The sequence below is a fragment of the Anarhichas minor genome, unplaced genomic scaffold (genome assembly GCF_050575085.1).
Source record: "Anarhichas minor isolate MPS153535 unplaced genomic scaffold, ASM5057508v1 ptg000043l, whole genome shotgun sequence".
Lineage (NCBI taxonomy): Eukaryota > Metazoa > Chordata > Actinopteri > Perciformes > Anarhichadidae > Anarhichas > Anarhichas minor.
The window spans coordinates 1,558,357-1,692,550 of record NW_027466489.1 but is presented as its reverse complement, the minus strand read 5'-3'; the positions used below and the strand labels follow the sequence as shown (position 1 = coordinate 1,692,550).

Sequence of the window (134,194 nt, the reverse complement as noted above, 5' to 3'; positions counted from 1 at the left end):
TGAAATTAAGTGGCGTAGAAGTATAAAGTACCACAAAATGGAAATACAAGTATACCTACAATATGTACAGAAGTGTACTGACACTTACATGTGCCCATGTCTACAAAAAACATATTTCTCTTTATTAAAAGTCCCATTCAGTTTGTACTCTTAACTCATTAAAGTAACTGTTACATGAATTAAAAACTAGGATGGACTGCGTATGGATGGAGAGTGGAAACAGCATGAGGGTCAGGATATAATGTTGAGTATTATCAGGCTATTTATGCTCCACTGCAATGCGGTGCTATGACCTCCCAATCAGATCAGAGCTCAGAGGGCGATAAAAGCCAATCAGAGAGGTATAAAGGGATAAGGAAGCAGACCTGGCCCTGCAGGAGATGAGCTCCGGCCTCAGAGCCACGCAATCCACATGCAAATACACACACACACACACTTTTGTGCACATTTTTGCTATGCATATATAGCTGAAGTTTGTATTTAATATCTTAACAATCTATTCAGGCCCCAGGCTGTCCTCCTTAAATCAAAGTTGGTTAAATAATATATATAAAAGTTGGTCCTATGAAAACTGGTCATATTTAATTCAAATACAGTAAATTATGTGTGTCTTTTTTCAAAATTACACAGGCCAAGACACATTTTTGAAAGGATTTTTTTAGTAAAATATGCTGTTTGAATTATTTCTAATACAAAAAGCAAACCCCTCTCGCCACACAACTACTCACATTGTTACAATAATGTATTTACTGTGTCATCCCAAATTTTCATATTTTGCTTAAGTTTGATTTGAGGTTACTTAATACAAAAACAGATATTTGGTGGGAGAGAATGTTGAATATAAAATGTTGACAAATTTAAAAAAAACACTGATTATCTCTTTGAATTGAGATTTAACAAACGTTTGTTAAGACAGAGTGACTTTGCTACATATCTCATACATTTTGCATGACACTGACTTAGCCCCCCCCCCCCCCCCCCCCAATCCCCTCCATTCAAAACATTGACAGAGCAGCAGTCAAATAATGTCCAGAGATGTTAAGCTGAATACATCAGAATCTAAATGTTATCAACACGTATTCACTGTGTGGCTGGTTATTTCGTATTAGTGATGTTTACAATAAATCACACATTTCAACACAGACCTGGCGACGTATTTAGTGTTCCTTCGTCATAGAACCTGATTTTCTTTTCAAGTGAAAGGGTTGAAGGGTGACAACAGGGTGGAGGAGAACATTTGAAAGACCTTCAAAAAAGTGAAAGCTGGCCCAAAAAGAGATCACAGGCTGCAATTACAAACAGCGTGCCGCAGTGATGGAGATGATAACGAATGCTCTGGCGAATAGAAAGCCGGCACTATGAACCTCAACTCACCCTCTTCCTCCACCTCGAGCCCAAAGCGGCCGAGCAGAAGTCCTTGACTTCGTTCAAAGGGGTCTACCACGGGTCAGGCAAAGGTTGCGTACAGGAAGGAGCTGGGAAGTGCACGACACAATCACAACTTCTCATCTAATGGTAAGCCTGCTTCATTTTTTTTTTTAGTTTGGTTGATTTTTCTGTATTTTTTTGTGGCTGGCCGAAGTTTATGGATAAAAGAGAATTTTCATGAATTTTCAGTGTTACCCATTGTACTCTTTGTGTGCATTATGCAAAACAGGGATGCACTCATAAGAATTTTGGCCTGTAGTACTACCAGTGGTCAAAAACTCTACAGAATTCCTTTAAGTATTGCTTCTGACCCAGTACATCACATACTGTATATACTGTATGCCTGCATGTGCACGCACACACACACACACACACACACACACACACACACACACACACACACACACGTGCACACACAAACACTCACATCCAAGTGCGTGCATTCACAATTCACCTCCCTCTCACCCCTCTTCCCTGGGTGGGAGTCCATTTCCGTCTCCTGATACATAAATAAATAAAGGGGTATATAGTGCCCCAGGACTGGGATAGAAGAGACAGAGTGTTAACGCAAGAGAGAGAGAAAGAAAAGAATAGTGGCGGGCAGACGGAGGAGAAATGAAGAGGAGGAGGTGAGGAGGGGGGTTTGTAATTGTTTCCCAGCTCAGTGAAGTTCAGTCCCAATGCGACCGGGCCGTCTCTCCCCGCGGAGCCCACCTCCCCTCTCTTCCAGACACGAGAGGGAGGCCTCAATCAAACATATGAGCCACAAAACATGACCTGGCAAGTTCAGCAGGAAAAGAGGGGAGGAGGAGAGAGTTAGTGTGAATTGATTGAATTACACTTGGCCAAAAACACCATGTGTGGGGCTGAAAGTGGAGGGAGTGACAGGCTGCGGTAATAATGACTCTATGCACTCATTAAGGCTGTTGTTACGAGTGCTTTTTTACATTAATGCTAGACTATTACAATTATGGTACCAGTATTAGGGCCAGAAACACACACTGTGTGTGTGTGTGTGTGTGTGTGTGTGTGTGTGTGTGTGTGTGTGTGTGTGTGTGTGTGTGTGTGCTGGTGTCTTCTAGAAACTGAGACTTAAGGGGGAGAAAATAGGTTAATTGAGTTTGTTTTGTTTGGAGCCAATCTAATGATGGGTGAAATAAATGAAGTTATGCCTCTCGGGGACTGAAGGAGAGACAGAAGAAATGGGGGAAAAAATTCAGATTTTGAGCAAATACATTTGTCTTCTAGGGATCATATATCCGTTCCCTTTCTCTCGTCTCATCCCCCACTTTCCCATAGAGGAGAATAATAGCTCAAAGCACCAAAAATAATTAAGCTTCTGAATTTATTCATCTAATTTAAAATGGCCGTCCGCACGGAAGCAGTGAGCATGGAAGAAAAGGGGTTTCCTCGCGCTAATTCTCGCTGTAAGTGTTGTTTGTTGTCCTATCTCTCACAGTCGTATCAGTGTGGGCAACAGAAGCAAACTTCACCTGCCAATCATAAACAACCCGCCAGCTACATTAATTACACAGGACGCAGGCTACATCAGTGAACACACAGTAACTGCATCCATGCCAACACAAAGACTGCACCAAAGTATAGCTACAGTACTCATACAGTACGTACTGTCTGCAGAGTCAAATTACCCGAAAACTTTAGATCTGAACCAACTCTCAGTTGTTTTAAATCATGACATAAACTTTTATTTTTAACTATTGGGTTAAATTATATATTCAGAGCACATCTATGATTGAGGGATTAGCTCCACATGACGCCGTGGGTCAGGACGGCGGTATCAGCTGTAACAGCCGTATGAGCGCAGTGCAGAGTGGCGGCTATTAGCTAGCTAGTGGGGCAAGCTAGCACTCGCATGCACTAACATGCACACGCGGCCAGACCAGTATACGTAAACAAAGCACAGACAAACTTGGATTACAACACACACAGAGGTGGCCATTACTCTTATACACACATAGCAAAATTAAATTTGTTGCACTACATTAATAAAGGCACTTTATATTCTACTGTTTATTAATGTATCTTATTCTATTTTAGCTTATGTCTTTCTTCTATTAGGTTTACTCTTTTTTTAAATTTGATCAATGTGTCTTTTTATACACATTTTTATATTTTCAACTACCTTTGTAGTTGAAAGTTGCTGTACAAACAAACATGCCTTGCCTTGTAGACTACAAGAGAAGAAAGATAACACACTGACTTGGACACATAGTGTATTTGCTTGGGCCTTATTTTCGGACTGGGACATTCCAATCACATGAAGCTTCCTTTGTTCATATTTGCTGCATTAAACGCCTCGGGATCTGCTGGAAACACATTTTGCTGAAAAACAGAAACTGCCCTCGGGTGTAAAAGTAAAAACCAAGATCATGGAGTCTCATTGACCAATGAGAAGACTAATTTGCATGTTAAATCTCCAGTACAGAGCAACATTAGTGGCATAGTAGTCGTGTCAAAAACTGGGCCATAAACATGTTTTGTCCTGTAAGATTCGAGAAAATCCAGCTCAGCAATCATCTCCAAATCTCCAGCATCAGTGGGATATTGGGGTTTGAATGCAATTATTCTATGACCACTTAGTTCAGGCTGTCACTGCTAAGGTCACATGAATAAGCCTCCATATTTGTCTCTAATCGAGCCACTAATCTAAGAGCCTGAATCAATCCTCCATTCTGCCTTTATTGATCTCATCTCCTCTGTCTACCAGTCTCACTCCCGCTTTTTCGTCTCTGTCTCCTCCCCAGCATGCTCTTTGCAGTAATAGATACTGAAGATGTCAGGCAGATTTAACATTTATTGCTTATTTAAAACGGCCTCTGACCCACACACAATACCCTCCACCGCGCCTGCAGACATGCCTAAAAAAGAGAAAGCAGCACGTCTCAGTGGGTGCAGTTAACGTTAAGGGGCTGTCACTCTTATTGTTGCAGTGGCCATGAAATGATGAAGCTTGGTTAATGGCTGCCTTATCTCTGCACCAGGCTTAATAATGGCTGTTCAAAGCCTGCTTCTCCAGGTGGGAGTTATGTAATTAAGCCTCTATATTACACTCAGACTAACCACAATAACCATATGGTTTGAACTCAGAGCAGGATACTGAAAGGTTTTCAAAGCCTGGGGGCCTGGACCAATGGATGAAAGTAGGGTAACCTGATTGTAAATGTCTACATGTGTCCATTTCTCCTGTGGTAGCAATTATGTGCTTGCCTATTTGTGTGTGTACAGTCGGTTATGCTCACATCGTACCTTGCCTGCAGTGTTTTCACAGGCAGCTGAAGGGAGGAAAAGTATTATTCAACATGTTCTAATTAATTAAATTGCACACGGCCGAACTGCAGTGCTTCATTCATATTTATACGAAGGGAACAGAAATGTTAAAACCCAGGGGAAAAATCATCCATGCTACAGAGTAAGAAAATACGGCAGGACAGTGAACCGAAGCTCGAGCCACAGGATCGCTAACACAGTCCAAGACTTACGACAGAGTGAGGGACGCAAGAATTCATAGATAATGAGGGAGAGCTCTCTCTCCTCTTTCATCACTCCATCTAAACTAGAGTAGGAGGGCAGGAGAGAGAGAGAGTGTGTGTGTGTGTGTGTGTGTGTGTGTGTGTGTGTGTGTGTGTGTGTGTGTGTGTGTGTGTGTGTGTGTGTGTGTGTGTGTGTGTGTGTGTGTGTGTGTTTACTTACATTACATAATCTAAAGTCTCAGCAGTAAAACACTATCAGGACAATGACATTAGAATACATGAACAAGGCAGACTAACTCTCAGTAGTGCTAAATATTAAGCATGCAAGCACATATTGTGCGCACACACACACACATTCACTGACAGAATTGTCAAAAAAAGTACAAACATTGCAGTGTAACAGAACAGCTGATGCAATTGAGGAGAAAAAGATACTTAAAATTGCTCCTATGTTTGATAATGCAACACATACGCAGTAGTATGAATTTATAGTTTTAATAAGTTCAGTTCCCCCACCAAACAGACTGCTCAGTGTAAAGTAGTGCAAGAGCGTGAAGTCCAAGGATTGCTGGTGTAAATAATGTATATAACCCCACTGTATGCACAGAGATGGTTAATGTGTTTATTGTAATTCTCATCATAATCGAGTGACTGTAATGTGTTTTTAAAACAGCACGTTACCACATTAGTGTGAAGAGAAATGTATAGATATAGTGCCTTTAGAATGAATGGACTGAAGTTAGGGTTAGAAAGCTACATTTTACTTTAGGGTTGTCGGGATAAATACAGATGCAACAAAAAAAAACAAGTGTTAGTTTGTTGAAGGTTCTGGAACATCAAAATAAAGTGTTACCAAAAAACATGAGGACAAAGACAAAGATGTTTGTGTTTGGAAACAGTTTTGCTTCATTAAGCTGAAGAAGAAAGAAAAAGATCATCAAAAGGCAGAAAATGAACGAACAAACCATGATGCGTCTTCCATAAGTCAAAACAACATCCAGATGAGTGAGGCATCCTGCTAACTCGTCCCATATGAAATGATCCTGAAGTCTTTTCTGCCCTCAGAGATCACTGAGGTTTCAAATCAACCGCACATTTTATTAGACAGACACCGGGATCATGGAGATTGATACACAGAGGGATCAGTATAGATGCAGAGCGGTCAGACCATGACAATGACATGGCTGTGGTGAGTGTGGTATTTACATGAACTCTGGACAATACAAATCATTGCTGCAAAAAAACACTGCAAAACAAAAACATACTATGCTAAATATAAATGTGTCAACTACTTGTCTCTGAAATGGTGGATGAAAGACAAACGTCAGTGTTTCATTGCTGGTGTTTACAGAAAACACAGCCAGTAACAGAACCTGTGTACAACGGGTGTTTTACAGTTTATAGTCAAGTTGGCAACCGGAGATGAAGGTTTGTCAGACCCTCAAAGTGACAGTTCAGGCAGTTTGAAAACATTCTTGTTTGGTTTTGCTCTCTCTCTTGTTCCTACACTGTCACTTTCTAGTGCATGCCGTCTGTAATAAAAGCTGGAAAATGATTTACCCAATAACCAATCAGTGTATAAAATATCAACTAACAGTGAAACATCCCAATGACAAATCCGAGGTGACCTCTTGTTTTGCCTTGTTTGTCTCTTCTAGTTTTGTGCATCCAACTGTCTACAGCCCAAATGAATAAAATAAGACAGCTGGTAAAACAAAATATTTTAACGAAATAGAAAAATCTGTAGAACCAGACCAGAAAACGTTGTCTTTTTGATGTTCTGTAGCTGTGATTTGCCGTAGATTTGCTTGTTTTGCTGTTTCTGTGCCGCTCATCTGTGTCTAAACCTATTGCCCCTCATCGCTGATGTGTGATAGCTCAACTCCTCGCAGTCTGGATCACAAGTCACATCAAAGGTCTGCTCGGCGCACCAATCCTGGCCTCGTGCTGGCTGATAAAGCAACACCTCATCCGTGACTTCAACCACATCCCTCAATTCTGTACAATCTTCCTATCTGCTTGAAACCGGTCTATACGTGTACGTCTGCAGGGCTTATTTTCAAGAACGCAAAGCAAAACTGCATGAATGTGCCAAAAGGTGGAGAACTACAGCAGAAAAGAGAAGGCCAGTAAGAGAGTCAATGGTGTGCACACGTAACTTCACTGTAATGTATGTGTGTGACGAGAAGAGATCGAGTTACATGCTTAAACTACTGTCTGGGCAAATCGGAAGCATTCAAGACGCCCAACCCCCCTCCCAGATATTGCTGATTAAATAATAAAAGCATGATAATCGAAGCTGCATTTCCATTTATGAAATCTAACTCACAGGCTGTTCTACCGTGGGGGCTGTCGTCCCGTCCCCCCAAATCATTCCCAAACAGTCTGCCTGACTTCTGCACCCCATGCCAAATGCAGAGAAGGAAAAGGGAAGGAGAAAAATAAATAAATCCTCAATTTTAATGGCTCATTTCCGTGGGACACTACCCTCGAGCCTTGGGCCTGACATCAGTAAAGAGACAGCCGCTCAACCCCAATCCTCCATTAAATGTTCCCATCCGCACAAACTCTGAGTAACGCATAAGAGTAGGGAGTATGTCTAATCTGATTTCTCAGTTTGGTCCTCCGAGCCAGAGAGCAGACAGACAGTCGGACCCGCTGGTGGCAGGGCAGGTGAAGCTCCCGGCACAGACAGGCTGAATTCACGATTAGTTATTTATATGCTCGCTCCTGTTTGTTTGTGTCTGGGAAAACTTACTGAGACAATACAAACTGAATTTCTTGAAACATACATAAGAGATAAAAAAAAAAAGTAACAGTGACGGTTCATTAGTAGTAGAAGTTGTATTTTCTGAACTTTAAATCTCAGTGGAACTCCAAACCCAATCTGTAAGTTTTGGGCATATTAATAAAACCGCTGGTATTTTTGGATGTATAATGAATCGTTTGAAAAACATTTAGCTTTTGATTGCAAAACGAATCATGATTGAAATTATAAATACAAAATAATAAACCAGCAAAGAAAGAAACGAGGAGAAAAAACAACAGACTTCAAATGAAAAAGAACCGTGTCCTGTTCACAGAGAAGTGATGGAGAAAAAAAATACATGATACTTTTATTCCCCGAAACTTAATGACAACTAAAATAATTTTTGCTGTATCATAAAATAACCAATCTTGATCATTTGTGTGATTCATTCTTGGATTAGGATATCACAAGATATCTTCATGCAGGTTTTTTGGAGGAATTGCTGCTGCGTGGCTTGAAGTCCACTGAGACTTTGTGTGATACTGGACGGTGCAAACAAACCTGATTTAAAACTTTACTGTAACCCCACGATTTAGCATTTGTAAGCAGTGTGCAGTGTATTTGTTCATGTATTTGTTGACAACAATCTGTGAAGCATCCTGGTTTATAATGTTAATGAATAACTGACAGAATAATATAACAAGTTGTGAAAATAAAACACTGTAATGTAAAATGTGTATTTACTAATTTTTGTATTATATCTATTACTTTTCTTATCAATGAAATGCTTGTTGTTAATACTTATTTCAAACTAGTTTTTCTTGAGCAAACTGAGCAAACACCATCCACTGATGAAGTCCACAGGATGTAGCTGAAAGCTCTTGAAGAAATCTCATAAGTGGACCTCGAGTTAAGACTTTGTTTTTAGAAACTAAACCTGCCTGGGAGTGATTGTACAGGAAGAAGACAAAGAAAATGTTTTACAACACGCTGTTAGAATCTGTTCATGTGTGTAACCGCACATCTTAAATATGATTACAGCTATGTTACACTGTGTTGTCAATCATTCATTAAATGTGTTTATACGCCAGTTCAAAACGTAAGGATAACCATGCAGTTTATTCTGGCATCGTGTTGGTGACATTCTGATGTAAACAAACACACATGTATACATAACGGGCAATATAGAGGTCAGCAAAAATGGTCGAGGCCACGTCCACATGTCATGCGATAATTCCATAAAGTAAAAATGTACGAGGTCACGTCCATATATTGTAGGATAATCGATAATGTACTTGCAGTTCTAATTAGTGTGTTTTGAATATATATTACGTGTTAATATAGTGCATATAAATGCTTGCAAGTGTTACCCAACAATCCATCATCAGAAACGAGGGCAAAATGATCACGCAATTGAAGATATGTTTCATACATATCTCGGAATACATGATATAATTTTGCTCGGTGTGTCATATAACTTCTCTCTGATGCTTCAGGGAGCAGATGTGGAATCATATGAACAAAGAAGAGAAGGAGATATTTTGTTCTGCGCTATCAGTCGCTATCTGCCGCTCAGTCTCACCCTCGAATGGCCTCTGCTCCTCTGTTGTCTCCTCGCAATGATGTTATGTACACACACCTGATTATTAACATGCAGCCACGAAGCAGTGAAAAGAGGAGCGAGGGGTAGAGGCAAAACAGAGGGAAGAAAGGCCTGATGGGAATCTTTTCGGGACAGTAAACACTGCATGAATTAACCTATCAGAGAGCTGACAAAGTGAGGCGTGACCAGGAAACAAATGAGGAGAGGGTGAGAGGAGTAAGAATATATAATAGTATATACTGATAATATAATGTATATAATATCCTTGTGTTTTTACTGTGTTTTTATGTTTTTTGCTATATTTGATATACCGCACTTAGCTCAACTGTTGTTTTTAAATGTGCTTCATAAATACATTTTTGATTTGGTTTGGATTTAAAATAGAACAACAGAGCTTTTGAGAATATATATTTATATATATGTATATTGTTGAATTCTCTTAAAATATACTTATACTTCTATCACACAAGTCAGAGATATATTGTATTGTTTTACAGAACGCTTATGTATGCATGTGTGTATAAGTGTAAGTGTGTATAAATGTGTATATAAGTGTGTATAAGTGTGTATAAGTGTGTATAAGTGTGTATAGTGTGTATAGTGCGTACACAATGTCAATCAACCCGGATTCTAATTAAGAGTTGCTGTGCAAGGTTAGCGATTGTTGCTAGGGAAGGAAATCACTATCAGCATCCCATTTTCATATGAATGAGCTCTTTTAATTAAACTGAACAGCTAATGAGGAGCCTATATCAAAATAATAAAATGTTTTACCAGCTATGGCAGAAATGAACAAAAAAAAAGCGTGATGATGACATATAGGACGAAAAGGAGCTGAAGAGAGAGAGAGAGACAAACGGAAGTGAAAGGCAGGCAGATTAACTGGTTCAGAGCAGAAAACACATATCTGTTGTCTTTGAACCTGTAATGTTATTTCTGCGCTGACAGAAGTTCAAAGAATGCGGAGGCACAGATTGAGTTAGACTTTGGTGCACAAAAGGAACGAGGAGGAGAAAGAGAGAGAGAATAAATGTCGACTCGCATGTTGTAAGTCTGGTGCGTACCAGTCTGAGGGAGAGAGAGAAGCAGAAAGGGAGATCTCAGATGAAAAGCAGAAAAAAAACCCTCTTCTTCCATTGTTGGAGTCTGTGTGGTTGTGTGTGTGGTTTGTCAGGCGTGAACGCATACTTGTGTGCCAGCTATAATTTCTCCATTTGAAGGTTAATTAACGCTTGAAGTAAAAGCTACAAGACTGCAAATCAAAGACAGTAAACAGTCTTCCAGCCTCAGGGGATTATTAGAAAAATAAATGAAAGCTGCATAAAACAATTAAAATATTTGAAATGTAAACTTTTAGAGGCAGTTTTCCCTCCGCTTTCCTTTGATAACACTAAAGTGATCAAGGACAAGTGAAATAAACTTAGAGGAAAACTATGTGGAAGAGGCTGTCATTGCAATATTAAGAGAAAAACAGTAATGCTATAATATTTACAGTAATACAGTCAAATTCATTTCAAGTATAGAAAATGGCGATATGATAATCATAAAATGTGAGGTTCTCCACTCTGCATCTGCCACTTCAAACAGAAAACAACAGATTATTGCAGCAGCCAGTGGGCAAGCAGCAAAAAACAAAACAAGGGGAGGAACAAAAATGCAATTTAGGCTCCTTGAAAGTAGAAGAAGTAAGAAAGTGTGTGATGTTAGCGGTTGGAAGGGCAGCATATATATTTGATTTGGGGCTGTGCCTTGTGCATGTCAACACCCTAAATCTGGCAAACCAGAGGGGTATGAGCTAATTAAGGAGAAAGACAACCGAAGGGGCAAAACAGAGGGAAAAAATCAAATTAAAGGCAGGAGGGGATTAGTGAGAGAGGAAAAGTACTTTCTACTTTCTCTAGAGTTCAGCTCAAACATTTGGAAAGAGTGAGGACAAGACAAAGTGGGCCGGTAACGGGGAATAAAGAGTTAGAGAGACGGATGAAGAGAGATTTTGGTAAAACTGGTTTGGAAGTTATTTCAGACCACATTTGCATCAAATGAACCCCCCTGCCCTGTTTTTATGTTTTGTTTGTCTTACTGTCCCTTTTTCTCTCTGTCTTTGTCTGTCTGTCTCCTGTTAGTTTTCTCAGAGGAGCTGTCCCTGTCCCAGCCCCAGAGCTCGTATCTGATGGGCAGTGGGCCACTGTTTTCATAAACACAGTTTTTGGAGAGCTAGCATACATACATAAACAGCAGCACCACAGGCTGCAGTGTCAGATCTCCTCTAAACCTCCGTCACTCACTCTGCTCTTCTAAAAGCCCCCATCAGGCTGTGTTTGGGCCAGCCTGACAGTGCCGGGCTTTCAGACAGGTCCCAGACAGAACCAGAGCCATGCTTGGGTCCCCCTGCAGACACGGAGCCCCCCGGGCCTCGTCAGAACCCCACTGTCCCACTGTCAGTCCAGGATTAACTCCGTATACACACTGGCCCATTACAGTACACACAGTGTAGCCCTCAGGGCACAATACATATCCTTTCATCTGATAACCTTGTGTTTGCTTGAAAAAGAAAGTATAGAGGTTTGTGTGGGTTTAAAATGATATGTTACCATATTACTCTATGAAGAGCTTCTAAATCTGTAAACTGTCTTTTTCAGATAGTTAAAGAACCATTTGTGGTTTCCTACAGCTGAGATTCTGAGGTTCTTAAGTGTGCTGCATGGCAGTGCAGCAGCTGTCCCATCTATAAAAACATCTATTAAAGATCTATCCACCTTCCAATAAATAGCCCAGCAACTCAGTCCCTGAAAATATAACTGTTCCCATACTACACTTGCATCACTGAGGGGTTTTCTCCAAATACTCAAGTGTTTAAAAATCATTTAAAGCGGCTATTAATCAATATTTCTATATTCACAATGGATCAAATGACTGCATGTATCTAAAGAGGTTGTTCACAATAATGAACCCACAGATAATTATCACTCGACTATGCAGTTCCACTCGGGTCTATGGAGCATTTTAGCGTCTATCAGCTCATAGTTTTGGTTTCTGTCTCGCAACTTTACTGTTTTGGTTCACTCTAACTGCTCTCATCAGCGTTGTTTTCGTTTTTACCAAAGAGCTCTTAAAACCCCATCGTACACTACCTGTTTAGCACCAAACAGCAGACAGCAAAGTTAGCGACTATCTGTTGAACATAATGGAGCATTTAGCAGCTAAAGAGACAGATATTTAAACCAGAACAGAGCTAAAAGAAGACTGCTAATTGGACCTAAAGAAGAGTGAAGAATTGTCTTAAATTTAAGCGGCAGGACATGAGCTTGTTTACCAAAGATTTCTAGCCACTAAGATTAACTTGCAACTACTACAGTGGTAGAAAGCAACTAAATACATTTACTCAAGTACTGTACTTAAGAGCAAATATGTGGTACGTACATAACTTGAGTAAACCCCATGATAGCATAGTTCTACTCCACTAGATTTCACTATAATAGTGCACTTCATACTGCACTACAGTTTGAAGCTACTTTACAAATTGAGATTAAACATAACAAAGCCTAAGCATACAAAATATAATGCCTTTGTATAAATCCAATTACCCAACAGTATGTAAAGTGAATTAATTAGCTACACCTCCACCAGCTTCATCAGTAAAACATAATACATATAATTATATATCAATGCATTAGTAATAATAATATGATTTTAAAGAATCTTTGGTATCCTCCATTGAAGAATTCTAGTTTTGAGTTGAACATTTTTTTTTGATGATATTGCTACTTTTTAATAACGTAAGTGATCCACTACTGAACAACCACATGTCATTGGGCCATTCTAGTCACGGGATCTAACTTGATTCTAAAGCCATAATAATACATAATAAATGCAATAATTATCTTAACATATTTTAGGCTCTGGATTCAGACACAGACTGCGTGACACATACGGAGTGAGTTAGGACTGGTTTCTTTGTTTAGGACGATCATGTTTGTTGACTAATCTAAACATAACATCTACCTCTGGGTTGCAGCAGAGCAAATGGACATTTCATTAGATTGTGAAGCAAGCATGAAAATCCAAGAATAACTGACATCTCTTTGACATCTTTTAGAGTGGAAGTGACTTTTCACATGACCCCACACATCACACGACCCCACCGGCAGCAATTTTGGCTGAACTGGACCTCCAGTTTTAAACGCTCCTCTCAGCCTGAAGTCCCCTCAGCAGTAACACAACGCTCGAAAGGGAACAGCTTCAGGCCTTTCCTTCAAATTCATTACTCTGTTGGTTCAACATAATTATTGAGAACAGAGCCGCAAACCAAAATCCAAAAGTTTATTTATATATATATAGCAAATTAAGAATATATATATATATTTTCTTTGGGAAACAATATTTTTATTCCAGTTCTATTGAGTCAGCAGGTGATAAATAGCAGTGTGCCTTGTAATGTGTTGCCAGGTGTGTGATCTTTAGCTTAAGTATTTTTAAGTACTTACAAACATGTCAGCCTCACTAAATCAACACACTGAATAGAGCCTGACTGACTACATTGTATATAAAATATACGGAAACTGATATTTAAGATTTTAAGAATCTTACAATTTTAAAACAGCTAACAATGACATATCTACAGATGTTTGTTTGTTTTTTTACATAAAAATATAACATAAACAAAGGGACCTTTAAATTAGTTTTTTCAAAGAATATTGACCAAGATAGCTACTGAGCGGTACATTTTATATTTGACAAATTCATTTGTCAGTGCTTGTCAATGTTTCTACCACAACCATGTCTTTGGCATTTTGTACTGCAGTTTCTTGTAACTTAGCTAATATACTCAAACTAATATATCTGTAGTAAGCTGATATCAGCCAGTACATTGGCCTGGCTGAATTATGAATTTATCTTGAACACGAAACAATAAGAAAAATACACCCTCCCCCCTCTCCTCTGTGTGAGAAGGTGAGCGACGTCGGCAGGTACACAGAGTACTGGCTGGCATTTTTCAAGGTGAGGCTGCAGGTGACCTCTCACCTGGACGACTGGACTTTGCTGCACTCAGCTGTAATGATCGACTGTTATTCTTCACACATCAGCCTCGTCCTTTCACAAACTGTCCCTGAGGTGACGAGAAGGGAGATGAGAGGATGAAGGTTGCAGTAGAAAACAGACGTGCGTGTGTGTGTGTGTGTGTGTGTGTGTGTGTGTGTGTGTGTGTGTGTGTGTGTCAGGGTATGGAAGAAGCATATCAATACATTGCTTTAATGAGGTGCCAGCACAAATCTGCATTTTCTTTCTTTCTGCATGCGTAAATAAGACGGGAATAGATATGGCAACAATTCAGTGGTGATGGGAGAACAACGGTGGTCTTAAAGGCGTTTCTTTCATTAGAGTGAACGGCTTAGCCCTGGCAACAATTTTGTGGACATAGCAGCTAATGAGCCTCTTTGATATGCAAAGGAAATTTAGTTTCAGTAGCTGATTGCAGAATGTCCGGTCTTTTCTAAAATGAAAGACTCCAAGAGTCTGCACTGAAATTCTAAATGTGTTCATTGTGAAATGTTTACTCCGGCCATGCAGAGGAGAAATTCATTTAGAATTTAAATCGTCAATTTAAAGCTAATTTTGATAACACACTTAACACAGCAGCTCACCTCTAAGTGAGACAAGGTGCCGACGATCCTGAATGGAGCAGAATTATAAAGAATCTCTCTTGTTATCATCATCTTAGAATACCCATGTACAAAAATAATCCCCCACTGTCAGACTGAAAGAGCGAGCGGGTTAAACGCGAGTGCATAATCAGTTACTATGGACAATGAGCAACAATTGATTTAAAGCAAAAAGGCTGACACAATAACACTCTTTGTTGTCGGCATAAAAGATTAGGGTGTTCGCAGGTAATTATTTTCCTCCTCTTTAGTCTTATATATGCAGTAACAGCATATGATAGTTTAACTATTTGTTTAGGGTTATATGCGTGCTGACATTTTACCTACACGTAATATATAATATAAATATATAATATAAACTCCTTCACTATGTAATCTTTTCTTACATTGACCTGCTCCACTAAATATATGCTTTGACTGAGTTATTTCACAGCCACTACCACACAAAGCAACAAGTAATACAAGCCATACAATTTAGAGTCTCTAATACTATTTCCCTGCACTACAGAGGGAAGTTTTAAGCTTTTTTCACACTGGGATAACAAACCGGCTGAATTCATTGAAAGAATTAATTTTATCCAACAGGATATAAAGGAGTTAGAGTAGTACAACGTGCAAGCTATTGCATTAAAACACTGCTTACACAATGAAGCATCAATAAATAAGAGTAAGTACATTTTGTATAATACCTCAGGATTACTTTGAATGCAGGACAATTACTGTGTGATCTGAAAACTAAATAATACAAGACTTCACACTATTTTAGGAGCAGAGAAAACAAGTCTGACGTTACACCTTAATATAGGTATAATTGGCAAGCCCGTATTTGCAATCATGATTTATAAAGGCATTAGTAAAAACTTCCACAGCTGATGGGGTGTGTGTGTGTGTGGGGGGGGGGGGGGGGGGGGGGGAGATAAGCAGTGCCGGAAATGGAGGAGTCGACTGAAAGAGGCTGCGGCAGTATTAATTAAACAATGCCCATTTTAATCATAGCTAATTATATTTGCAGGCGAGGGTTGAGAGGAGTGAGGGGGTTGAGGGTGATTCTATCTGTGTCTGTGCTCATTAGTACGGTGAAGCTGTCTGATACAGCTTCTGTCATCAAATAATCAGCAATAAAAATGATCTCTGTCGGAGTTCGGTGATACTGTTAATACTGGTACAGTGAACACCAACACCAACACGGAAACAAAGCTGGTGAGGGATCAACCACGGACATAGAGCTGCTTTCAAGATTAAAACAGATGCCGTGAAACAACAAAGAAGGGAATATAATAGTCTGAAGTAAGATGGGAATTTATTTGAGGAAAAGAGCAGCCTAACCAACTCCCCACTGGTTAAATTGTTAATTAATGTTGCACCCATTTATCAGTCAAACGGCTGCTAATTAGTCTTTTCAATCTCCTCTGCCATGAACCACAATTTAAACTCTTTTTTTGCCCCCCCCCCCCTTCGCCTTGTCAATAAACCAGCCACCGTTCCCTTCCCTCTGTTTCTTTCTCTTACTCGGCTGCCTGTTATCTCTGCTCATCAGTGACCGTTTCCCAGCTATAAACATTCAGGAGCTCAGTTGTTGACCCTCGACTCCTGGCTGACCTGGAGGTCACCAGCAAAAAAAGTACAGGGGTATTGAAGGGAATACATCATGGCTGTGTCTTATCTCTATGAGGGGCAATTTAAAAGGACAAAACTACAGAGAGTCATGCAGTTAAGAATATGAGCACTGGGCCCCAAATACAGGTCAAAATGAACATTAAAGAGCAGTGGGTATCTACCTCGTCCTAGCTTGGTGACAGTGTGTGTGTGTGTGTGTGTGTGTGAAGCCGAGGTGAGAACACACTCCTAGCTGCAGTCCCACAGCCTCCCTGTATGTTACCTCCTGCCACAATCAGCTACGGCTATAAAAAGCGGATTATGCAATCCGTCCAAACCTCCTCACCTAAGCTCGGAAAAGACCAGGGTGTCTCTCTCTCTCACTCACTCACACACACACACACACACACACACACACAAACACACACACACAACAGGATTAGCATGCATGTTAAAAAAAGAAGGGGAAACGTGGTATACACAGCATCTTCTAACAAGACGCATTGGCAAATTGATTCAGTGTTTACAATCATATTAAGGCAAAATGCATTTTATTTGTTCAATTAGGTTGAAATGCAAGTAAAGAACAGCTTTCAGCTATAATGTATTTATTAGTGGGTATGGTTTAAAGAAGGATAACATGCAGATAAAGATACAGATTAGATATTAGATATGGATCTGATTAATATGAACACTAGTTTTTAGATCTAAAAAATACACTCCGATTTCAAAACAATATTGCAACATCAACACACATATGTGCATCATCGTGGTCTGCATGTGAAATTATGACATTAAGGAAAATATTTAGGAGCCAAAAAGATTATTTCCATTTCTGTCTCATGATGAAACAAATGGGACCAGTAATGGACAGAGAAAAGGTTTTCAATAAAAACGGGAATGGATGGAGAATGAAAGAGGGGGGTGGAGCGAGAAAGAGAAATTGGAGAGACACAGGAGTAAAAAGCGAGAGAGATTTTTTTTTTTTGTCCCCCGTCTGGTTTCCTATAAGAGGAACGAGAGGAGATAAGACTAAAAGGACTGTCACTCAGAGGAACAATCCTTCCAGTGTCCCCTCTTGCTCGTGCTGCGTCTCCCTCCTCCCTCCAATTTCCACAGATTCCTGCTGAGATAGAGTCGCTGTTCACAGGGACAGTTTGCTGACATCATCCGCTACATACTTAGTGTCCTCCACTCTCACTGCGCCCCCCCCCCGCACTTCTGTGACAGGCTGGACACACATATTTACAAAACCCTCACAGACACATGGTCATTTCCACCCTGTACAGTTCTCAATGACGAGCTGATTAATAGCACTATCAATCACATACGCTACAGAAAGTCATTGATCATTTTTTTGTTACTACTTCCTTCTTGCTTTTGTATTGTTTACTCATTGAAACATGGTAAAACTTACACTGAAAGAGAAAGAAGTTCAAACATATGCATCATAAAAGACACGTGGTTACACATAGATACTGTCCATCTCTAAATAGTCCAATATATGATTTAACTTGTTTATTTTTCAATTCAAATAACAACTTTAAAATCTGTATCATAATAACTATAATGTACACAAACATACAAAACAACCAGAGCTCCCTTTTCCGAGTGATGTATTGATCGTTTGCAGGCCACTGTAATAAGATTCAGTGGTCCGTTTCAAACTGCATGCTACAGTTAGTTACACTTCTTTTGGATATTAGTTACAGCAGAGATTGTATATGTATAGAATTGATTGTGAACAGTGTGACATCTGGAAAACTCCTTTAAAATGTGCCCATTATGCTGCACCATATGGATGACAGCATAACAAACTAACCGGGGAGAAAAGCCGGTTAGACACACGTTCAAGTTTATAGTTCAGTATGTATTTAGCCCGTAGGAATTGCAAATAAAATATGTGGATACAGTAGACCGTTGTACACATGCACATACAAAGTGCAGCTAGCATGGAGAGTGCTTTATATTGTTCATAATTACTGATGAATTCAGCTTGTTCTGTAAAGTTTGGGACACAACCATTATATCTGTTGCTATTATATCCCTATTGTATACATCAAGGGCAGTACCAATGATCACAGAGAAAATAACAGTCAGAAATAAAGTTTCAGCATTGGTTTGCTTTATTCATCATTCTGAAAAGATCAGTATTCAATTCAATTCAAGCAACCTCTGGAATAACTGCTGTTCTGTGTAAACTGCAGCTCTACAAAACACCACGAAAGTAAAATGAAATGAAAAAGAACAAATATAGAAATATGGACAAATCATTTTGAAATCATACAGATAAGCCTGAAACATAACATGACCGTTATCCCAGCGAGAGAGCCAGACGCAGACAGCGAACGCAGAGATCTGTTGAAATCTGTGAGTTCAGAGTTCCTGTAACACTAGCCGATGTGTTTGTGCCAATCAGGGCTCAGCTGAATTAGAAACATGCAGAAAAAAGTTGCAAGTCAAAAGAATTGATTCTGACTCACAACAAAGAATAAAGATACTGATTTGTTTTAAGACAACTCAAATGTATCAGGATGGAAGAGTGGCCTCAAAGCTTGTGATGGAGCAAACTGGATTATCTCCATAAAGGAAGATTTTAAAAGAAAAAGGGTTGTTCCACACGCGTTCGGCATTCCACAATCATTGCATTGTAGCAGACTGTCTCCATCAGAGGCTGATAGTAGAACAAGATCATACCTCTGATACAGAGGCCAGTATTCCCCTCACCTCCACGTGATCTCTGAAACGGCCCTCTGCCTGTCTGAAGCACTGTGACTCCTCGATGTCAGGCTGAAGTGAGCGCAGCAAAGGTCAAGACTGAACCATCTTTTTATGGGGATCAAAGACGAACCGCTTGAAATGCAAGTGGATGCAAACAGGCTGAGAATCTGTTTTGGGCTCCTCTTCATTGGTTGGTCCACCTTTGCTTCCACCCTTCCCTTTCTTCTTAGAGGTGGAGGACAACAACTGCTTGGTTTCAGGGCAAAGACCCTCTGAAGAAAAGATAAACAAGCAGGTCAAGTAAAAAGGTTGATTATCTAAAAAAAAAAAAAAATTATATAAATACATCCCTTCCATGTAATAAATCTAGATTATAGCTGTCTTACACCATCTACAGCACTGAGGTCAACTTAGTCATGTAAGTGTAGGTATATGTAATGCTTGATAGAGATCTTTTCCTCCTGGTTATGTGTGCAGTAGGTCCTGTATCAGTGCTGGAGCCTGTTCACTGTGCTGACCTCGAGATCAACTGATCCTCCTGATGTAACTGATGAAAATCCCGACGCTCATCCCGACACTCTCCACTGAGCCGTTTTCTGTGAATGCTGAGCTCAAGCGTGCCCTAAAAACATTCCTATCGAACCCCTCGCCTCTCTGTGTGTGGCTGCTTGTTTGCCGTGTTGCACAAGGAAGGTACGAAGTGTTCTGGGTTGACTGCTTTACATAGTGGCTGTCTGACCTCACGTACAACGGCGCCAGCAGTCTTCTTGTTATCGTTATGCCAATGTGAGGGTTGTTGTGGTTACAGCGCAGACAGAAATCTCCTCTTGTTATCTATGATCAGCTGAAAATTGCCGTTTACCACCACAGAACAGACTCAGTCGCCCCAAACTTCACCGATTTGTGTTCACATACAAGTGACACATTGCAATTGCACTTTTACAAATTTGTTCTCAAAAAAATTTCTAGTCATTTGTGTGAGGAAATTATATTTTAAAAAACATACTGTAAACACTCATCAGACAGTAAATATAAGACATGGTCCAAAATAAACACCTAATAAGCACCAAATATGGGTATAAATTAGCTTTGGTGGAAAAATAAAATAGGGTGAGTAGCCATGTTAGCAGCAAGTTTATTTTGGAGGAGCAGTATACCATCATCTTCAAACCACTGTGTTTCCTCTGCTTATACCAGATAAGAGTATGAAGGAGTGATTATCTCACTGTACCCCTCAATTAATCAACACAAAATTACAAAACACACAGATTTACTGCTTTGAATATTACAGTAAAATTAATATTTTGTTGTCAAACCAAACAAGAAATGTGATGGTATCGCCTTAGGCTTTAGGAAACCACATTTTAATTGAACAATACAGAAAATAGTCAGCAGATTAATAGGTTATGAAAAAAATCGTTAGTTGCAGCCCAAAGAATAATGAAAGTATGAGTCGTAGGTATGAACGACAGAAAAGCGAGTGAAGTCTGCCTGAAAGCAGACATTCGTACACATTTTCATTCCTTCTCTTCATCTTATGTACGTCTCCTTGAGAAACTAAATTAAAGACAAAGTCTGTGGAGCAACAGGCAGTGAGCGGAAACTCACGAAACTGATATTCAACCGCATTCAGACATATGACCGTATCAATAATTTGACCTACCCCTTATCAGCAGAATAGTGCCATTTTTGCTCTAATGTCAGGGGGGTTGGTTGATGAAAACAACTGGATGTTTATATTATGTCCATGCGTGAAGACGTGAGCGTTAGTATGTCTGAGACTTTTGAGTATGTTAGGCAATAAAGAGGATGTAGGTGAGGTTCTCTTTCTAAATTATTTTGTTTTCTCTTCCCTTCCCGGTGTGGAGCAGCGGGTTCGGAGTAACAGAAGGTAAAATAAACACAGAACAGACTTCCCCCGGAACACAGGCAATCCCCAGAGAAATCCTGGGAATGCGGCTCAGGATGTCGGGCCTACCACTCTTACCGCATCCTGAAAACGGTTCGCAGAGCCCCAATTTCACGGGAAATAGAGAGAAAGTGCTCTGGGTGGGTGTATTGGTGAAGGGGGAGGCGTGTCTGTGCGACCTTATAATAAAAAGCCAAAGAGAGTTTGATACGCGTGACACGGCCTCCATTAAACAGCATCAGTAGTTTTAGTACTGGAGCGACAGAGGAGAAGAAACGACAACGTCTCACCTCGGGTGAACCTTACCTTGTACTCGGATCTTGAACTTGCCGCTCTGTCCAAACCCACCCTCCACAATGCCAGTCTCGCCTGTCGACAGTGTGACCTTCAACCCCAGAAAGAGCTGCAGGTTGGTCTCCTTCTTGAACAGGTTGCGGCCAATCACAGTGTAATCGTCAGTCACCTGAGCACAAGAGAGCGGGAAAGAAAAGAGCCTTATGAGCTGCAGCACTTGTGAAAGATGACATGAAAGCACAAAAAGTGACACGCATAATGAAGTACTTTTTAAACATGCGATCTATTTATGAATGTGAGAATGTCAGGATGTATTTTAGGAGCTGAATCTCATTTTTACTTCCTCTGATGTGTCGATCTTGAGGAATGTCATGATTTCACTCATTACAGCAGAGTGAGGAAGAACAGCTGATCCTCTGCACTGTGCCCTCACTAACTGTACCACATGCCGTAGGCCACATTCTCCGAGGCCTGCCGCCATGCTGTCTCACTCCTTCTTTTTCATCCTGCACATTTTATGCTATATTTGTTTGTATTTCTTATCCTCCATCACTAAGTCGATCTAACCCGGCACTAATCTGATAACATGAGGGCACCGCTCTGTCTCAAACTCCCCCCCCCCCCCCCCCCCCCCACTACCAGTTCTTCCTCTCTCTTCTGCCTCGCTCTCATTCATTCTTGAACATTTGACCCAGACGTCCCTCAAGCGTGACTGATGCGCTGATTTAAAAAAAACAGTCGCTTCACACGTCTGACAGACGCGTGAATTGTGACTGGGTGAGGCCGTCATATCTCGACAATGCCAGTAATGTGTTCTTTTACAAAAAGCAATTTTTAAGTCTTGAAACATAACTGCCTCTTTCTGTGAGACAGATGAAAGACAAAAGTAATGTCACATGACCACAGTCTAACCTCTCGCACACGCTGTTCTGCTCCTGAGTCACTGACTGGAGCTGTCGACACCCTGAGGTGCTAACAGCAGGAAACTAGTTCACACACTTGACCCCTGACTTGAGGCTGAACCTGACAAGGGTGCACACAGAAAAACTTAACTGTACAGCGCAGAATGAGAGTCACAACATCTTCAGTGCGCCCACAGATGAAAACACTAAATGTAAAAAGTTGGAGGGTGTTGACTTTTTGAAAAATTCCCAAATCAGACGTTGAGATCAATAACAAAAAAAAAAAATAGCATCAGATAAGATGAGATAGGGATCGGTATGAACTGGAGCTCAGGATTTAGGACAGAACATAACAGCTGAACCAGAGACAAGTGGAGGTTAACTCACACAGTCATGTGGGTATTCCTGTGCAGCTCAGGTGTGTCCAAACAGTGGCAGCCTCTGACAGCTAGACAGAGCTAGTGGCGTCAGTCGGCCACCCACGCACACCTCTGTGTCACAGCACATGCTAAGGCATGCATACCCATCCATGCCTCAAACACCGATCACCAGGGCTGAATGTGCATGCTTGTTTGTGTGTGCGCGTGTTTATGACTGCACAATAGGGGCTCTGTCTGAGAGGCACGGTCCACTGCCACCAGCAATGAGAAACATCCAAAGAAGAACCACAGCCAGAAGGAGCACAAGGTGACAGAGAGGGCAGAGGAGCAAGGGTAACACTCAAGGGTAAGCAGAGAAGACGACAGTCAGAAAAAGAGCATTTAAAATACACTGCTGAGTGTCCCACTCACCCTTTCCACCTGACCCTCCTTGTGTTTGGTCTTGTAGATGCGCAGACGAGGCAGGCCAGTCTCAGCGTAGCCTTTATCTTCAAACCCCTGGAGCAGACGGCCCTGGAAAGCCAACCGGCATGCATTGGCGTGGATGTCTGTGTCCAGCTTGGAACCAATCACCAGGCAGAGTGAGGGGCATGTGACTGGCCGCTCAAACTCCAACAAGGCCCATTGTTCTGGCTCAGGTCCTAGACTCGCCTCTCCCTGACCGGTGACATATTCATCCTGGTAGACGTACTCTCTCTCGAAGGTGAAGGGTGAATCCAGTGAGCGGGGCTGAGGTGGAGGTGGTTGAGTGTCTGAGGGCGGCTCTGAGGGATCCACAGGTGGCAGGCCAAAGAACATAACCCTCGCCATGACGGTCTCATGGCCCACTGTGATGTGGAACTTGGCACGGGTGGCAAGAGAGCCCTTGAAGTAGCCTATCTTCCTCACAGAGATGACTGCTGCATAGAGGGTGCGCAGGGACCCTGGGGTGCACACCACACCCCGCTCTAACAGTTTAGGGTCAAACTGTGTCACGCACACACCCACACGATCCCCCTGCATGGCCCCCGACACTGGCTTCCGAAACATCTGCACCGACTTTATCTTCTTGGTCACCTGATGTCGAGAGAGCACAGAGATACAATAAAAAACGAATTTCTAACATCAATTCAATACTTAACTAAAACATCATTGTAACATATTTGGAACACGACAAGAAATAAATCCAGTGTGTTACATTATTGCTGATAAAAGTTCATAGCTCACAGTGCTACAGTCATGCATGTGTTTGTTTGTTTGTTTGTTGTTTTTTTACCATTCCTACCAATACTTCTTCTGGTTCCACTTTAGTTTTATATTTTAAACCTAGAAACTATACAAACAGTACAGCCTAAGATTAATAGAAACAAAACATCAGTTATTATTATCTTCACAGTACAGAGATGTTTTACAATAACTTTAAGGCAAAGGTCTCATAGAGGACTTAAGTGGGTTTTTTTGTCAATAAAATGTGCACATAAGTAAGTACGCACAGCTCATTAAATATGCACTATTGTTGCACAACTTGCAGCTGTGCATCATATTTGAGATATTAATTTTTCAAATATTTATATTGATTTATGTATTTATTTCAATAATATCAGGTTTTGATAAAAATAGAATTGTGCCTTCTTTTGTTTGAACTATACATCTCCAAACTAATCACAAACACGGAAACGTGTGACTACCTGTCCATCTCACATCTTTGCTTGTGGGATCTGGCGTACCACAATGTTTATGTGCTTGTTTGTGTTGTCTATTATACAATTACCAAATCAACAGTAGTGGCACAGATCAAGGCTCCATAACAAATTACTGTTAATTTAGCCATTTGCTGCCACCAAGAGGTGGACATTAAAACTGCGTAGAAAACTGCTGAGCCTGGCTGAAAGTGTGCATCTGGTCTAAATTACCCACCGCTGCACTGCCAGTCCACCCAGAGTCCCCTCACATCAAACTGACACACGGACATCCTTCCCTCTGTCTGCCCACTTCCAGTCAACTTCTGAACTTCTGAATCTCTCTGGTTTCTACAAAAGAATTCCCAGCACTCTGGTATGTTACCTGCCTGTAAATATCAGAGATTCTGAATTCATGCATTTTTTTTGGAGCATACCTTTAGTGCCGGGATTTCCACAGTGTCATTGATGGCCAGCGACCCCTGCAGGATGGTTCCAGTCATGACTGTTCCCTGACCACGGATGGAGAAGCAATGGTCCACAGCCATCAGGAGGTCGCCTCCAGGCTCTCTCTGAGGGAGGTATGTCTCCTTCTTCAAAAGCTGACACAGGCAACCAAAATGGCAAGAAGAAAGACACGTTTATTTATACACACAAAAGAGAACTGCAAGGTCCCACATACACAAAAATGAAACCAGATAAAGGAGAGAGAGGGAGACACGTATTAGATCCATATCTAGCTGTGATTCACAAAAACTGCATAACACACACTGTCTCTGGTGGTAGAAGTGCTGCTCTGATCCTGATGTGTGAGTCATACTGCTGTTTTTTGAATTAAGAATATAACCTTTTTCAAATGCAGTACAGATAATACAAAGATTGCGTTTACGGTTATTTAAGACACAGTTTATCCACTACATAGTTTTTCCATCAGAAAGTACTGACAAGTTTATTTCTCAATGAAAAATGTCCAGCTCAGTACAGTACATATCTTGATGAATTCAAACAAATTTGAGATATACTTATCAAAAATATTGGTTTATGTTATGTGCTTGAAACAAAAAGTATTATCCGTTGTTGTCATCTTTCTTTAATATCTAATTAAGTATGCTTCAAAATCTAGTATTGCGTTTGCCCCAGTAGCTCACTGAGTAGAGCGCGTACTACTTGGCTTCCTACTTGCCACAGCGGTGGGGTTTGAGTCCAGATGATCAAGATATATACTGCACTGCATGTCATGTTGGTATTTCTTAAACTAATGCTTCTCCTTGATCATTTGAATCATTACCAATAAGATAAGTAATATACAGCAATTAACAGTTTGCCAGTAACCACCGCCATTTTGTACACAGTGCTGTACTCTACCAACTATATACTCTGTTGACTGGACGAAGACAGTCTGCTGTTGTTAGTGTTAGTCGTGTGGTAAATAAACACAGCTCAGGACTTGCTTTACTCATTTACCACCACTTGAACAATGACAGCTGACTAACATCACTTGTTCATAAGTGAGAACGTATGTGCTCTTTTGAGCTACATTAGTAACAATGGAGGGGAACCAGAGTGTTTCCGGACTTTACCTCTATTAACTCTGGCACTCCATGTGGCTCCTCTGTGTCAGGAGCCTCCGGGCCCCCGGGCTTCGCTGCCACAGCAATCACTGGACATTCCTTAAATCTGGCCAACAGAAAAACATAATATTGAAATTACTTCATGCTTTGATGTTGAAGTAATGATTAAAGTTACTTTGAATGAAAAACAAGTGGGTCTGACGGACAGACCGCTGGAATGCAGAGAGGGAGACAGAATGTGTAATGAATGGGGGAATTTTGGCAAGAGATTCAATCCTGGGCCCCTGGGAGTACATGGGATGCCCAAACCCACTTAGCTGTCTGGGCCTTCATTTCCACAATATCCAAATTTATTCTGATACTTGTAATGAATTCAGACCTGGTGGTCTCCAGAGTTTTGTGCAGTCTCTTGGTCATTTTCTCAATGGCACTCTGTCTTTTGTTGGGTGGCAGCAGGTCAACTTTGTTCAGGATGACCACCATGCGAGGGCAGGTCAGCTCTCCTATCAGCAAACACTCTGCAGTCTGAGTCTGCACCCCTTTCACCACATCCACCACCAGCATCATCAGGTCAATAATTTGGGCACCTAGAGAGAGGGATAAAAAAGAAAACAATAATCAAGATGAATCAGAACTGTGAGCAGAGACTAACCCAACAGCACACAACCAGGAACGGACACAGATTCCCAAAAATAACAGTGAAACAAGAAGAGAACTTATGGGAGGGGTGCATAAAGGCAAAAGAGAGAGTAAACGGCTAGAGGGTTGAAACCAGAGCTGCAGCTCACTTGGTTGTCTTTCCTTTCCCTGACTTTGGCAGTCTCTCCTTCCTGTGTTCCCCTCTTTTCTCTCCTTCTATTTGGCTCCTTCTCTTTCCTGTGCTTTCCCCACTTGGGACAGGAGGGGAGGTTTAATACATACCCCAAACCCCACACTTTCCTTCCTCCCTAATCTACAGCATGTGACACCCCACTGGCTCATAGGTTTCATTCAGTACTTTGGTAACACAACACAGCAGCATTCAGTGTTTGAGTGCCTCGACTCTGCTATCATACCAAGGCCAATACTTCTACCAGAATCTGCGGATTTCATTTAAGTTTAAAACAGTCTGATCAATCGAGTCAATTAGGGCTGCAACTAATGATTATATTCATTGTCCATTAATCCATTATTTTTCAATTAAATGATTAATTGACATTAACATTGATCAGTGTCCTCAAATGCCTTATTTTGTCCACAACTCAAAAATATTCAGTTTACTGTCATAGAGAAGTAAATAAACTAGGAAATATTCACATTTAACAACCTGGAAGCACATCAGTTAAAACCAATTAACTGATTATCAAAATAATTAATGTAATAGTTGACAACTAATCGATTAATCTTTGCAGCTCTTAGTTAATATGACGCGATCAACCTTTCTGCTTGTAGAGGAAAAGCGCCCTCTGCTGGATCTTTTTGAGGGTTTCTAAGTAAACTATTCTGTTAACTTAGTTTGCACAGAATGAAAACACTCAAGCTATATAAGGGTAGTTTTTCTTAAAATGTAATAGCATTACAGCAGGGACTTTATCCCCGGACCTTCAGATTAAAAGTCAGATGCTAAAGTGACTGTTCTGCTGCTTTGGCAGTTTGTATGTGTTTCACATTTAGATAATGTGTGTGTCTGTAAATAAGGTTAAGAAACTACATGCACTTTGGTTTCAGTGTACTGGTATTGTGCATGCTGTTAAAGTTATTAGTAACACCTGTGTTTTCTTTTTTGTGTGTGACAAGTCAGAATGTCTACTGTGAAAAAGGCCAATTTAAGAGGCATGCTTATTATATTAAGTTGTAGATATTCAGTACATTCAGCTTAACTAATGCAGTCAAACGTAACAGCCCTGAAATAAACCATAGCTTCATGGAGGTTACAAATACATTGTTTCATTCGCAGCCTGCCATCAGTGACATTAAGCGCCAACACTTGCAGAGAGTTAGGAGAGCTCACCCCCAATGATAGTGCGGATAAGAGAGGCGTGACCCGGACAGTCCACCAGGGTGAACTGCAGGCTGCCGTACTGCTGCTGGCCTCCGCTGTCCCGCAGGTGATCAGGAAGGTCCACCGTGAAGGAGGAGAAGCCGAGGTCCAGCGTGATGCCTCGCTCGCGGGACTGCGGGTTCTTGTCGAAGGCAGCCGTGGAGGCGGTGCTGCTCAGCGCCCTGGAGAGCGACGTCTTCCCGCTGTCGACATGTCCGAGCACCCCGATGTTGAAATTTAACGTATTGGTGCAACTGTCAGCAGACTCTGACATTTTGACACCAGTTTGCTGTATTGGTAAACAACAACGTGCGTGTTTTCTATACTCAAGAGTTGGACGTTGAACTCGGCTCCAACGGAAACGTTAAAACGGCAGTATTCGCTGTCCTTGTGACTAATACCGAAACACCTTAAAAAAACAAGTTGTTTTAATTCGTTTGCGGCTTTCAAAACACAGATAGCTAAAAGTAGGACTTCAAAGTTACTTCAGCAGTTGAGAGAAACGTCTTCCTCGCTGTCAGTGCACTCCTCAGGACAACATGCTAAAGCGGAACGTTTGTTCAGTGACAAACAAAAGTAAAAAGAGGAGAACTGACATGACATAATGGCGGTTTGATTAAAACCTAACGTTAACTATACCATGTCGATGGGGAGATGATAACCTGTATCGGTTTAGTTCTACATTTATTTTTAGTCTATTATTTACACTTTCACCAGTTTGTTTGCTGTTTCCACTACGACAAAAACCACGGAAACACAAACGGAAATGAAAACTGTCCTGGGCGGGGCTTTTGTGGGGGGGGAATGATTGACATAGACTTCACCCAATGAATGTGCTGCATCAGGCGACAGGGTCCAATAGGAGTAGTTATAGGAACGGTCCTTCGAGGTATCACTTCCGCTGATTTTCCCTAGTAACCCACATGGAGACCGATTTCCCTGTGTTTTGAGTTTCGGCGCCGATTCTGGCGGGTGACAAATTAACGGAGGCACAGGAGGTATTTTCTCCATCGTAAACCTGTCTTACAATATTTTACATCACATATTTATAAAGTAACAGTAACTATGAAGATCGAAGAGGTGAAAAGCACCACGAAGACTCAGCGGATCGCCACTCACAGTCACGTTAAAGGACTCGGGCTAGACGAGGCCGGGAATGCTAAACAGTCAGCATGTGGTTTGGTCGGCCAGGAGGCTGCTAGAGAGGTACTGTCCCTGTTTCACTGCACCCGACGTTGTTCGTGTATTGTTTGGAGGAGTGAAAGAGAGCTGACGATTTATTTTGCAGGGAGGATTTCGCTCACTGCAGGCAGGCGGTCAGGTGCACACACAAGCTAGTTCCGTTAGCACTGTAGTGTCGCTGTTGTCTCTCTCTCTCTCTCTCTCTCTCTCTCTCTCTCTCTCTCTCTCTCTCTCTCTCTCTCTCTCTCTCTCTCTCTCTCAGGTTAGAGGTGAGCTAAAGGGGAGGTCCACCATAAGTAGAACTCACGTTCATTCATATTACATGTATTAAAATATATTATGCTAAACGTTTGATTTGTAAAGTTTTACAAAGAAAAGGTGTAGACAAACACTAATAGTGTGTTCACACTTTAACATTCCAACTGTGGATTTTTAGTCAAGTAGATGACCTGTATTCATATCGATTAAATCAAGATGTAACGATGGAATTTCAAATTAAAATTACATGTGTACACACTGTCACCAATTCAGTGACAAAAGACCAGCTTCAATAATTGTCAACAGGTATAGACATCTATCGCCACGATGCTCTGACTGCTTGTAGGTATACATTACTGTCTACAATGTAGTAACACCGATTAACAGTCAGGGGTTAACTTACACAATGGGGACAGTGCAGATACTAAGGGATATATTAACTAAAATCCATCACACCTGCTTTGATGTAAATTCTGACAACATCCCACAGCCCGCTGCTTGTATTGTTACTATTGTTTGTCAATATACACAATACTGTTGCTTTATATTATCTTCTCTTTCCAGGCTTGTGGCATCATTGTCGACCTGATCCGTTCAAAGAAGATGGCAGGAAGGGCAGTGTTACTGGCAGGACCACCTGGAACAGGAAAGGTAAGTGTGCAGTGTTCATTCACTAGCAACACAGCAGTAAAGCTTCATTGAATGTGGCCTCTGTTGTTGTTGTTGCTGCAGATTGTGACTCTTTTCTACTTGTTCCTCCAGACTGCTCTTGCCTTGGCTGTTGCACAGGAGTTGGGAAACAAGGTGCCTTTCTGCCCCATGGTTGGCAGTGAGGTCTACTCATCTGAGATTAAAAAAACAGAAGTGCTGATGGAGAATTTCAGGAGGGCCATTGGTGAGTGTCACGTAAATATGATTTGGCTCTTTGGCCATAGTTCTTACCTGCAAAACCAGTCACTGTAACCGACGTTGTTGTTTTTGACAGGATCTGATCTTTGGTCTGAGTTGGGAGTTGTAAAACTATCATGATTGGTTTCAAACAGGTGTCATTTTTAAATACAGGCAAACGGTTTAACAGAAGAAAGCAAATAATGAATAGAGGAAAATGCAGATTAAAAAACAGACAAAGTCATATAATCATCAGACTTTCTACTGAGACTGAGAATTATCCTAACTAAACATATTGTTTCTGGAAAAACATGAAACCAACCAAATTCACTTCCATTGCATTAGGTCAGGGCAGTATACGTGCTGTTTCAAAGCTTCAGCTCATTAAACTGAAATTGTCTGGATGACTTGACACCTCGCTGGCTAAAAGAAGAAAAGTATATTTGTATATTTGTTCCTCTACTTTCTTTCATCTCTTGGTGTTAAAGGACATTATATGATCAACTCACTCCCTCAGTGAGGAGTCCTTGGGCAGGAAGAGCAAGGTGTCCCGCAAACACCGTTCTCATGAGCTGAAAGGCGACACTTGACAGCGGATTTATCAGAATGGTGTTGAGAAGGAAAGAAAGCTTGAGAGGGGGAAGGGGTTTGTCAGACTGCTGAAGGTACCTGTCACAGGACAGGAAATGGAGCTGAGGTAGAGGGAGAGGTGGTCATCAGCACCTTTGCTCCTCCCCTAGAACAGGATCTTCAGGGGGAAGGGGGTTTCATTTTGAAATTGTCATCACTCTGGCGATAAGAGTGGCCTGACAGACGGTCCCTGCCGTAAGCATTGCTGTCTGACCCTCAGCACGGCGGATCAGCCACCTGTGTGCTGCTCATACTCGGTGCCACCGGCTGCATGAAAGAGGAACAAGAGTGTGATCACGTTACACAAGATTATGCCCAGACCTTTCATGGGCATGCACACGCGTGTTCCCTCTCTTTAATAAAATGCGTTGTTCAGTAGACTGAAGGATGCGGCGGCTTAGTTGATACAGGAATATAAAGGCCCAATTGAGTTCTCACTCTGCACTGTGCGTATGACTGTAATGTTGCCCACATTCAGGACTGCGTATCAAAGAAACAAAGGAGGTGTATGAAGGGGAGGTGACAGAGCTGACCCCCTGTGAGACTGAGAATCCCATGGGTGGCTACGGAAAAACCATCAGCCACGTCATCATCGGCCTGAAGACGGGCAAAGGCACAAAGCAACTCAAGGTCAGACTCGGAGCTGTAATCTTTGTTTTTTTGTTTCTTATATTAAAAACTGAATTCATGTGAACTTTGTCAAGTTAAAAAGATACTTCATATTTGCAAAAATATTGATATGGTTCTCTTTACACCTAGCAAGGATGTGTATCTTGATTGTGTCTGGATTAGATTTCCCTTGCATCTCTTTCCCTTCCAAAACTCTTACCTGAACATGGATAATAAAACGCCTTCCTTCTTCCTCAATATCAGTATTTTGACAAACTATTTCTGTCACAAACAATCCACCTTACTTTCACCGACCAATTGGTAAGAACCAATGTCTTACTTGAAAATCTCTTGTCTTGTTTCCTCAGCTGGACCCCAGTATTTATGAGAGTCTTCAGAAAGAGCGTGTGGAAGTGGGAGATGTCATCTACATTGAAGCCAACAGTGGAGCCGTCAAGGTATTTGTGTTACTCCCTCACAACTGCCACGCATTTTGATCAGCCAATCTGAGTAGAAAAAGATGTACATACTAGGCTTTAATTCACCAAATTGTTTAGTTCACAAATGGCACATTTCAAATAAGTAAAAACCAAAAGGAATATTTGGTGAAACCAAAGTTCAGTGTTTTCTGTCTTGCATGTCCTCGTCAGTCCTTCATGGTGGCGTTCTTTCAGCTCTGCATCAAAGCGTTGCTGTATTTCTGCTGTACTCTGGAATTAGCCTCTCTCATTCCTGCAGCTCTTCGTGCTCTCTCTATCGCTCCATCTCCCACAATGCCTCTTTTCTAGCAGCAGGGCTTGTGTTGACAAACCCCAATGACGGTTCCTTTAATCGGTGCAGGTGGGCCGGGGGCGCGGGTCGGCTCAAGTCAGAGGCCAACGGAGGGGGGCTGGACAACACATTTGTTACTGTTGACAGCTGTGTCATGACCTGCCTTCTGAAACTCTTTCATCCCTCAGCTGCATGCCCTCCTCTCTAGGATGGCCTGGCACTGGGTTCAATTATACACCTGCTCTCCCTCCGCTGTCTTTTGTTTCACTGTTGTCCAGAGCAATGTGTGAAATTCCTTTTTGTTTAACAGTGGGTCAGTTTTTTTAATTCTTGTTAACACTTTTTGGTATACGGTGTCTTTGCAGAGACAAGGTCGCTGTGACACTTTTGCTACGGAGTTCGACCTGGAGGCAGAGGAGTATGTGCCACTGCCCAAAGGTGATGTCCACAAAAAGAAGGAGATAGTCCAAGATGTCACACTGCATGACCTGGATATTGCAAATGCCAGACCCCAGGTATCTAACTGCGAATGTAATATAATATCAGTGCAGCTGTTTTCTTCTTAGAAACTAGATAACCAGTTTGCAGAGTTGTCCCCGGTATGTTTAAAATAATTACTCACTGTTTGATCTCAGGGAGGCCAGGACATTCTCTCCATGATGGGACAACTGATGAAGCCCAAAAAGACTGAAATCACAGGTGAAAAGAAATCGGACAACGTCTCAGCTCACATTACCAGCTGGCTTCAACTCTTTTTGACCGTTTTAATATTTATCCATCCCTGTTTTCTTTCGTGTTTTAGATAAACTGCGTAATGAGATTAACAAGGTGGTGAACCGCTACATTGACCAAGGTGTAGCGGAGCTCGTACCTGGAGTGCTGTTTGTGGACGAGGTGCACATGCTGGACATCGAATGCTTCACATACCTCCATCGAGCACTCGAGAGCACCATCGCCCCCATCGTTGTGTTCGCCTCTAACAGGGGAAACTGTTTGATTAGGTAGGAGGTATACAAGAATTGGGGGAAATTCAACAAAAAAAAATAGCGTTTTTAGATTTGTAGTATTAACAATTATTTGTTGCTCACCAGGGGGACAGAAGACATCAGCTCTCCACACGGGATTCCTCTGGACTTGCTGGACAGAGTCATGATAATCCGCACCATGTTGTACACGGCCCAGGAGACGAAGCAGGTGAGTCTCGGCATCAAAGTATCTGCATGTGTGCTGTGTGCCATCTGAGCGTGTGTCACTTATGATGTTGTGGTTTGTAGATCATCAAGATCCGTGCTCAGACTGAAGGGATCAATATTAGCGAGGAAGCTCTTTCACACCTGGCAGAGATCGGCACCAAGACCACCCTCAGGTAAGAATATACATCGTGCATCACTGAACGGAGTGAAGAAATGAGCAGCCTTACATTGTGTCCACAGTGGTCCAGTTTTTGGAGCAACTATTATCAGTAAAAAATAAGTGCTTCTTTGACAAAAAATAATTATTTATCTAAAGTGTAAATAAACACATTTAGGACCTGCTGCAACTCCTCCTCACGTTCCTCTTTATAGTAAACTGGCTTATACTGTATATGTATATGCGTGAGTATACTGAGTGGCTCTTTGTTCCTGTTTCCTCTCAGGTACGCTAATCAGCTACTGACACCAGCCAGCCTGCTGGGTCGTGTTCAGGGAAAAGAGAACGTGGAGAGGGAGCAGATAGAGGAAATCAATGAGCTTTTCTACGACGCAAAGTCCTCCGCCAAAATCCTCCAAGATCAACATCACAAGTTTATGAAATAAAACTGGATTTACACCTTTTCTTTCACAACTCGCAGGGGCTGTTACATGGTTCACTTTGATTCTCCATCCTTTATGTGGCTTTTTCCTTTGTTTTTCCATATTTACCCTCTACACCATGGCTCATTCTAGTGTCCCAGCCTCATCTACTGTAGTAGTTTTGTTCTATATAGTTTTATCTGTTCCCTTTGTTGATGAAAGTAATTTTTTGAATAAAAAGCAAAACACAAATGACTCAGTTTTCTTAAACATTCACTTTTTTATTGGCACTTCTTACAATGAAACAGGATGGACGAGACAAAAGATTTCAACTTAATTCTTTTACAATTGTTTTGATTGCAGTATTGCTCGTTCCTTAAAATTACCCTTAACCTGAAACTAGATAAATGCTGCTGTTACAGAGGTGTTACAATGGTTACACATTTCTCTAAATTTTCTTTTTAAAATGAAAAACTGGCTTGCCAGTGTATACAAGTTCTTCTGTTTAATGAAGAACACCTAATTGAAATAAAAAAGCTACATTTTCATGGACTGAAGTGCAGCTGGAAAATAACTGATCCCGAACCCATAAGGTGAAGCAAGTGTTGTCCAATCATGGTCAGGAAGTCCACTGCTACTTCCTGATAGGTCGAGCTGACTTCAAAACAGTCTCCGCTCCCGACCTCACTCCGCTGAACACGGAGGGAGCAGCTTTACCAATTTTCTCTGTGAAGAAAGAGAAACAACAATCTGAATATTTCACTGTTAATGAGGCAGTAAGAATGGTTATGTCAAATTGTGGATATGCTCTGTAAATAAATACACTTTATCCCATTGGGTGAGAGGGAAGACTGTTGATGGGAATCTCCCATCAGTACAACCCTCCTTTCCTCACTCTATATGGAGTGGAAACTTGAGAATCTTGAGGAAACGCCCCCTCACACAAAACTCACTGCCATAACATGATCTTATCCAGATGCAGAAAACCAAAGACTGCTTCCTTTCAGTGTCATCTGTAAGATAAATGTCAAATTCTATTTCCATGTCTTTTTATGTGTGTGTGTGTGTGTGTGTGTGTCCTCACCACACTCCTCCAGTACTTCAAATGTCTTGCTCTTCGCTGGCCCACTTGTACCCAGTTTGGTCTTTGCTTCGGTCAGGTCCTCATCTTTCACCTCGGGGCGCTGCGTTTGTTCATCTTCTTCCTGACCTGGCTGAGGGGCGGTGAACAGAAGCAAGTACGACAGCACACATGTGATTTCTGACTCTCCAAGTCTGCAGAAAGTCTTTTTTTAAAACAATGTGAAAAGATTTCATCTCATTTTAAAACAATAGTCTTACTTGAGACATGTTTGAGCAGTTGAAGCTGGCCGTAAGAAAATCTCTCTGTCAGATGTGCCTCTTGTTCTCTTGTGAGTCCAGCCTAACACACATTGTTCTCCAGTCGATAATAAATCTGTTCTTGAGAGTAATAAATGACGCAGCGAGCGTATACGCTCCTCCTCTTTTCTGTCTCTCTGCCTCTGGTTTTTTTTCATGGTCTGCTGTCAGACTTGCTGCTTCATTAGGATGTCACTGCTACAACTTGTGGCTTTACATTTTACCAAATAAATCCCAGAGATCCAAGAAGGTAACAAATGTATGTCTGTGTATCCTCCACCGGGTAATAAGGAAGCCACGCAAATTGGACTCAAAGTTCAAAAGGTATGAGTCAAAAGATAAGTAGCTGGCTGTCTTAAGACATCAACACACTTTATACCATGCCTGGCTTGTGTACAAATACAAAATACATGTAACAAAAAAAGCAGCAGAGAGGAGAAGGGAGCATTGCCATCCTTTAAAAGAATGCGGTTCCCTTCCTGCTCATTTTCCATGACATCATTATTCCACCCCAGGGATCCTAAATTCTTTAGCGATAAGTACAGAGGAAGGACAAACAAATAAGAAGAGTTTCCAAACATGTTAAATGGTTGCTCAACTCAAGCCAACTTAGCTCCGCTAAAGTTAAATATGATACAAAGCTGGTGCAAACATGTTTGTAAACGCACGCTCTAGATTATACTATATATTTATAGCAATGAAAATGTCACGAAACATGTTTAAACATAAAAAATATATTTAATGAACTTCGAGTTGAGATGCTTTGTTCGTGGTGTATGAAACAGAATTCCTCCCTGCTTCTTAACCGCTCAACAAAGACTATGTGAACAGAATAATGGACTTTACATTTTACGAGATGACTGAATTGTTAGTTAAAGTAAACTTAGAACAGCTGGAATCTTCCTAGTAAAGCAAACCTGAAAATGGGAGTTTTGGTGATTTTTGGACAAACACGACAGAACCTTTGGGCTGCTTCAAGTTTATAAATTTATATTTTTATCTCTTCCGGTAACAAATTCAACTGCTTACTTAAAATACATTCAATTTTTTAATCGGCCACAATCAGATTCCAAAACAGTCAGGACACGTTTGTTTATACTTGTATGAGCCAACACAGGAATGATCAGAGGAAAACATATCAGCATCATACACCCACACATACACACACACACACACACACATGTGAGGTCAATTTAAAAAAAGTTGTTCCCTCGTTGCTTTCACACTGTCAGTAACTGTCACTGAGCAGCTCTTGTTAGAACTGTTTGTAGTGAAACAAAAGCTTTCTTCCAGGCCAGAAAACCCATTTCCAGTCCAGTTTAAGTGCGTTTCTTTCTGTATTGAGGCAACAGCTGAGTCCTCACAAACTGAACAAGCCGAGTCTCTGTGACAAGAACAGCCACAAACACACCGAGCAGACACAATGCTCCTACGCCGATATGGACCAGCCTTAGAAACCAGCCGCTGTCACAGCAGAATACACCCTGCAACCAGAGAAAAAAGAGGCTCAAGTTAGGGCCACTGATTTGCACAAGATTATATAGAATAAAAATATTATGTAATGGTTGATATTTAGACATAAAACCTGAGTGGAGAATGAATAATACTTTATTTTCTTGTACCTCGGACAGCGCTGTGACGACGGCACTGACAGCAAGTGCCAGTATTAGGAGCGGGGAGGGCAACAAGCCTCGCAGAGGTTTCCATTGAGTGGTACGGAAGTAGTGGTGTATGTAAAGCAGGCTGTGCACGATGCGGAGGCCCATGTTAAGGCAGTTTGCCAATATGAAGCCCACACTGCCAGCCCACCATGTCAGCATGTAGGACAGGAACAGGAAAGACACAGACAGAGCCAGCATCACAAAGTTATACCTGAGGACGAAGCACAAACAGTGTTGACTGACAGGTTGCATGATGCGTTACTGGCTGTGTATGTGTGCATTTCTACATTACTTACTTGTCAACTTCTTTTTGGCTCATGGCAGCAAACACAAAGCACTCTGTTACACCGTTTACAGCGAGCAGGAGAACATAGCAGCTGTAGCATCGCAGCAAAGTGGGCCCTTCAACCAAAAAACACAAACACAGAGCAATGACTAAGAACAGCAAGCAAAGCTAGATTTGTCACATATATCCAATACAACCAGTGTGTTGTGGCTCTGTTACCTGCACCACTGCTAAGCAGAGAGCCGCCGTAAATATCCAGAGCCAAGAGAGCGTAGGCGTAGCCAAACACGGAGATAATCAGACCGACCACCAGCACCAGCTTCAGCAGACACTCCAGGACCTCCGCTGCAATGGCAACGTCCTCCTGGACACAAAACCCGCAACATGACGTGAACCCAACAATTCAATTCATTTCACAAAGTTTATATCCGAGACTCACACCTGTTTCTGACTTTTGACATCACGTCCTCGCTGCAGCACTTTGGCAAAGAAGATGTAGAAGCTTTCCTCGATCGGCAGGAAGATGAAGCGAGCCACCATGGAGCCCAGATTGTTGACAATATCGTAAACTCCCTGGTCTCCAAAGCTGAGGACGTTCAAGAAGGTCATGACGTACCGCTCGCCCTCTGTCAGGATCTGCTTCAGGAAGGACTGCTTGAAGAAGCTCCATGTGAGCTGGGCCAGACTCCAATCAACCAGCGGCTACAAGCAGAGCAATATATAACGATCATTAATCCTGTAACGGCTTATCTTGTAACTTGTCAGTTTGATTTTGCGAAGATAGATCATGAATAATAAATGTAATATATTGTCCTGCCCTATTACCTCTCCATCAGCTCTACAGGGCAAGAGCTCTCCAACACGGTGCAGAGGAAAACCCTTCTCGGCTGCCTCTTTAGAGCCCAAGAAACGAACGAAGTAAACAGCGTAGCACAGCACCAGGAACCCTGTGTACACCAACTGAGAGAAGCCCACAGCTTAGAATCACTACACACACACAGCAAGTAATCACAGAAACAACGCAAAGAGGACATCAGCTGATTTCTTACATGAGCAGCAGAGAAGATGTAAAGGCCCCATTCACGGGCAAACACCATCAACAAAACGGTGATACTGCACTTAGCGATCATTGCTAAGCTCTCAGCGACCACCTTCAGTCGGACAAACATGTGAGCTTGAGCCAGGACCCAGAGGGGCTCAGCCAGGAGCTCCTGCACTCCTGACACAGCAAACATCACCACAGCGGGGCCGTAGTAAGGGACGGTCTGGGGGTCTGGGGCCTCCAGGAGCCACAGCCACACACAGATCAGCAGGGCTGCCCATAACACACCCAGAGGCAACCTGAGAGGTAAGACAAGACACACAGCTGAAAGTCCAAGCTGAATACACAGGATAAAACACACTCTACAAATCTAGTAAAATCACTCAACTCACGTCAGCCATAGCAGGTTGATAACTTGTCTCCAGCTGTGGTTTGTCCCCGATACCCCACTCAGACAGGCTCTCCGGAAAGCTTCTCTGGATAAAAATACTAATGTGGAGTACAGCAGTGTAAGCCTGCATAACACACACACACACACACACACACACACACACACACACACACACACGTTAAATCAGCTGGTGCAGAAACGTGGTGGCATTGTGTCCTCTCTCCTATCATCCTTACCTGACATTGACAACACCAATCAGCTCTTTGGAGACAAACCGCAGCGTGAATGCATTCAGCAGGAAGGTGAGGATACGGAACATCACCTGAGATCAATAAAAACAGAAAATCATATCATTGACCGAATTATTATTTGCCCGATATTTTAAAATACTGGGCTGCTACGGTGGTGTATATCTCAAATGAATGTGTCCATGTACCTGTAGCAACATATTATACGATGCTAGAGTGGACGCACTCCTCAGAACATCCTGAGAACTCATTTTGAACTTCCTCTGAAGTCGCTGGAAATCTTTGTCAAGCGTGGATTTGACAGCCCTCCCGCTGCTTTCTGCGAAGGAACATCATTGTAGAGTCATGCCGTGAAACCCGCTAGTGTGGCAATAACAATAGCGTCTAATTTCTAATGAACCGGTGCAAGATCAACGTTATATTCGTTGCACGACGGCAGTAGTAGTTACACTTCCGTACACATTGTAGGGAAACACGTTACGCGGTGACGTCAGGGGGCGTTACGTCGCACGAGGCGTCGCTAGAGGGCGTAAACATCCTTCTGATGATCTGCCGTGAATCTCCATCTGTGTCTGTTACTTGCATGCTGATACTATTAAAGACATTTTACATTCACGACATTTATTCTGCCGAGAAAAGCCCATTTATGTATTTTATTTTCTCACATAGATGTCAAAATAAAATAAAAATGATTAACAATAACGTTGTTCAGGTACAAGCTGAAGTAATATACAAAGGCTTTTCAGTTATTTTCTTTTTTTCATTATGTATTTTATTTTTACATACACCATGCCTTTATTTTTTATCACCTGAACATGTCATACCAATTCTAAGCACGTTTGCATCACTTTAGGAACAATTTGCTAATAAAACTACTGAGCTTTATGTTTTATGTCATTGAGCAGTTGACAAAGTGGATACAACCCAACCAGCAAGTGCCAAGCTGCCTTCTATAAGTTGTATTGATCTTAATGGAACAAACTTGCCTTTTGTTTATCAATGGAAAGTGAGTCAATTTAAATCTTTACAACAGAAAAATACATTGATACAAATGATACCAAAATGAACATTCATATGGAAGTACTAAAATACAACATAAACAAACTTTCATTAGTTGCCTGTCACCAGAGATAAACCCTGATCTGACTAAACCCTCTACAGTTTCCTCTTGTTTTTGAGAACTTAATCTTTCATAGTACGAAGACAATGTAAACTGCAGATGCTTTTAAAAATAGCACAACACACTTGGGAGTTGATGTTTTTTTAATCAGATGTAAAAGATGGAGACAGTAAAAAAAGTACATCCTTTGCTAACCAATATACATGTTACAACAATATACATACACATTGTCTATATACAGCATTTCAGTGACTTCCCGCTGTTTGAAGTCATGTACCCATACGTGACCTTTTGCATCCACTACATGCCTTGTACACAGACAGGGCCTTTCAGTTTCTCTGTTAAAAAATGTTCTTTACATGGCACTGGAGAGTCAATCACCACAAGGTCTTCTTTGTCAGCAAAACATGATTCATCCAAATTAAATAATTATGATGTTTCAAAGACAGATAACATTCATTATTTATCTATATTTAAAGATAGTTAGGTTTATGTTGGTCTGAGATTTCTATACGTGCATTCAACTCATTCACACAAACTCCAAGTACACATAATTTATTCCTATAGGTTTCTTTTCCTCTTCATACTTTTTCATCCCCAGTTGGGTTGAATTGAATGTTACAAAAAGAGACACAAAATGGCTGCAGATGGTAGCGGTGACGTCAAGTGGAATGTAAGGATTTTCAGCCTCCCGCCCTATTATTATTATTATTACTCATAAATGCCTAAACAACCTAAACAAATAATAAGCATGCACACAAACACAATGACGACAATATGTACAGTACATGGGCTCTTTCTACTCTGATCATTTCTACACGTACCCAAAGAGAATAGTTTCTGCTTGAAATAAAGACACACAAATACTGATAGGGGAACAACTCACTCGTTTGTAAGTTTAACAATGTGACAGAATCAGGAAACTGTCCGTAAGCAGTAGACATGTAACCCAGAGGTCTGGATGTCATCACAACAGTCACTTTTCTAAAAGGTGCTCCATCTCAGGGTTGATGAATGAAAAGCCAGCGAATGCCGTCTGATCCATAGAGTCTATGAAGTTCTTATCGCTGTAGGAGAGACGAGGCTTCTCACTGAGGAACTCCCGATCAAAGTTGCTACAATCATTCGGTGCTTTCTGTAATTGACAACAAACAAATCTCAGCAAAAACATAAAACAGAGTCGCTCATCACAGATCATAGATACAAGCAAACACAGCCCATGAGCTGTATTTTTTCCTAATTTAATCCTCAATGACTTGTATCAGAGGCTTACCACTTTGGGTTTGAAGGGGGGTTCAACCTCTCTCCTCTCCAAGGCCTGCCAGTTGATGTTGTTGAAGAACGTGTGTGAACGAATATTACCCACGATTCCTAGCCTGCGAGTTGGGTCTCTCTCAAACATCTGCGGTGAGACAAACTCAGTAAGGGTAAGTAAGGAATGTACACAATTACATCTCAAAAAGAGCTGATTTTCAGCTACACAAATGTACATTTCTTGATTGAATTTGAAGACATCCTTAAATGTAACCATAACATTATCAAATGTGGAAATACCTATTTCCCTGAAGCAGAAATGGAGCCCTATGACAAATGTATTTTGTATAAAAGGGTTGGTGCTCACCCGCTCAAGCAGGTCCTTGGCCTCCTTGTTGATCCAGCGGGGATAGTGGGGAGTGTCCATGCGGATGGACTCAAATAGCTCATCCTCATCATCTCCGTGGAAAGGCGACTGACCAACCAGCATTTCGTACACCAACACCCCAAATGACCACCAGTCAACGGAGAATGAGTATTTCTGACCCAGCAGGATCTGAGTTGAAACACAATATCGTAAATAAGAATTATTCTAGACAGCCACAGTAACTTGTTTGCATGCAGAATGATAAAAACAAATCAGTATATTTGAATATTTCAGAACAAAAACAAGTATATACTGTGAGTATGAAACACTCTACCTCTGGAGCGATGTAGTCAGGAGTACCGCAGAAAGTTGTGGCTCGATTCTCTCCAAACACATTCTCCTTGCACATGCCAAAGTCGGCTATCTTTATGTGCCCGTCCTGATCCAGCATCACATTGTCTAACTTAAGATCTCTGGAAACAAAACAACCACAGCAGGATTGGAAATAAGCACGAGTGATTTAGAAGATAACAGATTGTGAGTTTGCAACAATAAGGTTTGATCTGAAAATGTTGCGTTTATCAGAATAAAGTTAAAATGCTACTAAATGCCTCAATGTTTAAAATTAACTTTTAGATTAAATATGTGATAAAAATAAATGCCGAGAAAGTTTTGCCAGCTGGACTGTGAAATCTTGAATGCCCGCTGCTTTAAAACCCTTTAAATCACAGCTTAATATGCTTTGAAGAACCAAAACATTTCGCATTTACTTAATGCTTTCATATTGACAACCATTTTTTTTCAAAGCATACTTTAAAATCTAGGTTTAATTCCTATTTTCAGGCAGCCATTGTGTTGAGTTTGTTTAAATATGATTTGTTTGAAATATCAAAATCTTGTAGAGATCTGAAACTTGCCTGAGATAAGTAATCATCGATCCACTGTTAATGTGTTAGTTTATTACAAACTTTGTAGATGCTGTTATATTATAACATGGTTATGCAATTGCAAGCAGCTACACTATTACTCATTTTAAAATCAACTTTTTACTGCAAGAAATGAATAAATTCAGTTTCCTAAACATCCCCTGTTCACAATTGCATCGCAAAACACAAAGACACTTTCAGAAACAATGTGTCAAAATACGTGGGATTATCTAACCAAGCAAGTTCCAAGTGTTGCCAAGTTCACTTTCACTCTGGCAATGTGTTTGTGTATTCATCTTGTGGAAGATAGGAACATAATGCAATATGGTCAGCTGTGATGTAAAGAATATAGTAAAACATGAAAAATGACCAGTATGGTCATTCAGTGTATTTACTGTACATCCAGGTATAACACATATTTTTGCTCTGACCTGTAGATGACCCCTTTGGTATGTAAGAACTGAAGACCACAAACGATCTCAGCAGAGTAGAACCTGGGAAGACAAACGAGGCAGACGGATATGAACTTCTCATCTCTGGTGCTACACTACAGGTCTGCTCTGTAGCTATCTCACTAGTGAGTTGGCAGCTGAACACTGGCGTCACTGCAGGCTCATTTCAGTGTAGGGCTGAATTATTGAGGAGTACATTTGTGTGGAGTAGCAGACAGGTGAATAACGCCCTCATAATGGGAAACCTGAGAGCCGAGGTGAGCCGAAATATTAGCTTATCTTTGCCCTGCTTCTCTTGTCGTCTGTGTCAGGTGAAACAATTGAGTCCTGAGAAGAGATAGAGTGGCCTTCGCTCTAAACCAATAACTGGTCTTTCAATGTAAGTCAACGAGGTCTGAGTAGGCTGTCAGGTTTTATTTATTGATCATCTCTCACTTAAAATACAGAACAAGATAGCAACCAACCTAAACCTACTCTACAGACGACACTACAAACATAATGTAAACTGAAGTCTAGATACAGCATATTAAATAAGTTGGGCTCTGCTACTGTATGTGAGGAACATTGAGACGTTGGACGGGACTCTCTACACCACTGGGTCAAGAGGTTAGCTGTAGACACTGGGAGAACACGTGTTATGCTAAAAATGAATGCATTGATAATGAAACAACCCGCTCTCTTTTTGTCTCACTCACTGAGGGTGAATTATCCATCCAGGCTGAATACAGTCACTGAGTGAGGAGGACTTAAGTGGATGCCAACACAAGATCGGGTGTCTGTGTTTGCTAAGCAGGGAATTACTCCTGTCATCTCATAGGCTCAGGACACAGCCTCCAGTTTAACTACAGGAGAGGTAACGGCAGACCACATTTTAATGTCCGTGTTCAGCCTGCTTTTTAAACACACCAGTTTGTTCTAAAAGTTTTAATTGTAATCTAAGTGGGACCATAATTTACCAAATGAACATCATGCTGTATTGAAGAATACTTTAAACTAGTGATTGAGACCACAAACTCATGTTTACAATGTTTACTGGGGTAATAAATCCAGTGAGAAGTAGAGTCATTTTCTCACAGTCAAACTTCGTATTGCCCCCTGATGGTGATCAGAAAGAATGCTAGTTTAAGGCACTTCTGCATTGGCTTCACTTTTCACACCCGGAGGTTGCCACCTGATAAAAACAAGGTGAAATCAATAGAGGTGACACTAGTTACTGGAAAAACCTTTTAAAAAAGACCTTTTAAAACTTTAGTTGGCGGTGGCGCAGGTGCCAGCGAGCTTTAGAATTCACAACATTCTCTTTTACTAGTGTGCCATTGTTGTTGTTTTTTGGAGGGATTCCCACAGAGTGAAGAGAAGAGAGGTGGGTGGTAGTAACCGATACCTCCCCATACAAACAGTACACAGGCACTAAGAGCGGCTTAGTCCTTACAAGGCAAGTCTGCTAGAGAGCTGCAGCTGATGGACACCAGCCCCAGTCCATCAGGGTTCAGTATATCATGTAAACCAAAAGAACGCATAATGGGAGAGAGACAAAGAGAGTGACATGGGTCGAATAAACATGTGCTCATTTTTTCCATTAACTCATTGATTGTGTATGCGTGAGTTCCTGCCCGGCTATAGGAACTAGAGAGCACTGAGTAATGATGGCAGTTTGTGCTTTTTACATTTTCTTTACACCAACTCTGCATGTTGTAATGTCTGTGTTACAGGTGTGACTCACGTGGTTCTGTAAAGTTCAAAGCGTCCTTTCTCCTGAATATGAAACATCAGGTCTCCTCCGTTCAGATACTCCATCACAAAGAACAGATGCTCCTGTTGACAAGTTTCACTTTGAGTTTTGAGGGCACAATTCCAACTAGTGGTGTAGAGTAGGGAAAAAAAACACTGAAACACCAATGAGATGAAGCAGACTACCTTGGTATGGAAGGTGGAGTAAAGGTGTGTGAGGAAGGGGTTTTCCCAGGCTAAAGCCAAGACCCTCTTCTCCACCATAGTGCACTCCACATCGTCATCCATCAGCACCACATCTTTCTTCAAAGCCTTCACTGCAAAGTACTCACCACGACCCTTTAGCTCTGCCAGGAGAACCTGAGAGGCAACGAAGAAGAGAGTGCGTGAAGTTTGAAATGTCCGGTTAAGTTAAACAACTGTAAACATCTTGTCTACAGTTCATCGTTTGATTCAACACCCACATTTTATGTCATTGTTTCTATATGAGGCCTGTGTGTGCCAGTGTGTATGACAGTTGACAAGCGTTGACTGGAGTGTTGTTGATTGGTTATCCTCTCACTCTTGGGTTTTTCTTTTTTTAAAACAGCCGTCTCACAGTAGACTTCACACTGACATGGGTGCTCTGTACCTTGCCAAAGCTGCCTTTTCCCAAGACCTTGTGGAAGACGAAGTTGTCCACGTTGATGCGGGTCATATGGGTGATACGAGACTGAGGCCGCGATTTGGCCCCCTCCCACAGTCTGCCATAGGGAGATCCATCTAACGAACAAACAATTACCAATTACCACACGTAAAAAATTACACTTTTGCATATTATTCCGCCAGTATCATTATTAACACAGAGCCTATACCGCTCACATGAAAGCATGTAGGTACATGCACATACAGAAAAACACTCACTAACCATTGATCTCCAGTTCAGCGAGCTTGCTAACTTCATCGTAGATTCCAATATCAGGCAGATCAGACAGGTTGGGATCCAGGTTTGGATCTGAGCGGCGGGTGGACGATTTCTTTTGGAATAGAGAAAGAAAAAAATAAATGAAAGGCAAGGAACAGTCAGGCTAATCTCACATTCTGCTGCAGCATACAGCATAATATTTTGGGTGTATATATGGCTGCATGCACAAGGACTTCTGGTTGCTCTGGTGACTCGCACTTTCTCAAAACAACTTTTATTGTCTGTTTAATACTGCCATAGACCGCCTGCTGACTCCTCACTCACTACTCTTAACCATCCCCCTGTGGCTATGGGCCTCTGGTGATAACACAACTGAGTGAATAGCCGCTGCTTCACAGCCAGAGACACAGTTATTCCGTTCCTTTTTATTATGCATTAACCTCATGGTTACACACGTATTGTAGACTAGAAGCCCAAATAAACTCTTCAAGTCACAGTTACACCCGTGAGACGGAGCTGAGACGTGCGCCTGTACAGAGCCAGTAGAGACATCTTTATTGATTAAAGTGAGTTTGTATCTGTTGAGTGGAAAACATGTCTGATACACTTGCAGTCTAGACGGGGGGGATGGCTAATTGTGGGTTGTGTTCATTCAATCAAACATTACAGCAGTGGTTGGTGCATATACACCTGGCAGAGACAATAACTCTACTGAGGGCACCTTTCTAGTTTGTTCTATTTTTTGCCTTAAGATTCAGTAACATCCTTGGACAATATCCAAATTAAGTGTTACCAAGCTCACTTCAGACTCGCCTCCAGATACCAGAATAGAAAACGATGCCATCTTTGTAAATATGAATGTTTGTGAAAAAAAATGTTCAAATGTAAATATCTTATTATCTGAGGAGGGCATTCAAATGTATCATGTGCTTGTATTTTGTTGTGTTTATCATCTCATTATCAAGTTCCATTATTTTCTTTAAACACATCTCTGTATACTAACGGCTGAGTAAGAGATAATGTAATGAGATATCCACAATGTCTGAAAGTTGATAGGACCGAGCATTGAATGACTTGTGACAGTCTCCATGAACTCACCTGGCTGACTTGTGTGAGTGCTTCAGCTAGTAGTTTCTGATTGATACCACAAAGGTTGGCTACTTTAGCCTGACACTTGTGATGGACATTCATGGCACAGTCTACAAACGGAACAAAGAAATGCTGTTTAAGATAAAAGCACATTTACACTCGAGCAATTAGTCAATTATATTGGCACTGTACCTTCGCACTTCAGGCCTTGTTTGACAAGACCCCACAGCAGACTTCCACAGTGGTCGCAGAAGGTTGGACTCATGTAGTTGTGGTTCTTGAAACGGTGCGGCATGTCAATCTTAAAGCGCTCCTTCTGGAACTGCAGTGACAAACGAGATTCGTCATCTCCATGAATGACCCGAGGCAAAAGAATTCTAATCAGTAAGTTGTTTTTCCTTTTTTGTCGTCCATTTCTCTCTCTGAGCTCATACTGTCAGAAGTGACCACAACACTGGATAAAAAGTTCCTTGTTTGTTCCCAGGTCTACTACTTCACTGATTTAGAGTTCCCCTCTGAGACCACACCCCATGTTTGTGCTTGATTATATCCATGCCACCATTATCTAGGTCAGTTGGTCTTTGATCATCTTTATCTGTAAAACATTGATGATCACTGAATAGCTGGTCCTATTGGATGTGGACCCTGACTGGTGTCTTTGTAATAAACTCTGACTCTCATTGTTCAAACTGATGGGGAGAGATATTTATAACAGCAAAAAGAACAGAGTGAGAAAAGCCCACACTAAACTGAAATTGTGAGACACTTACAGTACATGGTGTACTGCACAAAAAAGTGATACGTACCACAGTATCGCGACTGTTGGCAGCAGTGCCAGTACATCTGCCGATGATTTTGTCTTTGCATTTCTTGTGGATGGCTGCATTGCATTCTGATAACAAACAAGATAAACAAGATTTGTACACTTCGATCCAGTATTTGAGCGTATCATGTAAACTGGCCACAGAAATAAAAGAGTGAAGTATGTATTTTTAATATATACCATCTATGCACTGGGTTGCTATTTCAAGTATTGCATAAAGCCCAGGAGTTTTTAAATTATTGTACACTTACGTCTGCATTTATAGCCTTGCTTGTTGAGTCCCCTGTGGGAGGCAAAGTGACACAAATGAGTCAGACTGTATCCTTCTTTGATCATGTGAGTGTTAATGGTTTGCTGATTAATCACTTAGTTAGTGATAACGGACAGCTGCAGTACACCCAAGCTGATTTGTGTATCAGGGTTTCCTTTCGACTAGCTTCCTCTCCAGAGACCAAAATGAGCTTCAAAGCACTGTACAAGCATCTGTAGCCAAAAAATGACAAATGTTGTCTTTGACACAGACAGACGTTACAACTTGAAGGGTAAGTTGACTTTATTCATTTCATCAATAACTTGACAAGCAACCAGTTTGTTTAACTCACTTTGAGGGATATTAGCCAACTCAGAGAGTATTAAATAACAATACATATAAATAACAACGGCAAATAACAGGAAGTTCCGAAATACTGGTTTTAATCTAACTGTCTTTTTGACTTTATCTGATCTGTGGTTTATGAGTTGCCCTTAAGTAGTCTGATGTAGGGCTGATGAGTAGGCAGGTCTTACCAGACAAATTCTCTGCACACGGAGCAGAAAGTGGGCTGCCTGAAAAACGTGGCAATGAACTCGTGGTTCTTTATGAAGTGGATCTTGGCCTGCTTGATGGCCCCTCGTCTACGGTTCAGGTTAGGAGTCTCCTCCTCCTCCTTGGCAGCCTGCTTATTCTCTTCAAGATACACAGAGAAACACTGATCAGTCATCCCAAAACACAGCAATGGAAAAACAATGGTCATTTTGTATAAGACCCAAATTGATAAATTGACAAATTAATGATGATTTTTTTTTGAGATTTGCTTTTTAGCAAAGGTAGTCAATTAAATCTAAAATAGCCCAGCATCTGAAATTTCCTCCCAGCAAAGGTCCGAACCTCATAATGTCTAAATTGCGTCCTATAGCCTAACTCCAACGTCTATCAAATAAAATCAACAATATGCATTTCCATATTAATTTTTCAATTTTCAAAGTAGGATACTTCGAACATAAAGGGACATTGAGCTCTTGTGGCACTTGTATGGAAAATAAATAGCTATCATTAAATAAAATAAGTCCTAGCACCGCCCTGCTAGTAGTTTGAATGTAGCGCTAGGGCCATTCTCATGCAGATGTGTGACAGTCAAGTGTAGGTGCTCATTGGTGAGCCTGGAATGGTTCTTGGTTTTAATATGTTCATAGTAGAGAAAGCTGCAAGCTGTTGATCCATGGTCACGGTGTGTAGTGCTACTTTGGCTAGACCAAGGAAACACCTGCCTGAAAGTAGCAGGGAGTTGTTTCATGCTGCATGCTGTCATCTCTCTCATATCTCAAGATTTGATTGGCTCCCTTGAGTGCAGCTATTGCCCTTTTAACCAGATTAGTTGAGCCCACCGTTTATAGGTGTGAAGACTATTAGTCATTCTCATTAATTTATCACAAATTGCTCACAGGTCCCAATAGAACCCGAGTGACTGCCATTTGGTGATGCCCGATATAGAGGTTAGGATTTGGAACCAAGTTTACAGGGGATTTGGTGACAACATACAAAATGTTCAACTAGAGAAAAACAAATCAACCAGACAGCTACAGAAAATGATATAAATTACAGAGTACAGAGGAAAGTAGAGAATGTTTCCATTGTATTTCCTTTACCTGTATCCACTCCCTCCAGAAAGTACTGCACAGCCATCATCACTTTGCCAGACGGATGGAGATCCACCTGAACACACAAACACATACAAGCAGTTACACTTAAACGGCCTGTGAGATTGCTCTATCTATGGGGACAAAGGATAACGTGTCAAGTCCTACCCAGAACTCAGCGCGCCCGTTGGCTTTCTTGCAGCGCTCAGCAAGGACAGACACTCCGACAGTGACCTCAGCCAGTGGCTCCTCCGCTGTCTTCATCAACAGTATCTCGAGCACACGGCCCTCATAGATGTGCGCATCAAAACTGGCCTTCCAGGCCGGGTACATGGTTGGTTTGCGCTGAACCAGGGTCTTACCTCGTTCTAGGAAGAGGGAAATGGACAGAAAGAAAAGAAAGAAATATATTTTAATGTTTTAAAGTGCAGGAAATAAGAAGAAAGTGACTTCTTTTTTTTTTTTACAGAAACAACTTCTGTAAAAGGATGGGAGGTGTAAGCTATCAGTTTCTCACCGGTTGTCAAGGCTTCCTTCATCTTGATTGCACAGAAAGGCTCGTCAACCAGAGGAGGCATGATGCCCAAGTCGTACGAGTTGAAGGCGATCCTCAAGAAAGGAGCCATGGTGCCGAGTACCAAGGTCACCTGCTTTCAGAGATGGACAAACACAGTGTTACCCTGGTGAGATGTATCTATAATGACATGTTAGTTACACACACAGGTAGTTGGATATTATATCCACTTATTGCATAAACACACACACTGGTGCATATTCTGCAGCAACACTCTGTGTTCACAGTTAAGCATCAAGATAAGTGTTCCAGTATTTACATTGTGAGACAAAACAATATCAGAGAATATTCCTGACATCCTGTCAGACACCCGCACACTAAACAGTAGATCACTGTGTCAGCGAGGCAAAACAAAAATGTAAACAGAGAAAAGAACTGGAAGAAAACTCAGGAAGCGCAACAGAAGGAATCCCTCTTCCAGGACAGGTAGACTACCTGTACAATAGATGTTGTGTATACAGAATAGACCACGGTCACATTTGTTCTTTGTTATCTCATTTTGAGACATTTCTACTCAGTCACAACCCCAGGGAGGAGGGACACAAAGCACTTTTACACCTCCGTCAACAGCACCTGTTTTTGTGTGGAGGACTGACTAGTGAATGTGTTTTGTATCTGATTCCAAAGCTGATTGTTCGAGGTAAAAAGAAAAAATGTTTTGGGATTAGGCATGTGCTGGCAAATTGAATACTTTAAGATTTTCACACTGCTAGTTAAAAGAATTTAACAGTTTGAGACATAAATATTGAAAACTCGTTACATTAAAGACGATGGACACTAGTTGCATTCTTGTGCATTTAAGGTGAAATATATGCTGATATATTGGCGAGAGATCAATATCCCCCTACATGCTGGGCACTAGCTGTTGCATGCGTGATTTACTGGTCGCATAAGCTTACTTGTGCTACAGATGGAATCACAACTTTTACTGTAACAGCACCGCTAGTTTCCGTATGTGCAATGCAAAAAAATGGACGCCCATCAATCTCACACGTTGGCCAGGCACTTCAGTTGTTGTCTTGCATGTTTTGCCCACCCCTCAATAACAACCACAATGTAAAATGTGCCTGCATCATTTGAGCCTCTGTCGCTGTGTTTTCTTGTGTGTAGTATCTGAGAGGGCTGCAGCTGCAACAGTGGTGGTGTTTTCCTGTATCACGAAGGCAGAGCAGGCCTCAACATGCCGCTAACCCAAATACAAGCATGCAGCACACCGCAGTAGGCCTAGCTGGTATTCACAATCCTGAACCCTGAACCGCCCACTCTGAGACCAGAAAAGTAAGACACAAAAAAAAACACAAGGAAGAAAAAAGTACATACTAAGAAGGAATGGTGATGAACGACCATATTCACTCACCCACTGCTGCTGTTAGCTGTGATGTCAGGGTTTTGGTTGGAGTTAATCAATAGCAAGCACACTGTGTTATTGAGGTCGGTAGTGATTGATTACTTAGCAAATTGTCCATGTGCAGTTTCGATTTGGTCCATCTGTTAAAGTCAGTAGTTATGTCCCATGCACCGTTATAATGTAACTTTCAAACTTCCACCTAACTTCCTACTATTCATTTGTATGCTACCTACTTCCTGATACCAGCCTTATGACTGACACAAAGGTGTGTTTGTAAGCCTAACAAGTACTACTACAAAGTTTAAATTATACTATGACACCTAGAATTTGGGCTATGTAATAACACTTAAGACAATTCTTTATTTGGGCATGTTTGCTTGCATTTGAACTTCATATCTTAAAAAAAAAAAAAAAGATATGCAGCTATAATACAGGCTTTGGATGTATATTATACAGTTGTAGCTGTTTTATTTAAATTAAGGAGAAATAGGAAGGGGTATAGCATGAGCTGTGACCGGAAGAAAGAGAGAAGTAAAAGTTTTCAGTTTCTAAAATACAGAAAAAGAGAGTGGAGCTTGTACAGTGATCTGCTACAAACAGCCTGTACAAAACACCACAGTAGTCATAAAGTACAGTGAAGCTGTTATCGTGATTTGTACACTAACGTTACATCTATGACCACGAGCCATTTGAAGAGAATCAAACATCAACCGAGAATCAGTAAGTGCACCTGATTTTCTTACTCTAACGGATGTGGTTGATAAACGAAGACGTCACCTCACTTCGGTACCAGACAACAGTTCGCAACCGGATTTGCTTCATTACATATAAATGTAAAAGAATGCGGACCTGCCCGCATTCCTCCTCACAACCGGCGTTATAACGTATTCTGTGACCTGTGATATTCTGTGACCTGAACTGGAATTCCACATTGCCACCATGGCCCCACACTCTCTGCATACTATAGCGAGTTAAACGTGACCGCACTGAGATGGGTACACAGTACAAGCGGTAGCCAGTATCGAGCAGTTAACATAGTCCTAACACTTCACCTGCACAACCAATGCAGGCTTGTTTCCTCAGTGGACCCCGCGGCGCCCATGAAACAGGTCACAGATTCCATCGCATGTCAGATGAATTAAACGAAGCGACGCTTTGCGAACAAAGTTGGTTTGCGATTATAATTTCAATCAGAACGACCAGTCAACGCTAGGTAGTGACAATGTTGCAATGGAACTATAAACGGCGTCGACATTGTGTTTACGTTACTACTGTACGTTAACGGTTACGGTTGAACGGAGTTGCCGTTACAGTTCGTTTCATTGAGACAATGAGCAACTTTTTACAAACTCCACACGTTAGAAGACCTTAACTCTTGTGAGAACCTTGACTAAAAACATGAATAACAGTCTCACCTCGTCCTGCAAGTTTGTCTTCTGTCTCTTTGTCACCCCAGCACGATGAAAGGCTCTCTTTATCTTCCTCTAGTCTTTAGCTCTGTGGTTCCGCCAATTGAGGAAGTGTGGCGCTCGCTCGCAGTTTACTCGGCAAACTGTGACGTTTTACCTGCTACACGCTCACACACTCACACAAGCACTCACACACACACACACACACACATACATACATACACACACACATACACTCAAACACTGCGGTCTATGCCTCGGAAGTTCCAATGCACCCAGTTGCTCCATTTAAAATAAATACGGTCCTGTCGGTTATTATTTTTAACTGTGCACTTGTCCTTCTCACGCAAATTTGTTTCAGCTACATATGTGTCATTATTTTCTATTTCCTCCCCGCAGATTAACATGATGATGTATGTTCATCATCATCACTGCAGACCTGTTGATCACCTGAGCTGAAAGAAAACCTGTCAACTATAACTGTAGATAAAGATCTGCATTGCTGAGTGCGCCCTAGATTACTGTAGCGCCTTGTATGTGGGGGTATGTGGTTTTCTTTCCACTTTAGTTGTTTGTGTGGCAGGAGGTGGGGTCACGTGGCTGGTACTGTAGGCTGCGGGGGTAGTTTTGAGGTTCGAGCTAGGTTTTGGCTGGTGAGGAGGTGGCTGATTTGGCTCCTGAAGCAATAGGATCTTTTCTTGTTCTGGACAAACAAAACCCTTCAAATTATCCATGTCCTTTATTTATTTCATGCCTGCACTCACCCCCTCACAAACACACCCCCTGCACACATCCAAATATATCGTGTTTGCGTAAAGGAACAAGGGCGGCTGTTCTTATCTCATCACGTGACGCAAATGAAATCTTGGCTGATGTGAACAAACACATAAATGAGGCATAAGGCAGATAAATTCCTCCGGAGTGAGTCATAAATAAATGTGTAAGTGCGGTTTACAAATGGGATGAGAGCGTATATGTGTTGCTATAGGGAAAAGTCAATGTAAAGTGAAACCTGCCATTAACAGGCTGACCGTGCACAGGTGTGCCAGTGTCCTCTGAGGACTTGCATAACAGGCAAATTGTGAGTCATGGCAGACACAGGATGTCTAGAGTGGAGACTTGGTGTGTGCACTCAAAACTTAATTCTTCGGCTCCTCTTCTCTGACAGATGCACATTCAAAGCTGGAGGAACCCTCTCCTTCTGTTCTTCCTCTAGCAAACACACACACACACACATACACATACATACATACATACATACATACATACATACATACATACATACATACATACATACATACATATACACACACACACACACACACACACACACACACACACACACACACACACACACACACACACACACACACACACACACACACACACACACACATACACATACACACACACATTACCGTCATGATCCACCCTTGGGATAGGCTGTTGAACAGGCTGATGTTAAATTTAGCATACAGAGCCAGATGAAGATCCACATAGAAGCTTCCTATGTATGGAGTTGATCCATATGGATGTATCGTCTGCTGGGGGTACAGACGGGATACATATTTATATATATATATATGGACTTTTATCTTCCATGATGAGGACCATCTCTTCAGAACAACCTACTTCCATCACTTCAATTAACATCTACATTATTGTTATTTGAAAACACAACTGAAAAGGTCTTTAATTAGCAAAGTTTTATAACACATCATTACATTTTTTGTAATGAATCACAACTTGTAAACTTAAACTTATATGTAATTTGTAAATTTTTATAATTTTTTGCATGAGTGGTTAGTCTTGCAAATTCAATGGATTCGGCAATTTTTGTTTCTTTATCTTTTTCTGTTCTATCCTCTTATGATTGTTGATATCTAATAGGGGAGGTATATTCATAAGTCATATTGGCTTCTAACCTCTCCTGCACAAGGTTCAAACTTGTTTACTTACTTACTTGTTTTCTATTTGTACATGTTCATATGTGCAAATAAACGAATAAAACATAAAAGTATCCGCCTTTAAAAAAAGGCAGATGAAGAAATACAGTTGGACACATGAGATTGTGTACAAAGAGGATAGGTAATTTTGGGCAAAGCATGCCAAGGCTTTATGATTAGTAATTTTGATAATAAAATAATAAGGAAAGCTACACTGTTTTTGGAGTCACTAGCAGAGCCAAGACTCTTTAATTCAAGTAGGCAGCAGCACTGTTGGTATCTCTCTGGCGGTGATGCTTCTACAGCATATACCCGCTCTTAATCCACAGCCTCTTTATTTGATACTGTGTTGTTTTTAATGATAAGCACAATGTTCAGCCATAAGAAAACATGGTCACTGAACACAATAATTCAGCATTTTAGGTAGTACACTAGAGTCAGATGAGAAGATTGATGACACACTCATATCTGTCCATTGAATATGAAGCTACATTGTAGCTTAGCATAATAGTAGAAATAGAAATAGTCCCGTACAACACAACTTGTCAGATTAAACAAGACAACATGAAACATGTTAATAAATGAGCCTTAGAAGTCCACGTAGGCAGCTTATGTTACCTTTGGACAGAGCCAGGCTAGATGTTTTTCCCTATTTCCGGTATACATGCTAAGCTAAGCTAAGCAGCTGCTGCCGCTAGCTTCATATTGGATGGACAGACCAGAGTTATCAATCTTTTCATCTAATGCTCGGCAAGAAAGCTATTAAGTGTATTTCCCAAGATATCGGACAACACGCTGGCTAACTTTGTCTTGGCTCAAACACTTAAGACAAATTTTCATCCCTCAGTGACAACTGATGGCCCTGCTGACACGTGTTTACACTTCTCTCTCTCTCTCTGCAGGAAGTTGCAGATGACAGAATGGTTACAGGAGAATATAGAGCACGATGCAGACTCCATGTTTAGGCAACAGGGATAATAAATGTTCAGTCGGAGGTGCAGAGTGTACTGAAGGCTGTGTGTTTCTCTGTTTGTCCTGTTGAAGGAGAGTGGGCTATTTAAAGCTTTAGGGGAGGTGGAATAGGTGCAACATTGACTTGACAGTGTAGGCTGCAAAGAGTTTGCAAAGTGGGACATAGTGTGTCCCTCTATTCTTCCAGCCCCTCCACATCTTTTTTTCTCTCCCTCTCCCCATCTGTTAAAGGCGCAGAGAGACACAAGACAAGGTGCAAACCCAGAAATGTCAAGTGGACGCAGCTATTTTCCCATACGTCCTACTTCTCAGTGTTTTTTTTTTTTTAAATCTCAAGCTCTTATGTAATTAAGTCCTTACTTTTCCCCTGAGGATCTGCCGCCCACACAACTATGAAAGATGAGACTGCATGCTGTTGTAACTCACGACGTCAACACAAACACTGCATTACCTCCTCTAAACTAAAAATGGCCAGAAAGTTTGTTGCACACAACTCTTGCTGTCAGAGCATAGAAGGTATAAGAAAAAACACCACAGAGGAAGTTCAACCCAGAAAACTATTTCAGCTTCTTTGGCATCAGCTTTTAATGACTCCTGAGGCTGAGCACAAATAACAGAGCTGAATGCATCCGACCTTATTGAGTAGGCTGTGTGTGTACGATTGATTATTTGTTGCTCTCTGTATTGCTACTGCCTGCAGCGATATGAAAGTAAGCTTGGATTATGACACTGTTGCTGCCCCACTGTAAAAAAAAAAAAAAAAAAAGTTTTATGTGCAACTGGACTTGTAGTTTTAGTCTCGTTAATGATGTAAACAATTTCCTGTTTCTTGCTGCTTTGTTATGACCAGAGAAATCAAAAGTAGCAGTATGGTAAAAATATAAAAAAAACATTAATATTTAAATCAAGTAGCTACATTTTACACACAGCACTGAACCACAGCCGATGTTATTCCACCAGAAGGACTCGGAGAGAAGGAACAGCTGCAGGAAGTGTGGGATGATAAATACTTTAAAAAACTGTAACTTGGAATGAATTTGTGTATTGTGTCAACACCAACAGCAACTGAAGGAGAGAAAGCACCACTAGCTAAAAAGGTGAAGCGACTGAGGAGGGAGAAACAGAATTGGGGCTAGAGTAGAGTGATGAATGGTCCGTCCTCTATGTAGGACGAGGTGTCTGCAACTTTTCAGGAGCCCCAGAAAGCAAACTTTCTGCCTAATATCATTCTGGGTCAGGAAGCCTCGCGGGGAGACGAGAAGCAGGGCAGTCCTGGCCTTTCTTTGGCCGTGCAGCACACTGGTCCGCACATCACTCAGTCCCCGGTGTCTTCCCGATCTGCTCAAAATGCGATCTGAAACACTTCATCAGATCAGGCCACATATGGATGACATGTCAGTGCAGACTCATATAAGAAGTGGTCCATTTTGAATGTACATTCTGAGCGCCATCAGCAAGGACACAGTGACAGGAAGTCAATGACAGCCTGTTGTGTTTTAATGTTTAGTCACCTGCCCTCTAAAGGACATGAGGAGGATAAAGAGAAAACACAGACAGACTGTTTCCATCGTTAAAGCCTTTTACTTGATTTGAAAATAACAGTGTTAGAAATTCAAAGTTAATAAATGCAGATCAGAGAACCCAGTGAGTCATGGTTCAGTGCAGGGCAACAAAATCTGCACACAACTGGATGTGGAGTCTTTATACAAATACAATATACATTGCACTTGTTTTAGGTACTTCAAACCATAAACAACATTGTTTTAAAAGTACAGTAGCTGAGGATCTTGGCCTCTATGATGGAGGTACACTCATATTTCTTTTTCAGGTTCATTCCTTTTTATATCAGTGCAAAAAAAAAAAGCATAGAAACTTATTCACTGTCAGAGCCATCTCCAACAATACAGTGCATGTCGACGCTACAGACACTTCTATACATATAAAATGACTAATTCTTTATACAGCCTGTGCTTCAAAGTATTAGTCACATTAAGATGCATTTAATCCAGTGTAAAAACACATTTTTTTCAAGGCATTAACTATAATTTCTTTTTAGCCTCCCTTGGTGTGACAGTAAAATAACTGTGGTTAAAGTATTTGTCCAGTTATTTCTTTGTCATTTTTTAATTATTTAAAATGTTGAAAGAAATAGTTGAAATCATAGATTTTCTTTCTTTTCCAAAAATCCATAATGTTCTCCGTGATTTGGAGGAATGTCGCTGATCAGCTGCTGGGGGAAATACAGGTCACATCAATGCAATGTTCCACACTGGCAGGTATCTGGGCCAATGCCTCTCGTGACTCTCAGCATCACACCTGCTGTAACAACAGGCAGGGGACACTGGAGGTTAACAAAGTAGGTAATCGTGTCCCTTCTCAAAGAACAAGATGTCTTCTCTTATTCAGTCCAGCCAGACAACTTGCAGACATAATCAAATATATTGTTTTCTTATTCCCCATTTTTCCCTTTTGGTTTCACAGTCTGTAGCAGAAGAAAGGCAGCAGATTTCCATTTTCGGCGATCCACCCAGAGTAACTTATCCTATAAAACTGTGGCTTCCTCCATGGCATTTACCCACCTGTATGAACAGAGGATTTTACATTAGGAGAAAGACAGCATAAAATGGAGGAATTTCAGTCTGCTTCACCTAAACTGCGTCTTTCAGCAGGACATATAGCTGCATTATTAGGTGAGCTAATATTATAGAGTGCTCCTGAATTTGTAAAATGATTTTAGTAGTATTTTGTCCGAGAGGAGTTAGTACTACTAACTTTATTTTTGTAAACTCCACACTTCTGCTGCTGTTCAGAGAAAACACTGAAACTCAACACATTTGGTGTTGATCATGTTTCCAGTTAAGTCAAGAATGACAGTCATCTGTGGGTCAAGGAAAACTATCCAAAGTGAAAATAAATTTAAAAACGTGACTGTTTTTCTTATTTTTTCCCCGCAGACAGCAACTTATCAGTAAAACCCTGTTGGTCATCAGACTAAAATCTTTAAATTGTCAATCTCTATAAAGATATTGAAACAAGGCTTCATGCTTCTCACCTCTGGGCTGTGTAGTTGTCCTCAGCTCTAAAGGAGTAATACAAAGTGTTTTTGTGGTAAAGCTGGAAGATGTTGGCCTCCTCCTCTCTCCCCTGCATGTCAGGTAGCTTCACTGTGAAACCCAGTAGAGGTAAACTCTCAGATGCTACTTTCTCCTGCAGAATTTTTCAGGGGAACAGAAATGGATTATAAGATGAGGAAAATGTGGGTTTTTCAGCACTTTAAGTCATGATGGCTATAGACCTCACTGTGTAAAGTCTGTTTAAGTGTAAATATGTGTTGTTCAGGTTTAAGGGGAGTGCATGTTTCCCCTCACCTCTTGGACTCGGTAGGTGTAAAGCACCTTGTCTCTTAGGAGGAACCACAGTCTCTTCCAGTTCCTCTTGCTCGTCTTGCTGCGCTGCAGAGTGCCACTAATGGAGCCTTCCTCTGACACCGTCACCTGCACAAAGTAGGAGCAGGAAGGGACAGATAACTATCTATGTTACTTACAAAACATGTCACAGCTGTTGCTCCTATGATGATCAACTATTCAGTGATCTGCACTGTGCAGTGAACATGGCCCTCTCATGTTGCAGGCGTACCTGGGTGAAGGAAGCGGTGCCTTTCCGATGTCTCCAGATGTTGGGAGGATGAATGTTTTGGAACACAGCAGAGAGAGGACGACTGGAGCGGTTTGGACGAGGGCTACTCTTACCCGACAAAGCAGACACGTCTCCCCCTGCAGAAATATACAATTGCTTTTTTATCTCAGCTGAGGACGATACTATAACACTGACAAACTAAGTAACATGGCAGGTTACTTGTGCACCTTGGTGGCCGAACTGCACTGCAGCAGAGGCTTTGTATTCAAGTAACAATGTTTTTTTACACAAACGTGCTATAAAGGGGAAATTACTTCACAAATGAAACTCAGCTTCAGTTTTGCACTTTTCATACACGCATACGACACAAACTGGAGTCTAACTTCTCACAACCCACATGTGCAACCCATTTAAATCAGTTAAGTATATTTTTGTTTGGGCTTGTTTCATACACTTTACATGATGCTTATCCTGTACTCGGTGTTCCTTCAGCCAAACAGTACCCATGTCTTACTTCTACTTTTCCTTTTTGTACTACTTCCTCTATTTTAGTAATCTATTTCCCGTAAAATAAATCTATTTGTCCAAAATCTGCAAGCTCTGTCTGATTATTTCAGTCCATTTTACGTGGGGCATAAGAATAGCAATACTAAATGTGTGGGCTGATAAGCAGACTGACAATCAAAGTGATCCGTTAATCATAAAAAACATATTCAAGCAGAGCTTCCCCACCTCTCTTCTTCAGATCATTGTAACAGTGATCACACACTTTGGCCATCCGGTCTTTCATGTATTTCAGTGGATATCGGTTCCTGGAGCAGCTCCGACAAACAATCTGTGTGAAACAACATAAATTCACCACAGGGACACTAAAAAGAACATACTCTTTCAGCACACTCACAGCTCCCAGCCAAAGACACATTTTGTTGCATCTCCTAACAGATATTAATGTCTTATAGAGCACTGTGTTGTAGTTGTGTGTGACTCACTCTTCCGCAGCCATGGCAATGGTGTCTACGGAGAGTGAGGCTGAAATCTGAGGTGCAGTTCATGCACATCATCACTTGTGAGACTGGAACAAGCGTGGGGGCTTTCTCTCCGAGAGTCAGACGCAGACGATCTCTGGCCTGGAGCAAACGCACAGAAACACACTAGAACACACTGCAGAAATTGATGTCGATGACTTATGACATCCATCTCAATCCGGTTGGATGAGGATGAGCACGACTGAGGAAAAATGATTAATACAAAGAGGCAGAGTTTGCTCACCTCTCCTGAGCAGCTGTTGAATGCTACAGATCCCCTGACATGTTCAGTCACAGTGCGGCTCAGAGTGTAAAACCAGTCCTCTCTTTCAATGAAGGAACTGCAAAAGGCACACTACACTACTGAGTAAAAGAATACTCAAGGCTCTACTTTCACTAGTTAGTTTTAAGCTTTTTTTTAAATCACTGCCATTATTAGCTATTAGTCATTATTCAAACAGGACACAGTACAGTGTCACCCACCTTGCAGACAAAGTGATGGAGATGTCTGTTCCTTCAATCCTCAGTGCATTTTGGACATTATCCACGATGGGTTTACTGACCTGAGAAATCAGTAAGATCATAAATCAAAGAACAGGTCGTAAAACCTTTCAGTCTAAAGAACAGCAAATTGTTTTATTCTCACATTCTCTGTTAACTGCAAACAAGTAAATCATTTAATTAAGAAAACATATGGCTGTAGATGTACACATGTACTGCCAGCTTTAATTGCATATAAACTCCGTGGGAATTTGATGTGAAACATGGTTAGAAATCAAATCAATCAATTAGGCAACTTAATGAAAGACTCTGACCTTCAAGCCAGTGAGTGGCAGAGTATTCTTTAGTCTGTATTTCCCGTCCTGCTGAGGGTAGGTGTACAGCAGCACATCATTCATCTGACAACAGACAGAGATAACGCTCATAATTCACAGAGAACAGCCAAGTAAACGCCGATCAGAGAACATGTTGAAAGGACAAAATAAAATGGCACAGACTTCATCATTCATGTATGTGCAGAAATTCTCCAGTAGGTGACACTCTACTACAAAACTTGAGTTGATGAGTTCACACAGTTGATTCACTTAATGGGTAACAATTCAAACCAAACAAAATTGTGTGTATTTTTTCTCTTATTTTTATTAGGGTGATGTACAGTCACACCATTGTCCATTCCACACAGTACAGATCTCTAATGTTAAACACAAAACCTGAAATTAATCTTCCCATCCATATAAAAATGTGCTTATTTAGTTGGATGTTTGAGCTTCACTGTGCATAATGATGTATGTGCAGAGTTTGACACTAGAAGGCTGTTTTCACCAAAGGGGGACATTTCATCCATGTGGGGGATCTATAAATTTAAAACCCCTACCTTGAATTTTTACGATCATACATGATTGAGATACTTCCGCAAATAGATAACAAAGTAGTTGAAATCAAACTGGATCATTAATCTCTGTATCACTTTTTTGCTGTGTGTTTAAATACTTTTTTACGAGACTAGCTGCTCCTGCAGACTCTTTTTATTATGCTGTCTCCAACATTAATAATAGCCGATAACACGTGATCGGAGTCTGGGTGGATAAACTGGCAGGATAAAAGTAACACAACGATGATTACCAACATTCCTCCAGAAGAGACATTTACGAGCTTTTTTTAGTGTCGAGCCCAGACCACAAATTTCAAAAACGCCACAGGAGGGAAAAGCAATGCACTATGATGATGCCCTATGGATAATTTGCAAAGGCGTTTAATTTTCTAATCTTTCTTGATTAAAACATTTCAAGGCTATCTCTATGTTGTGATTTATTCATACAACTTTATCGATTACATCCTTCTCCCCTCTTTCTACATCCCAGTTTCCTGTAGCATGATCTTAGTCAGCTGAACACATGTTCTATAGTAAAGGTGCTGAAGACACATCAAACTAATATTTAACTGACAGAATTAAAGTCATAAAATTGAACAGGAGGCACACATGGATAAGGGGCTGGTGTTGACCTTCCCTCTGCTGTCAGTAAAGAACTGGCGCAGGAAGTAGGCATTCAGAAACATCCTGCCAGGAAACCCTGCTCTTAATAGCTCAGTCTGGACATAGAAACACTGCAGACAAAAAAATACATGACTCTTCATTTTACACAGTGATGCCTTAGGAACGCACTGTGGTCATTGTACGAAATGAAGCAAATAAAAAAGATAATAAAACTTAGTATGACAACTGGCACATGTCTGTTAACTTAAAAACTACAAACAGGAAGCAGTGGTTACCAGAAATAGATGGCGGGGCTGGTGACTCTTCCTGCTGACCTTCATCAGGGTGCCCTCCTTCACAAAGACCTGATTAAAACAGCAAATACACAGTACCAAATTGAACACTTAACAAGTCTACTGATCATGACACCCAGAGGCCATCTGCAATTATTATTGTTGTTTTAAAGCCTGGCCGGCTGGGGATTCCCAGCTGAATGATTGTGTAAAGGGCACACAGGGTGGTGCATGGCAGACAGGGTGGGCTGGCAAGGAAACAATGCTGTTATCTGAGTCATACCCTGCCCGGTTGCAGCAGATCCCGCAGGCCACGAACACTGTACTCTATGTTGACCAGACGCAACAAGTTCTCCTGAGACACACACACAGACAAAAGAACAAAAAGAGAGGGAGAGAAAATGAGACAACAACAAAAGAGAAATGATGAAAGAGTCCATTAACCGTCATTTTCCTGTAAACCCCAAACTATTTTCTTCTACTTGGCTATTTCACGGTACGTCTCTTTGTTTTAGACATAGTTATCGCCTGGATCAGACAGGCATGTTCTCTTTAGAAAGAGCCACATTATTTAGAAACGTCATTATTTGGCATGCGGCTCTAACTAGATCTACTGTAGCCATCAAAACCAGTACAGCATTGCTTTGAGCTAGATGCTAACAAGCGCTCAGTGGTAATGGTAACATTCTGATGGATAGTAGTCATCTCAGTTGAGTGTGTTAGCATGCTTGCTAATCAGCACTGAGAACAAAGCTCGGGAGACTGTGGGTGTTTCCTGTGGGTGCTGTGACCATATGAGGCCCACAGAGGAAGAATAAAATAGAGTTGGACCTGTTGCTGCCCGAAAATTCACATTTCACAGCACATTCTGATTTTGATTGCAGGTTGTTTCTCAGCTGCCGGTTAAAGCCGTATCCCTCAATACTTGACCAATCTCAACCCACAAATATGATGTGTACTTCAGAAGGCACATGTTTGTTTGTTGGGTTCAAGAGTTTCAAACATGACACTCACCCCATGTTTCAAGCTGTCATTCACTTGATCTGCAATGTCAGACACTACGGCTACAGCAGCTGTAAAAGAACACAGAGAGGAATCAGGAAAGACACTTCATGTTAAGAAGTGAACAATGAATAATCATAGCTGATTAGATGTTCCTTTGTTCTTCTTCTCCATGTAGAAAGTCACCGAACATAAAACCTGAAATGAGAGCGTGGACGTGTCTGGACTGGGGTGGCTTCCTTATTGGAGATAAGAGATAGTGTTGCTGCATCTGGCCTTCTCATGAATTACTCATTACAATCTCCACACAGAAGAGGGCTGAAATGTCTGCCTGGTGGGTCTCCACCACAAACTATATAATCTAGGTTGGCTCTCTTAATGCCGTCTTTCCATGCCAATGTGAGCAAATAAATTCCCTGCACACACAGAGTCACAAACACAGGCCAGTGATGCTCTCCTGTCAGTAACTACCTCTGTCCACACTGAGACCGCTGCTTTTTCTTTAAGGTACCTTGTGTGTCTTTATATTCCTTGGAATCGGGGGAGAGGTTGTTCAGGTAATCTGTAAGAGGAGTGGGACAAATAGAATGCCTTCTGAGAGTCCAAAATGTAACCACTATGAGTACAATGTATGTTTTAACCAGAAAAGATACTAAATCTTGTCCTTTAAACAAGACTCACCAGTGAGGAGCATGCGGTACTGAGCCACACGCACAATGACGTGCAACAGTTGATGTTTCAGAGACACTTTGTCCCCAGCTGGACTCTGCTGCTGAGACAAATAAAAAATAAAAACTTGAACATTTTCACTGTATAACTCCTGCACATTAAGGCCAAATGTACATGAACTGTGGCCAAACAACATTTTAGGTTATTTAAAACAGTCAAGGGATCTCACTGGGTGTATACAAAACTTTGGTAAAGAAAATAAAAGTTGCACTGAGAAGCAAATTATACAACAGCACTGGAGCTTTGAGCAGAATCGCCCCTAATATTTTAAGTGTGAACAAGGGCCAACAACACTCAGCACGGTGTCTGGCAGGATAACGAGTGTGTGTTTGATTGTTCGTATGTGTGCATGTGAAAAGACAGCAATACTGCATGCCTAACACCCTCTTTTTCAATAATCATTTCATCGATAATTGGTAATCTCTCTCTCTCTCAGACACACAGTCATAATATTATGTTATGGAGCTTTGTTTTTTTTAGTCCATCTGCATGTTCAATGCAACAATCAGATTTTGAACAGATTTATTTCAAAAGTGTGGAAAAACTATTTTGTCACCAGAATATCTTAAAATTAAAAACTCATTTAAACGTTGGTGCTATTTAATCGGACAGAGAAAACTGCAGCTCTGCAAGGACTTGCTACCAAGTCTTCTCCTTAGTGGTCTATAAAATGGAAAATATTGAAAACATTCTTTTGTCCATCGCTGGGTAGTATTTGAATGTTGCTCTGTTAAGCATACTGTTATATATCCTATTTTTTATGTTTAATATTTTTAACATATAATTACATTTAATAGCTTCTCTAGATGACTGGCTTTAAAAACACTGCCTTGTGTGTGTTCATTCACTTGAGGCCATTTATAGCGCCACACTAAAGTGCATTGTTTGAATATGTTGGGAAATTCAACCTACATCAATTTTAAGATCCCCTTGTTTTAAATGAGACGTTCAGTGGTTAATTGTTGTTCTCAGTGGCTCATGCCGAACATATTAGTTCTTAACATCCAAACATGTGGTCTATTTTTCCTTTGGGTGTCATGACGGTCTCTTTTAACTGCCAGGAACACTGTGTAGTTGTTGCTCTAAATTAAATCACTACTTTTATTCACTTAGCTTTCTGCCTTTAGCTTGAACTTTTCAAGGGTTTACATCTTTTGCTTTCAGTCACAAGGTCTCTCTTCTCATACACTTAGTCATCGCCATCTCTGCTACCACAAAACACATACTTCATCTTTGTCATTGCACACAAATACACACACACACACACACACACACACACACACACACACACACACACACACACACACACACACACACACACACACACACACACACACACACACACACACACACACACACACACACACACACACACACACTAAACTCTCTGATAAGAGATAAAGCGCAGAGATAAGTAAAGCTCTTGATAAGTATCAGATATATGAGGTTGAAAGCAAAGTTTCCCTGTTGTTTTTTATCAAAACCTCTGTAATTTTTCACCACCTTGTCAAGTGTTTTCTATTAAAATATCTCAATTATTCCAAACGTCCCCAGTAGTCCTCTGTTTTCTTGTTGTTTACTCATTTAAGCAGGATTGCATTATGTGTTGCATTATGTGTTGCATTACACGTTGTGTGTTTAGAGTTAGGGAAGCACTTTAGGTCTGACCTCAAACTGGTGAACAATGGCTGCAAAGGCAGGTGAAGCTCGGCAGCTCTCCTCCAGCAGGCTCATACTTCGATCGTAGTGGCCGATATAGGTGGTGAAAACCAAGAACTCTGCTTTTCTGGACAAGTAGATGTCTGCGATCCTCTGGCTCTCCTCCCTGAATGATGGAGAACCAGAGGTGAGAGCGTGGAAGGTAATTCATTTTTAGTTGTATAACATATGTGTTCATGCGTCTGCGCATCATTCTCACCAGTGTCGGATCCGATTCTCCAGCTCACTGAGGATTCGGCGGTGCAGGGTGTAAACATCAGGCAGCTCGTTGAGAATTTCTCGAAGCCTCTCTTCGTCCAAGACAGGATCCCCCTCGTCCCCAACTGCTGTCCCCACTGCTTCCCGAAAGTCCTAACATACAGGCGAACTCACAATTTCACTGAAGTCTGCATTTCTCTCGTTTTTCCTTCCCCTGTATTCGCAATAGTGTAACAAGATAAGCTTATATATATCAAATCTCATCATTAATCAAAATATTGGAGCAGTGTTGGTCTATGTCACCAGATTAATCCCCACACCAGAGACATACATCTTGGAAAGAGAAGTGTTCCTCCCTCATTACCTGATAACTGCTGTGGTGGAGCTGCTCAGAGGCCAACGGATCAGACTGTGTTTGTGGTGTGCAGTTTGTAAATGAGAAGGTGAAGAGTGTCGAGCAAGTGTTTCTGAAAATGAGCAATTGTGCTCAGTGAACCTACTCTGGTTAAATAAATACATAAATAGCATTTAATTAAAGGTAATTCATGCAGAGCTCAGCCTCCTGCTACCTGGAGTCAAAACCGCTGCCATTCCCTCCCACAGATAGATACATACATGAGAATTATATTACAATAGTAAATTAAAAAAAGAATATAGATGCATCACTCACTTCCTGGAGGAGCTTGAGGGCTTTCACGTGTCTGTGGACAGAGAAAAAGAAACACCATCAAACAGGAAGGCGAAGGGAATCTGATTTGTTTTGACCGCTTAGACGAGATGTTTGATAGAAGGAATTATTTTACATGTAACTTACAATCTCTCTGTATCCACCAGCTCTTTAGCCACGTAAAAGGCTCTGGATCGGCCGTCAGGCTGAAAACAATCATATTATTTACTTGTAATAAGCCCAGGGGTTAGGAAGAGATGAAGCATTTATGGCACCGGTTCAATAAATCACTTTTCTACATCGTCTCCAAGTGGCACTCATCATCTAAATAATGAGGATAGCCTTGTAGTAGCCCATTAACCTCCATTAACCCACATTAAAATCCTGGCTTGTGTGGGCAATTTTGCAATTGCCCAAGGTCAAAACAGTTTACTTTGTTTTATTTTGTTTTTTTCTTCAAATATGTCATTATTTCTAACTACCAGTTGGAAAAAGGTGACACAAAACAAATTAAATCATTTAAAACTTTTAATTAAAGCAAGGCTAGTGGCTAGTTTTTTTTTTTTTTATATCATGCAGGATATTAAAATATCACAACGGGTATCTAAAATTCTAAAACATGTATAAATATTTATTTCCAACTCTGCACAAATTCAACACACATTTGTCAGAACTAACCTGTCTGTCATAAATGCTGTCTGAACCTCCCTCTTCCTCCTCAGAGGTGCGTCCTTGGTCTTCTTCAGCCGTCGTCTCTCCCCCGACATCACCCACTGAGACAGTCTTTGGAGCAACAGCCACCGAGCACACATTGTAGGCTTCTGTATAGGCACTGGTGAGAAAGAAGGGATGCCGTGGTGAAATATAGCATACAGACAATAAATGCATACAGTAAGTAGACAGATAATTATAAAGGCTGAGGGTCAAGCTGCAAACATCTGAGTCTGAGTAATACATTAGAAAACCTTGACTGTGTAGAAGACTAAATGCATCTTTTGTAATAATTCAACACTGACTGTCTTAAACCTCAAAGTCCTGCATTACAATTACCAGGTCTAGTCCAGTGGTTCCCAACCTTTTCAGCCTGTGACTCCTATAATGAAGTACTGACTATTTGTGACCGCTAATGATGACGTTATGGCCTTGGAAAAAAAACAAAGTTCTTAAAAGACAATTAAATGTTCTTCTTTCTTTTGAGCCCTTGGTTGGCCATTGGTAGACTGTATGCCTCACTGGTATTATAATATGTACTGTGTTCCGTGCCCAAACCTTTATTCATGACAATAAATCAGATGAATTTAATTTAACCGTCTAAGCCATCTTTATAGTCCTCTATGGTCATCTGCATTGAAATATCACTATAATAAACATATTCAGCAAAAGAAGAAAATGTGAATAGATAAAACATTGCCGATCTTGAGAGCCCAGTAAACTGATCCTGAAAGGCCTGCAGTGACAACTGTACCCAACCAGGGACGCATATCGGTATTTTATGCTACGAGATTCTCTTCTGCAGGGAGCCCAAATGAATATGCTAATGTCTGCGGCTCAATTGGGAGAGTAAGCTATGCAAATAAAAACACATCCTTAACTTACAGTAGTGATGCAGTCGTCCTCTCTATGTGACCAATTGCCTTGCCAATGTGTCTGCCATGTTTCACTCCAAGCACCAGTGGATTTTAACCCCACTGAGATGCAAATTAGCTACGTATGAAGAACATATGTGAGCAGTTCAGATCTCTGCATCACACACATTAGAGCTGCATGGCCCATTACTGCTCACTGGATCAAACTCTGGATGAGATACCAGAGGGTGTTTGAACCACAAATTACTTACACGGTTCTTATATTAGGCTTTTATATCACCCCACAGGAACTGCCTCTGTCACTTCTCACAGTCCTGCTATGTTGTATAAAGGCTCAAGGCAAAATCTATGGAGATAAATTTCAGAAGGAGATAAAAAAAAAAGTATCCATTTTCATTTTGCCTCAGGTTCATCTGTGAGCCTCTTTGTCCCGGTGATAGCAGTGATGGGGGCAAACGACCTCCAAACTACGATCTGCTAATATTGCCCCTTCAGGCTACCGCAAAACTTACTGCCTCAACCACCGACTCTTGTCCATCCAGATATCTCTTCGCTGTAATAACAGGCACTGTATCCACTGGAAGTGTGGAAAATGACAATCATACCATAGTCTGTGTTCAGTACTAGCATAGACAGCTCAGGTTCTTACATAGAGGCATGTTACCTTTACAGTTGTGTATTTTGCAACGGAAAAACAAAGATCTAAAAACTAGCTTTTGCTTAATGAGGCGTCCGATGATTTCTAATATTTGTTACTGTTAATGGCTGTCAGCCTCCCCTCTTCACACGCACTCAAAGAAAGTGAGACGGGAGAAGAAGCTTTGGCTGTCTGGAAGGAGATATCAGTCAAATCTTCAGTTCGGACATTTGGCTTCCTAAAAAAACCAAGCAGTACTGGGATGTATGTATCTAGATATTTTCTGTGGGAGGAAGTTAAACAGGTCATAATTCCATTTCTAGTATCTATTTTATATTGATGTGAAAACATCTCCTTCATACAACTTATTAGAGTTTCTCGCCAAAACTACATTTTACAAGATTACATTTGAACACATCATTATAACGTTGTAATTTACAGTTTGGAGTTTGAACGCACCACAATTCTCAATTAAAATGAAGATGTTGTATTTATTAGTGTGTGTTGAGTACTTAAGGAAATACAAAAGATTACATTGTAATATCAAACTAAATTTCTGTCTTTCCAGTATATTAGAGCCTTTGTGGTACATGTCTTTTTGCACACAGCCACAGTGGTATACATCATGAGAGGGAAGCACTGCAGTAAACAACTGCTGACTACAGAACACACTGAGATTTTATCTCAGCCTGTTGTTTCTGACTGGATAGAGAAGAGCAATGACTCCAAAATGCCCTCACTATTAATCATCCTGAGCGGCCTGTATGATATGGGTACAGCCAACAGGAATGCAGGGGGGATGGGTAAATGTCAGCACAGCATGGCTGATCATACCAACAAATAACACTACAGCAGGGAGGCGAGAGGCTCTACCTACAGCACCAACACATGGGCCCATTTTCACAACTAAAGAAATGATCTATGAATGAAACCAGCCTGCTTTCACTTAAATCTGAAGATACCACCCCCACCTCCAACACCACCTCCAGCATTTCATTCTCTACCACCCAACATGCCCCAACAACACACGGACACCACAGCTGAGGCTTAGTACATATCACTGCATAGCAGGGAAGCTACTGCACTGTCCTCCCTACCACTGATCACCACTTCCATGTCTGCTGTGATGGCAGCGTCAGGGGACTCAACATAATAAATAGTTATAAATCCTCCTCCCCAGGGGCATTGTTAAACCCACACAGTGGCCGAGCAGTAATAAAAAAAAGCCTTGTGCTCAGTGTAAAACATCACTAATATTATGTCCAGCTGCATCAATCTATGTGAACACACACATGCACACAGACACAGGTTTTAGCCACACTAGCGACATGGCTCTATGGATGGTAATGTCAGCCGGTCGGTCCTTTTGTCCAAACTAAAATATGTCAATAACTATTGGAGGGACTTCCATGAAATTGTGTACAAATGTTGTTCATATGCCCCAGAGGATGAATACCAAGGATTTTGGTGATACCTAGACTTTCTCTCTAGCCCTATCATGATTAGTTTAGGATTTCCAGACTCAAATTTGTAGACTCTTGTTTACATACCTTTCTGTTTCCTGTTCAGGTGACTGTGTTGTATTCTTGAAACCAGGGAGGCTGCTCATGTCCACGTAACCGTCAGTGTCATTGGCAGAGGACAGCACCCGACTGGGACGGTCAAAGAAGTCTGTGAACGGCGCCTGGTAGACGGGCCTCCGCTGTGGGACCTGAAGGTTCTCGTAGTCCGAGCTGATGGCGGGAACATTCTCATAGTCTGAGGTATCTGCGTTGGGGAAGGAGATGGAGCGAGGCTTGGTCAGGGGAAGAGGTGTGAAAGGCACACGGGAGCGTTCCTCAAAGGACTCAACCCGGACGACATTGCGATTGAGAAAGGCCACAGAGTTCCCTTTTCTTTTGCTTTCCTTGTAGAGCAAGAAGGAGGAGGTTGGCTCTGATGAAACATGAGGTTTACTAGCAGAGCGCGAGTTGAGCTGTGGAGAGCTGCCGATGCTGCGTCTCTCTAGATCCAGCAGTCTGCTGGGCGTGTGGTGGTTGGAGTCTGCTGAGGACTTAAACAAGGACGGGTTCACATCTACCGGCTTGCTCTCTGATTTCCGCCTAAATTTAAGCATCAGGAAACGCTTAATGGAGGATTTCTTTTTCCTGTTTTTCTCAGACGAGTCTCCTTCGATGAAAAGCGAGGGGGAACTCTTTGTGATGGGTCTCTTGGTGATGTAGGCCAGCTGAAACGGAGGAGGGATATCCACTACAGATGTCGGTGTGGACAGGCCACTAGATGACAGCGGCGAGCACCGTGAGAAGCTTCCAGATGAACAAATGGCGCCTCCCTGTCTTGGGGATCCATCCCTGTAGCTGTAGACACCCAGAGGCATGTCCTGTCCCTCCATAGAGATGGAGCGCGGGTACAGGGACAAATAGTGGGGTTTGCTGTAGCTCTTGTGCCGCGTTGAGCTTATCATGGGGCTGCTGCTCAGTGCAGGTTGTCCAAATCCACTCATGTAGGGCCTCTGAACGAACTCCGCCACATTATTATTAATGCGATGTGCCAGTGAGCAGGAGAGCATCTCTGGTGTCCTCTTATGAGAAGGAAAAACATTTTCACCCTCTGAGCTGTGCCCTGGTTCCTCATAGACGTGCTCATCACTGATGTCCGGTTCTGTGTCAGTGGTGTCGTCCAGAAACGGCACTATGTGACCCTCCAGGTCTTCTTCGAAGACATCCGAGTCACTTGGAGAAAGCAGCTGGCTTTCCGAGAGAGAAGATGTCAGCGAGGTGTCCGTGTCTGTCGGCACTGAGATGGATACAAGCCTGAACCTCGGCTGGCAGTCCACGTGATCAAAAAAGGCCTCCGGTGTCTGAGCTTTGAGTTCTTCAGTCATTTTCAGATATGCTCTCACCTTATTTTCATCCCTGTTGTAGCTGCTGTACTCAAGAGGGTTACCAACCTCCACATAATCCTCAGAGGACACACACTCCGTTTGTCCATTTTCTGCTGTTTTCTCAAATTTCCCGGCTGATACTCCACTGCTGTTTACAGATGGAAGTGGACTCTGTGGTAGTCCATGAGCTTTGTTATTCCTAGATATCATCTCTCTGTTGATGATGTCCTCCGAGGAGACATAGTAAGGCTCATGAGTCGGATCATCCACCACAGCCACATGTCTCTTAGTTGTGTCACAGACCTGTTTCTGGTCTTCAGGTTTAAAGTCATAAAAACTAATGCTCTGTATGTTTCCGCCCCTTTCCTTCACTTCATGGCTACATTTAAACTTCAGGATGTTACAAGTGATGCCACAATCAGGAGCAGTTTCCTCTTCTTTCTCCTCTCCGTCTATGAGAAAAACTTGTTGTGTATCAGTGTCCTTCATGTGTCCATTGCTGATGAGACCAGGTTCATCTGTGAGGGACTCAGTTATATCATCTGCCGTACAGTCACCGGTTTCATCTTCCTTGATCTGGTGAGGTCCCTGCCTCTCCCTCATGTCTTGATTGTCAGCACAATAGCAGCCTGCCTCCTCATCAATGCTATTAACAGAGATGTCTCCCACTGAGAGGCCATCTGTGTCAGCCAGCGCCTCGCCTGCATCACAACCATCGGCATCCATGTCCTCAGTCACGTCTGTGTCAACCATCTCCACTGCGTCCTCAGAGTCAGCTGTGAGCCCAGCATCACTGACCCAAAGTGTGTCCAGGGAGTCCACCTCCTCTGTTAAAGCACTGTCAGTTAACCTCCAGTCCTCGTCCACCTTCTGAATCATGTCTTCTTCCTCTTCCTTTTCCTCCTCTGTCCCCCCTCCGTCCTCCGACCCCTGAACATTATTTTGTGGTGATTTGAGGATGTAGACGTTAAATTGTTTCTCTGCTGGCAACTCGTCTGCAACCACTTTGTTTAGACCGTTCTCTGTATCATGCTCTTCATCAACCTCGCCATCTGAATTTAGTAAGCCGCCATTGAAGCATCCTCCCTGGTTACCATTAAGCTCTGGTGTGACTTTAGGTTTTGGGGCTATAAAGGGTTTGGGACCCCTGGCTGCGGACATGTGAGGGGAGGGTAGCTTCAGGCTGGCGTGACAAACAAATCTTGGCTTTGGAGCAACAGAAGGCTTGGTGCAGTCTGAAAGAACAACAGGAAAAGGAAACTGTAAGATTACGCGCTTTAAAATAGCTTACAGGTCATTTATATTGTGTCCCTTTGACCTATCTGGTCAAAGATTCTAACTTTATACATTATAAAATTTGAATAGTGTGTGTAATAGTCACATTTAGATGATTATTATCATGTGGTCGCAGTTTGACCATTTTCGGCACAAAATGCGGAAAATATTTGTCTGCATCTCGCAAATCTGGCAACCTATGAAATGCAACTAAGCTGGAAAACTTTCCAAATACTTTCCAGAATTAGCTACTCAAACAAAAAAGAAGTTGATCATAAAATGACAAAATACTTTAAATGAGTAATGTGTGATTTCACATCCTTTGATAAAGAATTAAAAAAAAAATCGAAGGGAATTCCCTGGCTCACTTCCTGTGATTCAAGTTAGAGAAACCCCTCTCAGGCTGCCTTTACTTCTTTAAAGAAAATCTCATATACAGTGACAAAAAAAAGAACACATGTAATTCATGTATATATATATATATATATATATATATATATATATATATATATATATATATATATATATATATAAAACTAATGCACACCATTTGGTCACTTTCTGGAAAGAACCTGAATAAGCTATAAGGATAATTAGGCTCACCATACTACGTTTCTTGCAAACAACAATGAACTCAAGATTTGGCATAAAAGGCCAGTATCTACCCCCAAAACTAGAAGAAAAAAATAGTTTTTAAAAGAGTGCATTACCTGATGACTGCAATGTTTGCTTGAGTTTTTACAACAAAAAGAGCTCAATTGGTGCTAACTAACGCAGAAACCTCTTTATTCTACCAGAAAGGCATAAAGTGAATAATTTATCAACATAACACTGCCCTCTGCTCTGACATAAAGAAACACTGCGTTAAACACACTTTGGTTTGCTCCACACCCTGTTGCTACCAATGTATTCACCATCTAGCCTCTTCATATAAACTACAAAGTCATATAAGATAATACGAGACAAACTAAAACTCTATGTCCAGCTCGCTTAATACTCATTTACTCTAAATACATAAAATACCAAGCAGTGAAACAGAGGCTTTGGTTTCAAAACCCTTGTCGGTTCAAATAAATCTCACCTGTGTTCATTTTTGCGAAGCGACCGTCTCCAACATCTCGTCCACGAAATGTTGAATAACGTGTAAAAACGGAGCCAAACTCCGCTGAACTGTGCAAACAGAGAGTGAGTGAGTCTGACTGAACAGCAGCTCTGTCTGATCTTCCTCTGAGAGGGAACCCGCTGCTCAGCTGATCGCTTGTGCGTCTCACAGCGCGCAGGACGCGACTGGAAACCAAATGGAGAAAGGAAAAAAAAAAAAAGACCAGGATCCCTGTGCCACTAGCAGCAGGTCCAGTCAAGTGTTGGAAATGTTAACATCAGCCTTCAACTCAAGACTGATTAGCATTTATTATAGCAAAAAGGGAAATGTTACTGCTGCAGAGGAGGCGATGTCTATGTTTTGACCGTGGCAAAGTGAGTTACAGATCTATACATATTTCGGACATTTTCAAGAACAACCTTTCTTGATTATATACTACCTGTGAAACAACCTTTTGTGACAGAACTATACAGAAATAATTCCAATTTTTAATATATACAATATATTTTTATAAAGTGTTTATAAGTTCTAAATAACTGCTTTATTACTGGTAGATAAGTCGTTTACTATAGCCCAATGCCTTATAGATCGGTCATCATTAATAAGAATAATCCTTGATGGATTATTAATAAATTATTAATGGCTTACAGCTATAGTTGCACACTAAATGGCTCAATATGAGCATTTGCTGACGAACTACCAACATTAATTACTGTATTATTAGCAAATAGAAAGGATAAACACCAGGCAAAGGGATTTCCCAACCTGGCAACCGAAAAAGTTGTTCTTATTCATGGTTTACAGATAAATAACTAATTTATTTACCATGAACAAAGCCATTAGTTACAACTTTATAAGTTGTGCCTTATTAGAAGTGTAGAACCCAAATAATATGTTTTACTTTAAAAAACACAAGATAATATTACTTCCATTACATCAAAGCTTCCCCTCATGCTTTCCACAATTTCTGTCTGACGTTTAGATCGAGTCACGATTAGGTGAGAACAATACATTCTCAGATCCCTGTTGTTTCTGGATATTATCGTAAAGCTGGATGTCTCAGTATTACTGATCACATCTCATTAAGAAAAGCGTGTGATCTTAAATCAGCTCTCCCTTATTGATAAACCAGTCTTGCTTCCCTGTCTGATTGGTGCACAACAGGCTCTTTCTCTACATAACAGGAAACTGCTCTCCCTGTTTCCTGCACAACCCAACTTCACATCCTTCAGCTTATGGACATCATGCTCACATTTAACCCCTCTGTGAATTAAATGTGACTCACTGGGAGTGAAGTAAGGGAAGCTATTTTTACTCAGCTGATGGAGACTTATTACACTCAAACAATATCTGTGCTGTGTGTTACAGACTCAGTAGCAGCAAACAGGAGCATGAACATGGGGAGTGGCTCAGAGGGAGGATCAGTAGTAGGAAGAGAAAATAGGGAGTCAAGTCCCGGCCGTTTTGACTCCAAACACAACACATGAATCCATTTTATATTTGGTGCCATTCGCAATGGTAAAGGGACTGACCTCACACTTATAAGTTACCCATTTTTCAGGCCATGAAACATGATTAAATGTAATAACATACAGTGTATTACCAAATTGCTGTAATCCTGGCCAAACAGCACAGTGAAGAGTCTCGCTGTTAAACAGAAGCTTTCCCAAACACCAAGCAGAGGCTGTCTGTGCTTAAGAGTCCTCACAACACAATGATGAATAGTGTTTCCTTATGCTCTTATATGCATCACACGTTAAGGTCAAACATCAATCCAAGGAAATCTAGGCACATTAGTCCACAGCTACTGGCATAGGACTGCCGATATGTGTTGTGTCAAACCGTCTGTCCTACGTGACCCAATGCAAAACCTATAAACACAGTAACTCTTCCTAATTAATATAAACAGTGAGGTACCAGAATGCTTCTTTCAGTGTGCCGCTCTTGAGACTAAAAATAGGATTCTCACTAACAGAGTGTTCGGCTCATTGAAAAACATAATGTGGCTGCACCTTTGACCACCTTTTTGTCGGTGCAATAATTGTGTTTTCATATTGAGTCAATAAAGGGGAGGTGGGCTCTGCAGCCTGCAACACGAGAGGATAACATGACATGTTTTGGAATGAGGGGGTGTCCCCACACACTGACGATACATGATGTAGTCAAGAAATACCATGTAAAGACCAGAACAAACAATGCTTCCTTCAATGCTTTACGTCCTCCCTAGCCCACTGATTCTTAATGAAAACGCGAATTTCCAAAAGTAGATCACAAATATATACTTACATTTTAAAAAAAGGCTCAGCAATTTCCTAAAACAGCTGGGCACTGTAGTTTTTAAGCAAACATTACTCAAACTGATTTAGCATTTTTTTTAGGGACTATTTTTTCCTGCAATGTTTTGTGGAATTGACTCAAAATAAACTACTATGGCCATGTTCATCGTAATGAAAAAACAATGGAGCTCTATGGGGCCGAGGAATAAGAGGAACAATACTTGTTAGGATCAATATGTTGTTTTTGTCTCTGTAATGGGATTTGTCAACAATAATAACAAATATAAACCATATCCAGCTTCAGCCTTCAATGTTTTGAGTATTTCCTCTTGATAAATCTCTTACCACAACAGGTCATGAGTGTGTGCTGATTCTTTAAACCTGCTGCACTACAATGCCCCCTCTTCAAATCAAAATGAATGTGTGTATTTATAGATTAGGAGTTCAACCGTATCAATAAATCATCCAATATCTATGTGGATCTCTCTCATAAAGAGTTGGGATGTAGGAGATCCATGTCAGACACGCATACAGCCATGATCTATTGGATGTGTACAGTAACAGTATTGAACAATGTCAGTATGTGTTTGGTAACAGATTAGAAAAACTGTCTCCTGTTTGCGTCAGGCGAGGAAAGAGTGCGTCTCCTCCTCTCTCCTGCTCTGAGGTGAAACAATAAGACTGGGGCTTAAAAAAGGAACTCCATCTTGATATACTCCTTCCTGTGACTGTTTTCAAGTCTTTCAGCAAAACTGGAGCCCGGAGGGCGTAGTCACCACACTTAAAGGATAATTCCAGTTATTTTCAACCTGGGCCTCATTGGCCTACTTTTTGACATCATCGCAGGTTTATACGTTGTTGTTGTTTTTAAAGAATGTCACTTTGACATTTTCTGACTTATTCTTGGTCTCCTTTCAATCACTTTACATTTACTTGTATTATATCAGAAGAATTAGGGTCCATGAACAGGAGAAGTTCTTAAAGCTTCAGAAGGCAGGTTATTTTTGGCATCATTGGACAAAAATTTGATAATAAGTTAACCTTTCAGCATATTGTAATTCAAGTGTTACCCCAGACTAGGCAGGGTAGGCTCATCCTGCAGCTCTCTCCTGGCAGTCCTAAGCCCCTCCCACCAGACAAGCACTAGCACATGCATGTCCTTCATACAGTAACCTTTACGAGTATTTGTCATTAATTTCAAACATCATCCTGCATCATCCACATCATTGTGATCCCGATGCTCTTATATAGCAGCAATTCTATGAGAATAACGCTCCTTTGTTCTTGGCAAACGTGTGGGCCTGTAAACCCCTTTAGAAGACATTCTGTGACTCAAGGCTCTAGTGAGCTACGATATTAGTGAAGCATTTCAGAGATGGAGAGAATGCTAATAGTTTAGCTTTCTACTAGCAGACAGATATATGCAGTATATTCTGCAGCTGAATCAAGCGATCACCGAAGGGATGTGTATGGGTATCTGCATTTCTAGAACAGCCAATGGGAACGCCGTCTTTCTGAAATGACCTGTTATTGGCCGGAGTCTCCCATCACAGGCTACATTTTCTAAAGCCTGAAAACAGAGCCAAGAGGAGGTGCAGACGTTCAGTTTTCTCTCTCAGATCTCTTGAATTACATCATGCTGAAAGGTTATTATGATTTTTCCCCCCCCCCCAATGTTGCAAAAACTATACTGCCTTCCCCAGCTTTAATAAGTCTACTGGAATTCCCTATGTATGTATTGAATCTTCACCTTAATGAATGAAAAAAAGTGAGTGAATGTTTTCTTATCTTATTTTTAATCAATATTGCATATTCAAATTACTTTCTCAGAAAACTGAAGGATCCATTAGACACATATTTTGGATTTTCTGAGGACAAACTGAAACAAGAAAGGAACTAAGTGGCTATTACTGTAAGTCCACACAACTTCCTACTTTCACAAAATATAAAGGAAAACATAAAAAAACAAAGGAAAGTGTTGTTGACTTGTGTTGTCTTTGGTAACACTGAATCCTGTAAACTGTCAAGTATTTGAACTAGTAGGATGCAGGAGCAAACTCTTGCTCGTGGCTGTCTAATTTTAGTTTCCCGTCGCATCGTGACGAGGAAGAAAACACAGCTGGAGGGTTGTTTTTGTTCTTCTGTGGATAACCTCTGACAAGTGAACAATGGGATAAGTTCTGACAAAAGAAAGCTGTAAAAATAAGATTTATGACGTGAAATTTCAAAAAAGGTTTTTTACTTACACCAATCTGTCTATTATAAGATATGTTTTTCTTGTCTTAATGTGTTTAATTCCAAGGTAAAAGCTATTTACCTTTGTAGAAACTAATAATGGCATATAGCTTTAAGTACTCCACCAATTTAGCATTGCACTCATTGTCCGACTGCTTTTAAAAAACGATCACATTTGATGAAGAAGAACCAGCGATATCTGTTGTTTTTAAATCAAAGCATTCTTCTAACTTGTCAAACTCTGCCGCCTACATAACCCACAATGCATCTCGCTTGCTGAGAGTTCGATCAGTGATTCAGTTGTGTTATGCTTGTAGCAGCTATTTTAGCCTCGAGCTTCAAGCAGAGATGAGGAGGAATTGACTGAATATGTAAATATATTATATGTATATATTTTAATATGAAGCAAAAGTGTCTGTGTTATTCTTATCTTATTCTTATCTCTTAAAACACTATTATTATTCAACGTACCTGTACATTCAGTACTCGTAAACTGGTTTTAACATTTTCTGTGCTGAACGAATTCAACACCATAAAGCCCATTAAAGCACTTGCTGAGATTGGCTTATTCATTGGCTTTGACTTTCAGCCAATTAATCACGGTTGATTTAAGTGACAGCTATTAACTGAAACTGAACAATACATCCATCAGTTTGTTGTCATGGGAAGCATTACGTCTAATGACCATATTAATGTGAGCACAGATCACACATCACCATAAAACCACATTGGATTAACCTAAACTGACCCTCTGTTGTGTGTCATGTGTGTGTGTGTGTGTGTTGGTATGCAGTGGACAAGACAGGTTAAACTTTTCAGGCGATGGAAGTGAATTTAACATAAGAATGCAAAATACAACAAGTCAGCAAACCTGCAACAAAGATTCAACTGAGCTTGAAAGTCCATCGACAATTTATAATGAAGCAAGTTTTACGTCCTTTTTCAGGAATATGTCAACAAACTATTTAGGCAAAGACCAGGAAGTTACTTGTTTTCTATCTATAACAACACGTGTCAAATTCATAGACTGTACGAGGAAGACGTAGTCAACATGACGTCACCCACTGGTTTGTAGACTGCAGTTCTGAAGACTTGAGTTCTGCATTTTGGCCTTTGCCATCTTGACTTTTTGCAACCAGAAGTGATACGAGAGGGTGAAGCCAAGTACAACCGAACAATGAATCAGACATTTTAAGGCGACCAAAAGGTTACAATTAAATTTCATGAAATGAAAACACCCTGTGAAAGGGTTAAAGTTCTAACATGAACAACGGACAACTCCCAGACCGGACAACGCCATGGTAGCAACCTGTCAATCACAAGGTAGCCTGCTTTATGGTCTATTTTAAAATGGGAACATAATTTACCAAATGAACATCATGCTGTATTGAAAAACACCTGAAACTTGCGTCTAAGACCATAAACTCATGTTTGCTGAAGTAATAAATCAAGTGAGAACTAGGGTCAATTTCTCATAGACTTCTATACAATCTGACTTATTTTTGCAACCAGAGGAGTCGCCCCCTGATGCCCAGTAAGAATAAAAGTTGAGGTACTTCCTTACGCACTGGGTTCACTTGTCAGACCTGGAGGTTGCCGTCTGGTCTAAGCACATCATTTATCTGACTTCATCACTTAGAGTAAAACAATTACCGAGAGTTAGATAAAAAGATGAATACTGCACTACTCTCATGTCTGTACTGTAAATATTAAGCTGCATCCGGCAGCCGGTTAGCTTTTCTTAGCAGTAAGAAAGAAACAGTTAACCTAGGTCTGTTTAAAGGAAACAAAATATGTCTACAAGCACATTTAATGAACATGTTGGATATTGTTTAATCTGTACAAAGAAGTGTGAAAAAATGAGATGTTGCGATGTCAGGTGGTCATGTGCCAGACCATTAATTGGCACAGTGAGCAGGGAGCCTGGTTGCCAGATTTAACAAACAAGTTATTATAATATATAACTAGTTAGTGAGCTTTTGAGGTGGATGGATTTTGTTACCTTCAGACAGAGCCAGGCTAGCTGTTTCCAGTCTCTATGCTAAGCTAAGATAGCTAAGTATCTACCAGCTGTAGCGACATATATACAGGCATATATTAGAGTGCATCAATCTTCAATCCATCCTCTCATCTAACTCTCAGACAAGTGAACATTTCAAAAGGTCAGACTGTTTCTTTAGTGATTACATTTACACAAACACATTCTTTTTTTCTCCATCAATATTAATGCTACGATCACTATTTGTGCTTGTTTGTGTTTAATGTTGGAGCCGCTGTGTGGTTAGAATCAGATGTTTATTTTGGTTTGGCAAACTGCCATTTAAGTTTCATGAATAATGAAGAGAAATGCAGGCGGGATAGAGTCTGTTTTTTTAGAGGCAACATTAATCTTCTGCTGCAGGACACATTGAGATGCAAGTAGCAACTTAACGGCCCCTGGATCGAACAATCAATACTGGCCATGTGACACCAGTGCTGCCAAGAGACACTGCGCCCTCCCTTTAAAGCAGCTAATCTAGATGGAAATCACTGACGATCACATTTCACGACCAAACCTACCTCACTGAGCACATAATAAACTCCTATTATTCAGGATCTTTCCCCATTAGTGGGTCAGAATAGACTCCCAAATCTACCCAAAATAGTTTTATCGATTGATGAAGATGTACTCAGTGATTTGCCTTTATAGACAGAACGAGTTGTAATTTGAAATAGAGATGAAACTAGGAGATCCACAGATATTCAACACATTTAAGAATAGGGTTACTTCAGAAAGTGACATTTCACCAGTTTGTGTCAGGAAAGAACAGCTAACAAACACCAGATGATCCAGCTGATTGAATCAATTAGGTTGATAATGTGACGAGCCGACACTGCTTGTAAGAACAATCAGCAACACGTATCAACACCACATATACACCAACACACATCAACACTCAAAGCTCTCGACATCCCTGTTGAAGGAAGGTTGAGATCAGCAGATGGCAAATTATTCTTTGAGGAAAAGAATCTCCAAGTATTTTCAAACAGTTAACGTCATATAATGATATTAAACATCTAATTGATATTAAGAGACCGACTCTTGGAAAAAAGATGGAGACAACTCGTGAAAAAGACTAAACTCAAAAGTAACTGATCAAAGTAGATATTGGGACATCATTACATAGTTATGACAAGATAAGGATCAATCAAATTCAGGGAAAAAGACACCCTTAGTTAATATTCAAATAATTTAACACTCAAAAACCACAAAACTGGAAATTCTGAGCTCTGTTCTAGAAATAATGAAACCTCATTCATAATCCACTCAACGTCACTACTGTAACTACGCTAATAACAAACTATCCTACGATTGGTGCATGAAAATCTGTGACATTGCATTTTTTCAGCCCTGCTCAATTCAAAAGAGCAAAAGACAAAAGAAGAACTGTGGAAAGGGAAACAACCAAAACTGCTTCAAATTTGGGAGAACATTGTGGTTCTATGCAGGAACCCATCAGTTAAGAAACCTCCTGATTGGAGAAATATGTTTTCAGGGCCTTTAACATCATTAAATGTGGCCACCTGTGTGGCCTGTAAATTATGTTCTGTTGCCTGTTGAGTTTTGCAAAAGTGACGGAATCTGCTGCTTGATCTCCCTCACACACAACAGCAACAACATCCAGGTAGCTGCTAAGTATGTATAATTTGGTATTTTCAACATTATAGACAGTTGAAGCTTAACAACTTTGTCTAAAAGATTTGAACCTCCACCGTAATACAGTCAAGGAGGGGCAACATTGTCAAATGATTTATATGAAATGACTTGGGGTAACATATCTATTTGTCCATAAAATCTCCATAGAATCACACTCATATATGTAGTGTTGTTATGACTGTTAAGTTAAAAATATAAATACATGTATTTCAAAGAATTGCAAACACTAGGTTAGTAAAAACCTCAGTCTTTTTCTTAGTCAGTGCTTTAAAAAGAAATGACTCCACTAAATATATTGTATACATACACTCTGACGTGCAATGTAAACACGGACGTCAAATGCTGCCTGGAGGAGTATTTGCTGCATCTGTTAACTGCAGGTATGGTGCATGCTGGGTGGTTTAAAGCAGGCAGAGAGAGTGCGAGTGGACTGCCAATGAGTCCACAGTGCCTTTCCTTGCTTTTTCACTCCCTTTCTCCCTTTCACACCAGCAGAATTTATGAGGCCATTACAAGTGTGCATGCAGTGTCAACAGCAGCCAGCTAATATCTTTATCCTGCACCGCGAGGAGCCTGTCAGACAACACATGCAGCGCCCAGGAGACAAACTGCCCTCACAGCTCCCAGTTCAGCTGAAAACACACGTAAACACTAAATACATTAACCGTGCCTTAGCATTTCAAACACATTATCTGGCTTCTTAAGGTAGCTAACAACTTATATAATGAGTTCAGCCCAAGCCTCCACTTATTATGAACAAATGTGTTAATGAAAGGAGGAAACCGCAACCTGGTCAGATGCACGGCGGATTTAAATCAATACAAAAATAATGCTTCTGTGTGTTTTTTTTTTTAAATGTACTGAAAGCTGTCATCACGTCTGGACAGATTTATAATCTTGATTACTCAGGTTATTTGTCATTTTATAATTTGAAAAAGGCTGTATCATTTCCTGAAAGAGCTGGGCACTGTAGTTTTTAGCAAACATTACTCAAACAGGAATCATTTGCTGATCAAGCGAGTATTCACAGCAGCAGGGATTGACTCAAATAAAAACTACAGCAGTCGTAGAAAGTAACTTAGTACATTTATTCTGTACTGTAGGTACAATTTACTTGAGTATTTCCTTTTTATACTTCTGGAATTGGAATATTGTACTTTTTACTCAACTTAATGTATCTGACAGCTAAAGTCAGTTTTCAGATTAGCATTTTACATTAAAAACGAGTACAATAAGCTTATAACATTAAATGCATTGTTAAAGATTAAACCTGTGATTTCCAACCTTGTGATCCCTTTTATAAAAACTGTCTCTAATTAAGGCTTCTTGATTGATAAGAAATCAACATTGCGACGATATCGTAGCTTTGACTATTCACAAAACATTTAAAAGAGGAATATTTTGACAAATATTCATCAGTACTATAATAAGCATGTTATGGTTATAGACTAAATTATTCCTGCGTCAAGTTACATTCATTCTACCCCTTTTTTTAACCTTACCTAAATGCAAATGCACAGATGGGGCCTTAGCTCATCTATTCTGGCATTGCACAAAGCTTAATCAAATCTTGAGTGACATTTTTCACTTCCTCACAGAGGTACACAAATGCAATCTTGCCCCTGACCCAGGAACAGCCACTCTAGGCTGGTCACAATTCACCCTGGGATTAAACCACTGGCAGCTACTCGTGATCCCAAAAAAAGAACATTCTGAGCCTGTGTAACAAAGATGCAGCACCTGTATTAAATAGATGGTTAGGTGAATGTACTAGATTGTTTAATATGGAAAGAATCCGTTGTAATGTGTCAGGGAAGCCCAATACATTTATCAAGATCTGGCAACCCATCCTCACTTTTCTCACCCCAACTGACTAGAACATATATTAATGGCTTAACAGGGAAGAGGCTGTGGTTTGAGGTATGTGATGCGATAGTGGCATCAACGGTAAAACACAACTGGTATCAAGATCATTTGCAATGTTTGTATGGAGATTAGGAGATGATCACATGGAGGTGATGATATCCATAATAACAGTATTATCTATCAGCATAATGGCAACCGTTTCCCTTTTCTTTTACTTCTACTGGTTTTATTTTTGTATACCTGTATGTTTTGTTGTTTATGTGTAATAATTGTGTAAGACATTTTATTTACACTTCCACTACTGTCAGTAACAGTGCAGCTAAATTATGTGTTTTAATAGATGCTGTACAACAATGGAGGTCTGTGGCGGTGAGGAATAATGTATACTAGGCTTTAGATACACAGGCAATACTAATTAGGATCAATCAATTGTTGCTTTTGGTCTTTTTTTGGAATTTATTGACATTGAGAGCTATAGTAAATTGCCAAACGTACCTTTTAATATTTGAGAATGTTTGCTTCTTTTGTTGAATGACAAAATGGGTTTTGCAGAAAGCATTATTATTTATCAAAGTAATGTATCGGTATTGAGACCAAAACTCAGGTGTTGTATCGTATTGTATAGTACAATTTCAAATGTTACCAATATGTGGTCAGCGGAGAGCAACGGTGTTGAATACAACATAAATTCAGTCGCCTTGAACTGCAGCCGAATGCTGTCATCAGAGACTCCACCGGGCCTGTGTCCCTCTTTCTGTGATCCGTCTGCTGCTGGGGAGACAATGAAGCAGGCCTGCCATCAAGCTCACTGGCACCAGTCTGTTTTGCATGTGTCTGTTTGACACAACACAGCAGGAGCGGCATTATGGCCTGGTGGCAAAAACGGCTCAATAGCTGTGGCAGCATTAGCGCTCATTACACACACACCAGCTCATTACAGCTCACCGTGGGGTGATGCTGACAGAGGGACCCGGGAACTCCATGTGAAGAACATTGTCTCACAGTGTGGAGGTGGTGATACACGCCAGTGGAAGACGCTATTCACTGATGGACCATTAAAGAAGCCCACAGCAGCCAAACAGTGCTCTTATTGAGCAGTGTAGGGTGTTGAGGCAATAATGTGCATTAATTGTCTGCCCTATCGACGTTGCTCTGGTTTGAAAGCATGTGGTCAAATAAGTCTCTTATTTTTTTTATGCCTAATTCTATAATGTGCAGATTTTATCCTTTAAATTATGAAAAATGTACTTCCAAGGACTGGTTTTTAATTGTGGATTCAAGGCAACATTTATTTTTATTAAATTGTAGTTGTATCAGCATGATATTTACTAGCATTGTTTTGTTGTTGTGATAACTGTAATAATAATTGTAGCACAGCAATAGTAATAAACAAGGAGATAAAACGGGCTCAAAAACTCGCTGCCATTCTTCTCTTTGTATCTTTATATTGGAGTTCATTTCTACAGATAACTCCTGCAGCGCTCCACAGCTGAGATAAGCACACAGAAGAACAACTTGCATCCCAAAGCGAGAATCACGTCACGTTCAAAGGAAATGAAACCTACCAGCTGTCCATCTCAGGTGGTACAGAACAAAAGGAGAAGTTAATTTAGATGGATACAAACCTGCTTACGTATTGGAAATTAAATGTAATAAGCTCTAATGAATGTTCGATTCTGTCTCTCTTTCAGTCTTGCCGGACCTCACAAAAAGCCCCCCTATTGTTTTATGAGCCCACTGAAAAGCTCATCTTAAAGTTACTTTACAAGTTGTCTCGCAGCTTTCTATCAATGTTGTCTTGTACGAGTGTGTTTGTCTTTCTTTTACCTGAACTCTGTATGTTTTTATTCTTATTTATTTATTCTATAATTTATTTCTCAAAATATCCTGTTTAAAATGTTGGAAAAAAATCCAAGTTATGAGGAAAAACACAAACAAGTTATTTCCTTATTATCTGTCCAAAACAAGTTCTTTATACATTTGCATTAGTGTCCCAGTTTTTGGAGTTTCCCAGTTATGTGTTGTGTATGTAAACATAACATCCTGGTTTTGACAAAACCTTCCAGGTGGAGTCAATACAAAAATAACACCGTTGCATTTCTGATCATTCTTCAAAAATGTTTGTTTTTATTTCTTAGAGTGCGAGAAAACTTGACGTGAAAACTGCAGTCTCCCTTTAACGAGTTTTCTAAATTTGTCTGATGGCTCAATATGCTTGCTTTTACTGATAGAGCCTTAATGGCCTATTATCCTTAATGGAGCCAGTGGTATTTCCTTTATTCCCTTCACTTGTTTTTATGTGAATGTCTATAAGTTAACGAAGAATCCTAAACTGATCCTAAAAGCTCAAAATCTTGTCTCTTTGGGCTATTTCTTGTCTCCTTTGGTGACTTGTAAAATTGCCCTGCTCTTTTGTTGAGTAACCCTTCCAATATCAAAGATTCATCCAGGTCAGTAAACTAGTTGCAGAATGTGCCCTGGGATTAACAATTTATGAGTTTGATTCCCTCTCCCAGCTGTTGAGTGCAGTCCCCAGTTGGGTCATTGAAACACTCTGCATCATAAAACTGATCCGAGAATTAAAAAACTTCTAATAGACGAGTGTCTTATCTGAGCTCGTAGCACATCTGGGTCTCAATGGAGTTACGCCAGCGGTGCAGATTCTGCGTCATGTTACAGCACAAGCAAAGCAAAGAGTCTCCAGGAAGTCGCTGCTCTCAGCCAATAACTAGTCAGATTAAACAAGCAAGATACAATCTGTGAGTTTTATAGAGCTGTTGAATGGATGTTTTTTACCATTTGGACAAAACCAGGCTAGCTGTTTCCCTCTGTTTGCAGTCTTTATGCTAAGCTAAGCTAACTGGCTGTAGCTTCCAATTTAACAGACAAATATTAAAATTACATCTAACTCTTCTAGAAAGCGAATAAGCGTATTTTCCCAAAATGTTGAACTATTCCGTTAAGGATATCAATCTGTCAATGTTAACACTCCACAAAACCAAATAGCACTTTATCCTTCTATGCTAAAAATACATTTCAAGGAGAGGTAATTAAGGTTCAGTTACCTTATTTGATTAACTTGCTTTATTAGACAGATTTAAAGACTTTTTGAGGACAAGACTGGTATTTTTTTGTTTTAAGAACAACAGATCAATAAAGACACAATCCAGAGCAGAACCAGACTAATAACACAAAAACTCAGCTTCAAACCTCTGCACTACTCTAGTGTATCTGAATATATCCTAATATCTATGAGGTCTGTGAAAGGATGCATCTGATCTTCTTACCATGTCTGAAGTTTCATTTAGCTTTTAGAGGGCGTAAACATCACAGTTTATTGTCCTGGCCATTCCTTAGTTGCCTTTCAATGAGTCATTAACCAGGGCCAGACCTCCTCCTTACTCCCTCTCTGGATCCAGGACCTCCAGTGCCATTAAGACAACATTGATTGCCTGCTCAGGTCTAGAGGACATAAGACAGGATTACTGAGGAACAAGTGTCAGGCCTCGTAACCGTCCTCATAGAGGCTCCATTAGCTCCTGCGCCACAGTAGCTTTATAGCTGCACCGACAAAAAATATGAACCGTAAACTGACACTTACACTGTGTGTGTGTGTGTGTGTGTGTGTGTGTGTATGTGTGCGAGAAAGTAGATCTGAACAGTGCATACATGACTGCTGGTCAAACAAATAATGCTTTGCAAAAATATATTAATAAAAAGAAATTACTCGGAAAAATCACATTAGATCTAAAGCCGTTTCCACAGGCTGAAGGTCATTCAATTTCTATTATGAAAACAGCAGGTAGCCATTATCCTCAGCCACAGCGGGATTAAACTGCCACAACTAAATGCAGAGATGATTTGTCAGTGCAGCTGCTCCCTGAGAGGAGGGCAGATCTGTCACTGACACACTCCTTCCTGTCCCTAATAAGTGATTAGACTCATCAAAGCATTGAGTCAGCAAGTGAAATTAAGCTGAGAAGATGCACATTTTTCTTAAGTCTATGTTAGTTATTAGAGGTTTCTTGCTCTCCTCAGTGCAGAGTTGACGGTCAGCAAAAATAAGCTGCTCTGAGCCCTACAGCAACTGTTTGTTCTATAAGTCCAGTAAAGGTTCCTGTACATATTATGCATGAGGGGTTTACAGCCTTGCTAGCAATTCTGCAGTGCTTTGAGCTAAATGCTAACGTCATAATGCTAACAAGCATGCAATTTATCGCTAACATTCTGATGTTTAGCATGTATAATGTTTACTATGTTCACCATCTTAGTTTAGCATTAGCATTTAGCATTGACAATTTGGATTCTTGACATGGACTTTGTGTGTAATTTCATGGCCATCCATTTAAACATTAAACTCAAAACCACAAATGTTAGCCTGATAGCGGCGCTACAAGAGTCACATCACTGCTTTGGATAATGTTGCTCCTGCCCACATTTTATTTTATTATTTTCTGTCTTACTTTAGATGTAAGATTGTGTCAGCTATGTCTTGTCTTATAACTATCTTTTTAAAAGCAAATAAACATACTGTGTCTGAACAAAAATGAATGGAAAATCATCCAATAGATATTGAGATATTTCAGTCTGGACCAACGTGGCCTAACTGCCTCTGTGTGCTGTTGTAAGTGCTACTTTATTCTGTTCTAAACCTCATTAAAAAGGGCCTTTCTTTATTGTTATGAGTATTGCAGTCTGTACTGCAGTTTGTATGCATGTAAGAGCATATTTAAATCCCTGTATGACTATCACTCTGGGAGGTCTTGTCACTGTATCAACATCATCTCACCTCTGGGGCAGTCAATTTACTCAGGCAGCAAATTGGCTTCAGAAAACTCAAAACAAACATGTTAGTTCACAAAAAGACACTTAAAAAAACACACACACACACACACACACACACACACACACACACACACACACACACACACACACACACACACACACACACACACACACACACACACACACACACACACACACACACACACACACTTACCAGAGGGACAGTGCTGAAGCTATCGGAGTGTGTATTTCCGACTCTGGTTGAACTGGTCTAACTTGAGGCTGCAGGAACAAATATAGAATAAACACAGTTTTTAAGGTCATAGTGGGGTCAAACATCCACCACAACAGGAAGAGAACCACCAAAAAGAGACCCACAGAGTTCCAAACTACCTGTTCTCCTGCTGGAGTGAGGAAACAAGTGACCCAGACATCATGCCAAACAGCTAATTTAGAGGATAATGGGGTGATCTGGTCTTTGCTCTGTGGTCAAATTGTAGTTCCAGCTCTTATTAAGCAAAATACTGAAAACTATCAACTCCTCTGAGTAGCTCCTCTATTGTTTCCTGACGTGTTTCAGGTCCCACATGGATCCTGTGGACCAAGACAGGGGCGGAGGTCAATGTAAGACAATTGAAGATGTCACATTTAAACACATGTAATCCACTGGTAGAAATATTGTTTTATGTAATCTGAAGACTTCTGTCTGAATGTACTTTATCGATGTAATTGATCCTGCCATCAGGCACAGGACTCAGATGCTCCGCCAGTAGGAGGCGACTGTTTCGTCAATATAGTTGCTTTGATGTGCATTGAGGTTATATTGCTTAACAGCACAAGACCGTGGTAAGTTATTCTATCGTCTTTTACTGCAATAGATTCCGTCTGTACATTACACGGTGCTTTTTAAAAAGGTATTCACCAGTCACATGGTAATATATCAGCTTTGAGTTTGTGGCATGAAGCTGAAGATGAATGTGTTCCTCTCAAGCATTAATTAACCCACTTTCATTATTTGGATGCCACTCTGACAACACTGTGAGGAGCATGTGAGAAGGAGATGAAATTATTCAAACTTAATTAAAATGATCTTCCCTGGACCTAGGAACCGACATTGTTAAGTTGGAGACTCACCAGCTCGTGTATACACAGGGACTGGAACTGGCACGGATCTGTTGGAGGACTGAGGGAGGAGGTGATGAAGAACACCAGGATGAGTCCGGTCCGGCATCAAGGAGCAGCAATGAAGAGGTTCAGTTCACTGATGGATTACACTTCAGCTGTACAGTAAAACCCTTTTGCACTCATTTCACACAAAAAAAAAAACCTGAAACAAAATGCACTCACAACTTCACCTGCTGCCTTTGGGTTGTAGATCGCTGGAAGGACAACGTAAGACATTTGAAGATGTCATCTTGAGGGAGTTTTCCCTATTTTACAACATAACAATTGATCATTTATGGGGAAAATAATCAGCTGATTGATCGACAATGAAAATAATTGCGGCACTAGAATGATGTCCTTCAACAGTTCAGATGGATCACAATGGAGGCGTACAGGTCCATCTGGTGGACATGTTCATACTGCAGCTGAATGTCCAAACAGACCACTTCATGTCATGCCCTCTTGCTATTAAATAGTTCACGAGGTGGAGGCTTCATTTACTTAAGACAACTAAAATTACCAAGTTTTTCAACAAAAAAAGTCAGAACAATGTCCAGTTAAATTCCTGATATTTATTCAATTCTAAAACTCCAAAGAGCTGAGAAGTTGTGTTTTATTGTTTCTGTGATTTCCTAAACAAAACAAAAAAAAAAGGAAACAGCAGTATTTACACTCTCAGTATGAAGCAACTACACGTTAAATATGACATTTTAGAGATCAGGTAATGTTCCTGTAGAAGGACAGCATGTCGTCCAGATTCTCTGTGGGCTGCCTGGCCTGGCTGAGGTCTACAGGCTCCAGGAGCTGCTCAGGCTGAGACTGCAGCTGAGGTGCATACTGGGGTGCATACTGGGGTGCATACTGGTTGAAATACTGGTGGGGATACTGGTGGAAATACTGGTGAGGATACTGGGGTGGATACTGGGGTGCATACTGGGGTGCATACTGGGGTGCATACTGGTTTGGGTATTGTGGGGAAAACGGAGGAGGCAGGTGATGTGGTCCAGCAAACTGAGGAGAAGTAAACGGAGGATAAAATGGAGCAGGGGTATACTCGGGATTAAAAGGAGGAGCAGACGCAGGAGCTGAAGCTGCTGGGTGATCGGAAGGTGATGACTGCGGTGAAGTCTGTGGTTGTGATGGAGGTGGAAGATTTTGTTGAGGTGGAGGAGGTGAAGGGGGTAAAGGAGGTGGAGGAGTCATTTTAGGCGGAGATTGTGGTTCCTCCTTGCTCTCAGAGATTTCTTCTGGGCCTTTGGTCCACTTAAAGGACATCTTGGATTTATTCTCCTGAGTTTTAATCTTCCCTGGTCTTCCTCTCTTCCCCTCAGTAAAGTAGGCAGAGGGAGGTGCAAAATCGGACTCTCGCTCATCGCGACACCGATTTTTCCACTCAGAAAACATAAACTCTGCAAGAAACAGTCAAATAAGTTAAAGAAGTCAAGTATTTGACAACAGACAGAAAGAGCTTTTCTTTAAATCTTGAAAAAGCTTGACCACTGGCACGGACACAATCATATCTATACTTCTAACTCTCTAACCCATAACCTGACATTCCAACGGCACATTCATTGGACGGGAACTTAAAGAGAGTGGAGATGAAGCACCTGAATTTACTGCATGTGCAGCTGGAGGAGCTCAGCCCGACAGAGAAAGAAGTGGAAATGCTCAATTCAGTGTGATGTTAAATTACACCAAAACATTAAAAAGTACTAATAAAAAGCACCAGTTAAGTCGGAGCTCATCAATAATTCAATCTTTTTATACAGAGTTTCGGTAGCCATCCCTATTTTTAGGTAATGTAAAAAAAACGCGAAAGGCTCTCACTAGAGCCAGTGTTCAATAGTGAAAAATGGCGGCTGAAGATGGTGGACTTTTTTAAAGCTAAATAAAACATAATCATTCTTAGTTTCAGGTCATTATACACTAATGACAACATGGTTATGCATATTATATTCACTTTCTACCAATTAATCCCCCTAAATATTACACACTGCTCCTTTAATCATTTTATTCTACTAGACTTTATACGAGTCATAATTAGTATATGATGTATAAACGTTTGTGCAAAATTCTAAGAAATATTTGAAGTGCTTAACTTTATTTTGACTGGTCGTATAAGGAAGAACACAGGTGTTAGTGAACATCAACGATGGCTCGACTCTATTTAAGTGTCCGTGACAGTTTGACAGTGAGCTCGCGTGCATAACACCACGACACTGAAACTGAAGCAGCTAAATGGAATTCAGCAATTATTACTTTCTGTATTTTCTGTTGCATTTTAATTTACTCAGACTTTTGCACCACTGCTTTTTCATCCTAGAATTACAGCATAAAAGTACGTGTCCTACTTTTGCTGGACATGTCCCTTCATGTCATGATGTAATTTTTAATATGGACCATTAAATAATAAGGATTACCTTTGCCTCTGTCCCATTCTCTGACATGAGGAACTCCTGGTTTGGTGTCCTTCCTTTCCTGGATCTCCACTACCACCTTCTTTAATGTGCTTACTTCTGGGGGGTCCTCTGGTGGAGGCGAGGGTCCCATAAATTCACCTCCGTCCTCCCCTCCTAAGACAAAGAATTCAAAAACAATCCATTGAACTGCAGTATGCAAACAGACTTTATAAGCAAATCGCTCCAACTATTTGATACCAAATAAAGGCCGTGGCTGCGTTTGATCTGAGGTAGCTGTGGATCCTAACCTTCATTCTCCTCCTCAGTGCCATCCAGCTTGCCTTTGTTCCTCTTCCTCTGCCTCACTTTGGTCAATCGGGCCCGCAGGATGGCCTGCCTCTTGTCCTTCAGTTGTTCCCTCTTGGTGCGCTGATTGGTTGTCTGAAGGGCAGGACGGATGTAAAAGAGAAACAAGGTCTGAGTGAAAACTGACAGGGACATTATTCATCCGTTTGCACTCAAAATGGATTTTATTGATCAAATATATATATATATATATATAAAGTGCACAAGGACTTTAAGTATGTAGCAATATGGAGCGAACTCTGTAAACAACAAAGACGTAACAAAGATGCACATGGACAAGATATTTCTGTGTGTCCAGTACATTGTGGATATAAGAGTATGCTTGTCGTGTGGGGTGAGGGAACTTTTAAAAGACACACACACTAAAGACAAATATTTCTGCGTTTCCATCCGTCCATAGATCGGCAGCTCACCTGGTCTCTCAGCATGTCCAGAGTTTCTCTCTGCTTTCTGCGCTGCTCTTCATCGTGAGCGAACGCAAAGTAACCGACACCGAGATCTCGAGCCTCTGAGATGAACAGACACACACAAAATGATTTCTACAGCAGAAGACTTACGAACCAAATCCCTTCGTTTCAAACGTGTGCACAGGCGTTTTAGAAATGATTTAACAGTAACCTTGTCCCCTGATATCCTCGTAGTGGATCGGTCCTACGGGCCTCTTCATAGCCTCCTCTTCCTCCCTCTCCCACTCCTGCCTCTGCAGCTCTCGACGCATGTCCTCCGACAGTAAGGTCTTATCAGCTGAAGTGTTTCTACGTGGAATAGTCAAAACCAAAAGAGTTGCAGTTCCCAGTATGACACCAACATCCAGAAACCATCACCTGAACCATTAGAGAGTTTGTGTTTGTATCATTTTTACCCTTGTCCATGAATGTCTTGGTCCATTTTCTTAAAACCTGGCAGGTCTTTCTTCATGCATTTTCGAGATCGGCCCAAAGCGTCCACATAGTCCACCCTGCAGAGAAACAACGCAGAAGGAGAACAGTTTACCAGCAGTTTTAAAAGGTTTAATACTTTAAGCATTATCTTAATTATGTAATGAATACATTTTCACTTATTTGAATGTTGTAATTTAAAAGAGGTGTTTTTGAGGTTAGTAGTGGGGGTGTTATTGGTACTAGTTTAAAATAAATTACTGGGATTGGTAAGTGTTGTTTTTTTTGTATATATAGTTAATGTATCTACTTTTAAATAGCATACTGCCTCAACTTTATATCTCCTAAATCAAACATGTAATTGATTGAATCTGACCATACCATTCCTCGTCTGGGTTTTGAGGAGGAGGGACGGGAGACGAGGTGTCTCTTTCCTCATCGTCTCTTTCGGTTTCCTTCTGTGTTTCTCTCCTTTGGTCAATAATCTTCTGGGTGAAATCAACCAGGAACAGTCCCTCGGTTTCTTCATCTGAGGTATCACAAGACAACAGGATCACAAAGTAAATACATTCCGTCGTACAACTAAACATCCGGGGAGATATCATTCATACTCCACCAACCTGGAAAGTCCCCTTTTATCATTTGCTCATAAAGTTTGGCCTTCTCCTCCAACTTGCGTCTGTTATGAGAAGACACACGAGGAGTCAGAGGTGTTGCTCACCACAGTGAATCTACTGCATGATGTGTTGAACTCACTTTGATGTGTCAAGGCTGCTCTGCTCCTCGGCCAGCTGCTCCGCGTCTTTCTCAGCTCTTGCAGAAACACCATCGTTTTGTTTAGTCCAGACATTAGGTTTCTACACAGGACAATGAACACACGACACCCTGGTTAGTCAATCTGTAGCTACAGAAACAGCTAAAAACATGTCCCAAAATTAACACACATACTGTACCTTGACTTTGCATTTTGATGTGAATCCAGCACCAGTGTGTTCATGCCCAAGTTTTTCCTGTTTGAATTGTTCCTGCTTTCTGTACAGTTCAGCTTTAAGGTCCACCAGCTGCAATAAATCATTTATTACTGAGATACAGGGAACGAATTAACAACAAATGTTTTATTTTCAAGCTAAGCTGAGTCACAACATGCTAGCATGTCGCCTGAGAGGTTAGCTAACGTTAGCCGTTGTTATCGTGTATTTAATGTCACACATGGAATCAATAACATGTTTATAAAGATGCAACTCACAGATGTAGCAGTCACGGCGAAGGGTTTCTTCTTATCCATGTTCACGACTTGTTTTCTACACTATTATATTGTTCGGGTAATGCTGTGGTAACTGTGTCTGACTTCTTCGTTGGTTTTTCTTCTCTTGCGAGTAGAATCTGACTTTGCGGCCACCTAGTGGCGTTTACATGTAAACACAGTATCCATCGATCATACCGTCCCAATCTGCTCAGCCTTGAGGCCTTTTTTTTCTCTCTCTCTCTCTCTCTCTCTCTCAACCCCCCAAAAAGTCTTCATGACCTGTAACTATCTGTTTCATTTATTTCTGTCTCATGTGCAACTTTATCTTTTAACTGATCTCAGCATTGCCTACAACAAAGAAAAGCCAGATTCTGTGGAAGTGAAATGGTAAAAACGTTTGTGCCAGTCTCACGTTTTTTGTGAACATCATCCTCCTGGGAAGAAAACTACAACCAGATCCAAGCTCCAAGGCCTCAAGATCAAGGAAATCAAATGTGTGACCGACCAAATGTGTGCAAAGTATTTCAGAGCAGCTTTGATTGTAACCTTGCCCCTGATGATGCGTCCTCCCTCTTCATCTGTCAGTATGTGGTGTTAGATTCAGTACGTCCACTCAGCTGGTTTATGTTAATTTTATCCAGCATGAGGTCATGTCAATATCAGGTCCTCTGTGCAGCATTTAGAAAAGTATACCACTTTGCCTCTCCTGGAGTATAAACCTTGGACATTAATGCCTTGAAGGAAGTTCTAATACTAAGTAATGATAATAATGATAATAATAATAATGCATTTATTTTGTATAGCTCTTTAAAAGGTATTTAAAGGCACTTTACATGGTAAAAACAGAAACAGTAAAAGCAATAACAATATAAAGATAAAAGTAATATGTAAGTAATTTGTGTTTTATTCATAAAAACACAATATTCATCCTTAAAGATTTTTCTCTAATGGATCTTTTCTGCCTTCAAGCTATTTGATCACACCCCTCAGAGTGTAGTAAAGAGTTACACGCATGCCTGTATTTTAACTGTGTGAGGTTTTCATCTTCAAGATAGACCGACTAACACTCATGTATGACACTTAAGCTTTTTTGTGCTAAATAATTGTACAAGGCTTTAAGTATTACATTGATAAATATTGTCAAAGTCTCATTTGATAAAGTTATGAAACATCACGATTTCACAGATATCACACATTGCATTATATGAACGATGATTAATCAAGGATCAGAATGCTCTGTTTTAGCTTATCTCAAATAGGTTCGATATCTTTTAAAAATTGGTAGCATTACAAGTTTTAATCATATCAAATGTAGCTGTATGGGCTCAGATTTAGTTAAATTCCTCAGTTTGATGCACTTAAGACACATTATAGGAGAGTTCTTAACTGTTGAGCAGTGTGCCTGTTCAGTATTAAGCTTAATATCTAACTGTGTTGACATGAAGCAGATTTTTTTTCCCTGAGTAAACATTATTTGTTATAATTTCCATGTGTATTGCACTTGTCCTGGGAACAATAGCTCAATACTGGCATGTTCCTGTAGACACGCAGTCCCAGGTATCAGCATCTCTATGAGAGCGATACCATGGTCTCCATCATCACACTGAATAGATAAGAGGACCAGGAGGCTTGCTATTAGGTTACAACAGAGAAATGCCCACTTTGTTATCAATTTAAACATTTGAACAGTCCAATGCTACCAAGATACGACTGAATGTTACTATTCTATTTAATGCATGTGTAAACCAAAATGAAGGAGGGATGAAAGGTATATAAAGGAATGAAGCCACAAGCTCCCCAACAAAGGAAGGAAAGAGAACTAATCGCCGTCAACATCAGATTAGCAGATCAATCTTTTCAACTCTTCACACTGTAGATTATCGTACTTTGTGCAGTAGATCAGAGAGAGACTTTAACTCCACCATGTTTGTGAAGAGAAACACCTGTCTGCTCGTCTTCCTGTTGTGCTCTCTGACCTTGTGGTGCAAGTCCACCAGTGCAGGCTCCAGCTTTCTCAGCCCTTCACAAAAACCTCAGGTAAGATGCTTCCTCTCCGACGGCCATTCAACACATTTGGATTCATTCTTTAACTCTCACATGCGATGAATTAAGGGCTGTACGGATAGTGAAATCATAGACTTTTATTCAAGACCTGGCAATTACAGTATGTTATCTCATTTACTGCATTTGAACCACTAATGTGAAAGTGTTTTGCTTACAATCATGAGATCTTTCTGCTCTGGGTCGACCACAGAACAAGGGGAAGCCTCCTAGAGTCGGCCGCCAAGTCATGGAGGAGCCTAGTGAGCCCGCGGAGGACAATCACATCACAGTGAGTGGAAATCACACTCACGACTACACCGCGTCACCCCAAATCCTCCAAATAACGGCATGGTCTTCCTCTCCTCTGACTAGATAAGTGCCCCCTTTGACATTGGCTTCACTGTGAGAGAGGAGGACTTTGAGCAGTACGGTGCAGCGCTGCAGGAGATCATTCAGCGTCTGCTGGGAAGCACAGAGGAGGCTGCAGGTTTGCATAATTCCTGTGTTTTATACATTAAAAAGTTCCTTTTAAGCCAATATATAGTCAAATAATTAAACTTCCAATTTTTAAATGTTATTTTTTTTAACATGATTCATCTTGTTTCAGAGAGACCATCCCAACTTTGAAGATCATGGTCAAGAATTTAAAGTTTTCTGTCTGAATGCCTTCCAATTTCCACTTTAATTATTAGATGGCAAATATTTAGAAATGAGCCTGTAGACGTGTTGGTCTTCTGTCTTTCTTAATTTGATATATTCTTTAGTTTAAGGCTCTTAAAACACGGTTACTCAGTCTGTGACCAATTTAAATGCAGTCTGTGCCACTAAATCTTAGAGAATCTACTGATGTCCGTCTTTACAAACTAAAAAACAAGACATCAGGTGAAACCGTGTGTAAAATTCACCCAAGATCTTTTTGGAGCTTTCAACCACATCCCAGGGTCTTCTTCATTTATAGAGTTGGTTCAGCTTCCATCACATTACCGTATTATGAAGCTGATATGTTGATTATAGTTATACAGTATGTGGAACTTGAGTTATGATTTTGTCAAACTAACAAATGATCATATAAATGTTTGACATTACTTTGGCGTGTGAGAAAACTAAGTTTAATATTGATTTTCCACTCTCGAATGTGCAAAATTGTAGTGAAATAAATGTCTATAATTTGAATACATCATTTAAAAAAACTGTCCGCAAATGAGCCACTCATATCCTGTGTATTGATTTGATGTTATTCAGCAATAAAAACCCAATATCTACTATTCTTATTCATCTTCAGAGACCAACATGTGCCTGCAGAAATAAAGGATCAACTCATCTTTTGTCTTTCTGTCTAATTTTTAACCAAAGCAAACAAACTCCTGTGATGCTCGTGTCCGTCCTGTGTTCCACCTTGTAGCTTTTAATAAACAGAAACACACAACCATGAACATTTTCTGAAGCGGCCCAAAACCTCTTGGAAACAAAGCTTTCACTGAGAACCTGTCTGTATCTCAACACATCCCTCTTTTTAAACATGATAAACAATAGACACATTTATTCATCCATCATTGATCTCGTCCTCGGTCGGCACTCCAACCACCAACGATCATCACAGGTAGGCCGGGCTAATCTTTCTAAAAATAAAAAGCACTCGAGCCAAATGTGTGTGACAAACACGGCGGTGTGAAAACAAAGTAACGGACCATCCTCGCAGCCACTTCCTTTCTTCAATAGAGAACCAGCTTTGCTCACAGCAAACACCACATGTTTTTGTGTTGATGACTGACAGACGATACTCTCTTTCCATTTTTCATACCAGACATGTAGAATATTATAAAAGCAAGACTAAAGGTTTTAATGTGTCCACTGTACCAAACCGAACTACGCAGCTGGACAAGCAAACATCCAAACTAATATGAACAATCAACCTGTTATTTAAAATAAAATTGCTCTCGACATCGAGGATTGATAACTTTAAAACAAAAAGGCAAATAAAACTTTTCGTCGGTCTTCTCTTTCCGAGTGATTCTGAAGATCACACGCCGTAGAGCTGAGTGGTGTTGTCTCTGACGGTGGACAGGACCGTGGCCATGTCCTCTCCCTTCAGCAGGCTCAGCTCCTGCAGCGTGTGGATTGCCATTCCAGGGTGTGAGAACCGGCAGACATCTTTCCTCACCTGTTAAGAGAGACACACTTATCACATGTATGTTGTCAAAACGTACTCTTGTTTGTTCAGTTGTACCAGAGCTCTCGACAGCACAATGCTGACCGTTTGGTGGCGACATCTGGAGCCCGACACAAAAGGGGTTCATCCAAAAGCTTTACATTGAAATATATATATTTATTTCTCTTATTTCCATGTTTTTTTACATGATTTATCTTTGGATCAATATTGCAACGAACTAGAGTATGCAGTCCGAGGTTATTATGATTATAAAGTACATTGTACAGACTTATCCAAGAATGAGTATTTATTCCTTTGAGGGTCACTTCCCTTGGAAACAGGAGTGCTTGTGTTTGTATTTTATGTATAATGACTGTTTGTTGAACATTCATCACAATCTCAATTCTTGATTGAACAATACATTTGATGTATACATCATGCATCGATACAAAACATAATCAACACGTCTTCAAATCGGAGAGAATAATTCACTTTAAGCTAAACTTGGCACAAAGTAATTCAGCTGTAATTATAATACACATTTAATGCAATAATTTGCAGTTATTAAAAATAGTAAGAGCTGGAAAATAAGCCTGGCATTCATTAATGACCATAGAGCCGTGTTTTGGTTTCACTAAGCCTCAATTTAAATGTACCTGTCTTGGCAGGAAGTACGGTGCATCCGTCTCCAGCACGATGCGGTTCAGAGGGATCTGGCGGACGGCGTCTCGGGCCTCGGTGGCCTTGAAGTAAGTGATCAGGGCTGTGAAGCCCACGTACAGGTTCGGGAACTCTGTCAGGAAGGGCTCGATAACGGGATAACTGTTTGTGAAACAGTGCCTGGAAACACATAGGTGAGAAAATTCACAGATTAAATGCAGAACTGTTTACTCTTTGAGGGTCCTTAAAGTTGTATTCCTCAATATTACAGTCTGAGTTGTTCAGCAAAAATAAACAAATCTGCTGGCAAAAATAAAGTGACAAATACATTGTGTTCCTGTGATTGTTTTGCTTAATAATATACATTACATGGCTATTGCTTAAAAAAGCCAACCTCAATACAATCAAAAATGGGGTTAGATTTAAGGATTATCTTAAGGATTGTAATAATATTAGTCTTAAGACTAATATCTCTAACAATTTGATTTAAAATGGGAATAATTAGACAGATGATGTTCCTCCCAACACACCTGTGAATTTTGTAGTCCCTGGGGACACACTTCTTCATGATTTTCAGTAGGTCATCATCGGCGTCCCTACAGTGGATAACCAGAGGCTTCTGCATGGCCACAGCGAGACGCAGCTGACGCTCAAACACCTTCACAGAGAACAAGAACAAAACACGGACCATGCCACTCATTATTTTACAATAAAATCATTGCAGTCCACACAAAATATTTCTTCCCAAATGATGAAGGTCCTTTTAGTTCAAGATAAACAGTTAGATACTGGATTACAAAGTTGTATTCAACCGTGACCGTACCTCTTTCTGCTTGGAGCCGTGAGTGGAGTTTTTGTGGGAGTAGTCCAGGCCAATCTCACCAAACGCCACAGCTTTGGGATGCCGCATGGCCATCAGTATGTCTCGTTCCTGGACACTGGAATAGTCTGCGGCAAAGTGGGGGTGGCACCCAAAAGCCCCCCACACCATGTCTTCTGCCAGCAAACCCTCCCACAGGGCCTCCCTCACCATGACCCCCGGGTTGCAGAAATTGGCAATACAGCCTCTGAACTCTGGAGGAAAGCTGCTTCTGTAGTGATCGCGAAAGCTGTCGAATGTCCCGCTGAAGCGAAGCTTTCCATATAGCATATCTATGTGGCAGTGCGTGTCTATGAATCCACCCCGACTGTCCGGGTTGGGGTAAGTGGTCCGCATAGGTTCTGCCCCAAGTGATAATCTTCTTTTAGCAGTGCCACCTTGAGTAAAGGAGGCGGGGGAGTGACGCATGGCAGAACCAACATCCGATTGCCTGCGTCTGGTTGTTGACTTAGAGTGAGGGTTTGATACTCTAGTTGAGTGTAGTGGCAGCGCAAAGGGGTCCCTGGAGGCTATAGTTCTGGAGGAGCATAAATTGTCTGTCTCTACTCTGGGTGCATGTGAAGGGGCCGTGTTTGTTGGGTGGGGCTGCTTTAAGGAGACATAAACGGTCCTCTGTGACAGTGAGAACGGTGTATCCTCGTCCACTGCAGCTGCCTGGACGACCCCAGCGGTTTCATTGGGGGATGAAAAGGTGAAAGAGGAAGTTGTAGCTTCCTCGGTATACACTGAAGGATTTCTCCATTGTTGGCTGTCAAAAGGGCCTTTCTGGTGAATCGTGAAACAGGACGAAGAATCGGGCGTATAATCCAGGGCCGGAAGGTACGAGCCACAGCAAGTGGCTTCTGGTTCATATTCTGTAGCAAAGGATTGGTCTTGAGAGGTTGTTTCTACAAACCTCTCGGGTGAATCCTCTCCTTTTAGCACAACACTCTGAAAAACGTAAACAAATTTTTTTTAAACAAGTTTTTAAATCATCAGTGGCTTGATGATTCATTTGTGGTTAATATATTTTAAGGATGTAAATTGTACAAATGTAATGGTTGCTTTTGATAAACAAAGAAAAAGAAAAGATTCACTAAATGAACAAAAAATGTATTAAACAACAGATTGCATACAACTAAAACATTTAAAATGATATACAAGCAAATAAAACTACAACAAAAGATAGATTTCTAGGTGCCAGTTAACTTACCCTTCCTGTTTTCACCTCTGAGCCATCATCAATGTCCTCCAACACCTGAAGGGGGGACCACTGTTCTTCCTGGACAGCGTCGCTGTGCTCGGATCTGTTCTCAGTCGAGGAACACCTACTATCCCTGTATGCTCTGTCAAGAGTTGCTGTACTGGGTGCTTCAGCGTTCACCGGTGAAGACACAAATGGCAAAGTCCTGGGGGTACTAGTAGTGCTGCCAATGGCTGCGACCACTGCCTTCCTGTAGATCGCCTTCGATCCCTCCTCGGGTGTCCTTGCTTTCTTTTTCATGATGAAAGAGTGAGGTGGAGGTGAGGATACTTCCCGTCTCTCTGTGCATTCCAGCTGCCTGGATGGGTCGTCCATAGGTTTCTCCTAAGAGTTATGGTGCAAATGTACAAATAAATCAGTAATTTCTTTACAAGAACTGAACATAATGCAAGAAATAGAACATTTGAGACTCTAGCTCTGATAAAACACTTTAGATACAATTAAAAAGATGGGCAGAGCAAGATTTATAGTAAAGATTTACCTCTGAAGTTATGAAATGTTCATAATTTTCCCTGGAAAGCTTCCTCAGCTTAACTTTGCCTAAAGACGGCGCGCTTTCACCGAGCACTCCTGCTTTCCTCTTGGGAATGTCCAGACTCAGTGCTCCAAGGCCATCGGGTCCCGGAGAGTCACCGAGGGGCAACGTATTTGAATCTTCAGTCAGCGACTTATTCCAACAAGAGGGTGTGTCTGAGTCAGCATCTCGCTCCTGAAGGTTTGTGGGCGAGGTGATTGCACTTCGTAGCCACTTAAACGTCAACTTCTTTTTGCTGCGGTCCATGTCAGAGACTTCTAATCCAGTTAGAAAAGGAAAGAACAGATCTGTATGACCATTTAGTACATAATGCAAGCAAACATGAGCATCACTGTTAAAATACTCAAGTTAAAAACTAATATTATTTTATTAATATTATCTTAAAGGGACAATGTACCGTTTAAAACATAAATGGCACCATTTGATGCACCAGATTACTGCTTAAAGTCAATTTGCATCTGTCATCCCATGGCAGGTCAAAACAAAGAAAGCATTACAAATAAACAGTACAGATAATACACTAATACAGCAAGTTGTGTGAGAAGTTATTTCACAATTCTAGACTTCTGTATTTTCTTTAGCTAAAAACACACCTTTTTAAACTGGCTTTTAAATGACTGATAATTTAAACCTCCTGTATTTTACTGTATACTTTTATTACTGTCTCTTATGTCCTAAGTTATATCAAAGCATTTTGTAACCAGTTTTATAAAAGTCATAAAGGTGTGTTAGTTTTTTAAGATGTTGATAGGGGTGGTCTTTGTTTGAGTTCAAACCATTATTTTTATACACCGTACATTATTAGCAATATCTCTATTATCAACCAGTTTTCAATTGTTAATTTTGAAATGACTGACATTTAAACAATACGTTCCCGCACATTATGGCCACCATGTTTTGTAGCTAACATTAACTACACCTAGTTAGCTAGTCATTCAAACCTAATTCATTCTAGGGGTTCAGGTTTTTCTCCCGACAACAGTTACAATCGGGTTTTGGGGATTTTGTGCAGCTGTCTGACTCGACCATAATAGAAAGAAATGCCTAAAACTGCAGTCATTGCTGAGATGTTGGTAATAAATGAGACTATCAGTTAACGTTAGCACCTTCACTTTAGCCAATTAGCTGTTAGTTGTTAGCTAACATGAACGATTTTCAGGTGTTGATTCAAACTGCGACACAGAATGTTCTGGCTCCAAAAAGACGCTTAAAAGCCAGTTTTGTTATTACTTTCCACTTCTTTATCACATGTCTATTTATATGTATTCAACGAGGTAATAATGTTGAGGAGTTGTTAACTTAACGTTACCTTCTCAGGATCCTTACAGCAGGAATGGAAAGTCAGAAAAATAACGCGTCACTCTCTCCTTTGGTTCAGTCCGCCATTCTTCACTCGGTAGCTCTCACAGTTTAATGCGTACAACGTTTCTGAACAAAAATAAATATGACAACGTTTCTTTGGATTCAATAAAAAAGTTTAAATAGCATATAAAATAGCAAAGTTTTGTTTTGGACGGTTGGGTTCAAATGCCACGAGCGACCAGCGAGATCTCTACTTCCCGCGAGATCAAGTCTACCAACGAGATTTGACTGATGGGCGACAATAACCGCGAAAACATGTGATTTGGCGGTTGGGTGCTCAGAACACAACGCGAGACAAATTGTATTTATACAGCACACATTATGCTGTTTCCAAGTGCCTTGTATACCTTTAAACTCTACAGGGAAAACAAGGTTTTAAATACTGAATAAGATAAAATGTGGGATGTACAGTATAGCCGACTCTATACAATATTAAAGGCAATCCCGATAATGAAAAAAGAGAATAAAGACTTTGATAGACGTGTTTTTTACTTTGAAGTGATTTAATGACAGAGGGTTACAAAAATCTTACAGTGTTAGACTTTTGGTAATCCCAGAGAGGTCTTGTAGGCCCCAAAGCTGTTTCCTTTACCTATAATAAATAAATAAAGATGCATCAGTCCTCAGAGCTGTGTAAAACAATCATAATGTGAACAGTAGTTATTCTAAAAGACACAGTTATTTCTCTTAAAAATGCTGCTTGTGACATTTAGAAGTATTTACATTCCTTTTATTAAATACAGAAAATTTGGATTTCTGTTTACTGTATGATATGCCAACAAAAAAATCAAATGTGAGCAGACTAGGAGGTCTGTGTCAGACAATTGAGGAAAATAATAAAATGGTCTGACCTGCTGCTCACAACAATGCACCAATGTCAGTCAGTGAGCAGCGGGGGACTTAAGCTACTTTGTCGACTTTGAAAGGTTGAGCACACAGTGGAAAGTCTGAACAGCAGGATCAGAAATGAAAAATATTGAGTATATGGGCATGTGAATGTCACGCCACTTCTTGTAAAGGTGATATTTGGATCATTGCTTACATGCTGAGCCCTTCTTTTCAATCAACCAGTAGCGGAAGCCCCTCCTGGCACGGTCGTTAAACTCATTCCTGAACTGGGCCATGTTTTGAGGCGAGTTTTTTGGTGTGTTTTGATGCACACCTAAAGAAAACAAACATAATAGTGAATCAGCAACAAAGTAAGTAATAAAAAAAGAAAGATATTTAAATAACTTCTGTTCAATGTGGGACCGACTGTATGCTTGCACCATGGAGGAGCTAGGATCTTTAACTGCAGTTTCATCCAGTGGCAGCGGAGGGAACAGGCTGCTGTTGGGGGTAAGGTGGAGATCACCTTCTTGTGATTCATACATAGTAAGAAAGATAAATTAGAGACACATTTTCCTATGAACAGAATTCTCTGCCCTTTCTGTACTGTACAAAGTGCTCTCATGGTCGCCTCCCAATTTGATATTATCTGTTAAATAGGATCATTTTCACAAACCTCTGTTCTTCAACAAGGCAACTGGAACGGATGCAAGATAAACTGGAACCTATAGGTGGGAACAACTGTTCATAGTATCACAATAATACAAAGTATGTATTTGTTATTAATCATTAGTGTCATTGGACTTAATATCATTCCGTTCATAGAAGGGCTTGTTTCAATTGTTCTTACCATTGTTTTCATTTTGCTCCAGTGGTCTGTGTGGATATGTGGAAACACGACTGGGTGACTCCTTGGCCAAAATGTCATGCTGGTGATAATAATCGCAGGATAATGAATGTTAGTTATCGTCTATTCCTTCTGTCCAAGCAAATTACGTCATGCACAACACGGCTGCAAAACAAAATGCGTGTGTGTGTGTGTGTGTGTGAGGACAAGTACTTACTTCTCTCCCCTAAAACGACTTGAATCCCATGTTGTTGTTTTTTCCGCTGCCTGCATGTTCCTGTTATTTCTGCCGCCGGCTCACCTCGACTCACACAACCAGAGAAGCGTTGTGTTACTTTGTTGCTTAGCAACACGTTTGGTAACAGTACCCCTGCTTTTGACATGTGACTTGGAAATAACATCCTTGTGTTTGTGAGTGTGCAGTTATTCAGCTTACACCAAATTTGATACATTACAAATAAAACCGTAATGTTGTACTTCTCCACCAACATCACATCGACCCAAAAGTCCCTCTGAATGCTGAGAAATTAAGTCTCAATTTGATGATTGTTGTTTTATGAGCTTGTGTTCAAAATGTAATAGTTCATTATCAATAAGAGACTTAGTAAATAACTGAAATATCAAGTCTTCACAGCTTTCAACCAGTAAGAAATATATCTTTTATTTATTACACAAATAAACGATGAAGGTCTTTGAGATACAGTAGCAATGTATGTATTTAAGACATGGTGACAGAGGAACAAAATAAGCAAAGAATTACAAAGTAGACAAAAACAAAAGAATAAATCCTCACTCACACCGTTTCACAGCAAAGTCTGAAAATTGTAAAGACAAAATATTTTGTTTTTCAGCTGCAAGACAACATTTTAGGAGAGACTCTGCCCATTTATGGTGGCAGGTATATTCTGACAAAAAGTCCACATTTACCAGAACAGGCCAAAGCTTTCTGATGACGGCTGAACAGCTCAGTCTTAGTTTAACCTCTGAGTTTAACAGCTGAGATAACAAAGTAAGATGTTCTTGAGGGGAGATGTGCAGTAAACTGGATAAGTTTAGATCCCCTTATCTCAGGCATTCTCAATAAGAATATTAACAACACATATCTATATGACATTTCTATCCAACTGTCCTTTAAAACACTGTATGCATGACAAAAACAAAAAAAGCTCTGTCTTGTGTGTATGATCAAATGGGATTATTTTGAGGAGAGTATGACAGAACCTCGCTTTATATGACAAAACAAAAAAGAGAGTAAGGTAATCAGATTGGCATCAATGGCTGAAATGTCCCCATGTCTCTGGTGGCCTTTTAGGAAAAAACATTGAAATGCTTGAATACCATTTTAGAGTACAAACAATACCATTTAATTGAATATGCTGCAATCACATTTTATACAATCTCCTCTTCCTAAAAGGTAAATGTTCGGGTAGAGCTTTTTTCTGCAGAGGAAGGCATTTGCCAAAGCCGATGTGTGAATATAACAAGCAGCAGATCATCATTTGCAGCATATGTAAGACCTCAGGGGAAGTGTGGAATATATTGTCCATACGTGATCGTTATGCATCCAGTTTCATGCCTCATTCCTCCTGGCATTGGATCCTCTCCCGTAGATGCTGCTCTACTCGCTGGTTCATGCGGTGGAGATCTTTCAAGACACTGGGCTGATCTTCCAGCTCCTCGTGGAGACATCGAGCTATTTCCAACCTCCTGTAGTCTTCTGCTCGCACCAGACGCCGAATGACCTGCAGAGCACGATCCTTGAGGCTGTAAACTGTGTAAACCGAACACACAAGTGTTTGACAAATGTTGAGAACTTGTCAGGCAGGGACAATCTTTCCTTCAAATTGCAACAACTACCAAATTGATACTAGTGTAAATATAGAATATAGTTTTACAGCTGCATTTACAATCATTCTGAAAAAAAAATAAATAAATGAAGGACAAAGTGCAATGTGTAAGATCTGGCCACATGATCCAAAGGAATAGGGGGCAGCGTTTCACCTCTACTACTGGGTCCATACAATCTAAATTTACAGTCCTCAGTTATAAAAGCCAATTATACTAACTAACAGCAGAGCAGGAAACACAAAAATTCAACCAACATGCTGAAACTCTGTCAAAGCAACACTGCTATCTCAGCCTAAATTTCACGTGTGGCGTCGGTCTATAGCTTGCGTTTAGCCATAAACGCAAGCCCCCCACGTACAGCCCCCTGTTTGTGCCACTAACAGGGGGCTGTACAGTCCGTGTGCTAAGATAGTTTGTTCATTGGGTTAAATCCAAAGAAACAAACCCCTGGTGGCAGGGATGACACTGTTTCTTCAATGGCCATGAACATAAAAAATCAAGTGATCAAAGTGAAAACAAATACAATTTTTTTTGTTTTGGATATGTTTCCCAACTGCATTTTGGATAAAAATCTTTCTTATTTTAGGATAGGAATTACACAACCGTCCTAATTTAGGGATTTTCCAAATTAGATTGGCCTATTGCCCCTTGAAGAACGAGTGGCATTACAAGAAAGTAGCCGGACCTTGCTGGTTGGCAGTAGATTATTACATATTTGGTATACGTCAAAATGATACTTCTTCACATTGTTTTGATAATGTTATCTATGTTTTAATGTTATAAAGTAAAAATAAAACTGAATAAAAGAATATTAATAACTTAGTCCCCGAGTGAAAACATGTCAATCAATGGTTTGGGGCACGCAAAGCTTTATTAAATTAGAAAATCTGCAAAAATGCTGAAAACCACTCACAGCAAGATCTATGGATTATACTATGCGTGTTTCTGTAAAAGATTTTTGAAGGTATTTTTATGTGATTTTGTGATCCTTTGAGCACCGCAAGCCAAATTACATCATCACCTGTGATTTTTTACAATGTGGTAGAAGTATGAGAAAAAGATTTGAAACTATCTGCATGACATGATAACACTAAAGGCAGGTGGAAAACTATTAGCACTGTTTCTGTAAATTGTCCCTTTAAACCATCAGACTGGTAATTATTCGCAGCACCGAATCAACGGCCTTTGAAAATACACAAATGCAATTTATTCTGTAATTTATTATCAAGTATACAGGGAAATGGGCTCACACAGTGCATCATAAATGTACCTTTGGTTGTATGTCTGTGAGTAGTAATGAATTACACGAGATGATAATGCCTCAAGTTTTAAGTAAAGCGGCTAATCTTACCTGGTAAAGTGATATCCGCGTTTCTACCCTCTGCTGGTTTAGGAAGAAACAGTTCTTTGCCGTTCACCCTCAGTGGCTCATCAGAATCTGCATCTCTGAACATCCACGGGTGACCTGGGAAAATAATCCATAAAACATATTTTAAAATGAGTGTGTGTTACACTGCCCACAAGTGATACTGTACCATCGCATTACAGCTGTGTCAGAAGAAGAAAATATCCCCATGTTTAGTATAATTACCAGCTGTTACAGCTTCTTGGGATGAAAGCATGAGTTGCAGCGAGTGAGAGACTTTTTCATGTACTGTAAAATATTACAGAAATAACATGATAGCGTTTTTTGTAAATGTCATCAGCATGCTGCCCCTGGATGACTTCTCACTGTATGAAACAGTGGCGAGCATATTCAAGCACTGTACAAAGTACTATTTCGAGATACTTGTACTTTCTTTGAGTATTTCCATTTCCTTCATTCATCTACTTCACTACAGTTCTGAGGGAAACATTGTACTCTTTATCCACATATATTTGACAACTTTAGTTACTAACTTTTGTCACTTTTCTGAATTATAATACAAAATACAACATTAACAATCATGATGCATGATTCTGAAAAGGGGGCATTCTGCATAATGACAACTTTTACTTTTGGTACTTTATATTACGATGCTAACACTTTTGTTTTTAAGTACATCTGAGTAGTTCTCCCACCACTGGACACGTAGCTCACATCTGAGACAAGAACCACCACCCAATGCATAAGTAACGTTGTCTTGTAGTGGAAGCTGCCTTACCAATGAAGGTGGCCATTTCACGTCCCGTCCCTGGCTGTAAATCAACGTATGCTCGAGGTTCCCCGCGATAATCGATCCATAGTGGTCGCACGACACGAGGACTCAGGTTACGAAACACAGCACTGATGGCTATGAGACTGTTCAGGGAGCGGACCAGCGGAAGAGACTGCTCTTCCTCTTGAGGCATTGGTGCTGGTGTCTTAATAACACGTTATCATTAGCGCAGGGAGATTAGCTAACGCTAGCTAGCAGTGCTAGCCATGTATGTTGCCTGTTATCGACATGGAGATCGTAGAATCAAAGATAAATGACTCAGTCCGTCTAATTACATCACGTCGTTTACAAACAAGGATTACGAGCAACTATTCCAGTTACACTACGAGCGGGAGAACCGTCCACTGTCACTTCTTCTCAATCTCAACTAGCAGCTCGTTACTTTGTTTACATCCACACTTCCGGTTGAAAGTCCTGTGACGTCAAACTATTCTGTGCTGTGATTGGTCGAGAGGTATGATGACGTCTCGGTCTCACAGAGGATGTGTTTCATGAGCTGTACTGTTTTACAGAGAGAAGCAAGAAAAGTAACTGCAATCTTAAAGTAAATACAACATAAAATAGTGTTTAACTACCACACTCCTTAAAGTTGATTGCTTTTGGTCATACTGAGGCAGTATCACTGCCTCAATGACATTCATTTATAGGTACATTTACTCAAGTAGCCTATTGTACAATTCTAAGGTAACGTTAGTTGTACTTTATTTGACAATTTATATTCCTGCTACTTTGTACTTTTACTCCAGCAGGCCTTATTTCAGAGGCTTATAGTGTACTTTTACCCAATTTACTACTTTGCAAACGATGGTCATACAAAATATGCCTTACTTAAAATTTGATAAAATGTTGAGATTATTCAGTACAACAGGGGCCTATATAAACAGTCAAAATAATCTCCCTCTATCAGCTACAGCATTGAATGCTGCTTACACGTGTATGCATAACTAATAATATTCCAATAGGCTTATAAAATGTGTAATAATAAACTCTGACTGAGGTTATTTTGCATAATGAATACTTGAATTTTTCTTATTTTTTTTTTCTCATTATGTCTGTACTTTTTTATCACTGTTAATCTTTAATGAATGAAAAAAATATTTGTATTATAGTCATAGTATAGTGTCAAGCAACCTTGGCTAAAATTAAGGGTAAATGTATTGCTGAATTTGACTTTAGCTGCTGATACACAATCATCTCAAAGTATTTATATTAGCTTTGCTGGAGCTTATAATCATTTCACCTGCAACTTGCACATGTAGGCATAAGAGCAATTGTATTTGCCTATATCACAGTACTGAAGGAGTCATAGCTCCACCCAGTTTCATCCTCACAAAACGAAAAGGCAGCTGTACACGACCACCCTTCTCCTTCGAGATTGCAACCTGATCACTGTAGTATCAAACCACCTCGGCACTATTTGAATAACATAAGGTAGGTAGAAATACTTGCTAAATGACAAATGGTTACTTTTTTTAATTGAATAGGTGATTTCTAACAAACAAAACAATTTCTTCAGGATAAAAAGTGTTAAAATACACTGTTATTACGTGACAGATTAGGTTACCAGTAAATGTTTTTCATTTCAACACTGTCTGTTATTTCCCCCCACCAGCCTGTTTCTCTGCCAGTTGGCAAGTCTGAACTCTTTCACGACACAAACACAATGTGTCCTCTGAATGGCAGTGACTTTGCGGAGGACGTGGCGAGAGATGAGAGTTTGGCCAAGCTGGAGATCGCGCTCCTCAGTGTCATCTTCATCAGCGCCGCCATCCTCAACGTCTCCCTGCTGCTCGTCCTCTGGAGAAAGCGCAAACAGATGTCCAGGATGCGCGTCTTCGTCTTCCACCTGTGCCTGGCGGATCTGGTGGTCGCTTTCTTCCAGGTGTGCCCGCAGCTCATGTGGGACATCACAGACAGATTCGTCGGACCAGACCTGGTGTGCCGCCTGGTGAAGTACCTACAAGTTCTCGGCATGTTTTCATCCACTTACATGATCGTGGTGATGACAGTTGACAGATACCAAGCTGTCTGCAACCCGATGGTGAAGTTCCAGCGGGCAAGCACGAGGCTTAACATCCCTGTGTGCATGGCGTGGGGGGTTTCTCTGCTGGGCAGCTTGCCACAGGTTTTTATTTTCTCTCGGGTCGAGGTTGCACGTGGTGTGTTTGACTGCTGGGCCACATTTATCCATCCGTGGGGGCTACAGACTTACATAACCTGGACCACTCTGGTCATTTTTATTTTACCTGTTATTACAGTTGTTTTTTGTCAAGTGCGCATCTGCCGAGCCATCCAGATCAACCTCTACCAAAAGACTCAACAGCAGGGCAAAGTGGGTCTCCCTCTGCCGTCCAGAACCAGCGGTGTGGCCGGTATGTCCAAGGCCAGGGTGAAGACGCTGAAGATGACGGTGGTTATCGTGCTGGCTTATATTGTCTGCTGGACTCCCTTCTTCACGGTCCAGCTCTGGTCCGCCTGGGACACAAATGCGCCGAAAGAAAGTAAGTCATTAAGTATTTCTGGCTGGTGCCCAGTTTGATGTGGTTATATTGTTATTTTACTCTACTAGATCTTATTTTACTTTTCTTAAACGTGATACAATTAGTTTACATTAAACATCATAAAAGTGCGCATTTACGCAAAAACAAAACAAAACGATAAGATATTCAGAAATGACGCTTTTATATTCCAGATGCGACTTTCACCATCCTGATGTTGCTGGCCAGTCTGAACAGCTGCGCGAATCCTTGCATTTACCTTCTCTTCAGTGGTCAATTTCCTCAGAGGCTGGTGACACTTCTGTGGCACCGGCACCCCAACGGTAAGGACTCAATCCGTGTAGAGGCGACGCTGGTCAGCACGTTGTACATGAGCTTCAAAAATCTGTCCGAGTCCAAATGAGAGCAACGAGTTTCCATCTGGAAACGGGAAAATCCTGTCGATGCGCCTCGCAGGGCTGACTCCGAGAGCTCTCTGCGTTTGATCGAGTGTTTCTTCTGAACAGGAGACATGGAGATAATAAATACTGTACCTGTCAGAATCTCTGACATATGGAAAAAAAATATGGTATAGGCGTCATGGAAGTATTCACCAAAAGCAAACCTTCAATGGGTGGCCATGAGTGAGAACTACGCTCCAGATGTTGGATGTTGAAGGATGACAAAAGGTGTTGGACTGTTGGACCAGTGCCCTATTGGGAAAATCAGCATGGACTCATGGATTTAGACTTCAGGAACATTTTGCCTTTCGGAAAGATTCAATGATTGGATTGCAGATAATGTTGAGGTAAAGAGGAACACAAAAAAGTTTTTTTGAACAAGATGCCAGCCATCATGTCAAATTATAAGTCCTTTGAGTTGAGCTCAGAGATCTTAAGGGATCAAATATATTATAGCTTTATTTTCCCAAAGAGAAAGCTAAGAGTGAAAGCAACAACAACTGTGTTTTCATGAAGAAGAAATACAAACACTTTGTTTCAATCAAATGCATTTTTAATGCCCCAAAAAGCTGTTGTAACGTTTCTGTATTTAAAGACTGTGAAATATATTTGTCACTTCTATAAATGTTGTCTGTGGTGAATAACTGTTTTAAAATCCCTCACTGAGTGTGAATATGTTTGTATATTTGCTACATCCAACTAAGAGTGGAATAAAGTTACGTTCTCTCAGCTGCTTTGTATTTTTACTTGTGTACGAACATATTTTTAATCCATTTATGACAAAGTATGAATTATGATCATATTATTCCAAGACTATAAATCAATTTTTACCACCTGCTGATAATTTGTATACACATTTATATTAATTCTCACTGGCATTTTTACAGTCGATATAATGAACCGATATTAGCTATTATTAAACCTGGAGCATGGCAAACATGGTCAAGCCTTTCTCACTCAGAAGGAGTCAAGACCAGAGTCGCAACTACTCAAGTGACTAGCAACTAACGTGAAACATGTTTTAGTCGAATGACGCTGTGGTCACGTACGCTCAAGTTCACGTCAACCACGGTTTTATCAAACATAACTAAGTGGTTTTGGTGCCTAAACCCAACATCCTGTGAAGACGGAAGTTTATTTCGAAAAGACGCGATGCAGAGCGTCATATGCTGTTGAAGCATAACGCCTCTGACCAAGCTGTGTTATTTGACGCATTGGTGTGAGAATGTGTTGCAATGGTTTATGTATGATCTGTTTTATTATTGAAGCAGCAGCATACCACAAGGCTGACACAGCCTGAAAAATGTCACACATGCAGGGAATGAGGCCCATATAATTTCAACCACACCCAGGTAAAGTACAAAGCCACGTTCGCGTTGTTAATGCAAACAAAAACTTGATTATGTTTAGGCAACCAAAAAAAACCTTACTTAGTCTAGAAATAAGCACGTAAACTAAATAAAATGTAAGCATACAAGTACAGAAAACATCTAACTTCAAAATAACTCATCACTTCAACAGCATGTTTCAAACTTCAGTCTCCTGGTTGATAGTGCTGTGTTTGTTTGACCCTGTAGTTTTCTCAGTATATGAATATATTTTGGTCTTTATTCATTGTTCACATGGGTTGATGGGTTTACATTGGCGTGATTTGAACGCCCGGGGGGTGTCATACAAACACCGAAGGGTGCTTTGTGTGTCGGTATCAGATGTTGAGGGGTGTGACAAAGCATGGGTATATGTGTCAGCAATTATTTTGGACAATTAGGAGACAAATGCTCCATCATTGCACCAGGCTGACAGCAGGTCATTAGTGGCTGTTGCCTGTGTGATATTGGGAATGTGGGCAAAGGTGGAAGCCAACAATAACCTGTTTAATGGTTTCTATCAGTGTCACTGTGGCAGCCACAACAGATGATTCTGTACTTTGACCTTCAGCTTTGACTCTATATTGAATCCATCAGTTGTGTAATCTTATCGGGTTTGATTTAATTTATTTTGTCATTCTTATTATGTGTTACGGGTGCCACTTAGGATTAGTTTCCTAAAAGAACGTTGCAACAACATGCCCAAATAATGAGCAGCATACTGTAACATGTTGTGCTGATGTAGTTGAGGCTTTATTGTGACCGTCAGTTTGTGTACCTTCCTGCTGGTGAGGAATCGTTTTGGTTTTCTCTCTCCACAGGCAAAGTCAGAGCCCTCGAGAGATAAAGATGTCCAGCATCTTAATGTTCCACTTGAGAATTGTAAGGAAGTAAAGAATGAACACTTACTTTTCTTATTATTGCATCATAAGATGGTGAGGTATTGTATTTGTGCTCATGTTGTTTCCAGGTTTAAATACCCAATACATATTTAAGCATATGAACATTAATTCAAATATTTATAATAATTTATCATTTTGATTTATGAAGCAAAAATCCCAAACATCCACTGGTTCCAGCTGTTAGCGTGTGAATATTTGCTGCTTTTCTGTGATTTTTATGGTCAACAGATTAAAGAAAATTTGCAATTTGAAGACTTCACCCTGGGTTCTGGGAAATTATGATGGATTTCATTTTTCCACTAAACATGAGTTTAAAAAAAACAATTGAAGGATCAAAATACTAGACTAAACAAAGCTTTCATGAGTATGGTTAAGCATCAGCAAATAGGCATAAAGCAAGAAACTTTACTAGAGAGAAGCAGAGAGACACAACTGCTCAAACCACAAACCAGTATTTTCAATATCAAATAATGAGAATTCACAAGTTGCATGTCCCAAACCTTGTCCACTTTATTACTATAATGTTCCTCTGTGGGACCCTCACATGGTCCACATGACTCATTAGACTCTCACTGCGCTAGAATACAAATAATCCTCTAACCACGTGTATCTGCACAAAAGATGAATTCACTGCTAACTCATTATATTCACAGAAGACACATAAAGTGGAGGCATGTACATTTGCCTGTAGATGTGAAGTTTTTACACAGACACACACACACGTGGTGTGTAAACGGTCACATTGATGCCTCTTGATGCTCGCCCTGCCTTGAGAGTCCTGCTGAAACATGTACATCAGCAAACTGCCACAGGATTACTGCATGCTTTCTTGTGCTCTGTGGTACACTGAATGTCAAGAAAGAACAGGCAAAAGCCATCTTTGGAAGCAGGCCAAAGTATCATCGGAATAAAAGATTCATTGAAAACAAGTCGACTCAGAACCGAACCTCCACACGACATCGTGCTTTGGCTGCAAGAAAAACATGTCATAATTTTAAAATTGAAAGCCATCTCTCTTTTAAAAGTAGTTTTGACATTTTCAGACATTACGCTAATTTGCTTTAATGCCAAGGATTGTGTGATAATAGCACTCTCACATCCGTCAAGACTGGATCTATTCCTTTATGAAAATATCCAAAAACATTAAATTAGACAAACCAACATCTTCACATTCTAGATGATTTCTTATTGCGATCAATGATGCAGCTTACTGATGAAAAGATTATTACAATTCTCTGTGACATGAAGAGACACGTGAAATGAGAGTCAGATTCTACAAACACTAGAACACCAGTTATGTTACACAACAAACGCTTTATCTGCCTCATATTTACAGCAACATTTATACAAACATGAGACAGCACCTTGCAACAAGTCCTAAAAAACTGAGACCCTAAAAACAAAAAATACCCAACATTTTTTTTTTAAATTAAATCTCTTCATCACGTTCATCATTTACAATCTGTCATTTACACCTGTGGCTCACGGATTCATCAAACCTATCAAAAGACACTGAGCTGGGGCGTAGGCACAGCATTTTAACATGCCACACAACATGAACTGACCAAATGAAGACGGGTAAATGCTCTTCTCGCTCTCTGTGTTATTAAGCTTTAACATTAAAAAAAACAGCCCTCCATCAGGCGCCAAGAAGACATCTCTAATGTTCACTTTGTTGTTTCATGAAGCACATGATCTGTTGAACAGGACAATGAGCCTTGGTTGAATACAAACCAGACAGCGATTATATCAAGTATATTACACATTGTCGTTATCGTCACCTCAGTTTTTTGTTTATTGTTTAAAAAACTAGTGTGATAATAGAAAGCACAGATGGATGAGTAGGTAAATTACTTTCCAATCTTCTTGCGTACAAAAATACATCAAATTTAATTCCAAGATTCAAAATATTCCCTCTAGAGACAGATCTACACGTACAAGTGCACTTTCATTCCCTCTCAAGTCCTACAGCAGCTGACATCAGAAAACACATCTGAGAAAGGAAGTGAATTTATATTTTCTGGTTGGTTTAACGATTAAAGTAGGAGACCAACAATATCTTTATCTCACCTGCATGCAGTCAAACTCTCAGTCATATAGAGGAAAGGAGTTCAAAGGAAAACTGTGTTTGTGTGTCTGCAGCTACCAAAGAATCAGCTGGACAGGGGTGCAGATCAGCTAGCTGCATGATAGGATGCTACAACGTCAGGGAATCAATCTGTTAGTCTCTATTTCTTTCTCACAATGCACCTAGACGTCATATCAAGGACCTTTGAGAACAATCACTTCCTGCCCCCTGTTCTAATTTGCTCTTAGAGTGCCATTTTAAGGCCTACTGACCTTTCTACTAATATGATGGATTTGCTGCACGGTGTGTGATGCATCGATCACTGAAAGTAAACGCAGCAAGAGAGCGCATGAAGATCCAGGCTTGTAAGGATTTTTTTTTTTTTTACGATAACTGATGGTCCGACATCACAGGCAGAAAAGGCGGGAGCCCTCTCTCCCCTCCTCCCCCTCGCCAGGGGGGATACGGGGGAGCATAGCTGAACGGGTCAGACCCCAGAAACGAGGTGGACTCAAGTCCTTCTTGGTGGCTGTGAACTTCCAACCCATGTGAGACCCGCAGGTCCGGCACTGAGCAATTGTCCAGGCGTACCTGAGGGCAGAGGAAGAGGACAACGTTTTTATTAAAGATCCCCTGAAGACATGTTTGAAGATATAAAAACATTATCTGTTTGGAATGATGAGGCAGTTTTTCTCCAAGAGTGATCCCATCACAGGATGGTCTCTAGTTTATTTTATATTCGCTATTAAACCCATTACAAACAGCTCATACTGGTACTAACTGCATGTGTCATTCACAAGTAATCTAGCTACTGATGACAAACAGTATACGGATTTACAGTATAACCGTCTATGGAACAATTTAATCAAAAGTATTATTTATATTTCACTTGTTATAAATAGTTAATGCTTTCTTTGTGATGGTATTTTGTAGATGTAAGGCACAGTGCACCATGATTTCACAGCCTCTCATAGGTTACTAATTACACTCAATTCACACGGGTGAATTTAGTTTAGTTTAATCCTTAAATTGTAAATATCTCACAGTCGATATCAGTGAAACAGATTCTCATCATCTTCTCAGATTGCTGTTACGGACGCAGTATGTGTTTTGTTAGAGGCGTGGTTTGATTGATACAGAGAACCTCTGGGAGGTCTCACTCTCCTGCTGCTCTCTACAGAAATCTGGTATAATACAATGACCTCAGATCACTAATAAGAGATTCCCCTCTGATCAAAATAACACTATTGTTTATGATGCCACACAGAAAGGCCAGAGGTTTCTAATTCAAGGCACTGGGACAGTGTCACAATACAGTTAGAGCAATTGAGGTATTGAAGTATGACTAAAACCCCCAGTGCAATGGGCCAGATGTTCGATACAATCTGTCACATAAATATAGCAAAGTTACCCTGGAAACCAGCTGTGCAGTGTGGATGGCCTGCCGACCAGGTTGAGGTTGTTGGCTTTGAAGACAGTCAGGGTTTCATGGACGTAACCGTGAGGGTTGACGTATGCAGCCATGGGTCCATACAGAGACAAGCTGCAGGGAGAGCACAGGCAGCAGTGAATAGGACTTCAGTTAACGGTTCAGCCAAAAAACAAAACATCAGAATGGTCCTAAGACTTGAGGATGGTAAATGTTGTGTTCAACTTTAAGTTCTACAAGATACATATTTAAGCCCACAGCTCCTTGCAGACAATGAAACCACACAAAGGGACACATTTTGAGTCAGTTTCTGAAGTAGCAATTTCCTGCCTCCACTTATTGTTCAGGTCCTAAATTGAAAATGCATACATACTTGCATATATACTATGTAGTTGTTAGTCGGAGGAAATGTATAACTTCAGGAATCAGATTAAACACATAATCATTCATTCTCTTAGATCTTCTGGATGTTGTCAGACAAAACCAGCTGAAGCACTTTTCTCATCATTGTAGAGAGAAGGTCTGGAGAGTTTCTTTGGTGGTTCCGTGTTTGACTCTTGGACAAACACATTAAGTGTCACCCATCAAAGACAGTTATAAAATGGCATTACATAACAGAGAGTGTGTGTGTGTGTGTGTGTGTGTGTGCATTTGTATAGTGAGTGTGGAGGTACGGTGCAGGGCCACTTATGTTCACGATGTAACCGCAGACTTTATGCAACTTCCGTACAGACGCTCAAATCAACGTTGACGTGTTAATATTTACAGTGATTACTGTGATGAAGGGAAATACAAAAATTAAAATTAAAAAATATAAATGGGAGCAGGTTTGTTCCTGGTAGAGTACCACCACCAGACTGTTTTAATGTGTTTTTTTTTTTTTTTACATTAACCCCAACTGCTGCAGGGAAGGACTCATTTGTAAAACCATCATGAGACTCTCAGCTGACAACCGTCTGGTTTCAACAGGTGGCCGATCGATCAGTGCGTCTCAAGGAAAAATCTCTTCAAAGACACAAACTTGTGCATCTAGGTGTTAAAAAATGTCCAAGCTTCATTAAAAGCTATTTTTTTTTACTGCTCAGACATTTTCAGCTCCTTAATCCGGTTACCTGGCAGGCAGGTGAAGAAAGTGCAACATCACGTGTAACATTCACAGTGATTCATTATCTCTCTCAAACAAATGCCAAATGTCTGGAGATTTTGATTAACACTTTGCTGGAAAGCGTTCGTAATAACCAAGCTACAAAATGCAAAAGTACTGATGTCCTCACCTGAAGATCTCATTTTTAGTGGTGATTTCTGTGTCCTGGCACTGCTTACAGCACAGTGATGTGCACTGAGGAGGAGAGATAATAAAGTGTTAAAAAGGACCGATACAGATCAGATGTTCTCAAAGCATAGTGTCCTTATTAAGGATGCTTATTAAGGATGCTGGGATCCTTTATGCTTCCACAGGAGTAAGTAGGTGGATGACGTGAGTTCAGGTCTGCAGCGCGTGACCAGAGAGACTCACCACATTAAGGAGGATTATTATCCTCAATCAGACAGGAGGGAAAGAGCCGATAACAAGCAGAACTATTAAAGAAGCACTTTACACATCCGGTGAATGCTTTACAGTTTCTGGTGATGCAGGGGTACCACGCACGTGTGTGTGTGTGTGTGTGTGTGTGTGTGTGTGTGTGTGTGTGTGTGTGATCAGCTTAATGTCTGGTGAGTGACATGAGCCTTCTTCACCCAGGATTATCTGTCATTTTTGCCGGCATTACATTCTAATGTAAATGTTAATTAAGGCACAAAATGCATAATAAGTTGATCAATGAAAGCGATTGATAACTGCCAAAATGTTAATTGTCATTAAGGTAAATTCCAACATAGCACACCAAGAAGAACCACATTTCATAACATTAAGCCTAAATATCCGTTATTAACCATTTACTGCTGTGTAGCTGTTTTGTTGGTAAATATTCCAGCAAACATGCCTCTTAGGTTAAATGTGACACGCAGCTAATGTATACTGTATGTTTACTACAGATCTGTTAAAATCCATTGTTACAAGCAATAAAATTAAACTGGGTTTGCTTACACAAAATTAGTTCTAAACAGTTTACATTGTGAAGTTCAACTTCGGACTGAAATATTGCAGGTATACGGCCCCTGACAGCTACAGAACATCAGAAGGAAAAACAGACACAGACTGTGCAGAACAACACCGGCAGGAACACCAGATCTGGCGATGATGATGAAGGCTGCAGGGACAGAGGAGACGGGCTGAGGTGGCCGGGCAGGAATGAGGGGCCGGTGGTAAACCTTTCCTTACCCGGTCCATGATGTCCAGCTCACAGCGGAGTCTCTGGATGGCACTGCCGATCTTTAGCAGCTGGAGCCGCAGAGCGTCGTCTATGGGCAGGCAGGCCGCCACTCTGTAGGAGAAGTCTGACGGAAACCAGACAGACGGGAAAGAGAGGGATGAAAGGAAGAGACACAAACAAAGAGACGTACAGAATGTGCGCGCGTGTCTGTGTGCGCGTCTGCCATCCATCTGTAACACACTGAGCAGAGGCTGACCTACGGCGTTCTTAGGGAGAGAGTCATCCTTCAGATTCTCGTCCCATTCATGGAGCTGTTTCTTCACTCTGTTCATGAGCGACTCCTGTGAGGTGAGAAAAACTGGTTTACATTCATTCTGATGGGATGTTTATATACAGCACGGAGGAAACGACAAGCAGTGCGCGCTGTCTGCAGTACTCACAGAGTCGTAGAGTCCGTAGACCCAGGGCGGCCATGGCGTCAGACTGGCACATTGGAACTTTCTCTGTGATGAAAAACAGACGCGTCATTAACTGATTAGATATTCATACAATGATTACTGAAGTACCCAGTTCTTCAGTCCCCACATTGTGATTACTGACCAGCCTGGCCAAAAGTATGTGGACCCCAAAACTTCATACTCATATACGACAACGTCACTGTGCATAAAGTCACATATTGTAATTCCCATGTTTGGAAACACACTACTGTCTAAAATATAACATGTTGTAACATTAAGATTTGCTTCAACTGTGGGACAAGAGCCCGAGTCAAAACTATGAGGCAGTGCCGGAACAAAAGAAAACAAAAATGCTAAAACAAAATTGATGTTTGGTCTAACAAAAACTAAAGAAGTCCCCTTGGACTCTGGGTATCGAGGATTCACATTTTTCACTATTTTCTGATGTTTCATAGTCCAAAAAATGAACCGTGTAATTGAGAAAATCAATAATCGCAATAATCGTTATAGGTGGAATTTATTCTTTATTCTGTCTGGACATGTGAGCCGCCTCAAACTTTTGTTTCCTTGTGATGGACAAATAACGTGATTTTTAGTATTTCACAGCAAAAGTTGTTGCATGTTATTGCTGCACATGTACTGTGTTTGTGTGCTTCACCTGCTGGTACTTATTCCACCAGCGCTGGGCCTGTTTGCAGCTCTGAGTCGGGGGTTTGGAGGAGGGGTGCATGTGGAGCCTGGAGAGGTGAGTCAGCTGCAGGGCAGAGAGGGGATCTGGAAGGATTCTTTCTGGAAGGATCTGTACTTTAGCTTGTCTGATCCTGACGAGACAAATGAAGGGAAACAATAACATAGGTTGAAGAAGGAGAGGGAAACCGAGCAGATGAATAACAGATCAAACACATGGTGTGCTGGCTGAATGCTATTAGGTGCATGACAGGATGTTTGTGAAGCTGAGATGATCATAAAAAGGTGCCGTCTGTGCATTTTCTCTGTCAGCAATAAGAAATACTCCTCGACACCCAACATGCCCTCAGTGAACTCCCTGGAGCTCAGACAGACAAACATGCACTAAGCAACGCCGCATGAACAACAAAACACCTTTAGGTGTAGCCATGAATCACAACACACAACTAAAATGGCGCGTAGTTCAATTCTGCCAAAAGATAAAAAGCAGTGTTTCATTTCTAACTGCTTAATGCACAAACAGAAAAAAAAGCCACTAAACTGCTGCCATAATATGATGGCAGTGGGACTGAATTTCCAAATATGTGTTTCTGCGATCCAAAATCCAAAATCTGAACATTCAAGAGAAGGGTATTAAAATATCAATATTCAGTACACATCACCTCCGAGGGCACAACAGCCGATTCCATTTAAGAGGAAGATCATTCTTGCTGATGGTCACTTTCAGTACAACAACAGGTTAACAGGATTATGGCAACCAATGTATGTGCATTACACAACAGCAACTCAAGAAAGAGGGAAATCTCTCTGTATGAAGACCCAGTTTTATGGACAGTGAACGTCATTAATGTCCTGAACAGTGGAGGACATAAGTAGACATGATCTACAGTCCCACCACAACACTTAGACAGGCGGCGTTTCTCCATAGATGCTTCCGTCCTTTACTGTACGCTCCGACAAGAGGAGGCTCAAAGAACATAAAGTAAACTAAACAATCTCCAGAGTATGTAGCAGAAAAACCACAATTAACTCATCTTTATAAAACAAGTCGCAACCAAAACATCTCGTATAAGAACCTGAATGTGTATATTTACAGTAGTTACTCCACTGATACAATCATCGCAAGCTGACGATGATGTTCTCAGTTTACTTTTTGAGGATGACTGTGAATAGTTAGTCTGCCCTCTAGCTGTGAACTGTGAGAACACCACTTGAGTCCTGACTAACAGGCTGCAACAGAGAGCAGGACAAACACTAGAACACGGTTGTCACTCTTTTCTAGAGATAATATCTAAAAGATATTTTAAGCGATGATCCAACTGGTTTGACCGACAACATCTCGTCAAACAAAAGCCTGATTTAAAAGATGTGCAGTCTCTGGCTGTAACTTATCCCTGAAATCATCTCTTACAAGACATTTGACCATTTCCACGTGTTTTCCATGAAGTCTGCTTCTTTGAGTAAAATACTCATCACATATGATGCAAGTAAAAAAAAATGACGTTTGATTTCATGGTTTATATCGACTAAGAAAATCGGAGGAAATCGGATATTTTCAATTTGTTGTGTTGCACTCAAAATAGGAGAGATAATAACATTCAAACCTGCAGGGTTCCTACAGACAACCACAGGCTCACTTCATGTGAGGACCACGACATAATGTTTATGTCTTCATTCATAGAGGACAGCAAAGTCAAATGTGCACATGCATCTAACCCTAACTTTGGTTTATGAGGCAATTAAACTTACCCGTCTGCTTGAGTTCTTATCTCGTGGACCTTGAACCTCTGCCTGCCTACAGCTTTCACTTTGACAGTTTCAATGCCATATTCCTGCTCTTCTCGGTACGCATAGATTTCAGCTGTTGTCCCAAACTCTGCCTCCGAGTCACCTGCATCACTGCTGAAACAGACACCAAATAAAACCATTAAAATTAAGATCCAAAAATAATTCCAAAGGCTACTTCAGTCATTCAGTGTTGTGCTTCTATAAGGATGGGGGGGATGTTTTCTCAGATGTTAAAAAGCTCTTCAAGTATCTCATAAGAAACATCATAAAACAGTTTTCATTGTCACAAAAGCACCTGTCATGACTGGTAAACCCTTTAACTGATACACCAAATGCTTCCTTTGCATATGCTTCTTACCTGTGTGAGAGCACAGCAAAAGTGCGGTCTCTCTGGATGACGCTCCGCATCATGCTGACCTCCTGCGGCCGGAAGAGTTGCAGTGGCAGCGTCTGACCCGGGACCAGCATCACGGCCGTGTGTGGCAGCACAGGGATGGTCTGAAAGCTGTCGTCATCGTGGACTGTACGGCCGTGAAACTCCTCCATGTCTGCACCCAGGTACTGCCACCACAGGGGTCATGAGTCAACACAACGACAGCTGCACAAAACTACCTTTACAGCTCTGTGATTATAAAAACACTGTGAAGGAAACAATGACAGTAAACATGTGGAGGAATAACGCGTCAGTGGCATCACTCACGGCATGGGATGTGGGAAGACTGGGGTCAAAGGTGATGAGGGTGGGCTTCTCTGCTCCCTCGCTGTCTCGGTCTTCAGTCTCCATGTCATCTTCCTCCTCCTCTTCCTCATTGTCTGTTAAAAAGGCACGGCAAAGCACAGCGGCATTTTAACGTGTCCTAACCAAGCTACAGCTTCATCATCTTAATGAGTCCCTCTGATGGTAAACATGAACAGAAAGTGACAGCATAAGATGTGTCAGTCGGGATGTGATGCCTGACGGTGGCCTGTTGAGAAGAAACGTTAGCTCGCTGCTAGCTGTTAGCAGGGCGAAGAGATGAACGCTCTCCTGTTGAGACACCGACCAGTCATGTAATACATGTAACAGTTACCCGGTAAGAGCTGTAACTGGTTCCCCATGTTGTCGTTAACGTTGTCTTCACCTCCACCCCTCTCGTCAGCCATATCCTTGTGTTTACAATACGAACTCTTCTTCTACGGCGTCTTCAGTGTGCAGCATCAACAACGGGTCACGTGCGCCCCCTGTCGACGCGTCACGCAGACTCAACACTGAGCTCAATTACGCAGATTAAAATAATACAGAGATTGTGTCTCTGGTTCCGACACATTTTATGTCATGGTCCCACTTTAGCGCCCCAATTTTGAAAATATATTTTTATTTAACTTTTGTTATTCTCCATGACCCCCCCCACCCCTTCAGTCACTCAACCAGTGCCCCGTTTATGAGAAAATCTCTGCTCTATTATAGCAGCTATTTAGTAAATAATAACTATTTAATCCACTTATTTTATCTGACAGCTTCTATTGAGCCCCAGCTACAGTTACTTTGCCGTTGACTGCATAATGAACACTTTTTCTTTTCATACTTAAAGTAAAATTTGCTGATAAAAGTAAAAATGTTAATGCAGGACTTGCACTAAGAACTAGAATGTTATATTATTAAACAAACAAAAGTGTGACACACACAATCGTATATACAGTAAACTCATAGTGTGTAATAGAAGCATGCTGTTGGTGTCCACCAGTGCTACAACAAAACAATGCGTTCTTACTCATTTAAACTGCTTTAGTTAAAGCGTAGTAGTTTGAGCCAGAGAGCCATGTTCAGATACATTTCAAATGAATCTCAGCTCATCACACAGCAAAGCAAGTTTATTTGTAAAGCACCTGAAGTCCCAGTTCAGCAGTACAAACTGTAGAAACAATTGGATAAATGAAATTAAGCTACATAGGAAACATAGCCATGTACATTAGGGTTGATAGTTAATTAGTTGCTATACCTTCTCCAGTTCATTTTCATCAGGTGCATCAAAATGAATTAGAATATCATCGAAAAGTTAATTTGTTTCAGTAATTCAATTCAAGAAGTGAAACTCATATATTATATAGATTCATTACACAAAGGGTGATATATTTCAAGCGTTTATTTCTTTTAATTTTGATGATTATGGCTTACAGCTAATGAAAACCCAAAATTCAGTATCTCAGAAAATTAGAACATTACATAAAACCGATTAAAAAAAGGATTTTTAATACAGAAATGTTGGCCTACTGAAAAGTATGTCCATGTACAGTATACAGTATGCATGCACTACTCTATGGTGTCAGGCGGGTTTGCTGGCCAATCAAGTGCAGTGATACCATGGTCATTAAACCAGGTATTGGTACTTTTGGCACTGTGTGCAGGTGCCAAGTCCTGCTGGAAAATGAAATCATCTCCATAAAGCTCGTCAGCAGAGGGAAGCATGAAGTGCTCTAAAATTTCCTGGTAGACGGCTGCGCTGACTTTGGACTTGATAAAACAGTGGACCAACACCAGCAGATGACATGGCTCCCCAAATCATCACCGACTGGGGAAACTTCACACTGGACCTCAAGCAACTTGGATTGTTTGCCTCTCCACTCTGCCTCCAGACTCTGGACCTTGATTTCCAAATGATATGCAAAATTTACTTTCATCTAAAAAGAGGACTTTGGACCACTGAGCAACATTTCTTTTTCTCCTTAGCCCAGGTAAGACGCTTCCGACGTTGTCTCGTTCAGGAGTGGCTCCTTGTGGAGGGTGTCAATGACTCTTCTGGAGCAGTCTTGCCCATGAACCAGACCGAGACCCTTAAAGGCTCAGGAAACCTTTGCAGGTGTTTTTCATTAGCTGATTAGAGTGTGACACCACAAGTCCACAATATTCTAATTTTCTGAGACAGAATTTTGGGTTTTCATTAGCTGGAAGCCATAATCAAAATAAATAAATGCTTGACTCTGAAATGATCGAAACTTACACGAGTACAGAGGTACATGACTAACACAACCCCCCCAAAAAACATGTGGCGCAATTAATAGTCAAGCAAGAGTAAGTTATACGAGACATGCATGGACAAATATGTAAATAGTCACATATATCAAGAGACGCAACTTTGTCGTAAATTTTAAACAGTGTTCGTTTATTGTTCAATACGTCACAGAATGACAGTTGTTGGTAAACATGTATTTTTAGCCGTGAACAAAGCAGCTGTAGTTCTGATGTTGATAGTCCAGCATCTTTGCCTTTTCCAGTCAGACTTTCACAGCAGTCTCCATGAGGTGCGCAGTCATCTGAGATCAGGGTTCAGGCCTCCGTTCCACCGATGGAGGCTTCACTTCAGCCACATGGGTCAGTCAACTGGAGAGGCTCCGACGGGACCACAGCTGGCAGGGATGAGGGCCTACTTAGACCTCTGCCTCATCTTCCTCCTTTTACGCTTCAGCCTGTTGAGACAAAAAATTAAAATAAAAAAAACCCGCAACTTTTAGGAAAACATTTAGAAGTTAGCTGCTCAACGGCCATATAACAATACACAAATCTGGATTTATTGCAACCCCCCAAAAAAATAACCCACAATTGTAATGGCCAAGTGACATGATTTAGTTTTAATGTTATGCTAATATCTGCAATCAGTGTTTGGTAGTCCTGTGTAGGAAAGCATAAACTTCTCTCCTTTCAAAACAGTAAATATAGCAGTTTAAATGTCCACGCTTGTGGAAAAATTGAGAAATAACTGATCTTCACATGGTCACAAATATTTATATTAGATATCCATTAACATTTCAATAGCACCATGTACATATGTGTGGAATAGGCTCCAATCCGCACTTGACTCGAGTAGTGAACTATGGGCGAGCATTTAAAATTAGACTCCCAACTAAAAATTGGTAACCCAGCACTGCCAATCAATATTAATGCAATGTTTAAATTAGAAATTGAACAAATTCCAAGAGTCATTGATCAAGTGTTTGTGTTGAATTGTAAAGGTAACTGAATGCAGTAGTTATGGCATACATGGAGACTGATACGTTTAATGGTAGGTGATATCAAAATCATTAAACTGGGAACTAGCCGTTTGTACAAAGAGGATCAATAATGCTCACCTGCGCATACGCTTCTTCCTCCACTGGAAAACAAGAGGGATATTTATTAGGCTGCAGTCACGTTTGCCATGCTTGTTCTCCACCTTACAGACTGACAGCACGCTTTACATGATGCAGATATACTACTGAGACTTCGCACTGCACTGGTACAAAATGCATCCAACAGTAATATGTGTCAAAGACCTTGACTGGAGCTTCCACCATAAACGCATTAGAGATACAACAGCATTGAGGTTAGCATTGCTAACATTAGAGCGTGCAACAGAGGCGGGCCTTCGTGACGCAGTAGCATTTAACGTTACTACTCAACACATTTATTGTACAAATAGTGTAGATTTACATGTAAACATGCACATTATAAACAACACAAGGTTAGAGAAACATGTTCAGTCAATAGACGAGATAAAGCAGCACAGGAGAGGCTATTCTGATGCTAGCTAGCGTCGTTGACTAACAGGAAGAGAATGTAAAAATCACAAAAATACTGATATTTGCAGGTCAACTCACCTTAGCTCTCATCGTGAGGAGAAGTTTCTGTGAAAACAAAACAATTAAACGATTAGTGCCTGTGGATGATTTGTAAAATGTGAGGATTTGTGTGGATTCAGTTGGCAGAGGAGAGATGTTCCCTACCTCAAGGAGAGAGGAGCAACGGAAAGAGGATGTGACGAAGGAAGAGGGCGGTATTTATACGGGTATGACGTCATGTTCAACAACAAATGTTGCGCATTCAGCTCACAGGGAAATGTAGTTTTAATGGTCATTAAAACTACATTTCCCTGTGAGCTAATTACACCACTTTTTTTTTTTGCGTTTTTCCTACTCCTAAGTACTTTTATTGATATATGGCGCCTTATTTTAATGGAATATCCACTTTTCAAGACGATTATAGTAAAAGAGCGGTTTTTATTCTGGAAATAAATTGACCTGATGTTTTGTTTTTAAAAGGTTTCATTTCACTTCCCAGTTTTATCTCTTAACTACTGAATTGACTGACAAGTTAACAGACGAGTTAATTCAAGTAAAGTAAAGTAAATAAATACAGAAATGCAATTGACCGTAATCTGCTGATAAGTATTGTATGCAATGTTCAAAAGCTGCAGAACAGTTACTACATTGGTCTTGAAATTTTATTAGATTTTTTAATTTGTCAAAAAAACAACTCTATTTACTTCCTAATTGATTGTAGCACAACTTCTCCAACCTCCGACTCCATCTGGCCTCAACGACTACCGACCAGTTGCCCTCACATCTCATGTGATGAAGGTGCTGGAGAGGCTGGTCTTGGCTCACCTCCGATCACAGGTGAAATCCTCACTGGACCCTCTGCAATTTGCATACCAGCCTCATGTGGGAGTGGACGACGCCATCATCTACCTGCTGCAGCGAGCTCAGTCGCACCTGGATGGAACCGGTGGCTCTGTGAGAATCACTTTTTTTTTTATTTCTCCAGTGCATTTAACACCATCCAACCAGTGCTACTGAGTGAGAAGCTGCGGGTGGTGGGGGTTAACGCATCCACTGTCTCCTGGATCACTGACTATCTCACAGGCAGACCACAGTTTGTCCGACTGGGCAGTGTGCTGTCTGATGGTCAGTGGTACTGGAGCTCCACAGGGAACTGTTCTGTCTCCCTTACTGTTCACCTTGTACACCACTAACTTCCAGTACAACTCCGTGTCATTTCATCTGCAGAAGTTCTCTGATGACTCTGCAGTGGTCGGGTGTATAGGAGGAGTACAGGGCAGTAGTGGATGACTTTGTGGAGTGGGTCGGTAGAAATCACCTGCGTCTGAACGTGGCCAAGACCAGAGAGATGGTGGTCGACTTCAGGAGGAAGACGACGGCTCCACAACCGCTGAGAGTTCTGGGAGAGGATGTGGACATGGTGGAGGAGTACAAGTCCTGGGTGTCTCCATCGAGACAGCAAGATGTTGGAGATGTTCTACCAGTCTGTTGTGGCCAGTGCACTTTACTTCTCCGTAGTCTGCTGGGGGAGCAGCATTGGAGCCGGAGACACCAACAGACTTAATAAACTGGTTAAGACGGCGGCTCCATCATTGGAAACAAGACTATCTGGAAGAGGTGGTGGAGAGGAGGATACTGAAGAAACTGCTATCCATATTGGATAACCCGGACCACCCTCTCCACCACCTACTGCAGGGACAGCGGAGCACTTTCTCCAACAGACAGACAGACAGATACAGGAGAACATTCCGACCAACTACAATAAGACTTTATAATAAATCACCTCTGGCAAGATCATCCTTTACATAACTACACACCGCTACACTGTTTGATCTTTGCACTATTGTTTAGTTTACCTAGTTAGTTAATTTAACACTATTTCATTGTATATACAGTGTATTTCTATTATTTTCTTTTCTTTATATTTAATATGTTCTACTGTTATTTTATTGTATATATTGTGCATTTTTCATACTTAATATCTTTACTCTGTTACTTCGTTTGCTGAAGTATATCTTTGCTGCTGTAACAAACAAATTTTCCCCAGGGGATGAAGAAAGTATCTATCTAAAATAATATGTATGCAAAAACCATGCTGGTGCTCAGGAGACGGTGATATAGATACAATACTTCATTATCAAGGCAGGCTATAAGTAATTTAATATTGTGTTATAAATATCCATCATGATATGGTAAAATCAATCAAATCACTAGGCAGGTATGTCAGACTAATTGAATATCTAATGTTGCAATAAAGAAGCTCAGGTCATTGATTTCCCACAATGGTCATTCCTTCTCTTTCAACACCACCACAATTTGGACTTAAGTAGGCAGGTCGCATTGATAATTAATTGCAGACATTTCCAATACTGAACTTTGACAAACACCTTCAGAGAAAACCAACAAATGTAAGAAAATGTTTTTATTTCATTAGATGTAAAGTTCCATTGCCCACTGATTGAGCTACAAAGCAGGATTTTACTTTTCTCAACATATTCAGCTGTTGAACAATCTGACTCAGACCTCAAAATGAAACTCAGACCTGAAATGATCTCTTACTGGTCCAAATACACAGAAGACGCCCATAAAAAAACTATTTTTAAAACTTGGTCAGCTTTAAATTTCATGATTCACAAGACCAATGATGTAGTAAAGCAATAGAAAAGTTTTTCAAAAGTAGAACATATAAGATTCTATGTTTTCATAAAATTCAAGGGGAATGGCAGTAAATGTATCGGTTTTGTTCCCTAAAGTAGAGCCGATTACAACTGTGATGTTTGCTTGTATTCTTAAAAACATTCCAGTGTTTTGCTCAGGTTGATACTTTAAAATAGTGTGGTTAAAACACTAGTTTCAGCTACATGTGTTCAGGCCTTGATGATGGAAGACTAACCATAAACACTTACTTATACTACAGTCCTTGTGATCGACATCATTTGACTGTTTTGTTTGGTCATAATTAAAGTTCAACCCTTTACTGCATAGGGAAGTTAAGGAAAAATGCTTTTGATTAAACGTTTTAAAATGCTAAAGGTCTGTTTTTCAATAAAGCACTGGATGAATAAACTCGTCATCACGTGATACTCACAAGAGGTGACAAAGTGCTCGTATATTCACTATAAATCTTTGTTTACATATAAACAAGTTCAGACAACTTGTTGTGAACCATGTTTCTGTTGGTTTCATCCAATAATCCTTTACTTTATTGGATGTCAAAAATACAGAATGATCCACTTCCTTTAATGCCAACTGTAAGCTTCAGTTTTACTTGAAAGTTGCAAGAAGAGGATCAAAAGATTATTTAAGTAAAACAATGCAGGCACCCGTCGCACACGTACCATTTGGCAGCATGTACTTTCAAAGATGCAAAACTATTCGCAAATATTCTTTGTTTCTTACTCAAGTAAGCGAAGAAAAAGCAACACGGTACTTTCAGTGACTGCAGTAAAGGGTTAAGCATCCATGTAGGATCTAATATTAATCCATCCAATTTGTGAAATGAAAGGTCAGAGAGTTTGGGGCAATTTGTCATGTTTCCTCCTGCTTCTCTTTGGAGTCTTGCATGTGTGGAAAGGCAGTATTTTGTTATTCTACGGCTTCCGTGTCCTCAGTCGGCTGTCCAGTTGCATTTTCTGCTGTCTTTGAGGCCTGTGGGATGTGAAACGGGGGGGGGGGGGGACAGATCAGTGAGGTGACACAAAAGTCAAGGAGGTCAATTGTAGGACAGCATGAGGGTTCATTGTTTGAATAATAATTTACCTTCTTTTTCTTTTTCTTCTGTGTTTTACGGCTTGCAGAGCTCTGTAGTAAAGTCTGGGGAAGAGGAGAGACGTTTTACCAAAAAAAGGTAATAAGATGTTCAAAGCAGCCCGTTTCTGTGTGATGAAGGAGCTTGATGTAAAGTATGTGAAACAACAATCTTACCCGTAGATCTGCATCCTGAACTTCATGCTCTGACTTGTAGAGCTCTGGATCTAAGTCTCCGCTAGTGATTCTGTGAGGCCCGTTGGCCATCAGCAACACTGTGAACTTAAACTGAGCTACACACTCTCCTGAGAAAACACACAAAGTAGGGGGCGGGCGGTAAATCAAAAAGGGAAATGTTAAAGATCAAAAACATGATAAAGTAGAGAGGTAAATACTCACCCTCTTTCTCATGTAGCACACTGAAGGGCTGTAGCAGTTCATGTTTGGCACACTCCACCACACCCAGACGGGCTTTGGCCTCATCCTCGAATGCTCTGACGGAAAACGGACAATGGAATTAAGTATGTTTTTTAATATTCAATGCTGTCAATCTATTCAAAAGGTCAGCACGTGGTGGACTATGCATATTAGTAGTGACACATAAAGTGTGGTATTCATACCGGAGAGTAAAAGGCATGGCATCAAAGCGCCGTTCAACTTCGCTGAAGAACGTACGGGACGTTTTCATCTTCAAGCCGTACTGCTTACTGGGGTCCCTCTTATAAATGGTGGTCCTCAGACCTCCATCTCTGGCCTAATTGTAAATGACAAGAGTGTTCTTTAAGTGTTCATTCGGTACAGTTTTGGCAGCAATGGGTACGAATCAAGGACTAGAGAGCACACTGACCTTCCCTTCTCCGGTGCTTATCAAGACGTCCACAGCATAGACTTCATGTACCTCAAACTCCGCCTTCTCATGGTCCTTCCTGAAATTGAGTGTCAACAGCAGCCAGTGAAAAACTAAAAACAATTTGCTGTTGAGTTTCTCCAAATGTAATTTTGGTTGGTTGGTTTCAGAACCACAAATCAAATTTCATTATTTTCCATTATATTGGTTCTGTGATGGAAGTCTCAGAGCTCACAACATCAAACTAACGTGATATTGATTGAAAGGACTGAATCCCACTTGATACATTCAGGCATTGCCCATTATCTACACTCTGTGTGTCTAAATGGACACAAAACATGAGACTCAAGTTAATCTTTAGTCTAAGAGATTTACTACAGTTCAAAACACCCACAGGGCACTGTTATAGATTCGAGCTGAAAGTTCACCAAAGTTGAATTTGCTTATTCGTCGATAGCGAATGCCCTTCTCTGGCAGAAAACGGAAGTAAACAGGAGTTGAAGGTAAATTTTGCATCTGCGTGACTGTGCCAACAGCACGCCTGAGATTCACCCCTCTTCCTCCTGTGTGTAAAAAGCGACTAAATGTACCTTTGCAGGTCTGTCGGGTTCTGAATGATTGTCTTCTCTCCATCTATGACATGTTGCTTCAGCTGATGCGACAGCATACCTTGAAAAACCAGGCAGAAAAAAATAGTAATAAAACATCCAGTTGCATGTTATGAATCTGTAACAGTCATCGTCTTCATATTACATGAACAAATCTGAAGAGATACAAACAGCATTGCTGTTGCTCTGAATGCTATTTTTCATGGACACTCACCCTCTATAGGTGAGCATTTGAATGACTGAGCAATCTTGTTCCAGGCTTCTGTCACTTGAGAGTTCTGAGACACAGAAAAATGCGTTACTTTCACATGCAAAACAGAGGTTTGC

At 40.8% G+C, this 134,194-nt stretch overlaps 13 protein-coding genes and 1 long non-coding RNA gene across 17 annotated transcripts in view; 3 read left to right on the top strand and 11 right to left on the bottom strand.

Annotated features, from left to right (window-relative positions):
* Positions 1-18,630: 18,630 nt before the first annotated feature.
* On the bottom strand, positions 18,631-28,535 carry eefsec (eukaryotic elongation factor, selenocysteine-tRNA-specific). The gene is made up of 7 exons (XM_076110515.1): positions 27,953-28,535; positions 26,342-26,549; positions 25,972-26,068; positions 24,829-24,993; positions 23,145-23,789; positions 21,464-21,620; positions 18,631-19,520 (listed from the first exon to the last, which is right to left on the bottom strand). The coding sequence occupies exons 1-7, from the start codon at positions 28,254-28,256 to the stop codon at positions 19,339-19,341; spliced, it is 1,758 nt and encodes a 585-aa protein (XP_075966630.1). The 5' UTR covers positions 28,257-28,535; the 3' UTR covers positions 18,631-19,338.
* ruvbl1 (RuvB-like AAA ATPase 1) lies at positions 28,001-34,347 on the top strand. The gene is made up of 11 exons (XM_076110517.1): positions 28,001-29,188; positions 29,987-30,073; positions 30,185-30,317; positions 31,419-31,570; positions 31,918-32,007; positions 32,686-32,835; positions 32,956-33,019; positions 33,123-33,321; positions 33,412-33,514; positions 33,595-33,686; positions 33,957-34,347. Exons 1-11 carry the CDS (start codon positions 29,048-29,050, stop codon positions 34,114-34,116), a joined length of 1,371 nt encoding a protein of 456 aa, XP_075966632.1. The 5' UTR covers positions 28,001-29,047; the 3' UTR covers positions 34,117-34,347.
* An 11-nt stretch (positions 34,348-34,358) lies between these two features.
* mustn1a (musculoskeletal, embryonic nuclear protein 1a) lies at positions 34,359-35,981 on the bottom strand. The gene is made up of 3 exons (XM_076110518.1): positions 35,434-35,981; positions 35,177-35,306; positions 34,359-34,818 (listed from the first exon to the last, which is right to left on the bottom strand). Exons 1-3 carry the CDS (start codon positions 35,440-35,442, stop codon positions 34,727-34,729), a joined length of 231 nt encoding a protein of 76 aa, XP_075966633.1. The 5' UTR covers positions 35,443-35,981; the 3' UTR covers positions 34,359-34,726.
* A 209-nt stretch (positions 35,982-36,190) lies between these two features.
* rft1 (RFT1 homolog) lies at positions 36,191-39,571 on the bottom strand. The gene is made up of 10 exons (XM_076110516.1): positions 39,289-39,571; positions 39,089-39,174; positions 38,854-38,976; positions 38,469-38,760; positions 38,245-38,379; positions 37,861-38,121; positions 37,639-37,783; positions 37,430-37,535; positions 37,095-37,344; positions 36,191-36,956 (listed from the first exon to the last, which is right to left on the bottom strand). The coding sequence occupies exons 1-10, from the start codon at positions 39,349-39,351 to the stop codon at positions 36,792-36,794; spliced, it is 1,626 nt and encodes a 541-aa protein (XP_075966631.1). The 5' UTR covers positions 39,352-39,571; the 3' UTR covers positions 36,191-36,791.
* Positions 39,572-40,345: 774 nt separating this feature from the next.
* Positions 40,346-53,147, bottom strand: prkcda (protein kinase C, delta a). 2 transcript variants are annotated; one of them, XM_076110715.1, is made up of 18 exons: positions 53,000-53,147; positions 50,180-50,312; positions 49,831-50,030; positions 49,672-49,738; positions 48,553-48,712; positions 48,018-48,049; positions 47,750-47,835; positions 47,136-47,265; positions 46,953-47,053; positions 45,858-45,966; positions 45,582-45,712; positions 45,137-45,310; positions 44,943-45,034; positions 43,199-43,261; positions 42,176-42,314; positions 41,842-42,030; positions 41,494-41,622; positions 40,346-41,355 (listed from the first exon to the last, which is right to left on the bottom strand). In XM_076110715.1, exons 2-18 carry the CDS (start codon positions 50,286-50,288, stop codon positions 41,197-41,199), a joined length of 2,070 nt encoding a protein of 689 aa, XP_075966830.1. In that variant the 5' UTR covers positions 50,289-50,312; positions 53,000-53,147; the 3' UTR covers positions 40,346-41,196. The 2 variants fall into 2 exon arrangements, with proteins under 2 accessions (XP_075966830.1, XP_075966829.1); XM_076110714.1 differs by having other exon boundaries at positions 50,180-50,309; positions 53,000-53,140.
* Positions 53,148-57,478: 4,331 nt separating this feature from the next.
* Positions 57,479-75,063, bottom strand: fgd5b (FYVE, RhoGEF and PH domain containing 5b). Of its 2 annotated transcripts, none has more exons than XM_076111007.1 (21): positions 74,619-75,063; positions 70,929-73,497; positions 67,834-67,987; positions 67,303-67,361; positions 67,159-67,189; positions 66,490-66,641; positions 66,240-66,396; positions 64,524-64,614; positions 64,354-64,404; positions 63,855-63,913; positions 63,124-63,195; positions 62,844-62,912; positions 61,388-61,471; positions 61,056-61,135; positions 60,817-60,913; positions 60,537-60,674; positions 60,280-60,382; positions 59,548-59,684; positions 59,280-59,405; positions 58,964-59,118; positions 57,479-58,490 (listed from the first exon to the last, which is right to left on the bottom strand). In XM_076111007.1, the coding sequence occupies exons 1-21, from the start codon at positions 74,626-74,628 to the stop codon at positions 58,454-58,456; spliced, it is 4,431 nt and encodes a 1,476-aa protein (XP_075967122.1). In that variant the 5' UTR covers positions 74,629-75,063; the 3' UTR covers positions 57,479-58,453. The 2 variants fall into 2 exon arrangements, with proteins under 2 accessions (XP_075967122.1, XP_075967123.1); XM_076111008.1 differs by having other exon boundaries at positions 64,524-64,611.
* Positions 75,064-91,214: 16,151 nt separating this feature from the next.
* ccdc174 (coiled-coil domain containing 174) lies at positions 91,215-95,699 on the bottom strand. The gene is made up of 11 exons (XM_076110676.1): positions 95,552-95,699; positions 95,259-95,366; positions 95,062-95,162; positions 94,926-94,984; positions 94,687-94,834; positions 94,290-94,385; positions 94,046-94,182; positions 93,841-93,935; positions 93,370-93,502; positions 93,083-93,235; positions 91,215-92,071 (listed from the first exon to the last, which is right to left on the bottom strand). The coding sequence occupies exons 1-11, from the start codon at positions 95,588-95,590 to the stop codon at positions 91,380-91,382; spliced, it is 1,761 nt and encodes a 586-aa protein (XP_075966791.1). The 5' UTR covers positions 95,591-95,699; the 3' UTR covers positions 91,215-91,379.
* A 1,775-nt stretch (positions 95,700-97,474) lies between these two features.
* On the top strand, positions 97,475-98,221 carry ghrl (ghrelin/obestatin prepropeptide). The gene is made up of 4 exons (XM_076110868.1): positions 97,475-97,588; positions 97,806-97,883; positions 97,967-98,081; positions 98,202-98,221. The coding sequence occupies exons 1-4, from the start codon at positions 97,475-97,477 to the stop codon at positions 98,219-98,221; spliced, it is 327 nt and encodes a 108-aa protein (XP_075966983.1).
* A 1,393-nt stretch (positions 98,222-99,614) lies between these two features.
* On the bottom strand, positions 99,615-103,307 carry tatdn2 (TatD DNase domain containing 2). The gene is made up of 6 exons (XM_076110435.1): positions 103,008-103,307; positions 102,476-102,850; positions 101,227-102,213; positions 100,934-101,061; positions 100,400-100,583; positions 99,615-99,755 (listed from the first exon to the last, which is right to left on the bottom strand). Exons 1-6 carry the CDS (start codon positions 103,305-103,307, stop codon positions 99,615-99,617), a joined length of 2,115 nt encoding a protein of 704 aa, XP_075966550.1.
* Positions 103,308-106,729: 3,422 nt separating this feature from the next.
* Positions 106,730-110,560, bottom strand: vhl (von Hippel-Lindau tumor suppressor). The gene is made up of 3 exons (XM_076110709.1): positions 110,091-110,560; positions 109,298-109,411; positions 106,730-107,869 (listed from the first exon to the last, which is right to left on the bottom strand). The coding sequence occupies exons 1-3, from the start codon at positions 110,275-110,277 to the stop codon at positions 107,676-107,678; spliced, it is 495 nt and encodes a 164-aa protein (XP_075966824.1). The 5' UTR covers positions 110,278-110,560; the 3' UTR covers positions 106,730-107,675.
* Positions 110,561-111,726: 1,166 nt separating this feature from the next.
* Positions 111,727-113,811, top strand: LOC142970391 (arg8-vasotocin receptor-like). Its single transcript, XM_076110591.1, has 2 exons — positions 111,727-112,645; positions 112,837-113,811. The coding sequence occupies exons 1-2, from the start codon at positions 111,808-111,810 to the stop codon at positions 113,043-113,045; spliced, it is 1,047 nt and encodes a 348-aa protein (XP_075966706.1). The 5' UTR covers positions 111,727-111,807; the 3' UTR covers positions 113,046-113,811.
* A 2,025-nt stretch (positions 113,812-115,836) lies between these two features.
* Positions 115,837-125,293, bottom strand: crbn (cereblon). 2 transcript variants are annotated; one of them, XM_076110589.1, is made up of 11 exons: positions 125,164-125,293; positions 124,794-124,906; positions 124,452-124,654; positions 124,055-124,207; positions 122,277-122,439; positions 121,601-121,663; positions 121,417-121,501; positions 121,169-121,284; positions 120,123-120,187; positions 118,831-118,962; positions 115,837-118,010 (listed from the first exon to the last, which is right to left on the bottom strand). In XM_076110589.1, the coding sequence occupies exons 1-11, from the start codon at positions 125,234-125,236 to the stop codon at positions 117,827-117,829; spliced, it is 1,350 nt and encodes a 449-aa protein (XP_075966704.1). In that variant the 5' UTR covers positions 125,237-125,293; the 3' UTR covers positions 115,837-117,826. The 2 variants fall into 2 exon arrangements, with proteins under 2 accessions (XP_075966704.1, XP_075966705.1); XM_076110590.1 differs by having other exon boundaries at positions 124,055-124,204.
* Positions 125,294-127,205: 1,912 nt separating this feature from the next.
* LOC142970491 (uncharacterized) lies at positions 127,206-128,921 on the bottom strand. Its single transcript, XR_012959280.1, has 4 exons — positions 128,831-128,921; positions 128,705-128,731; positions 128,198-128,220; positions 127,206-127,537 (listed from the first exon to the last, which is right to left on the bottom strand). It is a non-coding gene; the product is annotated as an uncharacterized LOC142970491 (long non-coding RNA).
* Positions 128,922-131,072: 2,151 nt separating this feature from the next.
* The window catches only part of pa2g4a (proliferation-associated 2G4, a), a 6,135-nt gene continuing 3,013 nt past the window's right edge, over positions 131,073-134,194 (bottom strand). Inside the window, exons 6-13 of the mRNA XM_076110481.1 lie at positions 134,082-134,145; positions 133,850-133,928; positions 133,260-133,338; positions 133,033-133,166; positions 132,812-132,906; positions 132,590-132,717; positions 132,425-132,478; positions 131,073-132,313 (exon numbers count right to left, since the gene is read on the bottom strand). Of these exons, the coding sequence (XP_075966596.1) occupies positions 132,251-132,313; positions 132,425-132,478; positions 132,590-132,717; positions 132,812-132,906; positions 133,033-133,166; positions 133,260-133,338; positions 133,850-133,928; positions 134,082-134,145 (696 nt within the window). The 3' untranslated portion in view covers positions 131,073-132,250. The remainder of the gene's footprint in view (positions 132,314-132,424; positions 132,479-132,589; positions 132,718-132,811; positions 132,907-133,032; positions 133,167-133,259; positions 133,339-133,849; positions 133,929-134,081; positions 134,146-134,194) is intronic.

What these genes read in the sequence shown, in the direction of transcription:
- eefsec (XM_076110515.1), bottom strand. Translation starts at nt 28,256, where the DNA reads ATGTCAGAGTCTGCTGACAGTTGCACCAATACGTTAAATTTCAACATC. An exon ending in GAGTGCCAGAGTTAATAGAG is followed by an intron (nt 24,994 to 25,971) that starts GTAAAGTCCGGA and finishes TGCCTGTGTCAG; the next exon opens with CTTTTGAAGAAGGAGACATA. An exon ending in GTTCAAGATCCGAGTACAAG is followed by an intron (nt 19,521 to 21,463) that starts GTAAGGTTCACC and finishes TCTTTTCTTCAG; the next exon opens with AGGGTCTTTGCCCTGAAACC.
- ruvbl1 (XM_076110517.1), top strand. Translation starts at nt 29,048, where the DNA reads ATGAAGATCGAAGAGGTGAAAAGCACCACGAAGACTCAGCGGATCGCC. An exon ending in CCAACAGTGGAGCCGTCAAG is followed by an intron (nt 32,008 to 32,685) that starts GTATTTGTGTTA and finishes GTGTCTTTGCAG; the next exon opens with AGACAAGGTCGCTGTGACAC. An exon ending in GGCACCAAGACCACCCTCAG is followed by an intron (nt 33,687 to 33,956) that starts GTAAGAATATAC and finishes GTTTCCTCTCAG; the next exon opens with GTACGCTAATCAGCTACTGA.
- mustn1a (XM_076110518.1), bottom strand. An exon ending in TGAAGTACTGGAGGAGTGTG is followed by an intron (nt 34,819 to 35,176) that starts GTGAGGACACAC and finishes CTTTCTTCACAG; the next exon opens with AGAAAATTGGTAAAGCTGCT.
- rft1 (XM_076110516.1), bottom strand. Translation starts at nt 39,351, where the DNA reads ATGAGTTCTCAGGATGTTCTGAGGAGTGCGTCCACTCTAGCATCGTAT. An exon ending in ACATCTTCTCTGCTGCTCAT is followed by an intron (nt 38,380 to 38,468) that starts GTAAGAAATCAG and finishes GGCTTCTCTCAG; the next exon opens with TTGGTGTACACAGGGTTCCT. An exon ending in CCTGTAGAGCTGATGGAGAG is followed by an intron (nt 38,122 to 38,244) that starts GTAATAGGGCAG and finishes CTCTGCTTGTAG; the next exon opens with CCGCTGGTTGATTGGAGTCT.
- prkcda (XM_076110715.1), bottom strand. Translation starts at nt 50,288, where the DNA reads ATGGCTCCTTTCTTGAGGATCGCCTTCAACTCGTACGACTTGGGCATC. An exon ending in TCTGGAGGGAGTGGATACAG is followed by an intron (nt 48,713 to 49,671) that starts GTAAAGGAAATA and finishes TGTATCTTGAAG; the next exon opens with AGAATAAGCAGGCTGCCAAG. An exon ending in CCAAGGACCTGCTTGAGCGG is followed by an intron (nt 41,623 to 41,841) that starts GTGAGCACCAAC and finishes GTCTCACCGCAG; the next exon opens with ATGTTTGAGAGAGACCCAAC.
- fgd5b (XM_076111007.1), bottom strand. An exon ending in CCATTGTTCACCAGTTTGAG is followed by an intron (nt 64,615 to 66,239) that starts GTCAGACCTAAA and finishes TATTTGTCTCAG; the next exon opens with CAGCAGAGTCCAGCTGGGGA. An exon ending in ACACCTACCGAGTCCAAGAG is followed by an intron (nt 59,119 to 59,279) that starts GTGAGGGGAAAC and finishes AAAATTCTGCAG; the next exon opens with GAGAAAGTAGCATCTGAGAG.
- ccdc174 (XM_076110676.1), bottom strand. Translation starts at nt 95,590, where the DNA reads ATGGATAAGAAGAAACCCTTCGCCGTGACTGCTACATCT. An exon ending in TCGCCGTGACTGCTACATCT is followed by an intron (nt 95,367 to 95,551) that starts GTGAGTTGCATC and finishes GATTTATTGCAG; the next exon opens with CTGGTGGACCTTAAAGCTGA. An exon ending in AGAATGGGACAGAGGCAAAG is followed by an intron (nt 92,072 to 93,082) that starts GTAATCCTTATT and finishes TGTTTCTTGCAG; the next exon opens with AGTTTATGTTTTCTGAGTGG.
- ghrl (XM_076110868.1), top strand. Translation starts at nt 97,475, where the DNA reads ATGTTTGTGAAGAGAAACACCTGTCTGCTCGTCTTCCTGTTGTGCTCT. An exon ending in CGGAGGACAATCACATCACA is followed by an intron (nt 97,884 to 97,966) that starts GTGAGTGGAAAT and finishes TCCTCTGACTAG; the next exon opens with ATAAGTGCCCCCTTTGACAT. An exon ending in AAGCACAGAGGAGGCTGCAG is followed by an intron (nt 98,082 to 98,201) that starts GTTTGCATAATT and finishes ATCTTGTTTCAG; the next exon opens with AGAGACCATCCCAACTTTGA.
- tatdn2 (XM_076110435.1), bottom strand. Translation starts at nt 103,307, where the DNA reads ATGGACCGCAGCAAAAAGAAGTTGACGTTTAAGTGGCTACGAAGTGCA. An exon ending in AACATTTCATAACTTCAGAG is followed by an intron (nt 102,851 to 103,007) that starts GTAAATCTTTAC and finishes CATAACTCTTAG; the next exon opens with GAGAAACCTATGGACGACCC. An exon ending in CAGAGGTGAAAACAGGAAGG is followed by an intron (nt 102,214 to 102,475) that starts GTAAGTTAACTG and finishes TACGTTTTTCAG; the next exon opens with AGTGTTGTGCTAAAAGGAGA.
- vhl (XM_076110709.1), bottom strand. Translation starts at nt 110,277, where the DNA reads ATGCCTCAAGAGGAAGAGCAGTCTCTTCCGCTGGTCCGCTCCCTGAAC. An exon ending in TGAAATGGCCACCTTCATTG is followed by an intron (nt 109,412 to 110,090) that starts GTAAGGCAGCTT and finishes TTATTTTCCCAG; the next exon opens with GTCACCCGTGGATGTTCAGA. An exon ending in CGCGGATATCACTTTACCAG is followed by an intron (nt 107,870 to 109,297) that starts GTAAGATTAGCC and finishes CGGTTTACACAG; the next exon opens with TTTACAGCCTCAAGGATCGT.
- LOC142970391 (XM_076110591.1), top strand. Translation starts at nt 111,808, where the DNA reads ATGTGTCCTCTGAATGGCAGTGACTTTGCGGAGGACGTGGCGAGAGAT. An exon ending in CACAAATGCGCCGAAAGAAA is followed by an intron (nt 112,646 to 112,836) that starts GTAAGTCATTAA and finishes TTTATATTCCAG; the next exon opens with ATGCGACTTTCACCATCCTG.
- crbn (XM_076110589.1), bottom strand. Translation starts at nt 125,236, where the DNA reads ATGGCTGACGAGAGGGGTGGAGGTGAAGACAACGTTAACGACAACATG. An exon ending in TTTGCTGTGCTCTCACACAG is followed by an intron (nt 124,208 to 124,451) that starts GTAAGAAGCATA and finishes TGTCTGTTTCAG; the next exon opens with CAGTGATGCAGGTGACTCGG. An exon ending in ACTAAAAATGAGATCTTCAG is followed by an intron (nt 118,963 to 120,122) that starts GTGAGGACATCA and finishes CTCTCCCTGCAG; the next exon opens with CTTGTCTCTGTATGGACCCA.